The 122,087-nt window shown below is 39.7% G+C and overlaps 2 protein-coding genes and 1 long non-coding RNA gene across 5 annotated transcripts; 1 reads left to right on the top strand and 2 right to left on the bottom strand.

Annotated features, from left to right (window-relative positions):
* Nucleotides 1-15,106: 15,106 nt before the first annotated feature.
* Nucleotides 15,107-26,885, bottom strand: LOC308553354. 3 transcript variants are annotated; one of them, XR_013998231.1, is made up of 3 exons: nt 26,362-26,706; nt 17,457-17,501; nt 15,107-15,971 (listed from the first exon to the last, which is right to left on the bottom strand). It is a non-coding gene; the product is annotated as an uncharacterized lncRNA (long non-coding RNA). The 3 variants fall into 3 exon arrangements; XR_013998229.1 differs by having other exon boundaries at nt 15,658-15,971; nt 26,351-26,885; XR_013998230.1 differs by having other exon boundaries at nt 15,658-15,971; nt 26,333-26,713.
* Nucleotides 26,886-26,923: 38 nt separating this feature from the next.
* On the top strand, nt 26,924-38,422 carry ARL1 (ARF like GTPase 1). The gene is made up of 6 exons (XM_081130768.1): nt 26,924-27,137; nt 29,438-29,575; nt 32,166-32,247; nt 33,613-33,724; nt 36,490-36,668; nt 37,370-38,422. Exons 1-6 carry the CDS (start codon nt 27,134-27,136, stop codon nt 37,398-37,400), a joined length of 546 nt encoding a protein of 181 aa, XP_080986894.1. The 5' UTR covers nt 26,924-27,133; the 3' UTR covers nt 37,401-38,422.
* A 903-nt stretch (nt 38,423-39,325) lies between these two features.
* Nucleotides 39,326-120,310, bottom strand: UTP20 (UTP20 small subunit processome component). The gene is made up of 62 exons (XM_081130767.1): nt 120,090-120,310; nt 119,080-119,160; nt 115,756-115,822; nt 115,508-115,640; nt 114,864-115,052; nt 111,738-111,819; nt 111,058-111,195; nt 110,453-110,608; nt 109,483-109,629; nt 109,265-109,399; nt 108,034-108,111; nt 106,159-106,337; nt 100,640-100,795; nt 100,452-100,540; nt 98,868-98,973; nt 96,381-96,531; nt 95,469-95,531; nt 94,571-94,729; nt 93,447-93,523; nt 92,678-92,757; nt 92,200-92,440; nt 87,632-87,817; nt 84,524-84,614; nt 83,138-83,223; nt 82,213-82,338; nt 80,048-80,214; nt 78,224-78,432; nt 73,253-73,396; nt 72,464-72,543; nt 70,718-70,935; nt 70,051-70,195; nt 68,775-68,862; nt 67,787-67,930; nt 67,620-67,670; nt 67,360-67,512; nt 65,933-66,088; nt 65,248-65,388; nt 64,671-64,808; nt 64,271-64,410; nt 63,941-64,023; nt 61,449-61,735; nt 60,357-60,496; nt 59,974-60,130; nt 57,468-57,566; nt 56,378-56,545; nt 55,030-55,196; nt 54,242-54,383; nt 53,260-53,376; nt 51,868-52,038; nt 51,503-51,634; nt 51,083-51,193; nt 49,198-49,277; nt 48,711-48,780; nt 48,399-48,581; nt 47,532-47,663; nt 46,949-47,081; nt 45,198-45,385; nt 44,409-44,480; nt 43,362-43,637; nt 43,035-43,161; nt 41,706-41,851; nt 39,326-41,425 (listed from the first exon to the last, which is right to left on the bottom strand). Exons 1-62 carry the CDS (start codon nt 120,132-120,134, stop codon nt 41,270-41,272), a joined length of 8,352 nt encoding a protein of 2,783 aa, XP_080986893.1. The 5' UTR covers nt 120,135-120,310; the 3' UTR covers nt 39,326-41,269.
* Between the last annotated feature and the right edge of the window lie 1,777 nt (nt 120,311-122,087).

The raw sequence follows: 122,087 nt of genomic DNA, 5'->3' as shown, positions 1-122,087 counted from the left end.
GTGATCTAGTAAAGCAGGTAAGGTTCCAAAAAAGGAAGTTTTAAGGAAACAATTTTGCCTTGAACAGTGAAAACACTCATCAATGTTATAAAACTACATTTTTTATTCTATTAAAACTCTAGTATAACTGGAGAAAGGGAGTCCTTGGTTCTTGTCTTCTTGAAGGAAGGATTCCAGTGAAGAGACAAAGTATAGCAAAGTAAGTAAGAATTTATTGGCGGAAGCAAAAATATACTTGGGACAGTGAAGCAGAGAAGGGCACAGAAGTAACAGGAGAGCCTAAGCTGGGCTGCTTTGGCTCACCGAGAGGTCAGAGAGAGAGAAGGCCTCGGAGACGGGTTTAGGCGGTAAGCCCTGGACGAGCTGCCACTGCCCATTGCTCCCCTGGTTGCAAGTCTTGTGGGGTCCCCTCAGAGGGGAGAAGGAGATGGTGCTGACGCGCTCCTCTGTGGGGGCCGGAGGAGCACACATTGGGAGGTTCATTTTCAGGGGGTTTAAAGGCTGGGCGTTTTGGGGATGTCTTAAGGCCAGATCAATAGAATATTCATCAGCTTTATGCTGATGTACCAAAATGAGGTTTATTCTTAATTTGTCTGTCCTTGGATGAGGTTGGCAAATGGCACTAATTGGATTTTTGTTATCTGTCTCCATGAATAGAGTGATTTAAGCTATCGACCCTCTGGATGGGGAGGAGAAATGCAAACCATTTACTCTTCAGTGGCCTTGGTTTAGGGTAAATAGGATTTACTAGGTGGCTGCAAACTGCTGTTGAACTGTCTGTTTCTCTGTTCCACTTGTCCTGGAATTTTGCTAGCTTCTTACTGTGCTATAACAGTATCTTGGTTTCTTTTAAAATATTTTTGTTCTTAACAAAATATATTAAATAGTGTCACCATTAAGTTAAAAATTAAGGATAAGCCCTAGCCAGTCTGGCTCAGTGGTTAGAGTGTCAGCCCAAGGACTGAAGGATCCCGGGTTCTGTACCTCGGTGGCAGGCTCAATCCCTGGTCCTGGCAGGTGCCCAAGCAGGGGGCAGCCAATCTCCCTCTCTCTCTCTCTCTCTCTCTCTCTCTCCCTCCCCCTCCCTTCCACTCTCTTTGTAAAGCAATGGGAAAAATATCTTATGGTGAGGATTAAAAAAAAAAAATTTAAGAACAAAAACAGAACTCAGCAAACTTTTGTTTATAAAGTACCAAGTAACAAATATATGGTTTCTTTTGCATATTCTTTAATGGAATGTTATGTAACCATTACAATGAGGCATTATTTTTATATCAATGTGGAACTCTAGGACATTATAAAATATAGATGTAATATGCTAGTGTATATTGGATAATTTGATTTATACTTAAAGGAATATATTAAATATTATATGTGCTTATATATGCATGAAATAGCCTGGAAGGATACATAAGAAATTGCTAAAAATGAGTGTCTCCAGGGAAAACTAAAGACTGAGTACCAGAGATGTGAGATTCACTTTCATCATATACTGTTTTACTTCTTGAATTTTTTTAAAAAGAGTTTATTAGTAAAGGAGTGGGACAGAGAGAAGGCTACTCCATAGGCAGAGCAGCCTCCTTGAATTTTTTTTTACTTTTTTAAAAAAATATGTCTTTATTGATTCCAGAGAGAGGAAGAGAGAGAAGGAGGGAGAGAGAAACATCAATGATGAGAGAGTCATTGATCGGCTGCCTCCTGCACACCCCCTACTGGGGATCGAGCCCAAAACATGGGCATGTGCCCTGACCAGGAATTGAACCAGGATCTCCTGGATCACACATAGATACTCAACTACTGAGCCATGCCAGCCAGGCAGCTTCTTTGAATTTTTAAAAAATCACATATATTACATATTTTAAAAACTATTAAACCTTTTAAAAAATTATGGGCTGACATTTTAACATAAAACATATATTTAAATATACTTTCCTCCTTTGCCTGAAAGAAATTTTTCACAATCAGGTACAAAAGGTACTGTAAGTCTCAACAGAATAAAGAAAGCCTTTTATATTTTCACAAAACTAAAGAAAAACAAAAACCTTCAGTCTGCATTTAAAAACTGGCTGAATGTGAGCTTTGAAAGTTACTTTTTTTTTTTAATCTTCATCCAAGGATATGTTCTTATTCACTTTTAGAGAGAGAGAAATTTGGGTAATGGTTTACCCATTGGTTTGTTTTCTCATCTGTGCTCTACTTAATATTGTATTGGAGGTCTTAACTACTGTAATAAGGCAAGAAAAAGAAATAAAAAGCTTATAGACTGGAAAGGAAGAAGTAAAATTGTCTTTATTTGAAAATGATATGCTTGGCCAGGCATCGCTCAGTGGTTTTGTTGACCTAGGATCCAGGAGGTCACGGTTCGATTCCTGGTCAGGGCACATACCAGGTTTGGAAAGCCAATCTCCGGCCTCCCCGCCCTGCCCCCTCCCCATCAGGGTACAAGTGGGAGGCAACCAATCAATGTGTCTCTGTCACACTGATGTTTTTCTCTCTCTCTTCTCTCTCTTTCTCTTTCCCCCTCCCCCCTCCTTCCCCCCTCTCTAAAATCAATGGGAAAAATATCCTCACTCCTTGGGTGAGGATTTAAAATAATAATAATAACTCCAAATGATTCAAAAATGTAAAGTAAAAAGGTAAAACATATTATTGAAAGCAGAAGTGAAAATGTATATGCCCTGTGTTGGGCAAAGATTTCTAAGACAGAACACAAAACCTAAAAGAACAGGAACTGATAAACTGAACTTCATGAAAATTCAAACCTTGGCTCTTCAAAAGATCCTGTGAAGAAAATTAAAAGCCAAGCCATAAGTTGGAGAATATACATGCAAAACTTATTTCTGATTAAAAAAATTTGTATCTGGAATGTTAAAGAAAACAAAACTCTGGGATTCAATAAAAAGATTAAAACACAAGTTTATTGTTAAAAATTCTTTTATTCATTATTTATTTAGTTTTAAGTTTCAAAATATTTTTCAATTACTGTTGACACTTAATATTATAGTAGTTTCAGGTGTACAGCATAGAGGTTAGACATTTATATAACCATAAGGGTGTACCCACCTGGCACCATCCATAGTTATTACAATATTATTGACTAGGTTCTCTATGCTGTACTTTACATCTTGTGACTATTTCGTAACTTCACATTTGTATTTCTTAATCCCTTCACCCTTTTCATCCATTCCCCTAACCCCTTTCCCATCTAGCAACCATCAGTTTGTTCTTTGTATCAATGAGCTTGTTTCTGTAAAACAAGTTTAAGAAGGGGACCAAATATTTAAACCCCTTATTAAAGAAAATATATAAATGATACACACATGAAAAGATGTTTAACATCATTTGTCACTGGGGAAATACAAATTGAAAAACCACAATGAGCTATATCCACACACTTACTTGAATGGCTATAATTTTTTTTTAAATGGTAATTACCAAGAGCTGGCAAGAATCTGATGCATTTCGAACTCTCATGCATTGCTGGTGGGGATGTAAAACGCAATAACCATTTGGAAAATAGTTTGTTAGTTTCTTATAAAGTTGAACATGTGCCTCCTCTGTGACTCAGCCATTCTGGTCCTAGATATTTGCCCAAGAGATATGAAAACATGTCCACACGAAGACTTATATGAAAATGATCATAGCAGCTTTGTTCATAATAGCTTCGAGTTGGGAGTAACCCAAGTTTCTGTCAACTTGTGAATGAGTAAGCAGATTGCTGTGTAGCCATACAATGGAATTTTCCTCAGGAGACAAAGGAACAAACTACTGATACATACCCTTCAACCTGGATGCATCTGAAAAGCTTTATGCAAAAAAAAGAATCCAGACACAAGAGACTATGTACCTTATGATTCAATTTATTTGAAATTATAGAACAGGCAAAATTATAGTGTGGGAGACCAGATCACTAGTTGTCTAGGGCTGGGGGCCGGTGAAGAGACTGGCTGCAAAGGAACAACAAGGAAACTTGTTGTTTCTTGATGGAAATGTTCTATTTCGTAATTGTGGTGATGATTACAGCACTGTAGACATTTGTCAAAACTCATCGTGCACTTAAAATTGGTGAATTTAAAAAAAAAAATGTCTTTATTGATTTCAGAAAGAGGAAGGGAGAGGGAGAGAGAGATAGAAACATCAATGATGAGTCATTGATCGGCTGCCTCCTGCACATTCCTGACTGGGGATTGAGCCCCCAACCCGGGCATGTGCCCTGACTGGGAAATGAACTGCGATCTCCTGAGATCCTAGGTCAATATTCAACCGCTGATCCACGCTGGTTGGACAAAATTGGTGAATTTTACTGTATGTAAATTAACTTCAATAGAGATGATTTTTAAAACCAATAATAATATTGAACAACTTTACATCCAAAATTAAAATTTTAGATGAAATGGGCAAATGCTTTGAAAATGACAACTTACTGAGATGACACACATAGGAAGGCTTCTCCAAACAAGTACACTTGTGAAAAAGAAGCTGAAACTGACCAAGTGTGTTCTACAGTCCAGAAGAGTGTAGATGATGCAATTAGGAACTTGGTATTTCATTGCTGTTTTGTTGTGTGTGTGTTTTAATGTGTTGAAACCATTTTTAACTCCCTGTTTTCTCAGAAATTTTATCAGCGAGTACTTTGTTGTTCTCAGTAAAAGATTCAACTTTATTTGTTCACTTGCAAACACATGTTGTTCAAATTAATTATAAAAGCACCAAAAGGAAAACAATATTAAAAACATACCTAACTCAATGTGAAAATAAGCATATACCCAGGATACTGAAAAATTAAGATAGAAAGAACAGTCTCAAAGAATATTTTCTTTCTTTTGTTCTGTCCTTGCCATTCTCAATCTGATTTTGTTAGAAAATCAAATCTTAATATATTTTTACGAATATTTGATAGTGGGTAGGAGAGGAAGGCAAGTGTCTAGATTGAATTTTTGCTTCCCTTCAACAGAAAACTATTAAAGAAATTATACCTCCGCTCATTTTTCTTACACTTAAAAAAGGTGAAGATTTTTAGAAGATGAAGGCAGTAGGATCTAGAGCTAAAATGAATCTGTAGGTTATTGACCTTGCTTTTGTGTACCTGTACTCATCCTTTGAGGCAAACTCATTTACATATTATATTTCTACCTTGATTTCCTCTCAATATCTTTGTTCTTTCTTGTTCTCAATTTAAGAAATCAAGAAAAATGGTCAAGAGTTCAGATTTTTAAGGCCGGAAACAGAATCCTTGGGTTAAAATCCCAGCTCCTCCATTTTCCGAATGCAATTTTTCCCCAGGCCTAATATCAATATCAACACAATGACATCAATGACATTATTATATGACACAGAGGGCTTAAGAACCTTGCCCAAGGTAACAGCATTATCTACTTGGGGAAAAGCCTCACCTTTATGGAAATACTATGCAAAGGCAAATTAATCCTGACACTCCCATCAAAAGCGGGAAAGCAAAATTCAGTTCAACCCACAAGCACTGATTGATGAGCATGTGAAAAATCGGGGCGAGACTTCTGCACTTTGGCCTGAGGGTAGCTGTGTATGAGAAACAGACATGAGAAAAGAGTTTTGGGAGCTTAGTTATGCTTAGATGTGGGGTGAGGGTTGGAATGAATCAGGAAAAGCCACAGAGAGCAGGGACACTGGAAGGGCAGCTTTGAAACATGCTGTTCAGAATCATCTCAAACCAACACATTCCGCTAACATAGAACATACTTTTTGCAGTAGTCTTTCCAAAGTGATTTGGCAAAACTAGCCTGATGTACCTGCGGTGACCAAAGAGGTTCCCCAGATGTGGGGCTTTCAGTTTGAAAACTGAAAAGTTAAACCCGTCCTGGGCATAAGGAAGGAACTGGTGGCCACAGAAGTAACAGCTGTAACAGCCCTAGCTAGCATTTGCTGATTACAGCAGCCCCCCATCCATATGGGAGACCTTCCAGGACCCCCAGGGGATTCCCAAAACCATGGGTAGTACTGAGCCTTACACAGTCATGCTCCATTTAATCAGAGGATACGTTCTGAGAAATGCATCATTAGGCAATTTTGTCTACCGTGTCACTAGGCGATGGAGATTTTCTAGCTCCATTATAATCTTATGAGATCACTGTCATATACGTGGTCCACCACTGACTGAAAGGTGGTATGAGGCCATGAGTGTGTACATTATGTTTTTGCCTATACACACTTATGATAAAGTAATTTATAAATTAAGCACAGTAAGAGATTAACAACTGGCAATAAAGTAGAATAATTATAATAATATGCTGTAAGAAAAGTTATGTGAATGTGGCCTCGCTGTACTCGCATTTTCCCTTAAAGGAAGCACTTTCCTGCTTCCCTTCGGCGTATCTGAATTGCCTGCATCGCTATTCCTGCGCTTTGGGGCCATTATTAAGTAAAACACGGGTTACTTGAACACAAGCACTAGGTCGATGGGATAGCCTAGTCCTAGACAGCTACTAAGTGACCGAGGACAGGGGGATAGCGCGTCCAGTGTAAAAACACTGGATAAAGTGGACAGAGGGCTGGTTCACATCTTGGAAGGGACCAGGTGAGACAGCTTGAGATTTCACCACACGACTCAGAATGACCCGCAACTTCAAACTTAAGAATGGTGCCTGGCCGGCGTGGCTCGGTGGCTGAGCGTCTGCCCCGGACCAAGGAGTCACGCACAGCTCGATTCCCGGTCGGGCACGTGTCGGGCCGCGGGCTCGATCCCCAGGAGCGGGTGTGCAGGCGGCCGCAGATCAATGGCTCTCCCTCGCCCTTCTTCTTTCTGAAAAACAAACAAACAAACAAGCATGAATGGTTTCTTTCTGGGAGTTTCCATTTAGTAGTTTTGAACCACGGTTGCCGGAGGGTAGCTGATACTGGCGAAAGTGAAACCACAGATAAGGGTGACAACTGTGCTTACAATGTGCTGGATGGGTGCTGCTCTAAATACTTTCCATTTGTGAGCTCATTTAGCCCACCCAACAACCCCACCCCAGTTTAATACTATCATTAGTTCCATTCTGCAGCGAAGGGAACCTAGACGCCCAGATTGTCAAGGTCACCATCCAGGAAAGGGTGGGGCCGAACCCAGATGTCGTCCTTGTGGCGTTGGCGTTCTCTGTCATTGCTCTATCCTGCGCAACAATCAAAAGAGCTGGCTGTTTCGTTAGGTGTCTGAGGATCTTGGGCCCCTAGAAACATTGGAAGGGTCCGACTTGAGAAACAAAGCATCCAAAAGTCTCCAGTTAGGTTGATTTGAACACAGAACTGCCGGACTCCCTAGTCTGTGCCTCGCCAGGGCAAAATCTCTCTCGCTTTGGCTAAAGCTCTAGATCTCTTGGACGCTTTGCGCTGGGTCCTTATTTGTTCCCAGGCAACTATAGTTTGAGTGGGAGTCAATCTCAACTCTGCTCAGCTAATATTTTTATTATTTTACAAAATAAGCCATCATTGCCCAGCCGGGATGGCTCAGTGGTTGAACGTTGACCCAGGATCCAGGCAATTGGGGTTCGATTCCCGGTCAGGGCACATGCCCGGGTTGCGGGCTCCATTCCCAGTCTGGGGCGTGCAGGAGGCAGCCGATCAATGACTCTCATCATTGATGTTTCTCTCTCTCTATCCCTCTCCTTTCCTCTCCCTGAAATCAATAAAGACGTATTTAAAGAAAAAAAAGCCATCATTAATTGAGAATGTACGATGTGCCTCGCGTTGACGAGCACCTTGCCCGTATTAAATAATTTCTTCTGCATTTTCTCTGTCAGCCAGAAGCATGCCAGGAGAAGAGGAGGCATGTAGCATCAGCCTTCATTCTCTTTCCAAACGACGGTGGCTGGCTGGGTAAAGCAAATCCGGGGGAGGCGAGACGCGGTTCCGCTTCAGCTGGTGCTTCTCCCGGCACACAAGCGATGTTGTCTTCTCGCCGCTGATCCCGCTTTTTGCAGGGTTCTGACCCCTAACCCAGTGTGCCTTTTTATTTTTATTTTTAATCCTCTCTTGAGGATATGCTTTAGGTGATTTTTTTTTAGAGAGAGAGAAAAACATGATGTGAGAGAGAAACATCTGTCGGTTGCCCCCCCTCTCGTGCGCACCCCAACCTGGGATGTGCCCTGAAGGGGGACAGGGCTGCGGCTGTGGGCACGCGGGGTGATGCCACAACCAACTCAGCCACCCAGCCAGGCCTCTTGTGTCTTTGCTTTTAAATGTCACTCTAACCAACTGAGCTACTCAGCCAGCGCCTAAATGCTTCTTTCGAAAAAAGTTCTATTTTTAAATAGTTTCACACTTCAAAGAGTTGCGAGAACAGTACAGATTCAGCAATTATGGATTTGCTTCTCTCTCTCTTGTTAAAATTTACGGCAGAGACTTTAATATAGCCAGGAATTGGGAGGGACTCACGCCCCATGTCTTCACAAGAGCTCTCCAGGAAGAAAGAGCTCCAGGGTTGCAGCAGAGCTCATGGTTGTAAGGGCCCCTCTCTTTACCTCTTTCCCCCTCTCGGAATACTTCCTCCGTCTTTGTGCCGGCAAGACGTGCACATGGCTCATCACATCTGCATGTTGCAGGTTGTAATACTTTCTTTTCCCAAAAAAAATCCTTTTTGGTGACAGAATACCTGGCAGACTTCTGTTTTGCAAACCATTTGAAAGCAAGTTTCAGACATCATGCTCCTTTTTGTCTAAATAGCTCAGTGAATATGTCCTAAAAATAAAGATAACAGAAAATATATATTGGTTTCCACTCCCAGTTCCTGACACCGATTTCCTGGAACCCTTGTGGATTCCTAAGTAATAAGAGCACTAGGAGCACCTTTTGCTGTAACAAGGTGACTCTGGGTGGGCTCCTGGATGGAGGCTGGTCACCAGAAGGGCCAAGCCAGGATTCAAGGGGAGAGGGGTTATAAATAGAATTCGTATTTGCTCATGGCTACATGAGGAAGCCTCCATAAAATCCCAAGAGTATGGGGTTCTGTGAGCTCCCAGGCTGGTGAACACATCCACACTGGGAGGGGGATGTACCCCAACTCCAAGGGGGCAGAAGCTCCTGCACTCACCACCCCCAGACCTTACCCTATGTTTCTCCTTATCTGGCTGTTCATCTGTCTCCTTTATCATATCCTTTAATAAACTAATAAATGTGTTGCCCTCAAAAATTAATTGAGCCCGAGGAAGGAGTCACTGAAACTGCCAAGCTATGGCTGTTTGATCAGAAGCACAGGTGATAATCTGAGTTTACGACTGGTGTCTGAGTGGGTCCATGGTTCTGGAGGGGACAGTCTTGTGGGATTGAGCCCTTAACCTGTGAGATTTGATGATATCTCCAGGTAGATATTGTTGGAATTGAGTTAAAAGGTAGGACACTGAGCTGGTATGATTAATTAAGCAGCATGTCCACATAATAATGTGTGAATGATGGCTTGACAATTATGCGAAAGACTAAATATACTATTGATTCTATGTTTACTGATAGTTGACTGTATGCTTACTGATACTCATTCAACAAATATTGACCATGAACTACATGCCTGACTGTTCTGTCAAGTGGCAAACAAAACCAGGTAGAGTACCTGCAGTCATGGAGGTAATGGCCTGGTGGGGAGACTGCCGTTAATCAAATGTACAGAAGCATGAGTGGTGTTATGCTAAGAAGAAGGGAGGGGGCCATTGATACTGTTACCAGCCTGGTTATTTATTTATTTTTAAATATATCTTTATTGATTTCAGAGAGAGGAAGGGAGAGAGATAGAAACATCAATGATGAGAGAGAGTCATTGATCAGCTGCCTCCCCCGTGCCCAAGACTAGGGATTGAGCCGGCAACCTGGGCATGTGCCCTGACCGGGAATCGAACCCCGATCAACTGGATCCTAGGTCGATGCTCAACCTCAGAGCCACACCGGCTAGACAACACCCTGGTTATTATTAACAGGAAAGGAGTAAGGGAAAACTAGGTAATATAGGCGTGCCATTTATACAGCTCTGCCAGAAAGCTGCAGTTAACATTCTCCAAGCCTGTTCCCTGCAGATCTCTGGGGGAAGGGACTGGGCAGTAGACACATGCCCAGTAAGGTCTGGGTGACGTGGTGTGATGCTTAACTGTTCGTCACACCTGGGAGCCAGTCAGTGGCCAGAATAGTCGTGGCCACTGCAAGGGCACGAAATCTGAGATACTTAACTCCTGAAAAAAAGGAGTTCTCTCTCTCTCTCTCTCTCTCTCTCTCTCTTGCTGCTCACACCGGACTCCTGGTTTGCGGGGCCTCCCGCTCTGTACTCGCCCACCTGGCCCACGGCCATGTGGACTCGGCACAAGGGACTAACGGGCTTTAGCTAGCCTGATGCTACCTTGGACGCAGCTCCACCATGGAATGGGAACTCTGGACACTGGCCCTGCTTTTGGCTCTGCTAAAGCCCCAGCTACATATTTTCCAGGATTGGTTTAAGGGACATGGGACTTTGCAATGCGGGACGTAACTCCATAAAAATGAAGTCTTTTACCACATTTCACCCTCCCGTGGAGGCCTCTGGAAGTTCTTATCCCAGCAGCACCCCAAGCACCCCACTCCCACTAGGAACGGAGGAATTCTGCCCACCCAATTGTCTGGCAACACCATGAGAGGCTGGAACTGAGAAATGAGGGTTGCCGCTAGCTGGGTGATCTCGAGTAACCTGGCTTCTTAGCCTTAGTTTCTTTGTAAAATGAGTGCATCAGCTTAGCTGATCCTGAAGGTCCTTCCAGTTCTAACATTCTATATTTCTTTGTGAATTCCTCTTTTCCCCTTGTTTGTACGAGCACTTTTAAAAATAAAATTAAAACAACAACAACAAAGAACAAATTCAGTAGAAACCTTGGCTAACAGATAAGGCAATGTGACTTTGCTTCACATAGCTAACTGAAATCAAATTGTGTTAGGCAGCCTCCCTCAGTGTTTTTGCTGAAACATTGGAATAATGCTTACTAATCATCTTCGGGGGAACTTGGTAAACTATGAGTCAGCAAGTCTCATTGAGTAAGAAAGGCAGGAGGCTTACATGCATTTAGCAAAGACGACCCTCTCTGGGGTAGAATTTGAAAAGCACCTGAAGAAAGCCGAGTGTGGGAGAAATCTCTCCCCTTCCAGCTGAAATCCCATATCCACACTCATCAGAGAACCTTTGAATGGCAATGGAAGTGTTTCCTTGGGTACAATACCATTCTTTTTTCCCTAATACCTGAGTGTGGATGTCTCAGGGAAGCTGGAAGTCACTGAGGGATAAGCAAGGGAAAGAGCTCAGAAAGATCTGGAGCTTGAGGGACTTGGCGAGAGAACGCAGACTCGGCCCAGATGCAGAGGGAAGCACACTGTAGGAAGGCCCTGGCTGCCAGCTGGAAGAGGCCACCCAAAACGAAAGATCGGGGACAGTAAGTCTGCTTCACACTGTGGCCACGGGCCAACAATGGTACCTGGCGCGTTTATTACCGAGTAAGTTCACTGCCTCATGCCAAGAACCATAACAACACCGAATCGTAGTTTTACATAATCTAAAAAAAAAGAAACCGTTCAAGCACTTTAAGCAAGAGAAGAAAGGGGTATGATTTCTCCCATCCTCACAATGACTGCAAGAGGTCTTTGCTAGAGTTTCATAATAGCCGTATACCCTAAATAGGTGTCAAAGGACAGAAAAAAATGAGCGCAAATCAATTCATGTGACTTTGATTCCCACGTTGATGCCAGCGAAAAAACCAATACATAGCTGCAAAATAACTTTAAAAAAAAAAAAATGACATGACTAAGCAAAACTGTTATTAACAAGTCAGTTCTTCTTTTTGGAAAGGACTCGAAACTTGCTAACATAATAGCAGCACTTTTCTCATGCCCATAGCACCGTTTTCACATCCCACATCTTGCCAGTTTGGTATTTCCTTCCCTATTGCTTAAAAGATTGTCAGATATTTTGAAAGGGGAAAAGAATTCAATTAAAATGCATGTAGACTGTTCTTTAAAAATTCTGCTAGGACAAGGAGAATTTAAAATATCAGAAATAATTAAATATGAGGTTATTTTGAGAGGGCAAAGAACTTAGGTTAATGTTTTATATTTGGGGGAAGGGATGTTCCATTTTTATTAAAAGTAAATTTTGTCATTCATTCAATCAAAGTAATTCATGTTATTTCATATTATTCTTGAGTCATCTCAAACATTATATCTACATATAGCTTGTAAGGAGTTCTAAGAAAAAAGAAAAAATTTCTCATAATAATGCACATATCTGTTATTACAGAAGCAACTTTCGGGACCCAATGATTTTCAAATCTTTTTCTTTTTTCATTAGTGGAACTAGTTTCTATAATTGGCTCTCACGTGAAATGTCAACATATAAAACTTACAAAAGCTGCCTTGTTGGGAGAGGGGGCTGAGGACCCCAAAGCAATCCCAATTTAACGTTCATTTCAAATAAACCTTTTTGCTTCGCTACTTATTATCAGAGCCAGCAGAGGACCTGGCCCATAGCAGGGACTTGATAAATATTTGTTGAAGGACTGTATCACGCTGCCTCAGTCAATACCAAATAGAGATCATCCCTTATAATATGTATTAGAAAATTTATAAAAAGAATTAAATAATGTAAAAATAGCAACTATTTTTAGTGTTTTATTTTTAATAATAGTAATTGGCCAGGTAATAGTTGGCCTTAAAATACGTTTTAGCCCTGGCGTCTCAGTTGGTTGGAGAGTTGTCCCATACACCAAAAGGTTGCGGGTTCACTTCCAGTCGGGGTACATACCCAGGTTTCGAGTTTAATCCCCGGTCAAGGTAAGTAGGGGAGGCAACCGATGGATGTTTCTCTCACATCAGTGTTTCTCTCTTTCTCTCTCTCCCTCACCCCTCTCTCTCTCCCCCTTCCTCTCTCTCTAAAATCAGTGACCATATCCTTGGGTGAGGATTATATATATATATATGTTTTAATACTTGGCAAAGCAATTTGAATTCATTTTCATTTGAGAAGTATGTATATATTTTTTCATTTATTTTTAATTTTTAAAATGTGTTCAATTACAGCTTACATTCAATATTATTTTGTATTAGTTTCAGGTGTACAGCATACAGTTTAGTGGTTAGACAATCATATACTTTACAAATTGTCCCCCCCAATATTTCCAGTACCCACCTGGCACCACACATTGTTATTAAATATTAGACTATATCCCCTATGCTGTACTTTACATCCCAAGACTGTTTTGTAACTAGCAATCTGTGTGAGAAGTATATTTTGGGTTGAACGGTGTGCATGCCAAAGTGAACTGAGAAGATCAAGTAGCTGCTCTCGACTTTGCCCGGACACCTTCCCCCATCTTCCCATGACTGGCTCCTTCTCAGCTTTCACCCTTTAAGCTTCAGCTAAAATGTCACCTTCTTCCAGGCCTTCCCTGATCCTTCCATCTAAAATAGCCCCTTCTCCCTAGTTGGTTATCATATTTCCCTACCCCTTTCCTCCATAGACTTGATTGCACTCTACAGGTATCTTGTCTATGTATATTTTGCCTGTTGAAGGTGACATGTTCTGCCTCCTTTGGGGCAAGGCCCCAGGGCCAAGCACAGCATCTGTCCTATGTTCAGGGCTCAATGAATATTTTTCAGTGAATAGATGGATAAGTAATCAAATGTGTATCGTGCCCAGCAACTGTATATAGCTGCCTGTGTTGCTTAGAATATAATAGGAGTTTGAATACAGTTGTGCTTGGAATGGCTGCGGGTGAAGGGGTTCCCCAGCCCTGGGGAGGCAGTCAGGACTTCAGTTACTATTAGTCCCTTGCTTAACGCCCCAGAACCACTTTCCATCTATGGTACTTCTGTTCATTTTTCTCAGCTCTAAATGACAGCACTAACATTAATTTGATGTCCATTAAGTCCCTTTTCTCCACGAGAAGGGCTCACAGGAGACAAGGGGACTCTTTAGAAGTGCCTCTGCGTTTGTGTTTAGGGAATGAGAGGTAGGGGGTGGGGCAACTCATCTTGAGCCACTGAATATAGTTTCATTAAATGGATTAAGACCCAACTGAGGATATGTAAACTTTAGTTGGAAAGGGTCCACAGGAGGTCTATGTGCATGCAAGGCTCAGAAGCTTCCTAGGAATACTTATTTCAAGGGAATTACTTAGTTACTGGAGAAATAAAGCCAATTTTGAATGTTGCATTGCTGTTTATCACTCAGATTTGAAGAGCTTGCGCCTCATGTCAAAAGCAAGAGCCGGAGAAGTTGTTCTGACAGAAAAGTTTTAATGGGACGCGGTGGGGAAAGGGATGCCCAGCTGTCCTATGCAGTGTGGAGATGGCATGGTGTGACCCTCCCTGTGTGATGACACCACAGGGTCCACCTGCAACTTTCCCCATTACTTGGAAGCTGAGAAGATCTATCTGTGGGATTTGCAAGGGGGCTTAGGAATCTTCCAGTCTCATGTAGAACACAGAGCCTAGGAGACACTGTTTACTACTGTTAATAAATTTCTACCCTCTTACTGTATTTTCTTTTCCCATACTTCCCCAATAAAATATTTTGCTACTGTTAAAAAGAATGAGGTTACATTAAAAAAAAAATTAAAAAAAAAAAAAAGCCCAGCTGGGCGTGGCTCAGCAGTTGAGCATCAACCTAGGATCCAGGAGACCTTGGTTCGATTCCCAGTCAGGGCACATACCCGGGTTGCGGGTTCGATCCCCAGTAGGGGGCGTGCAGGAGGCAGCTGATCAATGACTCTCATCACTGATGTTTCTATCTCTCCCTCTCCTTCCCTCTCTCTGAAATCAATAGATATATTTTAAAAAAAAATTTTTAAAGAAAGGTAAATATACATATATTGATATAGAATATTTGCCAAAATATATTGTTGTTAAGTATAAAAAAATGCAGAACAGTGTAAAGATTATACTATTATCTATATTAAAGGAAACTTACATATATATGCATATACATAGAGTACATTTAGAAGAATACACAGGGCCATTTATATTGATTAATTCTGAGGTGACTTGGTGCGGAAGTCAGTGTGGGTGAGAGACTTCATTCTTTGCCCTTTTGTATTGTTTGAATTTCTTCTCTATACATATATATTACATGTATATATATAAAATACTTATAATTATGAGCATATTATTTATTATATAAAACTTAAAAAAAAACACGCATTACAAAACATAAAACTGAAATTGAAAATGACTGGTAAGTTAGTCTGAACTTTCTCATATTGAGCATTACTATCTATCCCAAATAAGAGGAAAAGAACACATCATTTAGAATATGATGTAGATATTTTCAGTTTTCCTTTATACCTATGCCTTTTTAAATAAGGAATTTCCTTATTATCGGTAGCCTAGTTTCTTTCTCGGATGCAGAGCGCAGCAATCGTGCTCAGGGGGTCTGGTTCTGATGTCAAACAGCTTGGGGGCCAATCTTAGCTCTGCCCCTGGCTAGCTATGCACTTTGGTAAATTACTTAACCCACGTTAGCTTCCATTTCGTTGTCTTTAAAGTGTGGGAGAGTAATAGTATCTACTTTTTAGGGTTGCTTATAAAAATCAAAGGAAGGAAGGCAGTTGAAGTGATTAGCCCCCTGACCGACAGACCCAAAGTAAGCGCTTGATAAATGTTATCGTTAGAAAGTGCACAGGATGAAAATGAAGAGCACACAACAGTGGCGGTTCATGAAATAAAAGTCAGCGTTTGTTTTCCTTTTCAAACAATGCGGACACCCAGTGACAGACAATAAAACACACTTAGAGAAGTTCCATTTGTGTAGGCGCCAATCTCGTGGTTTCTAGTTGCTGGCTGAAGTTGAGGTCTCCCAAGGATGGCAGCCCCCGAGAGCTGAGTGGGTGGGGATTGAATGGCAGGGCTTCTGGCCCGTCCGAAAGGGACTCTGCTCCCTGCTCCCTCTGCTTGTCTTTCTCGACGCTCTTGCTAGTTTTCCCAGATGTCACGTCACGTATCAAGGTGGAAAGAACCATGGCCTGAAGGGAGAGAGTAGTTTAAGCTTAACTCTAATGAGCTGGGTGACCTCAGGGCCACAGTGTCCCCGCTAGTAAAACAAGTAACCTGGCCCAGATGATTGCCCAGGTTCTTCCAGGTCTAACAATCTATAAAATGCCACGTCTGCTTAGTCCTTTTGGTCGCTACCAGTTCTACATTCTGCATTGCTCCATTCTGATGAACTCTGATTAGGAGGTGACAGAGAGCTTTGCAGAACCTGAACTATTAAAAATAACCTCCCCCCACAATGACTTTATCAGGGGCTAGGGAACTAAAGATTAATAAAAAATTGGTGTTAATGTCTGTTTTCTGAGAATTTTCACTTTATTCTTTTACTTTATGAGGAGAAGTTTCCGTCAGAGGTGGGAAAACTAAGAATGGAAATCTTTTGGAGTTTAAATAAAACAAGATGACTTAAATTACTAATACCTACTAAGAAAAAGATTCACTGTTTTCATATCTCCTCTTCAAATGGCACAGTACATTTACTTGGTGCACTCATTTAACTTATATTTTTCAGCATTTTGCAGAAATGTTATACCTTATGCATGATAATGATGAAAATACCTTATATTTGTGGAGCTGGCGCTTCACAGTTTACCAAAAGATCTTACCGTTTAACAACTTAAAAACACCTATCAAGAATTTGGTAATATACAATGCAGCTCTTTTCTCTTGTCAAAAATGATACATTGATATTTAGGTTAAAGTTTACTTTATAAAACAAATACTGCAAGTTGGTAAAAAAATTATTTAATGCAAAATAGGTAGTGGTATGTTCTGAAATGCTTCTAACTTTTTTCCCACAATAGTGAATTAGGCAATATTCAAAGCACTTCCTTATTTTAACTTTAAAACTTAAAATAACTTCTCTATATGAATAATAAAGACTCTTTGTTTTTCACCAGGCAGGGAGTTCACTTCATTATTTGATATGCAACATGGTATTTGGTGTAAAGCAAGTTGTTTAACCAGGCTATTGAAATCATGATATAATACCAGGACATATTCTATAGGATTAGTCTTTTATTGGATACTCTGTCAGGTTCTCAGGCATAATAAAATATGAATGTTTCATTTTGGAAAGTGGGACAGAAACAGCAGTAGCAAATTTCATTGTTTCAGAAACTGAAGAGAAAAATTTGAATTTTAATATAAACTCATTTTAGATATTTTAATATCATTAGTTTTTAATAGATCAAATTGTTTAAATTGGACTGCCTCATTTGAGTAGACTGGGGAAATTCCATTTGGCACTCTCCTCCATGTTCTGGAATATGATGACACAGAACAGTAAAACATTTGATTTCTGTATGGAGTAGAAATGCTGAAGTGAATCACTCATTCATTCATTCAACAACAATTTGTTGAGTACTTACTCTATGTGGGATATTATGCTAAGCCTCACAGGAAAGAAAAAGAAGTTTATAACCGGGCACTTGCATACATGCAACAATAACCAATACCTGCTTGTGGGCGATGGGTCAAACTCCAAGCACCAACAATGGAAACTTCAAAGGAAGGAAAAAAGACCAATGAGTAGGACTCTAGATTACTCAGGAAAGGCTTTGCCCAAGAGAAAGAGGCTGAAAAAATGGGTTGATTCATACAGGGGGAAATAAATGGAAAAAGCACCCCAGGGAGGAGAAGCAATATACACAACATTATCACGTAAGACATGTAGAAGTCAAGTCCAGAAGACAATAAATAGATCGTAGAGCACAGAACTTTATAATTATTCAAAGGGTGGTCTTTGGGCCAGTACATTAGCATCCTGGGGGAGCTTGTAGAAATGCAGACTCTAAATCTGACTCCGCGTGTTCAAGGTCTTTGGGAGCTTTGTACATACATTAGAATCTGAGGAGCTTTAATCTCAGCCAATCCTTCATTTTCCAGAGGAATCTGAAGCAGGGTGTGGCTGGATGGCTTCCCTGATGATAATGCAAACCTCATTTTAGAGACAGCCTTGGAAACAGTGAGTTTTCTCCCCAATTTCACAACGTTTGCCCAAACAGGAGAGAGGCAGTAAGTTGGATCTGATGGTGGAAGTATTTGAATGCCAAGTTAAGCAGCTCAGGCCTCATCCATTCATGAATGGAACAAACATTTACTGAATGCCAATGTGGTAGCATTGGGTGATACAGAAAATGATAAGTTAGGCTCTGCCCTTAAGGAGCTCAGTCTTCTGGGAAAGTAAGGAACTAACAATTATAAATATCTTTGTAGTGAGTTTTAAAGGTTTATAATAGAGAAATTAACATGATTTATTCAGTTAACATTTATTGAATACCTAGTACATGCAAAATGGAGATGTTCTGGGTATCTGGGGGTGGAAAGAAACAGAGAGATGGATCAGTTAAGGGCTACTGTCCAAGACTAAGACATAAAGGTAAAGGAATAGGCTTTGGTCACTCACTGTGAGGTTGATGGAGGACCAAAGAAGCAAGTATGCATTAACCCAGAGGTTACGGTAAGGCAAGGTAGGACTCATATCCTTGAGTGGAGAAATGGGGAAATTCGGAGAGTGAACCAGATTACTGGGGTTTTGTTTGCTTTACTTTTTAGTTACAGGGAGAGAGATATTTGGTTTTAGACATGTAGCTCTTGAGTGAATATCCATAAAGAACTCTCTAGGAAGGAGTTGGAGATTCAGAACTGGAGCTTAAGAGAAAAGCAGGGCTGAAGAAATCATTGATTGGATGTTTTGTCTTCCCAATAACCCATTTCAATCACTGGGAAGTCAACAGGATTGATTGTGCTGTTCCAAGTCATCTGCTGTTTCAAGTCACTCAGTTTGGAGTAGCGTTACACAGTAGTAAATAATTGAAATATTCCACCCCTTCTAGAATGAGATTTAGAAGGAAATAAAGTAATGAGAGAGAAGCTCTCACTTTGGGTATAATAACTCTGATAGACAGACAAGCCAGTCTTGCCCTTGGGGAAAGGAAGGAGGTGGGGGCAAGGGGTTAGGTTGGTAAAGAGGGCATTCTCTATGAAAGATTGGAGACCATAGCCCATGGGTGACTGTGGCTTATGAAGTTCTCCCTATTGAATGAGGATCTGAGATATAGTCCTGCTTTTCCAGCTCTCAGAACAATGAGGACCATAATAGGAGGAGTCATTAATACTGTCATTAATGCCAGCCACGTCCACTCCAAGGGTACAAATAATGGTATTAGAAAATATCTATAGTGAGTTGCCCCAACCACAGTGAATTAGCCCAAGTGTTGGCATCTGATTCCAAAGAATTTAGTGTGTGAGTGTGGGGAGAGTGGATGCAAATGGTAGGCATAATTATGAAACAAGAGTGGCTATGAACAATGGCCATAAGCTGATGACTATTGCAGATGGGTGTTACGCACATGGAGGTTCACTGAAACTGGCCTCAATAAAGTATTTTGAAAGTGTGCATTATACTTAGTGTGTTTAGAGTTTTTCATAATGAAAAGTTTTTTAAAAATCTAAATTGTTAATTTTTATTTTATGCAATCCCATACTAATTTTTCAAGATTAAATTTTAAAAATAAACAAATATCATCCGTAGGTGGCAGGACCATCCTCAGAGGAAATTAAAACCCTGTTGTAAAAATTTAACACCTGAAAACATCCTCCATCTTTAGTATAAGGGAAAGAAAAACCCCCTACACATATCATTTAGAATAAAAGCACTTAACACAGTGTAAAGGAATAATTCTTAAACTTTTTGGGTCACAAACAAATCCTTTGAGAATCTGATGGAAGTTCTGGACTGTTTTTCTGAGGGGGGATCCACATAAATACAGGTATAAGATTCTGAAAACAATTTCAGTAGGTTTGCAGGCTCCCAGATGTCTATGGGTTTGTATGACGTCAGGTTAAGAACCTTTAGTCTCAAAAAGGACAAAATACTCAGGAATAAGTTTAACCAAAGTGCAAGATCTGTACACCGAATACTATAAAACTTTGTTGAAAAAAATCAAATACGACCTTAATAAATAGAAAGACATCCCCTGCTCATGGATTGAAAGACTTAATATTGTTAAGATGACAACATTCCTCAAATTAATCTACAGAGTCAATGCAATCCGTATCAAAATTCCAACTGCCTCCTTTTTTTCCCCCTCTAGAAATGAACAAGCTGATCCTAAAATTCATATGGAAATGCAAGGGACCCAGGATAGACAAAGCAATCTCGAAAAAGAAGAATTAAGTTGGAGAGCTCATGCTTTCTGATTTCAAAACCTACTATAAAGCTACAGGACAGTGTGGTACTAGCATAAGGATAGACACATACATCGTGGATTACAAATGAGGGCCCAGAAATAAATCTGTACATTTATGGTCAACTGATTTTTCACAATGGTGCCAAAACATTTAATAGAGAAAGAATACTTTCAGCAAATAGTGCTGGAACATGCAAAATAATGCATTTGTATTCCTACCTCATACCAGGTACAAAAACCAACTAAAAATGTAAGGGCAAAATCCATGAGACTTGTGAAAGAAAATATAGGTGTGCATCTTCATGAGCTTAAATAGCAATCGCTTCATAGATATGATACCAAAATTACAAGCTACAAAAGAAAAAAATAGATACATTGGACTTCATCAAAATTAAAAACTTTTGTGCATCAAAGGACACTATCAACAAAGTGAAAAGACAACTCACAGAACAGGAAAGAGTATTTGTAAATCATGTATCTGATAAGGGTCTAGTATCCAGAATATATAAAGAGCTTTAAGAATTCAACAATAAAAAGACAAGTAACAATAAAAAATGGGCACAGAATTTGAATAGCCATTTCATCAAAGGAGATAGACAAATAGCCAATAAGCACATGAAAAGATGTTCAACATCATTTGGAATCAGGAAAATTCAAATCAAAACCACTCCACACCACAGTGGCTATAATTTAAAAAGTGAATAATGAATGTTGGCAAGGATGTGGAGAAATAAAAACCCTCAAACAATGCCAGTGCAAATGTAAAATTCTGGGAAGCAGTTCCACCAAACAATACAGACACTGTGGAAAACAGTTTGGTAGTTCCTCAAATAGTTAGAGTTACCGTATGACCCAGCAATTCCAATCCTAGGCATATACAAGAGAGAATTGAAAACATATATTCCCACAAGAACTGCTACACAAATGTTCATAGCATCGTTATTCTAATAGCCCCAAAGTGGGAACAACCCAAATGTCCATCAACTGATGAATGACTTAAAAAATTATATATCCACACATTAGAATATTATTCAGCCATAAAAAAGAATGAAGTTCTGACACATGCTATGTTGGTGAAAATTAAAAACATTATGCTATATAAAATAAACCAAACACAAAGGGGTAAATATTGTGTGATTCCGCTTATATGAAATATCTAGAATAAGCAAATTTATAGTGATGGAAAGTACATTAGAGGTTACCAGAGGCTAGGGGAGGGGAGAGTGGGGTGTTATTGCTTAATGGGCACAGAGTTTCTGTTTGGGGTGATGAGAACGTTTTGGAATTAGATGGTAATGACAGTCACAAACCTTGTGAATATACTGAAAATCACTGAATTGTACACTTAAAAACTGTGAATTTTCCTATATGTGAATTATATCTCAATTAAAAATCAAACATGGGGGGTGGGGGAGTGGGCGGGGAGAGATTAATCAAAGACCTTATATGTTTATAAGCATAACCCATGGACAAGACATTATTAGTATGGGGAAGGCCTGGGGTGAGGTGGATGCGGGGTGGAGGGGATCAATGGGGAGGAAAAGGGACATCTGTAATACTTTCAACAATAAAGATAAAAAAACAAAACAGAAAAACCTTAGTCTAAAGAGAAATTCTGCTCAGTTGGCAAAGTACATGTTATTGAAAGGAAACGTTTGAAATACAATACTATATATTTTGATTTGTGAAAATCACACACCTTGTTATAATTTAAAAATGCTCCTTAGTTTAAAATACAATTATTCACAGTAAGACAAGCCTTTTGAAGCTTATTTTATTACACTTATATATTTATACTTATGTTTAATAGGTTTCTGCTTCATGGAATAAAAATTGAGCAAAAGAATGTAACTTCCACAAGGCAATGGATCACACAGAAATTTTACATTTCTGACTTTGGAAACTGCGGCTAATGCTTTTTTAAAAAATTAAATTAAACTTTAATTTTTCCCATCACCATTTATCCCCTCTATGCTGCAGCTAATTCTTGAGGCATGGGCATGTGTTTGAAAATCAATTTACCAAAAGTATAGGTCATTTGGTAAATGGCTCAATTACAGAAGGCATTATAATCTAGTTACTCCAGACCTTGAAACCAAATGACCAGGGTTGCTGTTCTAGCTCTGTCACTTAGTCAGTTTCTACTTCTTTATCTGCAGTTGAGGTGGTTGGAATGGAGGTTCCGTCTAGCTTTAAAATTCTGAACTTATTTGATCTTATTGTGACTTTGTAGTCAGAGGTGTTTTGCAATTGTTTTACTTGCTTGGACTGCATTCAAACATTCACATTTTAAAATTCAGTAAATTATTATTGAACCATAAAATTTGAAAAGCATCAAATTTTCCACTCAACTTTTAATAAATTGGACCAATTGATCTCATTCTACTAAGTCTGAAGCAATACCACCACCTGGTGGCTCCTATTCTAATATGACAACTTTTTTTTTTTTTTTTAATTAAATAATGTTTTCTTGTTTCTTTGTCCTGTTCTATGTTTTAAAATATTTTATCTTTATTGTTGAAAGTATTATAGATGTCCCCTTTTCCCCCTATTGATCCCCTCTACCCCGTATCCCCCCCTCCTCCCGCCTTCCCCACACTATTGTCTGTGTCCATGGGTTATGCATATATGCATATAAATTTTTAGGTTAATCTCCCCCCTTACCTCTGAGATCCCTCAGTCTGTTCCATGCTTCTATGTCTCTGCACATATTTTGTTCATCAGTTTATTTTGTTCATTAGATTCCACATATGAGTAAGATCACATGATACTTGTTTTTCTCTCCCGGCTTATTTCACTTAGCATAATAGTCTCCAGGTCCCACCATGCTGTCTCAAAGGGTAAGGAATCCTTCTTTTATTTTTTCCCCATTGCTTTTCAGAGAGAGTGGGGGAAAGAGGCAGAGAGAAACATTGATGTGAGAGAGAACACTGATTGGTTACCTCCTGCAACCAATTGGTTACCTGGGACCAAGCCTGCAACCCAGGTAACGTGCCCTTGGCTAGAATCAAATCCGGACCCTTCAGTATGAGGACTGACACTCTAACCACTGAGCCAAAACAGCCAGGACAGGAATCCTTTTTTACAGCTGCATAGTATTCCATGGTGTAAGTGTCCAAGAAGATGTTTGATATGATTTCAACCTTCTTGAATTTGTAGACACTAGTTTTGTGTCCTAACATGTGGTCTATCTTTGGGAATGTCCCATGTGCACTTGAGAAGAATGTATATCCTGCAGCTTTGGGGTAAAATGTTCTGTAATGTCAATGAAATCCATCTGATGTAGTGTGTCATTTAAAGTCACTGCTCTCTTGTTGTTCTTTTGTCTGGAAAATTTATCCAGTAAAGTCAGTAGGGTGTTAATATCCCCTACTATGACTGTATTGCTGTCAATCTCTCCTTTAAAGTACTCCAAAAGTTTTTCTTTTTTCCAACCTGTGTGAGTCTTTTGTCCTGAAGTGGGTCTCTTGTAGACAGCATATATTTGGGTCATGTTTTCTAACCCATTTAGCTACCCTATGTCTTTAATTGGAGAATTTAATCCATTTACATTTAAGCTTATTATTGACAGGTACTTACCTATTGCTATTTTAATTCTTTATGCCTATGTTTCTCTCTCTCTCTCTCTCTCTCTCCTTATTACAGCAGTCCCTTTAACATTTCTTGCAATGCTGGTTTGGTGGCGATAAACTCCTTTAGCCTTTTTTTGTTTGGGAAGCTCTTTATTTCATCATCTATTTTGAATGATAGCCGTGATAGATAGAGTAGTTATGGTTTCAGATTCTTGCCTTTCATTACTTTGAATACTTCATGCCACTCCCTTCTGGCCTGTTGAGTTTCTGATAAGAAATCAGCAGACAGCCTTATGGGAGCTCCTTTGTAGGTAACAGATTGCTTTTCTCTTGCTGCCTTTAAGATTTTCTCTGTCTTAAATTTTTGGTATTTTAATTATGATGTACCTGTGCATGGGCCTCTTTGGGTTCCTCTTGCTTGGGACTCTGTGCCTCCTGAACTTGTGTGACTTTTCCTTTTACCAGGCTTGGGAAGTTTTCTGCCATTATTTCTTCAAACAAGTTCTCTAACCCTTGCTTTTTTTTCTTCCCCTTCTGGCACTCCTCTGATGCGACTATTGTTGTTTCATGTTGTCCCACAGCTCCCTTAAACTGTCCTCCTGTTTGTTTTTTCTTTTTGGTTCTCTGATTGACTTTTTTCTACCCTGTTTTCTAATTCACTTATCTGATCCTCAGCTTTCCATAATCTGTTGTTTATTCCTTCCAATGTGTTTATTTCTATGTCATTTTTAATGTCCTTCATAGTTTCCATATTTTTATCATGATGTTGAGCATCCTTATGATCAGTATTCTGAACTCTATACCTGATAGATTGTTTATCACCATTTAATTTCTCTTCTTCTGGAGAATTCTTGTGTTCTTTCTTTTGGGGCTTGTTTTTTGTCTCCCCATTTTGGCTGCCTGTTTGGGTTTGTTTCTATGTATTAGGTAGATCTGCCAGGATTCCCATTCTTTTGGAGGGTCTCTGGTGCAGGCCAATGTTAGATGCTGTTTGTGACCAGCCTTGAGTATCCCGTTTGAAGTTTTCTGCACTCCACAGCTTGTGGTTTCCTCTGCTGGGTTGGGTGAGCTTGGAAAGGACTAAGATGCCCACCAAGGTCTGCTTTTCCAAGCCCTGGGTCCAGAAGCAGATCAGACAAAGACTCAAAGCACCCAGAGGCTGACTGTTAATCATAGTCTCTTAATGAGCCTCAGGATGCAGACCAAAGCAAGCCATAAACCTCACAGGGTGGTGTGAGAGGTTTTCCAGTTGGTGGGGAAATTGCTTCCCCCCTCCCCCCCACCCGCTAGGCAAAAGCTGCCTAGCTGGCAAAGGTCTGCCCTTTGAAAGCTACACTAAATTAAATATTATATTTTCCTAGATTCATACATGCATATTTTTGCCCTCATTAAAATGTATTATTTAACATCAAACAAGTTATCACTGATTGTTATCATGTCCTAGATAATGTATCAGGCAGGCACATAAACTAAAAATAAGAGAAATATGACCAGTGCCCTCACAGAGCTCACTGCACTGGAAACATAAATCTGACATGGATATAAATTTGAAGAAGCAGTGGCCAAGATGTGCCAAGTGGTAGCAGCTAATCTCGGCAAAGAGAGGGGCTGGAGGTGGATGAGACTAGGTGAGAAAAGTCAGTGGACTCATAGCATGCTGCGGTCCAGTAGTTGAACAACCCAGTGCTTACCTAGCACAGCCTTAAAACGGTCTAGGTGTTTAGGTGAAGAGTCGCTCAACTCTCCCCTTTTTATACAAAGCAAAACAAAACAAAACCCCCAAACTTTTCCTTACAAGAATAATTTCTGCGCATTTATGATTTGGGAGCAGGGCCGAGAGCAATGGGCAAATCTAGTTCAATGTTTAGGTCTGAAAAATGAAGTAAAAAACAACATAGGCAGCCCATAAACTACTGTTGAATGGATGAAAATCTCTACTATAAATAAATACATAATATGTATAAAGATTATATTCGGAAGGAAACCCAAGAAAGTGTTAATAACGGTGACTTCTAGGTAGAACTGCATGATCAGAGGCCAGGGACAGGTTGTTTTCCGTGTATTTTGATGAATTTCTTTAAAATACTAATATTTTTTGATTTCAGAGCGAGGAAAGGAGAGGGGGAGAGCGAGATAGAAACATCAATGATGAGAGAGTCATTGATCAGCTGCCTAACCCACAACCCCCGCATGTGCCCTGACTGAATCGAACCCCAATTGCCTGGATCCTAGGTCAGGGCTCCACCGCTGAGCCACACCTGGCCGGGCTCGATTAATTTTTAAGACGCATGCTCAACCTTTTTAAAAAAGCGGAGCGTAGCCAGCTGGCCTGGCTCCCCGGTTGAGCATCTACCTAGGACCCAGGAGATCACAGTTCCGATTCCTGGTCAGGGAATATGCTCAGGTTGCCGCTGGATCCCCAATGCGGGCGTGCAGGAGGCAGCCAATCAACGACTCTCTCATCATTGATGTTCCTCTCTCTGAAATCAATAAAGATATATTTAAAAAAAATTAGTCTAGGAGAATCCCTTCCCCCACTCCAAGCGCCGCTGCCTTCCTCCCACACACCTCACTGTCAAGACCTACATTACTCCTACCCCACGCCCCTGGAGGGAGCAGGTCTCCAACCCAAATCAGCAGGATCTGGACGCCGGTCCTCACTGCCCGTCACAGGAAGGTGATCAGCTGCACACAGCCAGGCGGCGCCAAGGGGGCAGGGCCTCTAACTGCCACGCCAAAAACCTGCAGTTAGCGGCCGCAGGTGTCAGGTGCTGCGCACGGGTGGCTGAGGGGATCTTCCTATTATTATTACGCAGTCCTATTGCCTTCTCCGAGACAGCACCCAGGCCTAGTCGGGTCGCCCCCGCAGGGCGCTGCAGGGAGGACAGCTCCTGCGACGCCGCAGCGCGCGCCCGCGTCCAGTCGCGCTGGTTTGCGAAGCCGACTAGCGTTCATGGTCAGCAGATTCGCCACTTTTTGGTGTCTGAATTTAAAATGAAAATTCAAATGTCCCTGTTTCGGGAGCCCTTCCGGTCCAAGAAAACGGAAGCCGGAGAGACTCGGCGTCCTTGACTTTTTTCTTTCTTCTGGCTTTCACAGTCCCTACAGCCCAGCGCGCCGCGAACTTGCGTCGAAAGCGGCGACGCGGACGCGCAGGCCGCCGCTCAGCGCGCAGTCGCGGTGGCGCTCGTTCCCGCCCCCGCCGGGTGGCCGACGTGGAAGCTGCTGGCTGACTAGGCTTCCAAGGAAACCGCCTCCGAGCAGGAGGCCCAGGCGTGCGGAGGTGGCGGCGCCGCGACTGCAGTAGGAGTCGCTTCCCAGGCCGGGGCCTGTCGCTGACGATCGACGAGGGCGGACAGGCTGTTCATCATGGGTGAGGGGTCTGAGGAGGGCGCTGGGGCGCGCTCGCGGGGGCTGCGGCCGAGGGCTGGGGTCGGGAGGAGAGCGGCGGGCCCGGGACGCCCTGTGGAGCCGGCCTTTCGCGGGGCTAGGCGGGGCGAGGTGAGGCGGGGCGCGGAGGCCGCCCCTCCCCTGTGCGGGTGGACCCCGCCAGGAGCTGCCGCCCCCGCCCGTCTCCCCGGCGTCCCCGGGGGTCGGGTGGGGGTGCGCGGGGCCGCTCAGCACTGCGCCCCGGGAGCCCGGCCCCGAGGCCTTCCCCGGACCCTGGACTCCTCCCGTCCTCATACCCGGCTGGACTTGCCGGGCAGAACCGGGCTCGCAAAGCTTGGCAGCGGGTCAGCTCCACGTTCTCGGGTGAAAGAGGACAGCTGACCCCGTCGTGGAAGCTCGATGCCCGGATCCCCCCACCTTGGTCTCTGGGGCGGCATCAGTTTAAAAAATCCAAAGGGAGGCGTTGCTCGAAATGTTATTTCACAGGCAACTCGGCGTTTGTCTGCTTATCTGTAGCTTTTCTTGTAGAGAATTGAGTAAAATGGAGAAGGAGAAGGGGAGGGTGTGACTGGCTAGCGAATGAAATGTTAATCTCAAATCTTGGAGCGCTGGTTGAGGGAATTACGTTGTCGTCCCGAGCATCAGGTGAAGCCGCCTTCCCCGCTAGAGTCCAAACGGAAGGTACAGAGTCTCGAACTTGTTTCCCACTCTAAGTGAAGACGGAAATTCTTTGGCTTGTTTGATGCCTCCACGGCTTTCCGGGGATTTTACTTCCTGCTCTGGAACATCGCAAGCAATTGCCTGTCTTTTTCCATAACCACCTTCAGTTTTGCTCTTCCGCTTTTTTTTTTTTTTTATAACTTGTAAAAGGTAGAAAGAACTTTGTCAAGTCCCACCCCTTCTATTACACTTTCCCAAGGTTCTCTAGCCCGCGTGTTCCTTTTTCCAGACTCTCAGCTCTTAATTGTGCCATTTCTTTGTAAAATAAGCATGTATTGTTGAGCGGCATCACTTATGTTGTCAACTTTTTTTATATTGTTTAATGTAACTTCCATTTATTCTAATGGCTTTTGGTGGGAAAGAGTCAAGCCAAAGTGCTTTATTTTTTTGCAATCATAGAATAAAAAAATATTTTCAAGCTTCTTTTGTTGTAAAAAGAATAATAAAGACTAAATTTCCATCTTCTTTACTCTTAGGGGTTTTTTTACTTAAACACACTTCGTTTAAGTAAAACGAAGGCCCTGCTGAGACAATAATTTTTTTAAATTTTTTCCCAGCTTTACTGACATATGACTGACAAAAATTGTATATATTTCAGGTGTACAGCATATTTTGATATATGTATTGCTTGCAAAGTAATTACCACAGTCAAGCTAATTTACACATCCATCACTTCACATAGTTGTCTTTCTGTGTGTGTCTGTGGAAAGAACCTATGAAGATCTTTCTTAGCAAATTTCAAGTGTACACTACATTATTAACTATAGTCACCATGCTGTATATTAGGTATCCAGAACCATTCATCTTATAGCAAAAGTTTGTACATCCCTCCCTTTCCCCGCCTCCCCCACATACGGTGACCACAATTCTACTCTGTTTACAAGTGCTTTTATTTTACACTGTACCTTGCATATAGGAAGCTTTCTGGAAGTATTTTGTGCATTGAATGCGGTTTTGTAATATTATTTTAAAAATTCATCTTTAGTGTTGAAATAAAGATGTCCCACTGCCCTATTGACCCCCTCTCTTTGTTATTTTTTTAAATGAGTTTTCTATCGAGAACAGTTTTTATTTTGGGCTTCTGTGTCTCAATTTCTTGCGCTAGTTTACTGATTAATAGAAATCTTAGCAATTGCAGGTAGTTATGATGGTACTGCTGCTGTGCAGCAATAATAATGGTGTTTCCTGTGTAAGGATCTCATTGTCCCACTGTCATTCAGATTTGCCCTTTGATTTTTAGTGATAGTGGGGAGATCATGCTAAGGTGCCCATATTCTCTTGATTAGAAAGTGAGCTCCATGAGGGAAGTGGTCATATTTCTCTTATTTTTTTAGTGTATGTGCTTGCCTGATAACATTATCTAGGACATGACAACAATCAGTGATTACTTGTTTGATGTTGAATAATATATTTTAATGGGGGCAAAAATATGCATGTATGAATCTAGGAAAATAATATAATACTTACTTTGGTGTAGCTTTCAAAGGGCAAGATGAAATGTTTTGTGGACCTGGTTCACAAAATGATATTTAATACCTTTTTTTGCTTTTATTATTTTTTTAGGTGGCTTTTTCTCAAGTATATTTTCGAGTCTGTTTGGAACCCGGGAAATGAGGATTTTAATTTTGGGATTAGATGGAGCAGGAAAAACTACAATTTTGTACAGATTACAGGTTGGAGAGGTCGTTACTACTATTCCTAGTAAGTGTTGGTATGCTATAAGAGTTTTCTGTTTTCCATCTAACATAACTTTATTTTTAATTAATAATTCATATAATAATGTTATTGGTAAGGATTACAAACTAGTATAAGTATATATTATTGATAACACTTTTTTTTTCATAAACTAAGAAGCAGTTTGGTATAATGTATGGACCCCTGTGCATGGCTGGGTTTTGCTCTTTAGAACTGTTTAAAAAATTTCTTGAGTCCTGGCTGGTGTCGCTCCATTGGTTGGAGTGTTGTCCTGTGCACTGAAAGGTGGCAGGTTTGATTCCTGGTCATACCTGGGTTGTGGGTTGGATCCCCAGTCAGTGTGTTTCAAGAGGCAACCAATGGATGTTTCTCTCTCACGTAGATGTTTCTCTCTCTGCCTCCCCCTCCCTTCCTCTCTCTGAGATCAATTTTTAAAAAATTGCTTGAGTTCAGGCACTTAATCTCATTGAGAGCTAGTATCTTTTATTGATAAAATGAAGACAACAAATATCCACTGGCTTTGAGGGGGAAATAAGCGAAGTGTATAAAATCCTTTGTAGACCTCTTTAAAGAATTGTAAGTGGTATTACCTATGAAGTGGTTCCTCCTCCCCACATTGGTTACTATGTATTTTAATTAATATTAGCTTCTCTTAAGTAATTCTATTGATTTATTGTAAAGATCTGAGTTGAAGAGACTGAATGTTGAATTAATCTGGGACCCAAAAATACCAAGAGAAGAAATAGCTCAACTTTAAATCAGTTATTGATACCTTAGAAACACATTCTCAAAGAGGCCTGTTTGACTAGATAAGAATACTTATCTGTTATTACTTATTACAGTTATATACTTACCTGTTATTTATGCTTTCCTTCATTTGTTGACCTGAATTTACTTAGAGATTAATTCATTTAAACTAAATTTAAATGTTCATAGAGTTTATGCCTTTAAATTATGCCTTTAAAGTTACTCTGTCATTCAAAGTATTTCTATGTTTAGTGTATTTAAATATCCAAATTACAAAAAGAAGGCTAGCTTTTATGGAAGAACTTTTAAAACTCTGTGGCATCTTTTATTTCTTTTGCCACCTTCAATAAATTTCAGTTCACTTGTTTTTTGCTTCTCAAAATTGCCCGTCACTGCGTGTCTGTGTCTTGGTCACCTTCCCTGCAGTGCACCCGCCCAGTGGATTGCATTTCAGTGAACACTGATTTACACCACACTCTTGTCCTTTACATGTAAACTATTTCTAATCTTGGTGAAGATAGTGATTACACTCCTACCTAATTCTAAGGGAGACATTATGAACTTACTTTTTAGTGTTTTACTACGGTTTGTTATAGTAATTTTTTTAGTTGTAATAGGCATACTTGCCATACGCATATGAATCATTTACCAATATAAACTTAGTTCTAAAATAAAAATTAATTGAGTTACAGCTGTAAGTCAGTTTTACTGTGATTATTTTTAAGCTTGTAAAATTGTAGTAAACTTTGTATATATAACTCCTATTTTTTTTTAAAACATCCTCTGCACCTTCCCTTAGATTCCTTTCAAAGAATATAGTGGTATGCTGCCTTAGCTGTGTGGTCAGAGCTCCACCTAAGAAAGATGGCAGGGAAAAGGGATGGGACACCTCTCCTTTGGTCATCCAGCTATGACCTTATTACAAATGAGTGCTTGAGGAAGTCTGCAGAGGGTCTGTGAGATTGCCAGCCTCAGAGGACCCAGCTTCTAATATACAGCCATTGCTGTGTCCTTCCTCACTGAAGTTTAGAATCTTGGCTTTCTTGGTTTTGTTCCCTGTTTATTTGCTACCTACCAAAAAATTCACATTTTTATAATACATCTACAACTGTCTTTTTAAATATAACTTTATGAATGCTTTTTGTTTTTAATCTTCACCCAAGGACATGCTTAGCGAGAGAGAAAGGGAGGGAGGGAGGGAGTGAAGGAGGGGGAGTGACTGACAGACAGACAGACATCAATGTGAGAAACATCGATCAATTGCCGGGAATCGAACTGGCAACCTCTGTGCACTGGGTGACACTTAACCAACTGAGCCACTTTGGCTGGGCTAAACACTTTTGCATGTTAATATTGTGTTATGAGAGGAGTTTAACATAATAGAATTTCCACTGAGCTAAAAATTATATACTTACAGAGGTTACTGGGGATTCTTATATAATCTGAAGGTGGTGCTGATCTTGCTCTGTGTGTGTGTGTAGGAGGGCACAGCATACTGTCTTCTTTTTTTTTTTTAATGTTTTTATTGATTTCAGAGAGAGGAAGGGAGAGGGAGAGAGAAAGAGAGAGAAGCATCAATGATGAGAGGATCATTGAGTGACTGCCTCCTGCATGCCTCCTACTGTGAATTGAGCCTGCAACCTGGGCATGTGCCCTGACTGAACTGTGACCTGCAGGTTCATGGGTCGATGCTCAACCATTGAGCTGCCCCGGCCAGGCCTGTCTTGTCTTAAATGGAATACTATCTCCACCAATAATATAATTCAACATTTGTTGAAGAAACTCAATTAGATTGGATACTTTGAAGGAATGCATTAGTGTCTATATAAACTACTCATTTATCTTCCAGCCATTGGATTTAATGTTGAGACGGTAACATACAAGAACCTTAAATTCCAAGTCTGGGATTTAGGAGGACAGACCAGTATCAGGTATGGTACAAGGACCAGATTATTTTGTGGTATTTAACATTTTTTGGCTCTTGTAAGGGTAACAGCAATAAACCAAAATTACCTTCTTTTATAATTTAAGTGGAAGCTACCTAGTTGTGTGTTTTTTAATGATTTTTATTTTTTTAAAATTTATTGGGGCACATAGGTTAATAGATTATATAGGTTTCAAGTGTACATTTCTATGATACATGACCTGTATATTGCATTGTGTGCCCACCACCCAAAGTCAGATCATCTTGCATCACCATGTATTTGGCCCCCTTTACCCTTTACTACCCACCCCTTCCCTCTGGTATCCAGTGTACTGTTGTCTTTGTCTATGAGTTAGAGTTTTATATCCCACAAATGAGTGAAATCATATGGTTCTTAGCTTTTCCTGACTGACTTATTTTGCTTAGCATAATATTCTCAAGGTTTATCCATGTTGTCGCAAATGGCAGTATTTCATCTTTTCTTGTGATTGAGTAGCCACCTAGTTTAAAATGAGGTAAAACTATCTGTTCTCTCAGTTGAATTAAAATATAAGGAAACCAGTTTTTCAACTATCATTTAAATGAAAAATGTTTTCATGAGAACCTCAAAATTTAATTAGTTTTACAGAAAGTAAAATTTAGTTCTTGTCAGCCCCTTCCTCTGTGAGACAGACTATTTTAGATTTCATAAAAATGCCTTTCAGGCCCTCTACTTAGGGCTAATGTGAACATAGATGCCCTCGGGAACTCAGGTCTCCTGTCCAGCATTCTGTGCTTGACGTAGCAACTGTAAATGTTTGGTGACTGTCAGTGGTTGCTCACTATGGTACCATCTTAAAAGATTAGTAGTGCATTCCCCAGATGTCCTGCTTACTTTTAATTTGTTTTATTTCTTGAGCCACTTTTGAGTCTGTTTCTAACTTTAGCCATTCTACTTCTTGGTGTCTTTAGTGATCAATTTAATGCCTTTTATATAAAGTTATTAAAATTTTTTTAAGAACCCATTCCTCTTAAAGAGTTCCTAGTTAGAGGTTTATGGTTTATAAGATGTAATGATCAGGTCTGCGTACAACTTTTTTGTCAGTACATTTAATGATTTTATAGGTTATAAATATATTCTCTCAGCCTAAAGTCTGAACTCCTTGATTTTCTGTTAATGTTTATTAACATTCTTTCCGCCCTCACATTTGAGGGATATAGTATATATCAGTTAGAAACAATACATCATTATGGCATTGATTCTAACATGGGTGGGACCAGATTGGCATGTAACCCTGGCACCAGCATTGCCAGGTCCTAGCGTATAAATTAACATATCAGCTTCATCTTTTTTCAGATAATAATATATTCTCCCTTTCTGAATTTTCTTTAGGCCATACTGGAGATGTTATTATTCAAACACAGATGCAGTCATTTATGTTGTAGACAGTTGTGACCGAGACCGAATTGGCATTTCCAAGTCAGAGTTAGTTGCCATGTTGGAGGTAAGAAAATCTTATTAAAATGTGGGGAAATCATTTACATTTTGTTTGCTGTTTCCATTGTTTATTATTACATGCAGGAATAATTAAAAGGAGAGCAGGAATTTCCCCCCCAAGCCTTTATTATCTTTTTCTTTTATGCATATTACTCCCTATTCCAGAAATATTGTTGGGTAGACGGTTGCAGACAAAAAAACATCCAGCCTTGTAACTTTCTTTAAATGAGAATCCTCGATTTTCAGGAAGTTCAAAATTGAATTCTTTCTAAACTGAACTATTCTGTAATTCCTGTGAAATGACTTTTTTAGAAAAATGTATTCCGGGTTGTATAAATTAGCTTATGGAAGCACATGTGGGTATAAATAATAAGAAAGCATGTTCGTGTGTTACAGAATTATTAAAGTTCAGTGAAGTGTGTATTTCTGGCTTTCTGGCACAATTCTGGTCCCTGCTTACCTCTCCCAGCTTTATCATTTTTTACTCTTCCCAGTACCTCAGCCACCTGACCTTTCTGTTCTTTGAACACACCCATCTTCACACCTGACACCTGGCTCAGTGTCTTTCGAAGTTGCTCATCTTGCTTGGAATACTCTGCCCCCACATCTTTGCATGATTACCTTCTTGATGTGTTTGATTTTCCATGTTTCTTCCCAAGAGATTAGTGTGTTATTTTCTAACCCCTTATTCTTTGTACCATTTATCATTCCTTTCTGTTATTTTAAAATATATTTGGTTTACTTATGTATATCTCCTACCCTAAAATGTAAGTTCTTCAAATTTACATTAATATCCCTTGTGTGCAGAACAGTATACAGGACTCAGTTAAGAACTCAATGCGTTGTATTCATTGAGATTTGTAAGATTATTTATTGGTTGGCTGACTGAATTCAAAGGCTGCATTAAATAAAAGTTTTAAAAAAACCTCCACTTGTTAAATAAGCTTTTCAAATATATTAATGATTTAGTTATTAATGAAATTGCCTATGCTTAAGAAGATTCAGTTTCTTTTTCTCACCAAAACTATGATTCTGAATTATGCAATCATTGAATATTTAAATTTAAGTTCTAGGCCACTTGATTACGTAGGTAGATGTATTCTCAGAATACTGTGGACTTCTGACTTCTTAATGACTTGCAAGTTATAAATTGCAAACCTATTAGTTTTAAACTTTGGCTTAATTTTTTTTAAACAACATTGTATCATATTTATCATAAGAGCTTCTTAGGTAAAATTCCATTATAAGGAATGTTAAGGGAATGTTTAATTGCTTTGAGTATAATGGATTTTTAAAACAAAGGTTTATTTAGATGTAATTCACATGGTGAAATGAATTTTTATCATATAAAATATTGCTAAAAGAAATGGATGATTAATGTCAGGTGTGCAGGGTTGTTGTTAGGTTATTTTTGGTATTAGGATTTAACTTGCATAAACTTATGGAGAAAGAACTAAAAATTATTCTTTACGAAGTAACTTTTAATTGATTTAATCAATAAATATTTATTATGTGATATAAAGTACAGGTAAAGTATGAGTCAGAACTATACATCAAAACTTACTGACAGAAAATCAAATTGTTTTACCTTCTTCGTACACAAAAATAAATTCTAAATGGAGTAAAGAATTAAATGTAGAAAATGAATATTTTCTATTGCTTTGTAATTTATTTAGTTTAGTAAATTTGTACATTTAAAATCACATTTACACATAGTTCCATACCCTGCTTTAAAAAAGGAACTGAACATTGAATCATGGATGATTTTAACTATAAGAATATATAAGAAGTATGTTTAAAATTTCTGGACAGAGAGGTCTTTCTAAATCAAAGGATTGGAAGGACTTATAAAAGATAGATTTAATTCTATTAACACATACAAAAATCCCCCAAAGCTCAGATGCTAGATAATATAAATTAAGGTAAAACGGAACCAGGACACTGTTTTACAACCAGGGATTAGTGTTTTTAATCATACTGCTATCTGCCACTCGTTACATAAATGAGAAAAGGCATTAACCCTGCAATTCATAGGATAAAAGTACATTGTTAATAACATTTACGTTTTTCATACCCTAATAATCATATAATAGGATGCTGTGTCTGGAAAAATATATAATTTCCAGTTCTACCAAGGCAGCATTGAAAATAGGCACTGTCATATACACTGTTGGTGGAGTCAAAATTGTTAAAACTGCTGGAAGGCAGTTTATTAATATAAGTAACAAGAGTCTGAAAAAATTTCATACTTTGATTTTATTTTTAAAGAATTATGTTAAAGAAATAGGGATTTACACAAAGATTTCTGTATAATGACTGTCACCTGGGTTTCTCTAATAGTTAAGTGAAAAGAATCTAAAAAGAGTTTAATACTGGAAAACAGTCATAGAGTATATTTAACCTTTTTTTTGAGAAAATTTTGATTGTTTGGAAAATCATCCATGATTTAATGTTTATTTTTTAAAGTAGGGTATGCAACTATGTGTAAATGTGGTTTTAAATGTATAAATTTATTTACTAAATAAACTATAAATATCTGAATTACAAAGCAGTAGAAAATACTCAAAAGGTTAACATCAATCACGTTTGGGAGGTAGGATGAGGTATGAAGTTTCTTTTCTTTGTACTTTTCTATAATTTCAAATAATCTATAATGAACATTATTAATTAAAACAAGGGAATATACTTTTAAAATAATTATTTTTTGGAATGTCTTTGTAAACTCAAGGGAGGACTTGATTAAAGGAAATTAAAGTCTTACATTTTATTTAGGAAGAAGAGCTGAGAAAAGCCATTTTGGTGGTGTTTGCAAATAAGCAGGACATGGAACAGGCCATGACTCCCTCAGAGATGGCAAATTCACTTGGGTTACCTGCCTTGAAGGACCGAAAGTGGCAAATATTCAAAACTTCAGCAACCAAAGGCACTGGCCTTGATGAGGCAATGGAATGGTAAGCACCATGTTTCCAGAGCCATCTGTGCATGTGTGTGCATGGGCACAGCTGTGTACATACATGTCACTTCCCTTTTGTCTTAAGAATGAAATTCAAATTAGTGGCTTATCATATTAAGTTCCTCCAGCCTTATCCCCCACTTCCTTAAGTTGCCTTTGCTTTTGTTTCAACATACCTACCTGATTACAGTTAGATAAGCCAGCTTTCTGCCATTTTTCTTTTTGCTACCTCACTACATCCTCCAATTCCTTACCCTTCAGGACTTTAAGGCTTTCCTCTTTTCGAGTCTTTCCTGACATATCTACATGCCCACTGTCTTACCACAGACATAGATGTCCTTGTCATAGATCAGTGATATAGTAGTTATTACACTGTCTTCTAATTGCTTATTAGATTATCAACTCCTTGACGAATGAATCTAGTTAGTACCTCTGAATTATCCACATTTGGCCTGGCTGTAGAGTAGCAGCCTGGAAAGTAGTTTTATTATTATTCATTTAAAGCGTAGACAAAATAAAAGCTAAAAGACCCTCTTCGAAATTGAGTCCATAACCTCATTTTTCTAATATAAACTATCTTAGTCTTCATCATTTAAAGTGCTTTAGAATCCATCTCCAGTATAAAGTTTATAAATGATCATACTCTGTACCTGAAAGTTTGAAGTTAAATTTATGAAACCATTCATTTTCTCTTCACAGGTTGGTTGAAGCATTAAAGAGCAGACAGTAATTCAGTCACTTCTCCTCTGAAATGAAGACCACGCCACATGTCCCTTTGGAAACAGTTAAGTGTGCTTCACACTGCTACATGTTAGAGCTGTGTATGACTATTGGCATATACTGAACTGACTACAACTTTTGTAATAAATATAAAAAATAAGTATTTCGTTGGAAGGGTAACTCATTGTGATTGAACCAACTGACTGGTCTGTGTAATGTAAAATATTCCTTGCTTTCTTGTATTAAGGTATATATTCTATTTGTGTGGAATTCTTATTCAAATATAGTCCTATTAAAGAATGCACTCTTATTGAGGGTAAAAAAAGCCCTATTTTTGAATGAGTGGTTGCAGATTGTGTAAACACTAAAATATATCTTAGCTCAGATTTCTTTCCTCTAAAATGAATTAAGTTTTCCCAAAAATTAGACTCAACAGAGTAGTCTAGGAGCATAGTGTGGGTAATATAGTTTTCATTTGCTTAGTGACCACATTATTTAAGCTGTTTCATTTAAAGGCTTTTCGTTATAGGCATGAAGTTGAAATAATTATTTTGGTGGTTAACTTCACTGACATATCTGTAATTGTCATTTTATAGTATTTTATAGTTGTTGAGAACATTTTATGTATAATGAACTAGTCAGTTTGTACAAGAATCCTGTGATGTGGGTAGGACAGGTTGTAACGTAATGTCTTCATTTTATGGATGTGTGGAGTCTTGGCTTGATAGGTTGGCTTGCCCAGCTGCTAGTAAGCTAGGAACAGGGCTCAAAATGAGACTCTAGGGTCAGAAGCTTGTCCCATGAACTATATCATAAATTCCTGAAAATGCCAACTTGGCAACACAGGTGACATAACTCCCTAAATAAAACTATGCTAACTGGAGTGGACTCTGTACAAAATAATGCCTGTAAATTTATTTGTCATACTAGTAAGGGTAGTAAAAACAATCCTAAATGGTTATATTTGATGAATTCACAACACATTAAAGAAAACATTCACATTGAGGAAATAAAGAGCTATTTTAAGAAGCATTGTAAAAGATGTCTTTACTCATTTTATCTACTTGGAATTGGATGTATAAATTTGGTGAAGTCAAAATCTTATTGGTTCTGTAGGGAAAAATTAAGCATTCTTGGTTTTAGAAATTAGGTTTACTGCTAGACTATCAAAAACAAATTATATTCAAAGGAACTTTTCTACCACAGAATTGGTTACAGTGTGACAGAAGTAAGTACAGTCCTCAGTGATTACTAAAATTGGGGAGAATTGTTTCATTGTTTAAGTTGGATAATCAGCATTAGATGCTAAAATATTAGATGCTGGTAAAGTGAGCTTAATACCATTGTGCCCCTCATGTGTCAGAAACAACTAGGGGTTCATTTCCTGTCCCTGACACTGTCCTACCAGATGTTGGCCTCTGGCCTCTTTCCCTTACACTTTCATCATTTTCTCAGCTCGCGAATGTGACTTTCTCCTTTGGCCTGTGGGATTTTCAGTCTTTACTTAATCCCTAGCACCCATTCCTAATTTGGTCTCAGTGTCAAGGTCACTGTGAGAACAGAAGTATGGGGAAGTGAGGCCCTGATGGGCAGATGCTGTCCAGCACATGGCCCTCACTGTCTTGAATTCTGAGGGTCCATGAAGCTGTAGCCACGGTCAGCACTTGGATGATCCTGATCCCTCAGGTTTGTCAAATAATGAGATGGGGTAAAAGAGCGTACACTTACTTTAACCTGTATGAATTACCATACCACATTAAAGGGCCTCATCTAGCAGGAAACTGTATAGGTATGTATAGGAGTTTGAATGTTGATAAAAATCTAAAATAACACCAACCCAAGTTCTAGGTAGAATTGGCCACTCCTTCAGGGTTTTTTCCTCTATAAATAAACAAGAGACTTGGACAAATAATATCAAAGGTTTGTTTTAGCTTTAATATTCTGTTTTATAACTGGTTAATAGGTGTGCTATGACATGATTACACTGAAAATTAAGAAATTGAGAATGGTGGAATTCTGTTAGCAGAATACTTGAGATGCACTTTAAATTGTGGAAACATAAGCTCCTGAGGGCAGGAACCTTTACTTACTGTTAGTATCCCTTGCATCTACTGTGGTGCACCTGGCACATAGTAGGCACTCAATAAATACTAATTAAAACAAAGCTGTGCTCAATATCCCTGAGATATTTGTTCTTTCTTATTTTTGCCTTAGTGTTAACTTTTACTTTTTAAAATTTTTATAAAAGCAACATATGCACTTTAAATCACTTAGAATTAATGGAAATTGGCCTTCAAAGATGTCCCACATTTATCCTTTGGCACATTACAAACTCCTTGGAAGTGTGAGAACTCCTGATTGAGAAACCAACTACCTCGAAACACAGATGCTGAAGTTATGAATGTTTGAACATTTGATTCCTATGCCATATGCTGTAATATTCTAACCCCATAATTATGAATTGTAAAGAGCATGGGCTTTCTTTCAATCCTGGGTTTGAATCTTGATTGTGCTACCTACAACCTACGTCACCCTTAGGTAAATTATTTAATCTGAGTCTCAGTTTCCTCATCTGTAAATGACCAATTTTAGGAAGCTCTCAGGAATACTATGAGGATTAAACAAAATGTATGCAAAGTGCCTGGCACATAGGATGACCTTCCTCCCCACTCCCTTCCCATGATACTGGGCCCTAAAGAATACTGCTTCCACATTAAGTGTAGTGAGGCAAAGACACCATAGGTTGAACAAGATAATGCCTAATTGTTTTCCAAAGTGGTTTACAAAGTTCCCTCTGCTCTACTATGCTCTCCAACATTGGTATTGTCAGTTTTATCAATGTGAAGGTTTCAAAGTAGAATGTGCATTTTCCTTATTAATGAGGCTGCATACAGGAGTGAGTAAAAATATTTAACAACTCGACAGCTGATGCAGGACCACCACCTACTAGTCTAGGTATTAATCCTTTAATTTCTGGTGTGGGGGATATGGAGTCTAGGGACTCGAGTCACCAAGGTGGCACCTGGGGGGTCTCAAGGTAGTGAATGTTTACCAACCAGTATATCAGTACTTTAGTATTTAAGTATGTAACATTGGCTAAATGTTACTGTTTGAGGACCATTTATATTTCTTCTGTGCAACGCCACTTTTTTACTGGATTATCTTTGTTGCTTCCTAGGGATTCATTGTAACCCTTCATCAGCACATACCACATCCCAGTTGTCTTTTCCTAAGTAGAAGTTCTTAATTTGAATGAAGCAGAATTTGCCACGTGTTCCTGCTATAGATAGCACTCGGTCTCACTTTTGGTATCTCACAGGAAAAGCCCCTCTCCTTGTTCTCTTAGAGCATCATGGCTATTCTCAGCTTATCTTCTGTATAAAGTTTAGAATCAGCTTGTTAGTAATCAGCTTGAAGAACTCTGGGGATTTTGCTCAGATACGCCTTTAACCAATGGGATCCAGTTTGCGGAGAGCTGGCATCTTATGATACTGAATCTTCCTATCCATGAACATGGTTATATTTCTCAGTGCAGATTTTTCTTAAATGTCTTTTGATGATGTATTACAATTTCCTACAGGCGGGTATTACAAATCACTTGTCTGATTTATTCCTAACTTCTACATTGTGTATTGCTTTTTAAAAGTGTATCTTAAAATTTCTTTCAACTCTATTGCTAGTATCACGTACTTTTTTTAGACAGTGAAGATACAGTAGTATTATAAAATGTTTTAATTTAAAAAATATGAGCATAATTATATTAAACTGTATAATATACAACCTCTGCCGAAGTTTAGCTTAAATAATAAAACCTGCTGCGATTTCTGACTAGCAGATACACTGCAAAGTTCCTGAGATGCTATCAGCACAGGGAGCACTTTACTCCACCATCGCTAAATCTTTGAGGCTGTGGCTCTTGCGTCTCTTGGCCTTATAGCCGGGACGCAGGAACTCTATCTTTCTTTTCTTTGCTTCACTCTTGTTTTTGTGTTTCTTCAGCTTCTTCTTGGCGGCAATATCAGGATTAGTTACAAACTTGAAAAAAGAACAGAAATTTTCTATTATTTTTAAAGTAAATGTTAAACTAATAAAAATCAAATGCATGTATGGACCATTTTATTCACCTTCAGGCATCATAAATGTTCACACACCCATTAAAGAAAAGCTGGAGCCCCAGCTATAAAGTCTGCACTTCTCAAACACAGCCAGACCTTTCCTCCCTGGGCCAGTGTGACACACGCATGCACTGCCCCGGTTAAAAATAGTTACTGAGCCTAACAAACATGCCGGTTGTATTTTCAAACAGCGAACTTACCTCCAAAGCCTTCCTCTTTTTCCTGAGGTTCCTTTTCTCATGAGCCTGTTTCTGTACAGAGGCAAAGGCTAATGAGAAGCTCTCCAGCCCAACCAGCTTTTTGAGTAATTCTATGATTTCCTGGGATAGATTCTTCAGCAAAGGATCTGTTCAGAGACAGTTTCGTGGAAAAGGGTACATCTGAGTGTATACAAAGTCGACAACATGCGAAACAAACTCCTGCGGCATTATCACGTTTATTACTTCAGCATCAAACACTAACCTGAAACGAGCCCCTACATTTATGAGATGAGAAAACCAGCAGAAGTGCTGGACGCAGCTCCCTGCCACCACCTTCCTCATCCAGGGTTCAACAGTGGATCAGAGACCACGAAGCCACTTCCTAGCAGAATCCTGGCTCCGAAGACATTAATCTGAGAGCCAGCCAGCAATGTTTGGGTTGCCTTTACTACCCCGCTCAGCTCTGCAGATGGGGGAAGGTAAGTGTTTCTCCAGGCCACTTACTCAACCACAGGCCACGGAGGCTTACCTCTGCCATAACCTTTGTGTGTGTGTGGATTCAGGACTCCTTTGTGAAGCTGATGGAAAGCTATGCTCTCCTTCCCTCCACCTCTCCCCCAAATGCAAATCACCCACAGGTTCTTGCATCGATTTCAGGAGTGTTCAGTACACCTGTTCACGTTTCTTGAAAATAGGAACTAGGCCTTTTCTCCACTGTTGAACCCCCAGTGCCTGTCACATAGTAGGTGCTCAGTGAATGTTGGCTGATGAGAACCAAGGCAGACCCAGCCTTCACCACTGCTTTTCCTCTCAGAGGAAGGAAACTCTCTCAAGGTTGTAGGACCACACAGTCCTGCTTTGACATCTACTTCATTTGTTTTATTTTAAAACTCTTAACATCCACTTTACTTTCTCTCTTTCCAATACCCAATTCCCTCTTTTTCTATAATCAAAATAGACATTTTAGGGTCAGTGAGGCTGATAGGAAAAAGTGAAATATTTAAACTAAATACCATTTCAAACTTTTGCCTTATACTTCTTGAGAATATAATGACACTTCAGTGTTCATTATTGTTCACAGCACGATGAGGTTTAGAACCACCCCAAATTATAGTTTTTGAATAGTTATGCCTAGGAGTAAAATATCTTTTAGGAAACGTTCACTCTTAGACACGAGAAGGCACTTGGAAGATAGTCAAACATAATACAAACATGCCTATTTGTTTGCTATTAACTGTCTTGATACCTAGCAAGTTTTCTTTCTTAAACTCTGGCAGGGAGGGAGGGCAGAAGGAAGAAGGAAGCATTCAGGGGTGAGGCCGCAGTTACCCTGGTCCGAGTAGGTGCTGTTCAGTTCTCGGAACAAAGGAGCTATGATCTCTGGGAGGTACGGCTTCACCTTGTCTACTCCAAGATCCATTGCCACAGCTCCGAGAAACTTATAGATGCATGTTCTCTGAAAGTACACAGCTCTCATCAGTAGTGTTTCTCTTATACTTGCAGCCATACAAATAATTTAGAAAACAAGGTCCATTTTGGGGCAAATATTGCTTCAGTTTTGGGTACAGAAGTTCCTAGGGACTTGGGAGGATCACTACCATCACTAAAATACTTAAAACAAAAACCCCTTTCGGCCACTCTGCACACGTGTCGCACCTTTAAGGGGTTCCTAGGCGAGTAAGCAGCTTCCAGTTTCGCGATCCGAGACACCTTCTGGATCAACCACAGCAGCGTGGCTGGCGCGCCGCGCTCGTCCTTCCCCTCTTCCCTCTCCCCGTCCGCAGGGGCCCCGCGTTCCACTTCCTCTCGGGCCACACCACCTCCTGCGGCTTCTCGTCCTTCCGTGCCTTCTTCTACCTCACCTTGCTTGTCCCCAGAATCAGATTCCAGTAAATATAAGACTTTGGCTACGAACAACAAATTCTTAACAACCTAAAAAAAAAAGCGTCGGCATGCCAGCTGAGATCACTCTTCAGCTACAGCATTCACCTGGTTTCTGGCGCCCCTTCCCTTAACAGATGCTCCATCTGGTCCACAATGACTCACGAGATGTGGTCAGTACCTTGCTCATAGCCATAGGCCACATTTGTGTCCCCTCACCACCTACCAGCCCAACTGCTCTGTCAAAAGAGCAGAAAATAAAAGGCAGCAGCAGACCAACTATTCAAAAGCAATTTACATTTACTGCATATTTATAAATGCCTTCTCTATATTTAATTTTACATAGCATTAAATTTTATTTGAAAACACATAAAGATTTTTAGTGACAGAATTATTTATCTGTATTCTCTTAAGATGATTCTTGGACCACATGGTAGCATGAACATTATTTGCTTTCTCTTCAGATTCTAAGAAAAGGAATTCAATATTGTAATTTAATATAAAAACAATCAGTGCCCTTCAAAGCTTCAGTCACAATGTGGAACAGATAAGACTAAAGATGAAGAGATTTAATGAATAGCCTCCCACTGCACCGTCTTTATGGGGAATTTTATGCAGCCAAGAGTAATCCCAAACGGACTCCAGTCAGTTAGATATATGTGCATAACTAAAAATGTACTTGAGTATATGTTTGTATTTCATTTAATTTCCCAAGCATTAAGCTAGAAAAGACAAAGCAAAAAATACCAAATGTGAGCCTATTCCTAGAATGCTGGTAGAATAGGTCCCTTCTATTTAACTGGATAGGATTACGATACTTACCTGCTCTCCTTGAGACTGATCCAAGAATTTGGAATGCAACTGATGGCAAGAGGCTAGGGAGATACTTTTCATCTGTGAAAAGAAAATGGACATTGGCAGACACAATGCAAGGTATTTTTGAGTTCTGAGTAACCACAATAATACGTGAGATACTAGACTTTACTCTGGCCACTTGTGTAGATCTGGAGAGGGAAGGTTCAAGACCAAAAACTGTGAACGGTTCCCTTTTACCTGCCACAAGCATTTAAGCGAAAGGAAATGGGATACTTTCAAGCTCTGGGGAAACAGAGATCATGACCCGAGATTATTAGACGAGAGCTTTGCAACATTCCAGTACTGTTTTTCTTCCCTTCCACCCTCCTCAGTCATCAGTACTTAGAGAGTTCCCACTGTGAGGCAGGCATTGTGCTAGGCCCTAGGAAATCATGGTCCCTACCTAACATCTTCGTGAACAGGACCTCATTTAGTTATCAATGAGGTTATGAAGGAGGCAGATGTATTAATCATATTTTCCAGTGTTGATAAACATCATAAGATGAATATATGCTAAATATGCTAAATAAGCAAAGCAAATGTCTGACTAGGCTGAGTCTAAAAATTATCTTGGAAAAACCTTGGCCTTGAGGGTGACCCCTCTCTGGTTCCTATCTTTCCTGTAGATTCACATATGCAACAAGTTGTTGGCTGGAAGAATTTCTCCCAAGGGTCAACCCCAGGACAGTTACATGAACCAGAAGGAACGTCTCACACGGATCACGAGGGAAGAAAGGGGTTTTAGAGAAGCCTTACTTTTTGGTCAAGGTCACATATTAGGAACCTGACTGCTACAGGTTCTGAGAGTTTCCTTTTAGTTTTTTTGGCATTCCGTTTTCTGATAAGCTCCTCAGGTTGGCAAGAGGCAAACAGCAATCCAAAAATCTGGGCTGCAGTGAGCCACACCCAGTTGTGGGGATGTCTCAGGTGAGCGTGCACGTGGCCTAAGGGAACCAAAACACATTGTCAGGAGTCTCACAGCTTTCCAGACTCTGGTGGTAAATAGGACTAACTTAGGCATTTCTTGAGTACCTATTATGTGCTTGGATTTGGGAACTGAACATGGACAGCGCAGTCCCTGCCTCCCAGATGCTGTCAAGTAGCAAGGGAGCAATGAGTTAAGAGACACTGGAAACAACTAGCAAACCAACTCCTAACACGGTCAGAGAGACGAGGGAGGCAAGCCTACAACCAGTCCACAGGAACGTTTCAGACTCAAGGGAGGTAAGATGGCATTAACATTCACAATTTCTAAATCTGAATTAATGTGTGTATGTACATACACATACATATAAACATTTGTATATATACATACAAACATTTGTTTCTCAGAACTACTGAAATTGCTGGCTCTAAGTAACTGACTGGAAAGGTACATTTATCGCTGCTTCCTCTGTGCCAGGCACAGGGCTTTTAGACATCACAACAGTTGTGGGAGGTTGGAACTGTCATTTCCATTTACATTACAGATGAGGGGCTCAGTGACATGTCCAGCTGTGACAGGCAGAGCCAAGCCGGGTTCCAGCTCCACCTGGCCCCAAAGCTCATACTCTTTAAATATGACCCCTTGAAGGTCTTACTCGTAAGCTACACGGCCACTCTCCATATATCGCACCTGGAAAATACAGTGGCACGCTTTGTGGTGTTGGGAAATAGGATGAGAATTCCGGACCAATCATGGCGTATCTGAGCTTTAGTCTCTTGCTGTATTTCGTGCACATGGTTTTATTTTGGTTCCACAGGAACCTTTGTAACAACCTGGTCAGGTCTCAGGGGAGTCATATCAGAGTAGGCCATATAGTAATTTAGTAACTATTATTTCTCATAGGATCATGAGTTCTCTTAAAATAGATGGGTACTTAAAGCATTCATTCCAATGTCTATTTCCTACTGACTAAAAACTGGATATATTAAATTAAAAATTCTGGGTTATTTTCATTTAAAGAGTGATACGTAACAAATATCTCACAGAAATGAAATGGTTTAGTAAATTATGGCATATTTACATGATGGACTACTTATAGCAATTTAAAGGGCCAGCTACCAGTACAGACAGGGTATCAAAGTTTATATGGAATTATGCAACCGCAAAGGAGAACAAAAACAAAAAAACAAAAAAAGACTGAAGGGAAATATATACCAAATTATTATCAAGTAGCAAGGAGGACTTTGGAGAATTTTTTCCATTCTTATATTCCCCCATAATTAATACTTTCTTTTATAAATAAAATGTATTACTTACAAAGTCATAAATATGTTTTTATATATTTATATATATATATATATATATATATATATATATATGTAAATAAAATACTCCCCCAATGAAAGAAACATTTTCACTGTAATCAATATGAAAGGGCCCTTTAAATCTTCTTCTAGTGGACTTTTCCCAACATTATATACTTTCTGAAATATTCATATTCTAATTTCCTAAATCTGTTTTCAATAATTCTATCACAACCAATGTGTTTATTTTTTGATTTAAATAAAAAGACAATACTTACTCCAGATTTTACTCAAAGTCTGAGAGGGCTTGGTAAACTGAATGATGTTACATTCCTTGATGAGTTTACTTATCAGTGTAAGAAAACTAAACAGAAGGCGATCTGCAGCTTTTTCTTCAGTCTCTTCCACGATCTAAGCACAGGATAGATGCAAATCAATTACGACAACATTTCCAAAGCATCTGATGGACATTTTAATGCCACCATATAAATCTACATCAGCATTTCTCCACCTCAACACTACTGACACCTGGACTGGGTAATGCTTTGCTGTGGGAGGCCGGCCTGTGTACTACAGGATGTTTAGCAGCATCCCTGGCTTCTGCCCATTAGATGCCAGCAGGACACTGCTAAATGTTCCCTGGGGGACAAAATCACTCTCTTGAGAACCTTTGACTGTCATACACTATGAGAAGAAAACTTACTTTAACCTGCATTTAATAAAGAAGATCCAACTGCACTGAATTCTTGCTTTTATTAATAAAAAAAGCATTTTTGAATATGTTATTTAATCTATTAGCTATACCACCTGAAGCAAAGCTATAAAAATTAGCAAAACTCATATTCCCTAGCAAATACTTACATCGTCAAAGTTTTCAGGGTCAATTTCCTTTTCAATCACAGGGAGAACAGTTCCAAGTCTTCTTTCAAAAGTGATGCCTTCACTTTCCGCAAACAAGCCACAGACCAGGGCAGCTAGCTGTTTACTTAAGTTCTATCAAAAACAAACCACCATGAGACAATGTGAACACAACTTGGGAGGCTGTTTCCACAACTACAACATGAAGGTGGGCATGATTCTGTTCTCAACAGTTCTTTATGAAATCAGAAATCCATGGAGAATGGATCACTGGCGACTGACAAGAAGAATGGGGAGAAATCTTCATATCAAGAATAACATTTTTATAAAATGATATTCATCATTAGCCACTGAATAATACATTTTCTCATTTTAAATTTTAAAAAAATCAAAAGAGGTTTCATACCATCCTGCCCCATCCCCATTCTGACTTTAATACTTAAACCAGTATTAAGATAGGATACGTGTATTGTTCATATTCTACAAAAGATGGGCCAGTGGGGATAGTGGTAGAGTCAGCAAGTGGACACAATCACTGACAAAAACTACGTTCCATCAACTGAATAGGCAAGACTGGAAACAAGTACTCATCACTGGGGGCTGGTCAAGTAAACTATGACACACACATGCAGTGGAGTAACTGGCTGACATTAACCATACAGTGGGAATGCAGGTGATTTTTATGTTGCTTCTATAACTTGTTACATTTTCTGAAGTTTTACCATAAGAATGTATTATTAACATAATTAAATAAAAATAATAAAGCTATTTGGGAAAAACTAATTCAACAATGTATATGTATTATTCTTTAAAGTACGAACACCAAAGGCCAAGGCTTTCCATTGAAATATGACTAAAAGCAACCCTAACCTTCTTTGCTCCAAACCAGGTGGTAACCATATCGAAAAGCCAATCTTTTTTCTCAAGGTTGACTTTGCTGAGTAAGGATTTGATGGTCATGGATGCCATCTTTTTACACAGGGCTGAGTCGTCATTCACCATCATGAGACAGAGAGGAATAAAGAACATCCCACAGTTCTCGTGGAGCAGTCCCTGGAAGAGAGCGACACTGATGAGCACTCACACTGGAACCTCAGACGCTCCAACAGGGGAGGACCGTGGGCTCCCAAGCGCCGAGGGCGACAGACACAGCTGCCAGTTTGTCTTCGTGACATACTGTACCTGAGGGAACGTGTCAAAGAGATAAGCAATCATTTCCAAGGTGGACTCTCTTCCGGTCTCATGTTCATAACTAGGGCAAGGACATCAGAAGGACTTGTTAGTATCTTTTAAATTTACCAACAATTATTTTTAAGAAAACACTGTCTCAAGATGCCAGTCTAGTTCTTAAAAAGTGGAAAAAACTGCACATTCCCCATTTTAATGCTTGTATGTATCATGCTGCTGTGCGGTTTCACATGAAACTTTGGTAGATCTTTACCATCCTCCTCAGTGGACTCTAATGACAATCAGCGGTCAGAATGAAGTGAAAGCGACTCAGAACCTCTCTATGGAGCCTGCACAACGTCTACTAGGTATGCCAGTGACTCACAGATCATCCTCAGAGAATGTGCCGTTATGTTGAGGTTTGTTTTTCAAGTTGGCCGCCATATTTAACGAGAGAAGAAACTACCCCACCGCCTCTGTGTAGCTTATGGCTTACACTTACTTCAGCTGAGCGAGCATGAATTCCAAGTTTGGCCTCAATTTATCACCCAGGGGATAGTCAAGAATATATTTCAGAAAAACCTAGGAAGAGAAGTCACACAGATTATTGGGATCCTATTGCTCCAGCACTCCTGTTTCCTACGCTGCTTTCCGGGACAAGTTGGTAGGTTAAAAAGACCTTTCTGAAGAGTGGTCGGTTAGGTGAAGCCGGCCTCCTGAGTTGACAACTGTGCCCCTTCCTCTCTCCCACTTCACTTATCTAGGTCCTGCCCTCCACACCCGATCAAGAGTCAAGTCCTGGCCCACCCCTGGCTTGGCTCTTTAGGGCTCCAAATCTAAGCTCCCACGTTGGAAACTTGTCTCTCTCTGATAGGTGGTGTGGTGGACTGAATATGGATTGTGGTTCAACCCCATATTTCCCCTTGAGTAATAGTAACAATAATGGTGATAATAATATTAATACTGATAATAACTACTGCATTTACTAAATACCTTCTATGTGCCTAACACCGGGTTGTTTCTCGGTTAATTTCCATTACTCCCACAGGAAGGAGGTGACGTTGCCTCATTTTACAGAGGAAGAGAATGAGTTTGGCAGAAGTAAATAACCTGCTCAGGTGGCCATGCCTAGTCTATCTGCATCCCAAGGCTCTGCTTTGAAACTATAGGCTATCCTACCTCTTTTACTAATAATCTGTGAGAACCAGGCTCATCATTAAACTTTCCAGGCCTGTTTTCCCCCAGCCATGAAACAGGGGCACCAGTTCTTTTGAAGGACAGTTACAAACAGAAGTCGTGTGTGTGAAGTGCTGGGCACACAGCTAGTGTCTATTAAACAGCAGCCGGCTCTCCTTGCTAACAGTAGTTACGGAAACTTTTTCTCAAGTCAAGCTGTTTCCTTTCCTCCCGGGCCTCCTTAGCAGCCCAAACCCTCTTTTAACTCGGAGTTCATATTTCCAATTCGGACCCTTCCACCTCCTGGGTTGACAGGCGCTCCCATGATTAGGACAAATGTAGAACACAAATCTGCTCATATCGCTCCCGTCTACTGATTTCAATAGTTTTTGTTATTCTCAGAACTAAGTCCTAAATCTTTAACGAGACCACGAAGTCCCGTCTGACCTGGCTCCCTTCCCCTCCCTTAGCGCCTCCAGCCAGCGAGGCTCTTGCCCACCGCCAGCTTCCCCTCCTCGGGCGCCCGCACCCGCTCCCCCTGGGGGGAAGCCTTCTTCCTCCTCCGCGCTCCTGCCCACCTGCAGTGCTCAGGAGGCCTGCCTCTGGCTAGGGCAGCTTTCCACCTGACCAAACGCTCTTCCATGATCTTCCACATTTCACTCATTCTAAGCAGCATGCTTTCTCACATTTTAACATAGCTGAAATTGGGATGTGTCTTACAATCGATGGCATCTTGCCCTTGTGTCACAGTTTGTTTTGAGACATATAAATAATGGTGTGTCCTGTGATGAAATATGGCAATACCTTTTTCCTCCTGACACTTATGACGTATGTAATTAAATAACTATTCATTAAATTTTTGTTTTGTGCCTATTAGCACCTGACACACAGGGACATGCGTTAAGTACTCGAGGGCTAGACCACCTCATGGAAATCCTCACCACAGGCTATCACGCTGCGGAAGGAAAAGGTACATGCCACACATGGTGGGCTGTACTCAAAATGCTCCTCGTAACTGAAAAATGCCCTACGACAAAGCTGAGGCCCCTCTCACACTTGGCATATAATGGGTTCCCGAGTCACAGAATAATAAAGCATCAATATGACACAAAGTCATCTTCGGGATTCAGTCAATGTTGACAGCTCTGTCTCTAAACCAAACGGAGAAGGCAGGGCCTGACCCTTACTATGGGAGTAAATTCTCTACAAACCTGTCTGCACTGGACTCGGACAGGTTCGCTTTGTGCAGAAACGGCCAACTTGGATACTTTCCGCATGACATCATCGATTTCTGGGACCAGCAGCTTTCTTGATAAAATGGCCTAAAATACAGAAAGAAAAGTCATACTCTTCATGCTTCACTGCAGATGGGAATAAGCCGACCTGATGTTAAAGAAGCCATAGGCAGTTTTCAAACACAATGAAAGTACCTCCAAAAGTAAAAAAATGTACACTTAAAAAACATTAAAACAGAGCTCATAAACATTTTAATAACCACCCAAATCATCACTTTTATAAATTACTTAATTTTGAAAGTCTGCTGCTAGTCAAAAGACTGTGTTCCCTGTTATTTTCAATATCTGACATGAGGCTCATACACCGTAAAGTTCAGCATTCTGGTGACACTGTACCTTCAGGAGACCAAACGCAGTGGCTTGCCTTGATGTATCATAAATGTCCTCTTCAGCATATGCCAGCAGAACCTGGAGCTGCTTTTCTGTTATCTGGTAAGACTTCACTTTCTTCACAAGTATCGTCACACACTGCAAGTTACAACAGTGAGGTTAACAGCCAGGGCGTCCCACAAATCAGGATCCAGGGAAATCATGAGGACTTAATACAACATCAGTGCTTTTCACACAGGAAACCAACCCTCTGGCCCTCGCAAATTAACCTGGAAAACATTTTGATCAAGATCCCAAAGGCCGACGTGGAAAACTAACTCTGATGTTGTTCCTGGGCCTGGCCTTTCTAAGTGGAAGTGGAAACACCTCACCTTGAAACAGTTTACCACCAGGTGGAAGTTCTGACCCCTGGCAGCCCCGAGTTTTGCATAGTCCTTCAGCAAGAGGAAAAGGTGTTTCGTCAGCTGCTCCGCTTTCGTTTCTATGGAAGGCAGAGGGAACCGCAAGACCCAGATCAGGCACTGCAAAGCACCCGTGATCACCTGCAACCAAACCAAAGCAAAGCAGTCAATGCGTGGGGCAACTACACTGAGTCACCCGGCGCCCAAGGCGGTGCGCTCCCTACACAGTCGTGCTGAAGGGATGATATGCCTGCCCAGCCCACTCTGGAAGTGCAGGAAGACAGGGAAGTGTCCTATTCGCTACTGTAGAACTTACTGCTGCTCTAGGGCCAGTGAGGATGACCCGCAAGCTCACTTGCTGTATTCTTAACTTATATGGTAAACAAGTGCATACATATTATAAATGACCCTTCTATTTCCTAAGATGGTACTTCAATTTCATCATTCTTACTCAGCTTGTATTATGCATACAAGACAATCTAATAAGTATCAGAAATACAAAGAGAAAAAGGATGCCATCCCCTTTATGGAGCAGATAGCTGGCTCAGAAATGAAGCATGGGAAACAATAAACTACAATTTAATACAGTTAACTCCTGTGCAAAAGGTATTAAAAAACTGTGCAGGGGCGACTGATTTACAGGAGAATCCCTGAATCTCCCGGCCAAGCCTTCAAGATCGCCTAGGTCGGCTCGTTCACCTAGCTCAGCTCTACCTAACACACTGCCACTGCCCTGGCTGCTGTGACGGCCTTACTGGGTTGGATTAGATGAAGACACAGGAAAAAGCTCCAGTCAGAAGGACTGGGACATAAATCCCAGCTCTGCAGCTTTTACCTATTAGACTACAGATGCTGCTCAACCTCTCAGAACCTTCACCGTAAAACAATCTGAGGAAGTGGGAGGGTGTAGGCTTTGGAGACTGAGGCTCATATCCTCGATCTATGATCTGGGGCAAGTCACTTAGTCTAAGGCCTAGTTTTCTCATTCATAAGCAGAAACAATAATAGTAAATGCCCCACAGATTGTTCTGAGGATTCACAGCAGGGAGTACGGCTAGTGACAATGACAATGAGCGGTTGATGATTACTGACACTGGGACACCACCACTCACCCTCACGAAGTTGCTGAAAGGACCAAATGAAGTAATTAATGTACCTAGAAGGGATTTTAAAACGGTGAAGAGCTATCCAAATATATAAGATTACTAAGCTGGGGAGCAATCTAATGCAGGGATAGAGGTGGTTCAAGGTGTCATAAATCCCTTTAAAAACCCAACTATTTTGTGATGCACAAGCCTAGAAGTTAAGCTCTAGGTATTCTACACAACCCGGCTGTGAAGGAACAGGTAGGTAGGTGCTCACCTTCACATCCATGGAACCTAGGCAGTCTACGAGGAGAGACACAAACGGATCCAACATTTCCAGAACGTGTTCGCTCGAGGACTTGATCTTGGAAGTCTTCAGACTCAGATGCAGCAGCTAAAAGATTTAAAAAGACATTTTACAGCAGGTGCCCATAAGACCAAATGAGTTAAGTAAAGGTGAAATGACTTTAAGAGACAACCTGAAATGTTAAGATGCTTCTATATGATATATAAAAATCTTGAAAAAAACGGGAAACCTGGGAGAGTCTCAGTAAGTGAAGAGGTGGGAGCTCACTGTGCAGCTGAGATTCTAAGTTCATTTACCAAATGGTTACTCAGCATCTACTCTGATCAAGGACTGGCTTGGCATGCAGGACGTGGTAATGACCAAGATGGACATGGTCCCTACACTGGCGATCTCAGCCAGTGAGACAGACTCTAGGAAATAATTAATTGTGAATGCAGGGTTCTGTGGGGATCTGGGCAGAGTGAGGAGTGGGCAATGAGGTCCTGGGGCAGGAACAGTGTGGAGATGTTAAGAACAGACAGAAAGCCATGTGTGGCTGGAATGTCAATTGGAATGGTACAATATGAGGCAAGGCTCTCTCCTAGAATAAATGGAAGTCAATGAAGAGTTTTTAAAAGGGATGGAAATGATCAGACTTGTGTTTTTAAAAGCTCACCACCTTGTAAAAAAATTCAAAGTAGTTCAGAGCTGCAAACTCATGGGCAAAGCAACAATGAAACCATAAAAAATATTAAGTCAGAATCATTAATTCTGAGAGAATTATATTAGTAAAGTAAGTACTGAAAGAGATAAATATAAATAGTAAACGAACCAATGCACCTTTAAAAAAAACATTCCATAATTTACTTGTGGTAAGGCATTTACAGAAGAAATAGGCAATACTAGATTCAGCAGCACAGTAGAGGCCAGACCCACTGGGGGCAGTGAGTCTCACTTTAGGGCTAATTCTTACCTGAAGCCCAGACTCAATAAATATGTGCATGTTGGTCTTCCTGCTCACAACAGCTTTCTGCCCGCCTCGAACTGGAGTTGGGGGAAGCAGGAGACAGCTCTGGGGTGGCAGACGTGGATCCGGGGCCGGGGCTGCTGGATTTCTGTCAATCACAATGGAGTAAAACATAAATGTTGCATTCCCATAAGCTACTGTGGCCCTGTCTGGGAATGAGAGTTGAGTACTAAATGTGCTGTCTGCTGTGGACAGTTTTTTCCTCCCTTAACCATGAGACACAGAGGACACTCCCTAATTCAGATGAACAGCAAGGGGACACTCCCTTTCTTTGATTTCTGAAAACAAATGCCAAGTAGTCTCTTTTAGAACACAGAAGCAAAATCTAAAGGAAGTTTTCCAATATGGCATTTTTAAATCTTTGAAGATCTAAATCTCTATTCAATCAGAACAAGAGGTATATATTTAAACTCTATCCTAACTTTGATCCAATCAATATCCAAACAAAAATGGTATCTAAGAAATGCCACAAAAACTAGCTGCTTTCACAGCTACTTCATTTATCAGAAAAACATTATTCATCAGAAAAACAATCTCATGTTGAAATGTATCTCTTGAAGGGCCTCAACCCAAACACTATAAAGTAGGGCCATCTTATAAATCACATAAATATTATGCTGTTGTTGTTGTTGTTTTAACTAAAGCAAACTATTAAATTAATCCACTTAAAAGTGAATGGCTTATCAGAAGCAAGCACCTAAATGAGAGTTTTGTTTTGTTTTTTTCAAACTTACTTTTCTTTCTCTGTTAACAGGGGGAGATTTTCACTGACCAAACCATAACTGAGCAACAGAATGGATTCTGCAGTCATTTCCTGATTTACGATTAATCCTGCAATGATTCGGCGTAAGGTCTCATGAACTTTCCGGGCCAGTTTTAAACTCGTGGTATTTTGTAAGATCTGAAGGCAAACACAAATGTCATGCTCAGGTAAACACAGAATTGCATTTGGATTTGTTGTAATGGTAGCTCTTAAATATATATATATATATGTATATACACACACATATATATTTGCTTTATATGTTTTTTTCTAATTAAAAAACATTCTTAATAAGATTTCAAACAGATATATCGTCAAATTTACCCATTACCTCAACCCCAGAGAAAACCAGGGTCAGCAGTGTGGGTGCCCCCTGGATATCCTGCACCCCCTCTCTGCTCTGTGGGTTAGGCCAGAAGGCACAGAAGATATGATGTGAGACTTGTAGGATGTTGACCATCCAGGTGCATTAAAGCCATTTCCTTGCACAGGACCACGTATTACTAACCTGCATTAGCTTGAAGGGATTTGACGAAAATACATGAGCTCTGTTAAGTCTTTTTCATCCTCAAAGCATATCTAACATTCTCAGATCAGGCTAAATGCATTCTAGGAACAACTATGGAGTTAATCCAGCACTCGAACATTTGGAATTATAGTTAACTCGTGCCATTAGATAGGGCTGTTAGCTCTAGTTTTAGTACATAAAACTGGTAAAAAGAATAAGTAATGTTTACTGCATATTCTCCCCTGCAGTAGGCACAGAGAACTCCATGGAGGGAAGTAATTAGAGTCCCTGCCCAATAGGAGGCAGAAAGAAACAGCAGAAAAATGAGAGCTTTGGATCAGAAAGATCTGGAATTAAATCTTGAGTTTCCTTCTTACCCCTGTTCCTTTCTACCTTTCTGAGCCTGAATTTCTCTCTCTAAGATGGAAGTACCATTGATCTCACAGGTAGTTGTGCAGATTAGAACAGATAATGAAGCACAATGTTGAGAACATAATATACGTTCAACAAATGCCAGTGTTCTTCCTCTTGGCATTCTGGGAGCAGTGGTCTGACCACAAAGGCTATGTTCTTAGCTGCTGACTGGACCCAGCTGTAAATATTCACCTGGTCTATTCTGTCACCTTTCCTCTTGCATCTCAGGGTTTACATCAGGGACTCTTATTCTTGGATTAGAAGGCTCGGCACAGGGCTGCCAGCTAGTGGCCACATGGTATTGGTGTCCTTACACCGGGGAAATCTCGATCAAGGGCAGCAGGTTTGCCCTGTGAGGCTCTTTTTCAAGATCCCTGTACTGCATTCAAGTCCTCACCTCTTTCAGTGGAAGAATAAGTTTTGTAACCTGATCTTTTCCTACAAACTTGCCCAGGATTTCGTAGGAATCGTAACTCTTGCTTCTTCGGGCCTCCATGACTTTGGAGAGGATCTGCTTCACTTCCTTCTCTTCGGCAATGGCACCGAACAACTCATGGTTAAAAATCTTTAAAAGAAAAAAGCCGAATGGCAGTTACGTACATTCAACGAGATATGCCAATATAAGCAGTCTTTGAAAAGAGCACTGGCACGTCCAAATCAAGGAAAGCAAGTTTACTTTTTTCAGTGGAGTGTAGGGACCAATTACTAAAAAACAAATACAGAAACACCTGAAGATTTACACTAATGGGAAACGAAAGAAGAATACAGTAAGTTTTCAATGGTGTCGATAGGTCTGCAACCTTAAGCGAAATGAAGCGTAACAAAACCAATTTTACCACAGGCTGATATAAACATTTCATCAGTGTTATAATGAAATGGCATTACGCAAGGACCTACTCTACTACACAGATTTATACATATAACTATAATATACAGACAAGTCTTAGATATCACCAAAAAGTAGCTTAATTTCTTTTAAACAATTCTCATGACATCTACAACTTAGTTATAAAAATTAATGCATTTAATTCAAAATGTTAGTGCCTGCAGTTTTAAATAATGAACAAAATGTTGTGTGGCAAATTTAATCTCCTCCTAATCCAACCTGCCTCACCCCCAAATGATCAAATTATTCCATTTTGAAAGCTGCTTGTTATTAATTTTTCACTATTATAAATAAAACTCTGGTAAATATACTTTTATATAAACCCCAGACCACATCTCTGATTCTTTTTTTAACACAGAATTTTGGAAGTGGCTGAAATTTTTGCTCAGTGCCAATTTTCTTCCCAGAAAGGTTGTACCAACTTATGACCTGTACCAGCAAGGGCAGTGCGCCCAGCTCACTGCACTGGAGTCTAAGGCACGAGGCAAAACATTAACTTCATTTTCACAAGCTGTGATTCCCTTCTTATTTTGTAAACTGATTTTTTGGTATCCTTTTCCCACTTAAAAAAAGATTTAGAATTCCTTTCTCTAAACCTTACCTCAATCATTATATCTAAACAAGAGTCCAAATCGCCAACTTGCAGCTTGTAGGTCAGGCCATGCAGCAACATGTTAACAGTGAAAGTCAGCACGTGGACCTAAAATGAAATGCGTAAAAAAGTACGACCAGTTAAGAACACCACACTAGAAAAAACAAGACCTAAGAACTGCTGCAAGGAGAGCACTCAGGGTATATATCTGCCATGACTGCAGGGAGAAGCTCTGACAAATGACACATACTTGTATCGCTATCTAAAATCCTTCAACCAAACGGTCACTTTGTACAAAAGATGCTCAGAAACACATGACCATGCTTAGGATTTTTGCGACTAAACCAGCCCAGGGACTTATAAAGGCACAAGAGCCTGGAACTTTACAAACCAACCTGTGAATTAAGGAGCTTGCAAATGTTGAATGAATCAAAGCTGGTACATAAAGTCTTATGAAGGAAGCAAATAAGTGTTTGCTCTCAAGAGTAACCATAGCTAACATTCCTGGGAGCCTACATAAGCGAGGCTCGTATTAATACCCCACATGTGCTGAATCACTCAGTCCTCACCCATTCTATCTATGATGTAGGTGCTGTTATCGGCACTTTTAGAAGAGAAAGCTGAGGCACAGACAGGTAGAATAACTTGCCCCAGGTCATATGGGTAGGAAGTGGTGGAGTCAGGATCTAAAAGCAGACAGGCTGGCACCAGAGCCCCAGCTCCGCCTCACTACGCTTCGCTGCCTCCCAAGCATTCGGATTCTTTTTACTGTTTCCAGCACTGTTAGATTATCAAAGTAAACATCCGATAATGATCACAGGCCAAGGAAACACACTGAGTTATCAATAAACAGATTGGATTTTAAAGGTATAGTTCCATATGTATCTACTTGAGACATTTCAGCACTTTTACATATTTACAATGTTTGCTGAGGACTTCACACCATTTAAAAACCCTTTCGGGAGGGTGAAGAACGACACTGGGGGACTGCAATTCTGGTAGCATCTACATGACTAACACTATAAACAGAGCCCCAGTGATGAGTGGGATAAAAACACAAAGTCTAATATTTGTATCATGGGAGTTCCAGGAGAGGAGAGAGTACAGTGCAGAAAAAGCATCAGAAGAAATAATAACTGAAAACTCCCAAATTTGGTTGAGAAGCTCAGCAAACCTCAGAGTAAACAAACAAAAAAATCCACACTGAAACATAATTAAATTTCTGAAAAATAAATACAAAGTCTTCAAAGCAGCCAGAGAAAAATGATGCATTACTTAGAGGTAAACAATTAATAATGGCATTAGGAAGGCCAGAGCAAAGTGGTATAACTTTTTCAAGTGCTGAAAGAACTGTCAATGCAGAATTTCATATCCAGTGACAATATTCTTCAGGATGGTGGTGAAATGAAGACACTCACAGATGAGGGAAAATGAACGTAATCTGCTGCCACCACCTTACTCTACAAGATTCTAAAGCAAGTTCTTCAGACCGAAGGGAAATGATACCAGAAAGAAGCTTGGATATTCAGAAATAAAGGAAGAGCAGTGGAAATGATAAATATCTGGACAAAGTAATAGACTACTCTTCTCGAATTCTTTAAAATGCCTGACGATTAAAAGCAAAAACTTTAACACTACCTGGTAATGTTTCCAATACACCGCAATGTAATACATAAACAGATAAGACAAAAAGAGAAGGGTGTAGGGACCTATATGGTATTTACTTTCCACTTGAAGTGGTAAAATACTAACTCTCGGTGGATCATTAAAAGTGAGTGTGTATATGGTAATCCCTTAGAGCAGCCACTAAGAAACTATACAAAGAGAGATGGTCAAAATCAATACTAATATTTTTAGTGTTAGATTTATAAAGTGTAGAACAGAAACATTACCTATGAACAAATTAGGACACGGAAGGTAAAGTAAACTGCCAGGAGTCTTGGTTGGACTTGAAAAGAACAAGCTGCAGAGTTTCTCTAATTTGAGATCACCCAGGGACCTTACTAAAATGCAGCTTTTGTATGTTAGGTGTAGAGCCCTAAATTCTGCATTTCTAGTCAGCTCCCAGGTGCTGCTGATGGCACTTGTCCAGGGTCCACACAGGGGTAGTGAGGAGCAGCCAGCCATGTAACTGCTCAGAGAGGCTTTGTATTCTGCCTGGAGGTTTTATTATTTTTATGACTTACATGTTTCAACTCCTAAACAGATGTCTTTGTTTTCTATTGCTCACATTTGTGGCAATACATTCAATATGCATTCAACACGAATTTTTTTCAGAACTCAGAGAATGCAGAACTTGATGACAGGTTATGTATCCTCGACTTACAAGGATTTTTACAAAAATCAAATATATAAGCTTTTTAAAATACCGATTAGAAACTTTTGACTATTTTTGACTGCTATCTCAGCGGATCTACTATACTAAAGATAGACCCAAAAAAGCATGACTTACAGTGTTCAAACTGCAAATATGTAAACTCCAACCCAACTTGAAAGAGCACATGACGCAGTTTACCTGATACCCACGGACAAGGGTAGTCTGTAATTCTTTTAAAATATACTGTAGGTAGTGCACACCCAGATCTTCTATTATTTTTGCAAGAGTGCTGCGTGCAATGTCTCTGATTTCTTGTGCTCTATTCTTGAGGAGGACACATACTTTCAGCAAAATACTAGAAAATGAAAAATTGAAAAATGACTAATCAAACAACAGAAGCAAATAAAAATATAAACATCTTTTTCTATCTTAATTGCCCATAAAACCCAGATTTCCCAATTAGGACTGTAAAGTACAGCAAACTGTGACAGTACTTTTCTTCCCGATAAAAGATTCAGGTTAGGAAGAAAGAGGCAGTTTCTGATTTTCAAGGAACTTTTCCACACTGTCACACAACATACCTTGGCAGGTTAGTTTCCATAACTTCCGGAGGAAGGGACTGCATTAGTTTAACCATGGCAAATGCTAAAGGAACTCGAACCACCTCCTCATCATTCACGACCTTGGATTTTATGAGCTTGTGTTCCTCTTCCCGTTTAGTCTATAAGGAAAAGTGAGGTTAAACTACAATGAAAATAAACAGACAGGGACCTACCAACACTGCAACCTTTCATTTGAAAGATAAGCTCTTTTCATATAGCTTATGTTCATTTCTAAGTGTAGTGCCTTAGAAAACAAACTAAATTATGCAATATGAGAATAACCCTCTAAAAACTGTAAAAATAATAGGAATACAAATGTTTTTTCAAAGGAGCAACCAGAAAAAACATAAAGCCAAGTTTTCACTGATGTGGGTTAAGACTGCTGTGAAATATATAAAAATCATATAAAATTTGTATCAACTGGGACTTTCAAGTGTTTGAGTGACATTGTTGCTACATAAGAAATACAGATCCTCAAATAAGTTTATTTACTAAGATATAAAATGACCAACTCAGTATTTTACACCAGGGGCTGGTCAAAGTGTTTCTGTAGAGGGCCAGACAGTAAATATTTTTGGTTTGGTCTCTGTTGAAACTACTCAACTTTGCTATGGTAATGCAAAAGCAGAATCAGACCATATGTAAAGAAATAAGTGAAACTATGTTCCAATAAAACTTTATTTACAAAAACAGGCTGCAGGCTAGATTCAGCCCATGACCGTAGTTTGCCAACCCATGTTTTATACTGAGTAGGGAGGGCTCTGGCTTCATGAGCATCCACTGCTAAATGTTATCCCTGTTAACCAGGGGCAAGATAACACTATCTACCTCAGAGATAGAAAAGCATACATCTGCCCTATGAAAATCATAATGAAGGAGCATTACTGCCTAGCTGCAGCAGGAGATGACCTGAAGATGACGAGAGGAGAAAGGAGGTGAATTGTGAAATGTTGAGATAAAAGAAAAACCAAGCGCGGAAGTCGGTCAGCAATAGTTAGAAGCCTCAGGCTGTCAGGGCTCCACAAGCACCCAACTCACACAGACCTGCCGGGCCCCAGACAGAATAATTACCGTGGACGCCAGGCACTTATGCAGCCTGGGCAGGATATCCCCCGTTACGGCTCCTCGGATATCTTTAATTGTTCTCTCCAGTTCTTCCTGATGCCGAGGAAGGGAGGAGAAGGACGTGGTGACACACTGCGTTTCCTTAGCCGAGGCTCCCTCACCGGCGGGGCCGGCATCCCCTGGTTCTTCGCTGCCGTCTGGCAAACCCTGCCATCTGCTTTCCATCTCTTCGTCATCCACTGGCTCTAATTCCATGGCTTCAGGCTCTGGCAATTCAGGCACCTCTGCTGTGTCTGTTTAGTAAATAACAAAAGGTGTCTTAAGTAAGAAAACAACACAGTTGGGTTAAGTAGTCTTTTCTACCAACATCTAATAAAAAATATCTAGTCACCAACTACAGGCAGGCATGGTAAGTGCTAAGGAAACACAGTAAATAAGAGGGTTACAAGGTTATGGTTTGTTCTCTCTCTCACAATTTAGAGTCTAATGAATAGAGACAAGGATACTGACAATTATAAAAGAGTGTGAACTTTGGGAACACAGTGGGAGGTGAGCTGGGGAGGATGGTCTTAGGCAAAAGAAGGCTTCCAAAGTACTGTGGTTGGAGGTTTCCAAAAGCAAAACCCTACAGAGGAGCATGAAAATCATAATGGCAGCATTGGTTCTCATACAAAAATGTCCCTTACTACAGGGTTTGGTTTATTAAAGAAAACTAGGCAGCACGTTATTGTAGTCGAGTCTAGCCTGGCTCTGCCAACCAGCCACGTGACTAGTCAGTTAACTTCACCCTAGTGGGTTCTGGATTCTTCCCCAGCAAAAAGGAGACAGCCCCCTGCAAGGCTCTTGTGAAGTCTCAATGAGATAAAGTCTATAATGTGCCTAAAATACGTTTCTGACACTTCACTGACTTTCAAAACATGGTAACTATTAGTCTTTGTTTTGTTTACTGGCCATATAGCTTTGGGAAAGTTACTTTACATTTCTGAACCTTAATTTCTCTTATCAAATATATTGGGTAACTAATAACTAAGGTTCTTATGAGGACAAATGGCATAATGTCTATAAAATCCCAGCACACAGTAGGTGCTCAAAAAATGCTTTAAACTTCAGTCTTAAGCAAATTAAGTATTTAAAATTTTTAATGTTTCTATTTATGCAAAATTGCAAAATGCAGATTCAACTAGCTAAATATAAACTATTAAAGGGCTGTAGCACATGAACTGTTTTAAAACACAAGTGATTCCTACACATTCAAACCAGTGTTTTCTATTCATTAGTGTGGTTCTAGATTGATTTTACCTCGAATGAAAGAATTAGAAAGTTTTGAGTAAGAATACTGGAGGAATGAAAACAGGGCTAGAATATTTCAGTCTTTAGCGAAAATGATTAGGATGGATACCTTGGCCTACTTGAGCGTTCATTCTTTCCTTTATTTTCCTGTGCTGGCTACAACTTCTAGCCTGACGTAAGCAATCGTAGTACGTGTCCTTGCCTCATTCTGGTTTTAAAGCAAAGACTTTAATTCTTTATCATCGACTATGATGTTGCCTTAGGTTTTTTAAAAGGCGTTTTTTAATAGCTCAAAGAAATTTCTATTTATCCCTTCCTTGAAAATCGCTTTTATATGCACAGATATTGAATTTAATCAAATGTTTCCCTTGTGCCTATTCAGATGATCAATTAATTTTGCATGCTAATGTGTTAAATTCCATTAACCAGTTATACCAACTTCATGAGTTAGTGGGGGCATCCTCTTTTTCAGCTGGTGAAATAGCTGGTGTTAAGGTTGAAATTATCCATTTCTCGAATATCTATAGAACTTGCCTATAAAACAGTATGAGGCTGGCCCTTTCACCATGAGGTTTTTAACTACAGACTTAACTTCTTTAGTGGTTAGAGATCTATCCAGATTTTCTATTTCTTCTAAAGTCAGTTTTTGAATTTTATTTTTCTTAAATTTTGTACATTTCAGCCAAGTACTCAAATTTATAAGTACCAAGATCATAATATTATTTTACCTTTTCATTTAATTGTGACCTTTAAAGTTCCTAATATTGTTTATTATGCCTTCTAGTTTCACTAATCAACCTTGTCAGAGGTTTGTCGATTTATCATCTTGTTAAATACCTATTTTAAGTTTAATGATCCTTCCTTACTGTATCTACTTTATATTTCATTAATTGTTGCTCTAATTTTCAACTCTTTTATTATACTTTCTTTGCATTCATTGCTTAATGCTTTTTCCAAATGTGAACGCAGTAATATTGGATTTCTATGTAAATAATCTACAGCTCAGATTTTTTCACCTAATTTAGACTGGTCTTCTCTATTGTTAAATAAGTCCAAGTATTCATTTTAACTTCCTCCTGACTCATTCACTGGTCACTGCTACAAGAGCAAAAAAAGGGAATAAGTTGAATTTTGTCATCTTAATTAATTATCATGAGTTACCCAGAAACAGGATGAAACTCTAGTTGAAGAAAGTTTTAAAAACTTACTTTCTTCATTCTGAATTTTTCTCATTTGTTCTTCAAGAGTTTTGTGGTCAAAGTGGAACGCTTCTAACACTATTACTAGCAAGCTGTTAAAAAAAGGTACACAGAAATATTTGTTTAACAATATCATTTGATGATTAAAAGGAGAGGTAATTTAAAGATATATAAACATTAAAATTTTTACCAGTTTTAGGTATTTTTGACTTTAACAAACATCAGCATAACCTCACTAATACAATGTAAATGTAAAATTAGATTACAGAAAGACAATTTCAGAAAATAATCCAAAATTTACATTTTAAAAATAAAACAAAAATAAAAGTTTGACTATACCTGACACCCAACTTTTGATTGATCTGTCCTGTCTGTAAAGCATGAATGAAATGTTTCAAGTAATATAAATATGCTGACCAAGCGAGATGTCTGCAAATAGCTCCAATAAGCTCAGTGGCAGCAATGGTTATGTTTTCATGCTGTAAAACAGATCAAGAGCATCAACATAAAGCAAGCATTTGCAAATAAAATACCGAGCAACTGTGGTACAGTAAAAAGCCACCACTTACTACGTGCCATGCACAATTCTAAGTGCTTTAGAACTATTCTAAGCCTCTAATTATGGTGACATCATCAATATGGATGCCACGAAATTCCGATGCCATTCCCCCATCTACATTTTGGAAAGTGTGTCATAGTATGGACAGAGGTTTACTGGTTTCCAGACCTACTGCCCTACCTTGAGCATTTTCTCATCAAAAACTGGACTCATGGCATAAGGCATGATGTAATTCTGAAGAGATTTAGAAGACAGCACGATCTTGCCTTCCATTAGATGTTTTGCCAGTTTCTTCAAGGCTCTTGCTCTCCTGTGGATCTATGAGTTAGATAAAATATGGATTAGTTACTGAATAACCTCACCTAAAACCAGCTCCCTTTTAGTATCATATTCCTTTCCATGAAAAGATTAAGGAGTGAAACACAGTCCAAGTGTTACATGAGCAAACAAACACCTGCGCCTTGGCTTGCTTCTTAGAGATATAATCCATAGCATTTGTTTAACAATGGATCCAAAAGCATTTAAACTTCTCTAAAAATGGCAGAGAAAGGTAACACTATTACTATGGTTTGTGATACCACCAAGGAAACCAGACTCCAGGAAATGATCATGTCCTACACATATTTGACTGATATCAAGGAACGAGAAGTTGTCAACTTTCTGGAAAATTAAAATATATCTTTGTAAAAGAGACAGAACCGGTTGAAATACTTATTTTATAAGCGGGGGGCGGGGGGTAAGCAGAAATGTCTCCTACCTGAATATGCTTCATATTTTCAAAGAAGTCCATTTCCGGATCATGGCAATCAGTAAGCTGTACCAAATCTTTAAATTCTGGTTGATTTGGGAAGGTTTGAATTAAACAGGAAAGCAATGTGGTATAATCCTGTTGAATACTCTGCAAATATCAAGTTTAGAAAAAAAATTTATTTTAAAAAGAATATGCTTCCTAGATAATACAAAGAAACATAAAAAAGCTATTAAATGTTTTTAAAAAGTAAAACATGCCCACTGTAAAAACAAAAATCAGAAATAAATGCCCAGCCAGCGCGTAGCTCAGAGGTTGAGCACCGACCAATGATCCAGGAGATCAAGGTTCGATTCCCAGTCAGGGCACATGCCCAGGTTGCAGGCTCCATCCCCAGGAGGACGCGTGCAGGAGGCAGCCAATCAATGACTCTCTCATCATTGATGTTTCTCTCTCTCTCTCCCTCTCCCTTCCTCTCTCTGAAATCAATAAAGATACATTTGAAAAACACACACAAATGATCGCTTTTTTCCATTCCCACTCCCAGTGTTTGGTAAATATTTACACAATCAAGTATTTTAATTAAATGTACTACGCCTGGCTGCTTTTTTGAGCAGAAGCAGGGAAAACCAAAACCTAACAACACACCAGATGGTAGTGCTTAAAGGGTAAGTGACACTGCAAACCCCAATACCTCTGTCTGGCTCTTCAATCCTTTCCTCAGTTTCTCCAGGAGTGAACGGTGAATGACTTCTCTGTAATCTTTCTCCGTGACGTTCAACGCAGCCAGTTTTTTGATGATGCTCATCAAGCACATGCTGGCATTGTCACTTAAAGACATGTCTCCTAACTGGAAACAGGAAAAACACCCAAATTATGCTGTGTAATAACTGTAATATGGAATATTATTGCCATTGAAAAAGTTTCCACAACGTTGCCACTGCTCGGTGTGCAATTCCCTATTAAGAAATGTCCCACAGACACTTCATACCTAAGGAAGAAACAAACGTAGGCTTGTGAGCGAGAGAGTGAATGACTTTGAAATATGCTTACTGAGAAGCGTCACTCAATTTCATAAAATACCATGACACAGGCTTCCTAGTTTTACTTCTCAAAGCCAACAGAATACAGCGTTCAGTAAAGTCGTTCTCAATGTCCAGTATTGGGTGGTCCTGAAAAGGACAGAGCTGGCTGGTCAGAATTCTGGCCAGTCGCACTAGAGTTCTTGGCTTGAGAATGCAGGTAGTGAGCAAAGAGAGAGTATTTCCAACTCAGGCAACCAGGCAGTAATTTAGAATTCCTTGTGAAGAAAACAAAAAAAGGACCCCTGCACTCCCAAAACGAAACAGAAAAGGAAAAAAGAGAAAACACACAAACAAAAATAAAATTTCTTGTGTTGAAATTTGACATGATGTACAAAAAAGGAGCCCCACATGGAGAGATTACTTTTTCATATATCACATAATCCTTACTATCAGACGAATAATTATAAAACACCATAAAGAGATTACTGATGCCATCACATGGTTAACTATTAATTAAGGGCTTCATTTCCCTCATTTCTGGGTCTTAATACAGTTCAGCAACATGGTACTTAATATAGCCCACTCTCCTCTTATTCCTACCATATCAATATAAGGGCAAACTGTCAAATAATAGTTACATAACTTTGAAAAACTGAGATATAACTGACATACCATAAAATTTACCCCTTTAAAGTATACAATTCAGTGGTTTTTAGAATATTCACAAGGTGGTAAAACCATCATCACTATCTAACTTCAGAACACTTTCATCACCCCCCAAAGAAACCCTGTACCAGTAAGAAGTCATGCCCCATTCCTCCCTCCCTGGTAACCCCTAATTTACTTTCTGTCTCTATGGATTTCTCTATTTTTAATATACCACTTTCTGACTTCCATATATATATTTTATTCAAAATCTCAGTCTTTCAAATCATGAGAATAATATGATCTTTGCCAAACAAAATATTCCACACAAAAAAATTTATACTAAAAAACCCTTGTCCTCCTCAAAACACAAATTAAGAAATTAGTTCATGTAATTGTATTATTAAAACAATAAAAAAATAATTCACAAAGTTTTGCTATAAAAACCTACCTCCAGATTATAGAAACAATTATGCATGACTGGAATTAGGTAGTTAGTGTCCACGGTTTGCATCTCTTTAATATGAGAGGTGATGGTCTGGAATGCTGAGAAGCGAGCATCAAAGTTGATGTCATCAAGATGTCTTTGATCAAAGGCATTAAGCTACAAGAAATGCCATTGAAACCACATAAGTGAAGGTATATACATCTTAAATAAACAAAAATGGTAACACTTTTGAAGGAAAAGAGAAATAAGATTTCCTTTCTTACCTTGACAACATCAGTAATATATTTTAGCCCACTCTCAAAATCAGAAAGAGTCTAAAAGGAATGAAAACAGTAGATTAGTGAATCAAACCTTAGCTTTTCTGCCCACTTCCATCAATTCCCTGCTCCCACTCACAGGGGTGATTCGGGGTAAAATGAGTATTACAGACCTGGAAAATTGTACAGAGCAACTGTCTGGACAGCTTGTTCTTAATAACCGAGAAGAGTTTTGCTAGAGGCTTGAGGAAGCTTGTGGGCTCCAGACAATGTTTTAACAGGTTTTGTACTGTCACTAGAATATCGACCTCTGTATCCTTAAGAAGAAATTGTAAGAGAAATTATATTTCAGGAATTTATAAAACTGGTCAACTTGGCTTCAACACATTGCAGCACAGAAAGCAAATAATTATAAATAAGAAGTAAAACCAGTCATTGGAAAAGTTATTCCATAGTCTTTTAAAGGTTCTTAGCATTTTAACATAAAACCCACAATAATGTCCAGTAACAGTTTCTTCCTTTAATTCTAATAGAAAATATGAAACAAGCTTTCCTCTATTGTCAAGTCAAAAAAGAGCCAAGAGACATGAGCTTGCTGAAGAAGGACACAGGCCTCTGGCTGCCTACAGGTGTGTTCTCTAAATTACTGCATGACAGTAGATGCTCAGTATAACTACTAAGGCCTCAAAATGAGTCTGAGCCACAGGAAGACTCTTGTAATCAACACTGAACTAGGGGTTGAAAATCATATTAGAAACTTTTAGCTATGTCTGAATATTAATACAGTCTGACTTTTCATTAGTGCTGCCACTGTGATCCATATTTAAGATTAACAGTGCACTTCTTGGTTTCCAGATTTGTTATTGATCAAAGTCAAACAGGAAAAAAAAAAAATCCTGCACTGGATGAGAAGCTAAACAAAGGGAAAAAGGGGCTAGCACTTCTGTTGTGGTAGATGTCTCCATGTTCCTGCCTGCCCCCATTCCGAAATCTGTCCCAATTTTTCTCTTCGATTTTCAATTTTCTATTTCTGTATAAAGTCTTTTCACAAATACTTTAAGACAAATGTATCATAGATTCTAACCAATAAAATTATTGTTTACAAATAACCCTAATAAAGTGTCACTTCAAAGACAACATCAGTGTCCTGTGCATTTATACCTGAGGGACGTTGCCACGGTGGAGGAAGGGAAGCAGAAGTGTGATGAGTAGAGAGCTCTGTTCTTTGTCTTTCAGAAACTTGCTGATCCTAGAGAAGGGGAAAAAAACAAAACTGGTAGGTAAGGAAAATATATAAGTTAAGAATATTTCTCTAAGGAGTTAAACTTTTTATAGAAAAACATCAGTGATGAAAGACACAGGTGACTTTTAAGCCTGTGCCTGTACAAAGTTTACTCCGTTACTTAGCAGTGCCCACAGTTAGTTCTCTGCAGCTTCAGGCTCATGGCTGCTATTCTAGTTCTTTTGTAACACTGGATTGTGTAGGTGGGCTAAACTCCAATGCTATAATCTGGCAATTAGTAATTTCATATTTTACAAGGAAATAACACTTTTAAGTGCAAGACTTTAAGACTGCATAAAGTAGTTCAACTTAACTCCCACATAGCTCTACAATGTGGGATTTATTAGCTCCATTTTCACAGAGAAAACCGAGACTCAGAGAAGCTGACATCATCTAGCTGGGAAGTGGCAGAGCAGGTCATTCAAGCACTGGTTTTTCTGATGCCTAATCTGTCATCATCTTTCCACTACCACATGGCCTGTGATAAAATTTAATGACTGCATTTAGTGTGGTTCCCACTCTGCATGATTTAGAAATACAGTAGTATAAATGAAATATTTAAAAGAAGTTCCTGAAAATTCTAATATATCATTTTTTGTTATTGCTGAAAGTAACAAAAAAATATATTTTCAACAACTAAGTCCTGAAACAAAGCTTAAGATAGAATCATTTTTTGTACTCAGGTTTACCAACCTTGCTTTTTATAGAAATCACAATTATATACAAACTAGTTCTCTTGTCAAAGAGAATCTTTAAAAACCCTGTGAGAGCTTCTTGACTCTTAACAAAATACACTGTTCTTTTAATTATTATCAAACTAAAAAAAAAAAAAAAAAATCAGAACTATCTCATGTAACTCATAATTTTAATTGAACAAAACATGCAAGGGCAAAACAAGCAAATCTATTAATCTGCTTTAGAATTTTGAAGTCTGTTGTCTTTGTTTAAATGAAAGCAGATGCCATACAAAGTTTCAAATGAATTCTCCAGCAGAGAAACAGAATTTTACATTAACTTAAAAATAAAAAGCATTCAAAAATACTGAAAATCTTTTTAGCTTATTACTTAAACATTAAAACAACTGAAAAGCTACCTGTAACTTTAAAAAATGGAAACCATGGTGGTAATGTATCTTCAGGGATGCGCATCACTTACTTGGAAAGGATGCCAAGCTCCTTACTGACTTGTGCCCTGTTCTTCTTCTTTCGTACCTTTTCTGTACTGATCGTGGTTTTGCTGAGATACTGGAGAATTGCAGGTACATGAGGTAGAATTAATCGTCCTCCCACTGTGATAGACTCTGAAATAGGTGGTGACAGGTGTTTTGGTTTTAATTAACTACTTGCTTACAGGGTAACTGTACAGTATCTTCATAATGACAGACAAGGAAAGCACCCAATTACCATGAAAGTTTAATAAATTTCAACTCTGAAGATTAAAAAACTTTCTTCTTAGACAAAACATCTATATCGTTAGGTAAATGAAAAATTTATATGAGATCCCCTCAGGCTTTAGTTAAACCATTTTTGCTGGTAGTAAAGGAACTGTTAGGACAACACGGTAGGAAGAATTCAGAGACATGACAGTGGAAATCACTTGATAATTTCCTGGAGGATGTTGAGCTTTCTGGAGTGTAAGTCACCTGAATTTCTACCACTGCAAAGAAAACTCAGTTTATATAAATTGGTATTAATTTCTAGAGGAAAAAAACTTTTACTAGCATAAGTTATTAAGAGTCCAATTCTATTCACTCTTCCCTTTCTGAGGGAACAAATGCTACCTCTAAGTTCTAAGAATCACTTGCCTTCTGCAGCACACGTACCATCTGCACTTTCTGTGTATACGCATCCAGTCACGGGCAAGCTCGAGACTGTCTCTGTGGGCTCAAAATCTGGAAGGGTGAGAAGGTCGTCAACAATGTCCATCACAATGCTGGCCGTGGCTTCAGAGAGGTTCTTTGCTGAGAGAATCGCAAAAACATTGGCCAGGATGTCACATTCTGGGTGCCCAGGTTTCTGTTTAGCCAGAAAGGGGAAGTATCTGTAAGAAAAAAATATTGAAATAGTCATCTTATTTCTCAGTTTATTTCTAAAAACATCTTCCACATGAATTCTCATATTGAGTTTAACAAATACATGTGTGTGTATGAACCTTAATAAGATACTCTAAAGGGAAATTAAATCTAAAATTTGATGAACAATTTTAGGAACCCCAGAAACATAATATTTATGTCCTTTATGAACATTTCTCATCTAATCCTCATACCATCTCTGTGAGATAGTATCATTATCTTTACATTACAGATGAAGAAACAGACTTGTCCAAAGCCATTGAGCTAATAAGTGGTAGAGCTGAGATTTGAACCACAAATCTCCAAAGTCTAAGCCCTTTCTAAAATAAATGTGCTGAAGACATGCTATTTTTCAATTATAAGCCTTCTAGAGTGTGAATGTCTATAGACTCACATAAACATATTGTACTACAACACGAGAATTAGAGGAAACAAGCACTTGCTGTGTCTGGATATGTATTGTTCAGAGATTGGGGTCATCTGTCGGGGGGAGGTGGGCGAGTCCACCCCCAACACTGAGAGTCACAAATGACGAGAGCATCATGGCCCACGGAAACACACCAGCTGGACAGAGGGCACAAAGCCGTTCCACAGAGGGCAAATCAACACTTGTTTCATGGTCAGAGGATGCAATCCTAACCACTAATCGGAAGGTAAAACTGAAAAAAGTCATCACTACTGGGAAAAAGCTCAGGAACGAAGTCCTAAGAGATTACACTCACATATCTTTGTGCAATACTGGGCACAGTATGGACAGGCACCAAGGAAGATACTGTATATATTATTAATGAGATAGGTACTGTTATTATTTCCATTTTACAGGTGGCAACACTGAGGCTCAAGAACACACAGTGGTGCTTGGACTTGAAGCTAGGTGTGTGTGGCTTCAGAGACGACTCTTACCACCATGTTGTAGGTTGTCTTAAAATTTTTTCAAGCAGAAAAGGTGAGAGGACTGCTTTCAACTGCAAGGTCCTAGCAAGAGCCCGTCCGATCCAGTGCCACTTCTAAGTGCATTTCTTGAACAACAACATGGGCACGCTCTGTGCTTAAGTGTATGGCACAGTCAGTATTTGATATAATACTCTATGATTTTAACTTACATTAAGTTGCAAAATATTATTTTACCTATTTTTTCCTTTTTTAAATTATAAACAATGCAAACTCTCAAAGGCATATCATGAAAAGTCTCCCTCCCCCACTGTGGCCCACATAAACCTCCACATGCTACAGTAACTAATGGTTTCTCCTGTGTCCTAGACATTTTCTATTTCATTTTCTAGTTGTAGGCAGACACAAGCGTTTTTCTGAACCACATTACACACATTGTTCAGCAACTGTGGATCTTGAACTATGGATCTTGAGTTTCAGCTGCCTTACTCTCTATAACTATAACTACAGTAAGTAGGTTCACTGCATGGAAGGCCGTAAGTCATATTATTAGTGCCCTTGACTACTTTATCTGCTTTTTTTGGAAAGGGGGAAATGAGGCTGTACCTTGCATTTCTGCTCCAGACACTAATTAGTTTCAGCAGAGGAGTAGGAGAATATGGACTCTCAGATCCGAGCCTGCTGATCTAGGAACAAAATAAAAACAGAACACAAAATAAAAACATACACAGAATTGTAGGAAAAACAACTAAAAAGCAGAACAGGCACAGAAACCGCACCAGAGGATAAAAGAGCCAAGGCACAGAGATTAGCAAAGGACAGACTGAGGAAAGGTCCTAATCCAATAACACCCACACAGGAAAAATGGTGGAGATGGCGCCTGGAAATTGAGACACCTGACAGGAATCAGGTAGTTTAGGTTTGAATAGGTCAGAGATGACAGAGCTCAAGCAGCTAGAAATCTTTCCTAAAATCAAGGCTCTTCTACAGTCTTCTTAGCTATAACTAACCTTAGTCATTACCAAGTGGTTATTACAACCAGAGAAATCAAACAAGGAAACGTGTAACAAAAATATCTGTGTATTTTCCCTCATGCTTGTCAAAATCCAGACACATCCTGTGAGGTGCTACAAGAGTTATGTTGCATTTGCATAAGAGACACAAACCTATTCAAATTAGCCTTAACAAATGCCATGGTATTGCCAGAACTAGCTCTTGAGCTTTAGGTGGTAGTAGAGGCAAAGAAAATGTTCTAAAACTTCCAGAAATAAAGGAAGGCTCAATGTAAAAGAAAAGACCAGGACAGGCATTCATGTCTGGGTGTAGACTATGCTGGTCGGTAATAACAAAGGAAGAGTCAAGATATCCAGGTGGAATGTAGAAATGAAGGGTCACCTGGGGCCACACTGCACCATGAAATACAGCATCAATTTCTTCTGTTCTGAACTGATAGGACTCCCAATCCAAAAAGATATCAGTTACCATTTTGATTCCAAGACGTCTTAAATTTTTCAGTGGGTTGATAAACCTCAGCTGTATCTGTAAAACAAAGACCTCCTATTAAAAAATTACACACATCATTTTAATCCTTGACTTCTCAGGGAGGTGCTCTTGAATCAAACTGGAAATCTTGTTATTAAGTCTGTTGACTTTGGCTGATTCACACGGAAATGTCAACTGAGCAACGCATATTGGTTTTCTCACTGGACAAAATGGGGAAGCAGAGACCTGAAAAATCAAACGGTGAGAGGTGCTCCATTATCACTGCCCAGTAAAATTGCAAAGAGAGTGCTTAGGGGGAAAAAAATCACAACTGGAACAGCTGTTTTGTGTTCTACATTGCTTCACCTTTCTATTCAAGTACAGTAATGGTCTCAAGTAAAATCCTGATTTCTGATCAACAGAAGTATTTGAATCGGAAAGAGCACATTTTCAATTCAAGTGACTAGGAATAAGTACACCATAAATTTGCTGCGCAAGTTCAGGAATCATGGTACTTCCCATATCCAGCAAATTTCTACCATGTACTTGTGGTTATCTCATTATACGAGTTACAGAGACAGAGGAAATGACAGGCAGGGATAACACTGTGACAGTTACAAGCCATTCTGTTCTGCTTCAGTTCTACTGGCAGTATTTCATTATCAGCTGTACCACGTTTGGGAAAAGATAAAAACTGTTACTGTTACAGTGCTTGAAAAAACATGCATCATGACCCTCTGAGCAAATGAGCAACTGATCTTAGGAAACGTGGTATCAAACTGGCACACCCTCCCTTTGCCCAATCCCATCACCAAGCCCCCTCTCTGTGGGGCAGGAGCTGCGTGTTCTGTTCACCTCTGTAACTACAGCTCCAGCTGCCCAGTCTACTCACTAACTGCTGGATAAACTGGAGGAAAATCCTGCAAGTGAGCAATTGCAGACTTTAGTTCCTAGAGGAATACATGACTGAGTTTATGTAAATTTCCAAGTTACTCCATTGTTTAAATGTACAGAAAAAATAAAACCAAACCAAAGCAACCCTCACAATACACATTTGAGTGTCAGTCAACACCTTGGAGGATCTGAAAGATACAAAAAAGTAAATTTAACTTAGCTCAAACACACAAAGGTAGAACTTTAACTTACTTAAGCAATATTACTGTGCAATAATTCATTATAGCACCTCAAAGAATTCTTTGGGTTAAATGCCTACCTGTCAAGAAGCTTAGCACCTCTCTAACTAATGAACTGTGAAATTGCACAAATGATCCTCTGGGTTACTGATTGTTGATGCAGGGACAAGGCTATATTACTGATTAACTTCTAAGTTAACCAAAGAGTTGGAGGACTTACTGAGGGTTTATAAAAACCTTTAACCGTTCAGAATTTAATATATCCATGTAGTGATAGTCGCTGTCACTCACTGTAAGGCATAAAAGAAAACTCTTACATAATGCTACCTATATCCCCAAACTCCCGTAACATGAAGAATTTTCCAAGGCCTCTTTTTAACCCTCACCTGAGGTACGTTTTTTTTCATTTTAGAGAGGAAGGGAGAGGGACATCGATGTGAGAACACTGATTGGCTGCCTCCCGTATGCTCCCCGACCGAGATCAAACCCCAGACCCTGCAGTGCACAGGACGACATTCCAACCACTGAGCCACAAAGGCCAGGGCTCCAAGGCCTCTTTCAAGCTTTCACTCTTGGCCCCCCGCACAGTCTATTTCTAAAACACTAAACTGAGCTTATCATTCAACCTACTTCAAACCTCTCAGGTTTCCCACTACACTTGGAAGAAAATCCAGCTCCTCCTCACGGCCCGAGGCCCTACCTGCCTGCTGGGCTCATTACATGATTCTTCCTCCTCAAGACTCACTCTGCTCCTTGTGCTCCAGCCACCTTGTCCTGTCTGCTCTTAGGAAGTGTCAAGACTGTTCTACCTCAGGGACTTGATGCTACAAGTCATTATCTTTGCCCAAAATGTTCTTCCCATAGACGGGTAGGTGCAAGCTCAGATACTGCCTCCTGGGTGAGGAGCCTGACCACCCTAAAGCAGCAGCCCCCAGGTGCGGTTACTCCCTGTCACATTCTCTCCTCTTTTAAATTCTTCACATCTTCATGTCTCTCCACATGCTCACGCTTTCCTCTACTTTCCTGAATATATGGAGTGGATTTTTTTGTTTTGTGTATGTATGTGTATTTTTATGGCATGATTTAATAAGTCATAGTAGAAAACTGATATAATATTAGCCCAGTTTTACAAACATGTATTTTTATATGCATTTACATGAAGCTGGGGAGAAAAATAATAAAAAAGTTAATAGATTATTTCTTGTCAGTGAATATAGGAGAAATTTATATTTTCTTTACGGTTTTCTGTATATTCTGAATATAATAAAATATACATTATTCACATACTTTAAAATGTGGATCTTAACTATCACTTTTCATTTGCAATTTGACCCTGTTTAAACTGTTAAATTTAAGTTTTCCAAAATGGAACATTAAATATTTAAGCTTCTCTAGGTTAGTGTACTTTTGTTGTTTTTAATTTGTTTTTATTGCTGGAAGTATTACAGGTGTCCCTGTCCCACGCCCCGCAGGCCTTGACCACACTCACGCTGCCCGGGGGCGTGCCCGCGTGTGTGAGGAAGTGTGTCTCTAAGAGCCATTTTAAGTCCTTACCTAACCTCCACTGGGGGCATCTGCTTCTACTGACTGGGTTTGGTCCTCACCATGAGTAAAATTTTCCTCCTTTTGGGATGCCTGGTAAAACTTGCCTGAGTGTCAGACACTGTGAATATTATTTTCATTCAAATCATTTGAATGTTTCTGGGTTTTACTCTGGGATGCGGTTCACTTACTTGGGAAAAAGGATGATTTTTTTTTAAGCTTTACTAGGTGGTGTCAAAGCAGCCTTTACCCCAGGGCTAACCTGGGTCCACTACTAAGGCAGTCCCCTGCTGAGGACTCTTCCTGATGCCCCAGGTACCACAAGGTCTCTGTTCTGGTTACTGGGCTCCCAGCCCTGTTAGTCTGGGGACTGTTTGCCTGCTCCTTTCTGGTGGTTTTTCCACTTCTAGGGGAATTGGGCAACAGGAGCCAGATTTAACTCCCCCTCTGACACTAGACAATGGAACAGAATATATGAAACAGTAATTGTCAGACACTGGGCAGCAGGCAGCAGATGACAGTAGCCCCGACAGAGAAGAAACAGATGAGCTGAGCCCTACACATTCTCCACCATCCTGCCTGGAGAGTTTTAGGCATCAGTGTGAGAGGGAAGATCCCAGGCAGAGTCCAGTCATCCTTCCAAGATGAGAAGACAGGGCCATGAGGCTTGAGGGCGTGGGCCAAGACAGCTAGAATTCACAGGGAAGAGGGTACCAGAAAGGAGAGCTACACAAAGAATGACTTTCAGAAATCCGTACATGGGTTTCATTTTATTTTCCTCTCAGAACTCACCACCAACTGACATTATTCTAATTATTTGTGCATTTATCACCTTTCTCCCCCAATACTGAGCCCTTACCTTTCCCATTTCCCACCTAGATCAATGCCTGGTAGATAGCATGTGTGAGATAGTATTTACTGAGTAAAGGGACCAATGCTTTGTTCACAGCTCCATCCTCAGTGCTTAGAGCAGCGCCTCACACAGAGTAGGGGCTTGATTAATATTTGTTGAAGGAGCCCGGCTGGGCATGGCTCAGAGGTTGGGCACTGACCAAGGATCCAGGAGATCTCGGTTTGATTCCCAGTAAGGGCACATGCCCGGGTTGCAGGCTCGATCCCCGGTAGGTGAGTGCGGGAGGCAGCCGATCAATGACTCTCTCATCATTGATGTTTCTCTCTCTCTCTCCCTCTCCCTTCCTCTCTCTGAAATCAATAAAGATATATTAAATATATACATATATATTTGTTGAAGGAATGAAATGTAAGAATGAGGAAAACAAAACAGTGACTACCGCGATGGAAGGTGTGTTCTAAATCTCTGGATCTTGGTAATCAGAGAACATTATTTCATTATTCTATTTATGCATAGCACCCAAAAGCAGCATAAATTCTGGCTGTCAATTTTCAGTTATCATTACCATATTTGAGAGGCAGTTCACCAGGCATATCCATAAAACTAAATAAACTTTAGCCAAATTAAAGCTGTGCCTTTTTATCATGAACTGAGAATCAACAGCAGAAACTGGAATCTGGATCTTCACATCCCATTTTTTCCAAGAAGCCGTTAGCCCATAAAGACATTACGTTTCCCTGAACAGAAGAGTATATTTATGTCCATCCACCCACTTCAACAGAATATACTACTGTCTTGAATACAATTTAGAAAATATTTACTGAGCAGCACCTCATGAAGCCTCTTTCTTGGCAGCTGGCTAGCTGGCTAGTCTTACCTGACCTAGCTTCTTATCTTTATTCAAAACACTGAACTTGCAGCAGTGAAGCATTTACTTTTAAAAGAGCTCTTTGTCACAAGGATGATTCTCACAGTATTCTATTCATCCTGCAGCTGTTCTAGATAAATGAGCATTGGTAGATGTCCTGTGTCTCTAGGCTCTCGAAATTAAAATCTAAGACACATCAGCTCAACTCCGCCCCACTTTGGTTTCTGAGATGCATATAAAACTCACTCACTCTCTAATATTTCACCTCCTTTTAAAATATACACTAGATATAATTTGCATTTTATGGCTATACATAAATACTTATAACAATGAAGATCCCTATTATATGGAAAACTGTTTTAAAGACACTTTGCATAAGGAAGATTTAACCTGGAAGGATGTGAGGTATTCAGGTCCCAACCAATTTCCCAAATAAAACACAGACTCTTATTGGCCCCCCCAGAAAGCATGTACAGAGAGTCCCTCACCTTTTCTCGTTGGTCAAGGATATGTGACACAGTCGCTGTCATGCAGAGCAGTATCTGCAAGATCTTTGGTAAGTAGGGACTGATCAGATGACTGATGTTCTTCAATACTATTTCAAGGCTATTTAAGACACCATGCTGGCGACCTACAGGGAGAACTTTAGACAAATCCAAATCTTCTACTGCCTGAATGACTGCAGAATGGCATTCGCCTAGGGAAAGAGGAACAGAAATGTCGTGTAAAAGGAAATGTTAGTTTGTTATTATTTATAATTCCAGCGTCCTTTCAATCTCCCTCAGCAATACAGTATTTTCTATTGTTATAATAACTTACAGATGATAATATACTTTCCTCGTTGATTTTTCTCCTTCTGATCCTTACCAAATATTCAGTGAGCTGGGTATGGTAGGTTTTACTAGTATTATCACTTTATAGTTGAGGAAACTTGGAGGTAAAAGTGAGTAAGAAACTTGTGACAGAACTAAGTCTCTAAGCCCAATTCTCCCACTTATACTATTTCTCAAAACGTGAGTTACTAGTAGTCTTTTATTCCATCTAGAAACTCTCTAAGCATTCGTCTCACTCTCAGCTTTCACTGACTATGCTGACTTCAGCAGTTTCACAGAAAATGACTTGCTACATTATAAGCTCCTTGAAGGCTGAGAAGCAAAGGTTTTATTTCTCTTATAACCTCTGGGAAATAAATAAAACAATACTCCTATAATGTACTTAAAAGACTTGAATTTTTATTGCTTGAGCTTTGTTTCTAACCAAATGGTATGAGATCACTGCTCGGTGATTCACATACCTAAGTGAGACTATCATTTATAGCTACCCTCTTACAACTGAGGCTATTACACTGAATAAAAACTCATATTCATTAGAGCCAACTTTCAGAACAGGGCAATATTAGACTGAGCAAAAACCCTTTTAACTGCTGGATCCATTTTCATAGAAAAAATACAGAACTAAGGCCACAGATTACCCTACAAATAAATACATGTTTGCCTAAAGCACAGCAATTATGGAACTGGATGAGGGGTTTTGTGGTCAGAAAGATCTGGGCTGGAATCCTAAACATTTTCTAGCTGAGTGGTCATGGACAAAATACTTATTTCTCCAAGCCTCAGTTTCTACATTTGTAAAACAGGGACAAAAAGTACTGGTACCTCATGTGGTTGTTTTAAGGTTCAACTGAATTGTCCGTAAAGGGGCCCATCGTAACATCTGGCATAAAGTAAGCACTCAATAAATGTTAGCCGTTGTTGTTGTTATTAATTACTAACGTGACATACCAGAGACCACACCAGAGCATTACAGCTCACTGAATACACTCATCATATCCACTTCGTTTAGACTAAGAGGTTGAGAGTAGAGATTATAAACACTGAGATTTCTATTTTCAACAGAGTTTTGGGTCACAGGAGGCATCCAACAAATCATTACTCAGCAGATGAATGACAGTGAATGAGTAATCCCAAAACAATTAAGATTAATTCTGTAACATGCTTGAAGTTCCTAAGGAGAAGCCTATTCGTTGTACATAGGTAAGTACCATTCTCAAATGGCCTAAATGCACAGCAGCAACAACTAAAATACACGTTTTTTAATCAGGGGCTTATTAACATATGGGTGCTGATCAGTTCTGAGCTCCACCTAATTCAATCCAAGTTTAAAATGAATTGCATTTCTGCAAAAAAGACCACCACCGAGACTGGGAGAGGCAGTCCCCTCAGAAAGATGCGGAAGAGTGGGAAACCCAGCCTGAGACATCAGAAGTCTACAGCAGACAACACGAATCAGAGTGTCAGGTAGTCGACAGCTACCATTCCTGAAGTGCTTCACAGGTTCAAACAGCAGGTCTAAGAATATCTGGATCTCCTCCGGTTGGGTCCCGGCGAGGAACCTCAGGACAATGGACATGCGGGTGCCTGAAGCAGACTTCCCCTGAGTTTTATTCCCAGTCTTATTCTTCATCCGCCCATATAAAATCCTAAAAAGTCAAAAGAACATTATTTTGTTTGCCCATTAACCATAAAACACAATACTAGTTGTTTCATTTTCCTGAAAAGGGTGGCATAGCAACTCAACAGATTTAAATGGCTTTATACTATAAAACAAGGAAGAATGAAATAAAAATTGGATATTTAACACAGAAATTTAAATTAAAAAAAAACAAGCTAAGGGAAGCAGGAAGAAGGAAATAACAAAGAAGAAAAAAGCACATTAAAATAGGCAAGCCAAAGGTAAGTGTGATGAAAGAATGAAAACAAGTATACAGATTAAAAGGAAATAAAATGAAAAGACAACTTAAGTAAAATAAGGAAACTAGAAAGACTTCAATTAAATGGGTCATTTTCTGGAGAGGGCAGGAATCACAAGTATAAATAAGCAAACAGAACTTAAGAAGAAAATCTAAATAGGCCAGTAATCATGAGTAAACATGGAACTCATATAGTTTTACAGATGAATTTTTAAACATTCAAGGAAAAGCAATTTCCATGCCATAAGGTTTCATAGAAGAGAGAAAGCAGGAAACGGTCCTCTTCCTTTTATGAAGGTGGTATAACTGTGATGTTGAGAAGGGTTAAGGAACAAAAATAAAACTATGTACTAGTCTTCCTGTGAACATAAAACACAACATTTCTAAATACAGTATCCAGTGCTGCATTACAACAAGCCAAATGAGAATTATCCCAGAAACTCAAGAAAGAAGCATTAGTAATATCTATTGGATTAATATGGGTCAATGGCTCATAGGAAAAAGTTAGTACACACTTAATAGGCATTCTAATAAAATTCAACATCCATTCTTGATGGAATAATAAGTAACCTAGTAATGAAAGCTACTTCCTTAGCATGGTAAAACTTTCTGACGTAATGTCTTAGTAATATTATAAAAAAAGTTTTAACCTTGTGGACCTCTGGACAGTGTCTCAGGGACAGCCCTTGTCAAGATGGAACAGACCACACTTTAAAAGTGGCTATTCTAGAAGCACTACTGTTAAGTCCCGGAGCAAGACAAGGACAACCTCCACCACCACCACAGTTCATTCTTCTAGGCCATGCAGATAATATGTACATTAAGAAAAAAAGAGGTTTTATATCATAAAATAAAACACAAAATTAATTTCACCAATATTTACTAACGGCCACAGAGTTCCCCTTCTAGCTAGGGAGATAAACAATAAGAGGCTATGCGGAATGACTGAGGATTATGAAGAAAAATATAGAGAGGGAAGGACTAGAGAGCGATAAGGGGAAGGTGTGATCTTATATAAAGAGCTCAGGGAAGGCATCTCTGAGAACATGACCTGTGAGATGAGGCTGAGTGAAGAGGAGCTAACTGTCATGTTTTCCAAGCAGAAAGATGGCAAGTCCAAACACTCTGAAGTGGGCTCCGAGGGGGCGGTAAATGGAAGAGATGTGGTTAGAGAGGCCGTCTGGGTTAGGCCATTCCAGGCCCCTAAAGGGCAGTAACAACTTCCTACTTAATTCTCAGTAAAACAGTACCTCAAAGGGTTTTTAAATGGAGACTAACAATCTGAATGATGACTGTTATTTACTGTTATTTTTTTCAGCAAGGAAATCCAATGAAAACTATTAAAACCAGTAACGAAGTTTTGTGATGAAGAAGATTGTTAAATGATTAACACAAAGTCAAAAGCTTTTAAAGCTCATATTTAGTTACATACCAAATAAAGGAATTATTTTTATTATTTCTCAACAGTAAACTTTGAGCAATGTTGAATTTAATGTTATCATTATTAAAATAACACCATGGCAAGATATTTCCTCATATTTAGGGGTAAAATAGTCTAAAGTCTCTAGAGCAATTTGACTACCTCAAAAGATCCAATTAAAAAATAATCAAAAGAAAATACAAAATGAAACATTCCATTACAACTACTGAAAGAATCATAATACTACTAATACAGTTGTTTCTATGATCAACTATTAAAAAAAATCAGAATTTAAACAGTGCAAATACCTCATCAGAATAGGAAACAGATCTGCTCGGTGGGCTGTTTTCACTACTGCGTTATCTTCTGAAATGCTAAAATGCACTATCTCTTCCTTAAAGCTTCTGTCCTCAAGCAATCTATGCAAGTTTTCCCTTTAAAAACAGAATACAGCACAAATCACCACTTAATAATCAACAGCACTTTTTAAAAAATACAATATTGTAGAGTACTATGTGTAACTAAAAGTAGATACTAAAGAACAATCTATAAAAGTAGTTGAATACATAAAGGAAAATCTTCACAAAATGACAGGTTTTCAAATTTTAGAAGATAAAAGGGATTGTAAAGTATTAGACTTTGTCAATAATTCAGCTGTTTCAAAGAGCATAATACAAAAGCTTTCTTCAAAAAAAAAAAAAGTTTTGATTTTAGAGAGGGAGGGAGAGGGCAAGAGACACAAACATCTATGGGCTGCCTCCTGCATGCCCCCACAGGGGAATGAGCCCGCAGCCCAGGCATGTGACTGGGAATGGAACCAGCAACCTCTCGGTGCATGGAATGTCACTCAACCAACTGAGCCACACCAGCCAGGCCTTTCTTCAGGTCAAAGACCTGTTCTGAGGCCTCTTTTCAGTTTTTAGAGTGATTATTATGATTTGCTAAGTAATCACCAAAGTTTTAAGACACTATATAAGCAAGGAAAAATGATATAATCTTCTCAACACATACTTTTCAATTAATATTCTCTTTCCTACCTTATCATGTCTATGGAGAAGCACTCTTAACAAATATACTCCCAGTTTTCATTTCTTTTCTACAATAGCATTGTGATTACCTTAGAAAAGAGGGACATTCCTAAGGCCTTAGCAAAATAATTTTAGAAGAGGCTTTCAGGTAGGAAGATAAAAATCAACCAAAGAAAGAGCATTTGTTTAGCTTCAAATAACTTACCTGTAAGGGAGGACATGCGGATGTTTATACGTCATTATGCAATCCAGGGTTATTTTTTGCACCATCTGATCCTGGTGTAGCAACAACTAAGGATGATATTTCATAGAATAAATCAATGAAGTCACATATATGCATACTGTGGGCTTCTTAGAATCTAAATTATTATTATTATTTTTTATGGATTTCAGAGAGAGGAGGGAGAGGGAGAGAGAGAGAGAAGCATCAAGGATGAGAGAGTCATTGATCGGCTACCTCCTGCACGCCCCCTGCTGGGGATCGAGTCTGACACGTGGACAAGTGCCCTGACCAGGAACTGAACCGTGACCACCGGGTTCATGGGTCGACATTCAACCACTGAGCCATGCCGGCTTGGCTAGAATCTAAATTTTTAGGTGTGATTTAACACTAATTCCCGACAAAAGCCTAGCATTTTCCTGGGGTTAAAGAAGAACGAAGAGAATATGAGCAAACAACAAAAAGAAAACAAAACTCTGACATCTGCACCCCCGCAGGCCAGACCTTCGGGTCCATCAGTCTCTCAGCCAAGGCCAATTCTCTACACAGTCAGGATTTACACCAAATGAGCTGGGCCTGTGCTGAGCAAAAGCTCTTTATAAAACCGTGAAGGTAACAGCCATCAGTGTAGCGCCAGAAAAGACCTGCTCTGAGGCCCCTCTGATCCGGCAGCTTGGAACTTTGCTTCCTGGACAGCTGAGACTTAGGCTCTGGCTCTATGAATAAGTTATATCCGAATTATGGGCAGTAGTGGATAAATTCTGCTAAAATGTCAAAATAAAACGTTTCATCTAAAAACCACCCAAATGGAAAAAGAAAATTTTGTTTCCCAGATGGCTGAGAATGACAACCAATTCTTACTCTGCTTCTGACATTTTTTCTTCAACCTTTCCTGGAATTCAGGGTTATATATTATGAGTGTAATAGACTATTGTGCCAACTACCTGCTTCCATTCAATGTAACAGATCCTGAAATTCTAGCACCCCGTCAGGCTAACTTACCAAGAGGTGAAAAGTAGCCAAGTGCTGTTGGCACAACCCCCACTCCCTTCTAAAAGCTACTTCCCATGATATAATTAAGCTTTGTTATACTCAGTGTTAATCCAACCCATCAATGTTTGGTCACCCAAAATGCCTTTAAAATCAACTGAATTAGTACTGTCTAAAACTGTTTCTCAAGCTACTGAAAATGTCTATTAGTTTAAATGTGTATATATATATACATATATATGTATATATATATATGTATGTATACTTAAATGGAGACAGGGCTCTATTCAACAATTATTGAAAACCTAAAATTTATTTTGGCAAAAATAGGTACAGAATAGTTCACAAAAAATTGCAGAGGCAAGACTTTATTTTACTTACCTGAAGATAGAGCTCATATAATTTGGATTCCAGATATAAAGCCCGTGGATTCGAAAACTTAGAGAAAACTTGCAAATGAGCAATTAACTGCCTAAAATAAAAAGGAGAGGGTACTATAAAATTAAAGAACAGAGATTATTTTCTTAAGATGATAATACTCACCAATTTTAGTCTTTCTGACAGTTATTCCAAAAACCTTGACTACAGTTTCGCTGCTAATTGCACAAATATTAATTATTTGCATTTAGAAAATTATTCTCCAGAAATTCCAAATCTCAGGCAGGCCTTCCCCTGAAATCCAGGTTCCCAGGGCAGAAAATCATTCAGGATGTGCTCAGAATGGCTTAAATTAAGCCAAAAGTAGAAAGAAAGAAACCAAATAGTAATACATTCCAAAGTTGTGCACAGATGAATTGTGGAATGATTCCTAGTTTAGTTTCCATGCAGTAAACAGGAAAGTGGTTAAAATATAGTCTTCCTCAATGTGCTATTACACAAATACTAGTGTCAGGCCACAGAGGTCCAGGTTTAGGTAACTGTGGCTCTTCCTGACCAAGGAGAGGAAGAAAGGGCAATGCTCTGTGGCTGAAGTTAAATTTGAAGATGGGACTGCCTCAGGGTAAATTACATCAGCTATAAAACAGACTGCACCTACTAAACTTTCTAATCCACAGATGCTATGGGCTTTAAAAATACTTGAGAAACTGTTTTCTCTCTGTATATAATTTATAAGATGTATTAAAACTTTTTAAAACGCCATGAATAAAGAAACTGTTATGATTTGGACGGATTTCATTTGCCCGTTTCAGGGAGAAGTGAAGGGGCAGAAACCAAGCTGCATATGATCCTGTCACTGAGCCCCCTGACTCTGAAGCAAGTTAGTTAACGCACACCTCAGATTCTAAGTTTCCTCATCTGGACAAGGACAAGACCTCCTGGGTTTTTTGTGAGGATTAAATGAAAGCACTGAGTTCTGGGGCTTCTGCTCCTAAGAATTTAGCAGACAATGCACTTCTCTGTTCCTGGACAAAAGAAAGCAAAACTGTCAAAGTTCTACATTAACACAGAGAAAGCAAGCTGGCCACCGCGATCCCTTTGGATAAGGTAGAGAACTGGGGTAAGGGTTGCCCTGCTGTTGAGATTTGGCTCACATGTCTATGATGGTTGGTCTGACAGGTCAGGGTACCCACGTAAGTAATGAAACACCAATCCAGGTGCTGCGATGACAGTCTATTTCAGACTCAAGACGACAGCATCGAGTCCTGCCTGAGCTTCCAGCACGCCGCCCTGCCCTGCACATCCTGGGCTTGCTGGCTCCACAGCCACGTGAGCCAATTCCTTAAAACGAATCTCTTATACATACATATATACGTCTCCGTTTCTCTAAAGAGCCCTGACTGATGCAATGTCCTTGGGATTACCTGTCATTGACTGCTTGTAGTTTAACAAACAGACTTAAAAATTTTTCTTTTGACACATCCACTCCTCCCCCAAGATTTATTAAAGACAACAGGAGCTACTCTGCACGTCCTCGTTAAATACCTGCCAGTGAGGAGTGTGTTCCATAAAGGATTATAAACTTGGACTATGAATATGCTGAGGTGGCACCGAGAACATGATTATCAATTTACTCACATTTTTAATCATGATGTACATTAGCAATAGCCTAAGTGTCGCTACATGGAACAGAAAAATTAATTAAGACATGGAGCTTATCCTTGAAGAGCTTCTGATGTTCATAAAGATGTATAAAAAGTTAGGAGCAACCCCATGGTGGAGGTAATAAATGGTTGTTATGAAAGTTTCAAGGAGGGTAAGGTAACTTGCAGTTTAAAAGGCAAGAAAAGCCCCAGTAAGGGAACTGTGTCTTGAAGCATGAACAGAATTTCATTTGGCAGAAACGAGGCAGGGACAGTAGAAAGAGGGAAGGTGCAGGGTGAGCAGGAAGAGGTCTGACTGTATAAATAACTTATTTATTCACCAGACAAATAGGACTAATCTTTTGCTGGCTATTATGCTGAAGGATACGAAGAAGAAAGCAGCAATATGTCTTAGAAAGAACGTGGGAAGAGACCACTCAGAGCCGTGAGAAGGGAGGAGCAGAGAAGAAACTACAGTTGCATGAAGCTTGGCTTTGACCTTTCTTCCCTGGTGCTTTATGCACTATTGCAATTAGCTGGCAAGCTTTTCCCTGTTCTAGCTGCTGGCAAGCTTTTGTCTTTCAGCTTCAAAGGTGCCTTCTACTTTGTAAAAGTTTCTTCTCCCTTTTGTGGTAGAATTAAGTCATTTTTTACTGTGCTCCCGTAACTCCTTTAACAATATTTCCTCTGTAAAAATATTTTACCAGGCCTTAGACTTTGCTTCCTGCATTGCAGAGGCTACATACCATCCATCTGTGCAGCCCAGCAATTAGCAAAGACACTCAATACAGTTGCTGAACGCATGAACTAATACATGGCTCGTGGGAAAAATTCAACAGACAGACACAGACTGAGATCCAAAGTGTTAAAATGACGCAGTAGCACCAAATCCAGTAGATCTCTGACACTCCAATTCAGAGGGTATTCAAGTAGCTGAAGTAACTTCCACAAGCACGTTCACTTCTTATTTTTCTAAGGTTGTAACAATTTAGGTAAATGAGTTACCCACAGAATAAGAGAGAGAATATAACAGCATGAAAAAAAAGTAACCAGAAGGAAACAGTCAAAAGGTAAAGCAAAAGTGCTGACGTGCTTATTTATAAGGGGCAGATGTTCCATTACTCCTTTCCCTAGCACACAAACACAAGGCCCTGGCACTATGAAAAGTGAACGACAGAGGTCAGAGAGCACTGAACAGCTCTGGGCCCCAGTGATCTCATGCATAAAAAAGGCTATGATTAGATGATCCCAACTCTAACATTCTGTGGCTAAACAACCAAAAAACTTGGACAGTTTTCTTTGGGCTGTAAAAAACCCAAAACAAAAAAACCAGGGAGATACAGCACATATGTAAATAGTTATCTGAGCAGGTCACCTGTCCAAGGCCATTTCTCATCTAGGCCTAAGAGACCTCCACCATTTCTCTGAGAACCATGGACGAGTGATACAGCAGTAATGCTGAACTTACTTGGTTGCAGCTCTTCTTGTTGTTTTCTTCTGTAAGGGTTCATCTTGGGGCATCACCTCTTCCTCTAAATCTTCATCGTCTCCAGCAGCAGGTTCTTCTTCCATTTCCTCCACCACCACCCCTTTGCATTTTCTTCTCAGATCCTGGGTTGGAGCAACCTGCAGATCTGCTGGGTAATACTCGTTGCTGCAGTGGCAAGAGTGATACATGCAGATGAAGCTGAAATGTCCTAATTCTGTTTGTGACAGAAGTATGTCCACGGTTCACAGAATCACACACATATGGAAGAGGCATCTTAGTCCAGCCTCTTCTATATTAATCTGTTGTAGTCAGGCCCTCGGAAGGACCCTACTTAACAAGTCAATCACTAACTGTGGAAGACAGCCCATTCCACTGTTATAAATATTTGAAATGTCTACTTTGGACTGAGCTAAAATCAGCCTCCCTGTCTCTGAAAACACAACTGGGGCAGGCAGGTAAAGGGGTGAGTTACAGTAAATACAGGGGTGCGCAAAAGTAGGTTTACAGTTGTGAGCACATGAAACAGAGTCCACACTTGTGCTATTATTTATTAATTATTGTATTACTTATTTGTATCACAACTGTAAACCTATATTTACCCACTGCTGTATTGAAAGTATAGCATTAAGACCATGTTGGTCACTTTAAACCAGATATATTCTACTTCCTATAGATAGGGCTATAACAAAATTTAGCCCTCCAGGTATGTGGTCTGATAAGAGAGATGGCCTTATCAACTGCATTGCTTCTGGGGGCAGTTGCTGGAGACGGCAATAAAAATTAGTAAGTCTTTGTCTCCTCTAAACTAAGCTTATGCAGCTGATGTTCACATTTGTTCTTAATTCCATCCTTTAATTCTGGCCCATTGTTGCAGGTAACTAATATTATCTTGAAGGCTGTTGCTGTAATTCACTTCATTTGTTTTGTGTCACTGTAGCTCACTCATCCAACAATTATTATTTCCTTGTCTGTTCTGTGCATGGCACTAAGCCACAGATGTGAGGGAACTGATCAGACATGTAAAGTCCTCACTCAAAAATATACTGATAAAAGAGCATGTTTTAGGAATTACTTTACCAACACAGCTGGAGGAAATGCCAGGTTAATACACTAAACTACAACTGGAGGGCTGAGATGCTACCATATTCAACTTTGTGCTCTCACCTAGCAATTAGTAAATTAAAAAAATAGATGAAAAAATGAAATGAGCAAAGTTGTTCTGTCAGTTACCAATGGTATCACTAACGTAATAGCATCCATACTACACTCTTAACATTCAATTAACCACATGACATATCTTTAACCTTTATCTCCTTGCACAGTATGCTCACTCACTCACTTACTAAATTTAAGATAATTGACACAAAGCACGAGAGTGTCTACACAGCAAGCACGCATTCGTTAAGTGTCACCATCACCTCTGGGATGTTTTTGTAGTTAGTCATTTGTTTCTACTTGATTCTTGATATGATTCTTCTCATAGAATGTTTATAAGGACTCACAAGTGGCTCTAATATCAAATTATTTGACACAGATTTTAGAAAGGTAAATGTTTAGCCAAAAGTCAGGGTATTAAAGGTGACATTTGGGGTTTCCATTAGTATGGATCATCTATGAAAGTATTAGTTATAGATCATCAGTGTAACTAGTCTTAAACATTTTTTAAAGTTGTGTATCTTTCATCTCTAAGTAGTCTTAAACTCAGAGACCCACTTCCTGTTACAGGCTCCTTTCTCCACTCCCACCCCCCAGCATTAGAGGAAGGTCTTTATCCTTAGGCTAAGGGGTAATCTATTTCTTTCTTGAGGGAAAAAGTTAAAAAATTAACATGGTAGGAATTCATATCCTACTAACACCATTAATATCAGCTTGTACATGCACAGCCCTTTGCAACTTGCAAATAACTGATAAACATCATTTTGTATAATCTTCAAAACAAGGCAAGAAAGCTAAATAGCACTATTTTCATTCTATAAATAAAGACTAAAAAGTTATGTGAAAAAGAAAATCATTACTCTTCTACCATCCCATCTACTGCATGCCCGCATCTCTGCTTGTAACCTTTGCCAGAATGAATTATTCATGCAAACCTTTTCACTTATGCAAGGGATCCTATCTCCTCTTAACTATTCAAGGACATGGCTAGTTAGCAATTGTATCCCCTGTTGCATTATGAATTTTCCCCTCCCTTCTGGATCTTTTGCAGCAGCATTACATACATACACGCTGCTTAAATCTTTTTTTTTTTTTTAATAATTTTTATTTTTGTTTAAAGTATTACAGAACAGCAACCCAACAGTTGCTCCTGCAACTCCCTCCACCTATATCTGCTTCTTTTTTTTTTTTTTTAAAAAAAAGAACTGTTCATACTTGTTATTTCCATTTTTGTTCCCATTGTCTCTTAGACCCGTTTAATCAGGCTTTCATCCCTACCAGGTTAACCCAACTCATGTTAAGGTCACTTCCAAAGCCAACAGTCAATTATGATCCTCCATCTGACTGTCTCAGACATATTTGATTCTTCCTTGAAATCCTTTCTTCAAGAAACACTAAGTGGTATTGGTTCTTCTTTTATCACTCTTTCCAGGCCTCCTTTGCTGGTTCCTTATTTCCTAACCTCTAAATATGGCTGTCAGTCCTTGGAAATCTTTTCTCTACAGTTACATGCTCAGATGTGATTTAATTCCCCGCCCATAATTTAAAACACACACACACACACACATCTATCTACTGATGAGTCTCAAATTTATTATCTTTAGACCGAACCTTTCCCTAAACTTTAAATTCCAAATTCAAGTGCCTACTTAACATCTCTACTCAGATTTCTACTCAGTATCCCAAACTTGGCGTATCTAAAAATGAACTCTTGATCTTCCCCACAAATCTGCAAACTTCTGCATTTCTCCCAATCTTAGTAAATGGTAACTGTCTTCTTCCCATTGCTAGGGCCAAACCCTCAGAGACATCCTTGATTCTTCCTCTTCCCTCCTTCCTGCACCTCCCCTCAACCCTCCCCACCCCCATCCCCACCATGACACATCTGATCTGTTGGCAAATCCCACAGGCTAATGTACTTGCAATTCTTCCAAAACATATCTTATTGAAATGAAATCCTTCAAAAACTATCCAGAGTTCAACTACTTCTCATATCTGTACTGCGTAACCTTGGTGAAGTCACCCTCCATCTACTCTTCCCCAGGTTTCTGCCATCTCCTCCTAACTCTCTACTCTCACCATTGCCATCCTACAGTCTACTCTCAACACAGCAGCCAAAAGACTCCTCAAGAAAACTTAAGTCATGTCATCCTTCTGTTTAAATCTTCCAGTGTCTTCCCATTTCACTGACAATAAAAACTAAAGTCCTTACGATCACTTAAAGGTCCCACACAACTTGGTGTCCTGCTAACTTTCTGCCCTCACCTCCAACTAGCTGCTTCTGGGATCACTGCTGTGGCCACTCAGACTCCTTGCTCCTCCCTGAACAGGCCTGGCATGCTGTGCTTCGCAGCACGCTTAACTTAACCTCCCAGCATTTTCCCATGTAACGAAATAATATTGAAAAGTACACATGCACTGACTAATTAGTACTGTTCTGTACACCACATTACTCGTCTTCAGTTTTAAAGCAATCTGACTCTCACAGTTTATCTAATCAAAACAGAGCAATGCTCCGGAATGTTATTTTTTTTGAGTACATTCTTCAACATCATGGGAAACATCCAAGAGGTTCTAAAAAGTGTGGCTGGGGTGTGTTACTGAAAAATACTTTTAAGCCTCAGGCAGACAATAAAACAATGAACAAACGGGGAGAGAAACAGCAAGCTCTTTGTACTGAGCTAACTCAATGTGGCTTTTTTTTTAGTCCTCACCTGAGGACATGCTTAGAGAGAGGAAGGGAGAGAGGGAGAAACACTGATGTGAGAGAGAAGCATCGACTGGCTGCCCTCCACACATGCTCCGACCGGGGATCAGGTCGAAGCCCAGGTATGTGTCCTGACTGGGAATCGAACCAGCGACCTTTCATTGCAGGGGCGATGCTCAACCAACCGAGCCACCCTGGTGGGCTCAAGAAGGCCTTTTTTATTTTGTAATCTGGAACTCTTTATTAACACCATCTGTGGGCCAGTTACATTCATGTAAAGTTGACCCAGCCAGCGTGGCTCGGTGGTTGAGTGACCTATGACCCAGGAGGTCACAGTTCAATTCCTTGGCTGGGGCACATGTCCAGGTTGTGGGCTCCATCCCCAGTGGGAGTGTGTGGGAGGCAGTCAATCAATGAGTCTCTCTCATCACTGATGTTTCTATCTCTTCCTCTCTCTGCAATAAAAAAAATAAAATAAAATAAAAAAATCATGTAAAGTTAAGTGGTGAACCAAACTAGTTAAGTTGCTAGCAGACAGAGCCAGTGCTTTACAGATGTGTAAATGATTTGCAAATATGATGGATGTAAAAAGAACTTGGCCAATTTGGGAGCTTAACAGTGTGTACCTTCTCTTCCAGGTCCTGAGGACACTCTACCAGGAACATACTCCAAGAAGAGAGCTTACCTGATGAATCTCAGGAAAAGTGGGGAAAGCTCCCTGGACCGTGGCTCTACCCTCTCTGGGAATTTTGCCAGAGCTCGCCACAGCAGGAATCGGAAATTGGTGTGGTCCAGTCTTTCCCGACAGCTGGTTTTCAATGTTAACTGCTCAAGATAAAGCGCCCCAACATCCCCTTCTTGAGTCTGCTCCCAGCTTTCATCTCCAATGGGCTTCTCATTGCTTACATCATTTTGCAGCTCTTTCTCTGAAAGAAAAAAACATCAGAACCACCAGAGAAATGTTAACAGTTGCCCTTTGTGTTTCCTCATGTAAGGGCATTCCTTCGTCTAGTAACATAAGGAATCAATGAACCATATCCAAAGGTTATTGAAGGTAACACATTTCTAATTTCTGTTCCCCAACTTCATGTGTAACTAAGCAGCAGAAATGAAAGCTAAGCAACCACTTTCTTCACAGTCCCACCTGATGCCTCCTTACGTACCAGCATGTGTAGCTGCTCTTTCTAGATGTTCATAGTAGACGCTCCAAAATCTCTTATTTTCCATTTCATGTGCATGAGAGCTAAGAAAAAAGATCACAAAACAAAAGATGTGATATGATCCTTATTTTGAGATATCTCATAAGGAAACAAAAAAAGAGTGAAAAGAAGAATATAACTAAAATGTTTATTAAATCATCCCAAATGTGGGGTCATAAGCAACTTTTGTATTTTTCTATATTCTTCAAAATGCCTGCATGGACCACAAATTATTTTTATAGTCATAAAGTACTAAACAGTATTTTTAAAAACCTAAGTGGATACCCATAAGAAGACTATTTTTAAAGGCACCATAATGGGCATGGGGTATGGTGCATTAAAGGAAGGAGAAGCCTCTATCTAGAAAAAGTCCTTATTTTTAAATTACAGTTTGGCTCAGTGATTCAGTATCTATAAATAAAGTTATGCAATTATTATACAATACTTTGTTACTGAAAAACTTCACTACGGATGTATCACATAAAGTAAAAAAAAAGTCCTCCAAAGTTATTTCAATGTACAAAGAAACATACATGTTATATATGAACTGTTGAAAAACGGCATCAGAGAAAATATTCGTGTTTTTTCTTCACCTTGTCCCACAAAGGATTTATGGGAGCTATAAATATTGTGCACACCCATTCATTTGAATCACACCTAGGAGTATAATACTGGCCCCATCACTCTGCAGTAGTTAAAACGTAAGGGCTTCATCCATTTAACCCACACTTACCTTATGAGTTCTATCACAGGATCCCAGAGAGCACTGAAGTTAACATACAACATGCCTAATAAGTAACGAAGCGGCACCTGCAATTACAGACTCGTTCAGTATGTGGGTAATGAGCTCCAAGAGAATGGCACCGAGATGCTAATATCCCAACTCACACATCGGGAGATTTGGAAAGAAACTTGTGCTTTACAAAAAAGTTGTAGGTACCAATCCAAATAATTTTCCAACTGTCCCCAAAATGTCACTTGCTATTTAACACAGAAGAATCTCTAAAGTAAACCTCGTATTCAAACACACTCCGGATATTCATGCTGAAAGGATCTATTTAAATGAACAGATCTGACTCATGACTGAATACCCTAACGAACACTGCCAGCACCATTACCTCATAAGACAAAACATGAACTGTAATCAGTACAGCACAGATGGCAGAGAACCCAGGGAAGTCTGCTGGGAATGGCAGCTGTGGCTTCTCAAGCAGATGTCTGAATTCTCAAAATCATGCACTAAGGGAGTTCCATTCAGAGGGTCGAGTTTTCTCAGTTACCTTTCGCACTGACAGTCATTACTAGCATCCCCACATGCTAGGGAGGCATCATGTAGAATGGCAGATCTACTATTATTTGGGGGTGGGTGTTTGTAACTGTTGTAGCAACGGAGCATAATATATAAAGCAGGTTAAGAACACAACTGCTTTGACTGAAAAGGGAATGAACGCCTCCACTTGGCTTTCCTCCCAAAGGGATCCATGATGTATCTGCAAGGGTCATGGACAGAGAATCCCTGATACAAAAGGTAGAAGGCTGACTTCGTACAGCAATGAACATATCTGGAGAAAAAAATCAGGCTTTAAACTTGACGTGAGTCCTCCTGTTGTCACTTACTACATACCTTCACACACAACACACACCTTTAGGAGAAAGGGGATAGAAAATTATTTCCCCTGTTGAAACGGCTGACAGAGCTATCTAACTCAAAGCATCTAAGAAAGCTGAGGATTTATCTAGTTTTAAAAATTCTGTTTTGGGTGACTACTTGGTATGTTTTTCTTTTAAGAGCCAGCAAAACAGATCTAAAAGCATAAATAGAATTAAAAAAAAAAAAAAAAGGACAGTGTTTTATACCTCCTGCAACAACCCCTCCGGGACTGCGGTCTGCACCACATCGTGTCTCAATTTTCTCAAATGGAGAAGCTTCTCTCTGTAATCATTCACAGTCGCTGGGACGAGCTCTGCTTGGCGTAATACAGCAAAGGCAGACTGCCGCTCCGAGAGCCCATCATCCTGAGCAGCGAGGGAAACCAAGGAGGCATGTCAGTGTTGTGATTTTCCAAAAAACCCTTAAATGTGACCAAAGGTCTAAAAAATAAAAACTGGAATATGTTAATGTTTTAAGTAAAATAAGCAACACTTTTGGGAGGAGGTAGTAGTGATCCCCTTTTCCTCACACAATTTACTTTCTAGTAGATAATTTAGGTTTAGGATCTAGCATAGAAATGATAAGGAGACACCAGGAAAGTAATTCTCAAAATGATTCAAACTGATTGGTAACATTTGTTGAAATAAAGAAAAGGCATATATATTTTCACTATACAAGTCTACCTCTAGTAGAAGTAATTTCTACCTCAAGAAGTAATAATCTGCATTATGGAAATATTTCCCTATATAAAACTACTTGTGAAAGGGTGTTCACTGCAGTGCTCCTGGAAATTCTGAAAAACTGTGAGCAACCCACTCAAGTCTCCATTGACAGGGAACTGGTTAAACAGGATACGTTAAACAGTGGGCTGCTTTCAAATCTCAAAAGAAATGAGGCAGGATGAGAGGTACTGATGTGGAAAAACCTTCATAACACAATTAGTTTAAATTACATGTGTATATACAAAAGCCTGAAATAATAGTTACCAATTAACTGTGGAGGTTCGCTGGTGGCCTTGTTGGCTTGGGGGGAATAAGAATTACAAAAAATATATATATCGAGCTACATTTTTAAAAAGTTATCCAAATCGAACAGTTAAAATACCTCCATTAGTTCCGGAAGTCGAACCTCAAAGTGGTTTAGGATCCTTATTGTCAAAAGCCGAATCTGGGGGAAGGAATAGGCATGTTTCAAAGTCAAGAGTTTAAACATAAGAAGAAACTAAGCAGCCGGTGAGATCTAAGTTTTATAGAACTGTGAAAAATATACCAGTTGTCAGAGTAATACAAATCTATTCTACTCTTCTTTCATGGTCAACACCAACCACACCTCAAACAGTACCTGGAACACTTACTGACCAGACTAGACGGAAGGGAAGGTTGCACATAAAACGATAGTTTCTTTGAACCATGACACTACAGGCATCTCCGGAAATAAGTGCAAAGAATTAGGTTTACAATTCCATTGACATTAGTGATTTTTATCTCTGAATAATGCATTCAGGTAGTTCTACACACCTGAATGAGCAGCAGAATCACCCAGAGGGCTTTAAGAAACTTTATTCCTATAGAATCACAACAGTGGGGTGTAGGGACCCAGAACTGATCTTTTCAAGCTCCCCAACTGGACCTGCTGCAATGTTTGTAGGTGTTTAGGAATTGCTGCTTTAAACATAAATCACCCCACAGCAGCAATTTCTGATTAGGGAGCTGTGGTGACCACTGGCAATATATACAAACAAAAATATAGCGACGGAGACCAGCCGGGAGTGATTCAATGGTTGAGCATTGACCAGGGATCCAGGAGATCATGGTTTGATTCCCGTTCAGGGCACATGCCCAGGTTGTGGGCTCGATCCCCAGTCGGGGGCATGCACGAGGCAGCCGATCAATAACTCTCTCATCATTGATGTTTCTATCTCTCTCTTTCCCTCTCCCTTCCTCTCTCTCAAATCAATAAAGATATATTTTTTTAAAAAAGTACAGAGACGGAGAACACACCACACAACAGTATTACCTTGGATATACCCGTTGAAATGTTTGCTCGTAACTTGGGAAATAATTCCATTAGAGCTTCTTCAGAAAGTGGCCCTTTGCAGCCACATAAGGATAATCTGTGATAATAGAGATCAGCCAACAGCAACACAGATGGTTCCAAAGGAAACATTCTGCAACAAGATATTTATTAGACCCAAACTGTCCCACACACCCCAGAGCATTTAGACTAAAACAGAAACCATGGAAAATTGTCACTGATGAAGGCAATGTAAAAGGGAACACGTAAAAGTTTTACATGGACATTTAGCATCATTTTGGAGGTGAATCTGAAGCCTGGTGACAGTGAGTGCCGTGCTCAAGGACACACAGCTATTTGGAGGCAGAGGCAGGATTAGAATATGCTGTTGGACTAAAATCTAATGCTGTCTTTTCAATCTATATAGTTGTCAATAACAATGACACTGAGCTTAAGGGAAGTAGTACAGAGGAGGGGCCCAGCACACAGGCTCTGGGGTAGGGCAGTCCCATCACCCACCAGCAATACAGGCCTGGGTAAGCCGCTCAAGCTCTATGGACCCTCCGTCTTCAACAAACACTGAGTGTCTATTATGTCCTGGGGACTTTTCTAGACACTTGATATAGCAGTAAACAAAAGACAAACTCCCTCTCTTCCCAGAGCTTGCATTCTAATAAAGGAAGGCAACCAGTAAGTAAATGAACTAATAAATAATCAGTATGACAGTGATGAGTGTGGTGGAGAAAAGTAAATCAGGGAGAGGAGGCCAGACTGAGAGCCTAGGTTGCAGGGCTGGAGGGAAGAGGGCGAAGGGGGTGAGGAGTGCATTTGACATGGCAAGTGACAAACGGCAAATGTAAAGAGATCCTAAATGATTTCTCTTATCCCCCCTCAGTCTCTTCTCAGCACAGCAGCCAGGGTGATCCCTTTTAGGCCTAAGTCACCCCCCCTGCCCCAGATCCTCCTATGTCTCCTTTCACTCAGAGTAAAGGCCAAGGCCCTACAACAGCCAAAGGTCATACACTGCCTACCACCCCCACCTCTAGGTGCTCTTGTCCTGCTACCCACTCCTTGCTCTGTTCAGCCATAGAGTTCCTTGCTGCTCCAGCCAGCCCCCTCCCCACACCCTGTCCCTGGGTCTGGAAGAGAGAGTGCCTCTAAGCCCTGACACCCTTGTAGCTTCCTCATTTGCTGATTTGGGCTTCTGCTCAGATGTCTCCTTCCTGGTGAGCCTTCCCTACTTAAAACTGCCATTGTCCCCAACCTCCAGACTCCCCCTGTCCCGACTCTGCTTTAATTTTCTCACCACCATTTAACACGCTATTTATTTTACTTATTTACTTTGTTTATTGTCTGTTCTTATTAGTGTGTTAGTTCCACGAAGGCAGGAAATTTTGTGATTCATTCACTATGTCTCTCAGTACCCAGAACAGGGCCTGGTACATGAGAAAAGCAAATGAATATTTATGGAAAGAAGAACATTAAGAAATCATGTTTTTACTGATGGGCGGATAAAAAAGCTGTGGGCCAGTTACACCATGGAATACTGCGCAGCTGTAAAGGAGGATCTTGTACTCTTTGGGGCAGTATGGAAGGACCTGGAGAAAATCATGCTAAGTGAAATAAGCCAGGCAGAGAAAGACAAACGTCACATGATCTCACTTACATGTGGAATCTAAAGAACATAATAAACTGATGAACAGAACAGATTCAGTGACATGGAGGCATGGATCAGACTGAAGAATGTCAGAGGGAAGGAGGGGAGTGGGGGGGAGAGATTAGTCAAAGAACTTATACACATATATGCACAACCCAAGGACAGGGACAAAGGTGTGGAGAGGGACTGGGAAGGGGGTGGAAGGGTTGGAGGGACCAATGGGGGGAAGAAGGGAGCTCTGTAATACTCTGAATAAGAAAGAAACCCTATTTTCGAGAGGACGGGGATGAGCCATCCTGGGCTCCCGCCCTCACCTGGCTCTCAGGAGGCCCGTCCTCGAGAAAGGGTGCTAAGCAGAGCAGTGAGTGGCGAATGGCCCCAGCTACTGCCCAAACAGGGAGCTGGCTCAAGTAAATTTAAGAGCGCTGGACTATTCTGGTGTGCAGACTATTCTGGTGAAGGCCCAGGAATGCCTTCTGAGATGCCGCCCGCATCAAGCTGAGAGAGCATGAAAGGAGCAGGAACGTGCGTGGTGGAGCCACTGAGCAAGGCACAAAAGGGAGCACTGCGGTGTTGTGGCTGGGATACTCAGCATGAAGCACCCCTCACTAATTCTGCAACACTAGCTCACACACAGCAAAACACCCCTGTGCCAGGACGAATCTGTATCTAGAGACTGTCAAGAACTCTACCTCTTTTAATTGGAGGATTTAAATTGATTATAAATCTGCTACATGAATACAGTTCAGGTACGAAACATCCAAGATTTCACAAACACAGACGCTTTCACAGTTCAGTCGTTATTAAGGTAAACAGAGAATGTGTTTACTCACAATACTAAATTCTTCACACGTTCCACGGGAACCAGATGAAGAAGCTCAGAAGATTCTTCCAAACTCAGCAGAGTATTTACAGCTTGACAAAGAACAAACAAGTTTCCTAAATGCAGAAAAACAGAAGAAACCACAGGACTTATTTCTTTGAGAAAGTCACTACCAGACATCTCATTTATCTGACACTTGCTATTTATACAATCTTCTTCAGTTAAATTTGAGCCTTCTAAAGAGTTGTCTGTAAAATGTCAGAAGTTAACAGAAAGGAACTAAAAAGAGAAGGCTCCAGGTCATATTTTAACTTTCTTAAGAGAAAAATATATTCAGAATTAGAGAATAAAAATGCATATTCCACTAACTGAGGTGAGGAGGAAGGTCAATGGTCCCACCGACTGGCACTGCCAAAATTAGAAGTTATGAGGAGAGCAGACTTGGACTTTTCAAAGGCTAAGATTATCTTCATAGAAAACTCCTGTTGACTTTATGTCTCCAATTTATAAGGAGTTGCATATTCAATGGCTTAATTAATATTAATTATACATTCATTTAATCCTAGACCAGACGCTGGCAAGCTATGGCCAGTAAGTCAAATCTTGTCCTTTTCATATGGCTGGCAAGATAAGAATTTTTTAAAAATTTTATCTTTGTTTAAAACAAAAACAAACTAACAGAATATACCACCAATCTGAATGTGGCCCACAAAACCTAAAATATTTACTAACTAGACCTTTACATAAACATTTTCCCAAGCCCTAGACTGTAGAAGAGTACTGCCCAACAGAACTTTCCCCAATGGTAGGAATGTTCTTAATTGGGCCAATAAGCAGCCACAGTCCAATATGGTAGCCAGTAGTTCACGTGTGGCTGACCACTTGAAATGTGGTAAGTCTACCCTATTCTCTAATATATCTGCTTAGTATCTAACACAGGATCTAGCATATTAATAGCTGAATGAATGACTACTGTTAGAAAAAACACACTGTGCTAGAATAAAACAAAATACCTATTTTAAATAGCTGCTCTCAGGCTAGTGAGGGGAGACGTACAAGAGCATACAAGAGGAAATGGTATTTTGGGCAGAGTGGACAAATTCTGCCTAGAAGAGTCATGAGGCCTTCCTAGGTGTTGTGCTTGAGCTGAGTTTTGAAAGATAAATGAGAGCTGATCTAATGGCAAAGACCTAGAGAGAACTCCAGGAAGAAGAAGCACATGTCCAAGGGCAGCCAGAGGCTGGAAAAGGAAGTGTGTCGCTCAGGATCAGCAAATGCCTAGAGCATAAGATGTATATCAGGGCAGACTGGGCGTGGGAGACAGGGAACAATACACAGGCTGGAGCTTGGGGGGCAGGGGTGTCCTTATTTCTCTGACCTTCAGATTCAGCTTATGTTTACACCACCCTGATCTGTTCACCAGGTTAGGAAGTACAAGTGCAACACCTCCCTCTTGCTCTGTTTCCAGTATTTTTCACACAAGAGGTTATGCCAGAACAAAACGCAGTGCTATTCTCTCCTGTTCTGTGGGTTTACAATGGCTTTGGGAGTGTCAGAAGAGAAAGACAGAGAACAAACGGGAATTGTTACTGACCTTTTCCAAAGCTCCCTCTGTCAACAGTCATGAAGAGTGACTCTATGCAGCATGTGACCAACGGGATCACCTTCTCTTTCTCAAGAGGTCTGTCCAAGAAGTGGGGAGAAAGGGGGAAAAGTTCACACTGGCTTTTCCCTGGAACAGCAGGGATGGCTAATAAAGGTAAAACAGGTTCATTTTCTCACCTAATGTGAGGCAACACGACGAGGGCTGCCCAGGAACAGGAGAGGAAAGTAGCACTGTTATTTGGGGGTAACTGGATTATAGATAAAAGATGGTCCGATACCGAAATCTGTTCCTTTCCTCCCTTGGATCTGGCCTTCCTCTGCCTTACATAGGATCTGAAAGAAGATAAACAAATGTTTAAAGCAGAGCAGAATGCAATCACTCTTGCCTTAAGAAGTTTGAAATAGAATTGGGCTCCTTTCCGTTGTGGAGCATTTGGGGAGAGGAGGGAACTGGTGGTGATGGGTGAATATTAACAAGTAAACACATGTGTATCACTTACTGAATTTTCAGTGAGAGGCTTTTTTTCAACCCTATTGGTTCTACTTTCTTCTATCTTATTTTGCTTCATAACTTAAAGGGTTTTTTAGTTTTAAGTATTTCCGAATTTTGTACTGATGGACGTATTTTTAAGAACTGGAGAGGTAAGCTTATTGGAATAAACTGACTTCCACCACCCTCTTTCCTTTAGACACAATTTTACTACAGTAAGTCCCGCCTGGCCCCCCCATCTGTGGTTTCACTAGAAAATTCCATAAACAAACAATTCATCCATTTTTGTGTGTGTGTGTTTTTAATTAATTTGTTTTAAATAGCATGCTGTTCTCTCAGGAGGATGACGAAATCTCCCACTATCCCACTCAGTACCACCCGGGGCGTGCGTCATCCCTTTGTCCAGCTTCTCCACACTGCAGATGCTACCTGCCCACTAGTTCCTTAGAAGTTGTCTTGGTCATCAGATAAACTGTCAAGACATCACAGTGCTTGTGTTCAGTGACCCTTATTTTACTTAATAATGGCCCCAGAGCACAAAGTTGGTGATGCTGGCAACTCCGCTATGTCAAAGAGAAGCTGCCAAGTGTTTCCTTTCGAGGAAAATGTGAATACTGTACAATAAGATATTTGGAGAGAGGGAGACCACATTCACAAAACTTTTATCACAGTATATTCTTATAACTGTTCTATTTTATTATCGGTTATTGTTATTAATCTCTCACTGTGCCTAATTTATAAATTAAGCTGTATCATAGATATGTACGTAAAGAAAAACACATAGTATGTATAGGGTCCGGTACTATCTGAGGTTTCATGCATCCACTGATCCACTGGGGGTCTGGAACGTATCCTCCTCAGATAAGGGCGACCACTGAACTTCACAAAAGCAGAACAATGTCGCAAAGTTATCACAGTGAATCTGACAAATGTCACTAAAATGGTTATGATTTAGAACTTTCTCAGCTGCTTTAATTTGATAAATGGTCAGTGATGTCTTCTGATGTGACAGTTTTAAGTATCTGTTACTTTGGCATTATTCTTGTTAGCCTCTTTTTATTTTTGCCAATGAAATGTAACTCAGTCTTCTTTAAGACCAAAATCTAATCAAAAGAAAAATCATACAAACATGTAAAGTGATGTTTTTATAATTTATCCATGTCCGGTATGCATAGCTTGTTACACAACAGAAGCAGAATGTCAGGTTTTTACTTCTTTTTATCATTAAAATCAACCAAAAAGTTGCATTCCCTTTTGTTTCACACTTAATCAGGATATTGAATGTTGGGAAATTCTGACAGTTAATTTCACTGGCAATTTCTAAAAATCACTACATCTTGATATACAGTCTTTCTAGTACTAACCGTGACTGAACAATCTGCAAAAACCTTACAAATGAGATATCAAGATGCTTTAAAAAAGTACGTCTTTAGCCCGGCTGGCGTGGCACAGCAGTTGAGCGTCAACCTATGAACCAGGAGGTCACGGATTGACTCCCGATCAGGGCACATGCCCAGGTTTTGGACTTGATCCCCAGGAGGGGGAGTACAGGAGGCAGCTAATCAATGACTCTTATCATTAATGTTTCTATCTCTCCTTCCCTCTCCCATCCTCTCTCTGAAATCAATAAAGATATATTAAAACAACAAGTACATCTTTAGTTGTCACATATTCCCTTGCTTCGTCACACCTCCAATGAGTTCCTGCAGTGAAATCTGCACCCCTTACCTCATTCTGTAAGGTCCTAAGGGATCGAGGCGTGGCCCCTCTCTCTCCCTTCCTCATTCCGCTCTCCTCCTGGCCAGTGCTCCTTATCCACACAGCTTGCTTTTTGTTCCCCACACATGCTGGGCTTAGTCCTGTCCCAGAGCCTTCCAGCAACTCTTCCTGCTGCCTAGAAGGCCTCCTTCCTGGCCAGGCTGGCTCCTCCAATCACTATAGTGGACCATGCTACTTCTCCATGCCCTCTCCGTCCCAGCACCCTGCTTTATTTTCCTCTTTATCACTATGTAAAATTATCTTGTTTGTTTCCCTGCCTCACACGCTCCCCTCACCCCAAGAATGTTGTCTTCTTCTCAAAGGAAGAAGCCTTTTTTTCTTTCATTGTTATGCCCAGAGCAGTGCCCGACACAGTAAGTATCTGTCAAGTGGCAGAATAAATTTACCTTCTGAAGAGTCTTTTCAAATCTATCATCTCCTTTTATTCTCACAACACATCTGTGAGGAGTGGATGAGGTGTGTCTAAGAATATTCTCAAAGGTGACTGGCCAGTCACATATATCCTGTTTCTGTGGAGGTGGCAGGAGGTTTCCTCAGAGGAATGAACACAGAAGCTGTGGTGCTCGCCTTACATTAGGTACCATGCCTCCATTAACTTTTTCATGCTTCACATGTCACATTCTAAGAAGGGTCTGAGATGGCTGGGACGGCGGTGTGAGAAGGCCTGATCTGCAGCCCCAGTCGCACCCTTGGCTTCACCTCACGGAAGCCAACGACGCAGCTCACTCCCACTGCCCAGAACCCATAGTCCTGGCCACTTGCAAGGAATCTGCCTGGTGGGGATTGGCTTGGTGTTGCAAAATCAAGATTAAGTTCCAAGGGAATAATTATACAGGGGTTACTGATTACCCACTCCTCAGGAATCAGAGCTCGGCCAAGTGAAAAACCAACAGGATCCCGTTGGTGTGTTTTGAAAGAGAAGCTATTCTTAAGGTCGGTATACGGGCAATATGTGACGATAGGTTCCTTCAGAATCAAAGGTGATCAGACTCAAAACCTAACTCTGCTGTGTGACCGTGGGGACAGTGACACCCACCTCAAGGGATGCTGCAATGCTTCAAAGCACAAACTCAAGGAATGCAGCAACAGGTCTGACTAATCCAAAAAAAAGGATTATTCCTATGTATAAACACATAAGGGACTAGTTTCCTAATCTGTAATTTCCAGAACACACCCACTCTAACTATTAGAAAGATGATAAGCAGAATTCTCTCACATACTTATATAAACTCTGTTTTCAAGTTCCAAAGAGTATGTATAGTTTTTAATAGAATTAAGAAAGTAATCCATGGCCTCTAACAATTTAAATGCAAAGCTATATAATCTAAATGTTAATAGTCACTTCTTTCTTCCTCTTGACAGCCTCATGATGTAAACAAAGTTAACAGTTTTATGTATCCTTAAGGAGATGTCAATTCTACCCTAAATGATATATAAATTTAATGTCATTCCAAACAAAATCCCATCAGGATTTTTTTCTTTTTTGTAGACACAGACAAGTTTTTTCCCTAAAATTTATATAAAAGGCGCAAGAACGGGAATAGATGAAACAATTTTGAAAAAGAATAAAATAGAATATTTCTTCAAGATTTTAAGTCTTATTTTAGAGCTATAGTAACAAAACAGTGTGGTATTAGACTAGGATAGACACATAAGTCAATGGGATAAAACAGAGAATCTAGAAATAGATACACACATTTATGCCCAACTGATTTTTGACAGAGGTGCAAAAGCAGTTCTGTGAGGAAGAAAAGCAATGGACAGCTATAGGCAAAAAAAGAAACTTGGCCAAAATCTCATACCTTATAAAAATTCACTCAAAATAGATCATGGACTTAAATGTAAAACATAAAACTATAAAACTTTTAGAAAAATAGGAGGAAATATTTGGGACCTACAGCTAGGCAAAGAGTTCTTAGACTTGACATAAAAGAAAAAGTTGATAAGCTGGGCCTCATCAAAATTTAGTACTTTGCTCTGTGAAAAAATCTTTAAGTGAAGAAAGACAAGCCCATACTGGGAGAAAATACTTGCAAACCACGTATCTGACAAAAGGACTTGGTACCTAGAAAATATGAGGCACTCAAAACTCAACAGTAAAGAAACAAACTAGAGTTAGAAAATGGGTCAAGGAAACAAACAGATATTTCAGTAAGAATGTGTGGATGACACGTAATCACACGAAAAGATGCTCAATATCATTGGTCATCATGGAATTGCAAATTAAAACTACACTGAGGTATCACTATATCCTATTAGGCTGGTAAAAATAAAAACAGCGAAACCGTCCAGGGTTGGTGAGGACGCAGAGCAGCCAGGTCCCTCACATAGCGGCTGGGAGAGGGAAGTGGCACAGCCTCTGAGAAAACTAAACAGGCACTTACCACATAACCCAAGTTCACTTTTGGGCCTTTATCTCAGAGAAATAAAATGTTCAGGAATGTTCATAACAGCTTTATTCATAACAGCCAAACACTAGGCATGACCCAAAAGTCTTAAACAAGTGAATGATTAAATAATACTCAGCAATAAGCTCGTAGAGACGTCTGACATAAAAAGGAATGGATTACTGCTACACACAACGTGAATGGGTTTCAAGCGAATTATGTTGAGTGAAAAAGCCAATCACAAAAGGTGTACTGTACAATTCCATTTATATAATATTCTTAAAATGATAAAATTATAAAAATGGAGAATAGATTAGTGGTTCCCAGGGGATAGAGATGGAGTGGGGAGCAAGCAGTAGGCTGAGTGTGGCTATTAAAAGGTAGCACAAAAGGTCATTGTAGTGATGGAACAACTCTGTATTTTGACTCTGGTGGTAGTTAAGAATATACACGTGATAAAACTGCATAGAACTTTATATCCATTTACATACACATGCAGAGATAAATGCATGTAAAACTGGTAACTCTGAATAAGGTGGGTGCAAAGACAAGTCTTTGATGTCAAGTCTAAGAACTCTGCCTAGCAGTTCCAAATACTATGTACATGGAATTGTACATTGTACCAAGTCAATTTTCTAGCTGTGATATTGCAGTGAACTTATGTAAGATGTTACCACCAGGGAAAACTGGGTGAAGGTTTACGGAACCTCTCTGTATTGTTTCTTGCAACTGCACATGAATGTACTTTAAAACAAAAGGTTAAAAAAATTTAAGAGTCATGTCTTCCTTTCACTTACCATCCTCCTGACATTAACAAGTTAACCTGTTTGTGAATCTTCCATGTGTTTTCCTATGCTCACATATACTTTTTATTTTAACTTTACAAAATGGGATATTTCACATACTATTCTACAACTTGCTTTCTTCACATAACAATATATCATGGACATCTTTACAGCTAATACATACAGGTCTTCACTTTCACAGGATGGTTAATGCATTGTTTTTAACGATATAGAGAATAAAGATGTAGAACTCACCCCACTGTCTGTTGAGAGAAAACCAGAGGGTACTTCTCAATTGCCATTGAGCCAGCAGTGGGAGGTGGAGCTTTGTTCAGAATGAGCTTGGCCAAAATGGCCAGAGCTTCATCTTTGACTGCAGCATCATCAATCAAGAAGCAATTCTCAATATATAAGAGAAAGCTGGGTAGAAAAAGCTAAAAATAAGAAAGAAAAATCACACTTATTAACAGATATAAATTTCAGAACACTTAAGGAAAAGAAGATTCTAACGCTTCCACAGAGAAAAAAAAAAGATCATAACCAAGGAATCATGATGGGATCAGATCTCTCCCCAGGAACAATGGAAGCCAGAAGACAATGAAGCAATGACTGGAAAACAGGCAAAATGACAATGTAGAATTCTATATTCAGCCCACTAGCACTATAGTGTTAGGAGAGAATAAAGATATTTTCAGATGTACTAAAATCTCAAAATTTTACTTCCATTAACCTCTGAAGGAACCTCTGAAGAATGTTCATCAAAATAAGAGAGTAAACACAAGAAAGACGTGGGACCCAGGAAACAAGAGAAAAGCAAAGGATGTTCTAGCCTGACATTTGTGCAGTGGGCTGAGAAAGCAACCCAGTCAGACTAGAATTGCTCCAGGAGGAATGTCCCCAGAAAAGGGTAGGGAGGGGGGATTGAGCTGCTGAATTATCTGACGGTTTGCCATGTGAAAAGCACTCTACAATGCTGTTGGAAAACAGGATGACTCAACAGCTATTCAAAGAAAACAATTTTTAGTTTTTAAAGACTGAAGCAATTTCAGGAAAAATGAGAAGGTATACAGGGAAGGAATATAATTATAAAATACTCTTGCTTTTAATAAGGACTATGTATACGGTGAATATGAGTTCAGCTAAATTTGTGATGTAACTCCATTAAGACGAGAAGTGTAAAAGAACCATAATCCACCTACCACAGGAGGAAGTCTGCAGATGAGGGCCAAAGCTAATGCAGGGAGGAAAAGCAGCAAACTCAGATGGCTTAAAAATATAAACACCACAAGAAAACAGCTAACGCCATTAGATGGTTTGTTCCTGATGAGTAAGACGGGAGTGGAAATCAAGTGACTGCCTCTTAGCCCTATTTGACTTTAAACTGTAAACACCACAGAGTGCTCTGATAAATATAACACTTTAAAAAAAGACCAAAAGGAACAGGGAAGAAAAAAAAAGATGCTTAAAAAAAAATAAGCCAGATATAGGGCCCTCACTGGGTAGGAAAGAACAGGACTAGGATGTGTACAAAGAAGTTTTTGGGGTTTTTTTTTTTGAGATAAATGATAATATATATTATTAAAGACTAAGAGAAAATGAGAGAACAGATACAGAAATAGGTTTCCATGAAGTATACTGAAGGATTACCAGTTACAAGGAGTCACAAATGTTTGATGGGAATGAGGGGAAAGGCATAAAATAGACCTAGGATTTAATGAGAAAGATTTCTACCTAATTCCATCAGGTATCTATTTTGTAGCAATGAAATCAATTCACAACATTCCTCCCATGTAAAATGTGTGAGAAACTATTGTCTATGCTTCAAATTCACATAGAAGTTCCTGAACCTGGGTTTTTTTGTTTGTTTGTTTTTTACCACATGGTTCTATAACTTCCAAAAGGATTATTTAAAAACAAGCTGGTTCCAGAATCTTACATAATATTGAATGTCAACTGTAATTTAAAAAATTGGAATATAATTGCTTTAAAAAATACATATGAACAAAACATCCAATATTTATTCTTGTTCCTCTAAAAAAAGCAAACAAAATCACAGGGTTTTAACTTTGATTATTTTACCATGACAGATTAAAAACACAACAAATCAAAACTTAGTATTATTTTGCTCACCTGCTCAAAGTGCTTCATAGCAAACATGACTTCGGAAAAATTCAAAATTAAACGTCTTTCAAATTGGCTCTCAAAAGTCTGTGGACCACAAGTAAAAAATATTAAAGTAAGTACACAGGGAGTACTTTCCCCATTCCTGAAGAAACAAAAACAAAAAAAATCCCAAACCTTCAAGTCCTCTACTTGCAAGCTGAAAGTAGTGGTGTGCTTGATACAAGTTAATACAGTCACCGGAGATGAAAAGAACTTGACTGCTGAGTCTCCCCTGTGCAGAAGGACACACCCAGGTGGGAGACACAGGCACTGAGGCCCCCTTGGGAAAGCAGCTAGTATAAATCTGTCCCCAAGCTAAGCCTCCTCCACAGGAACTTACACAGATGTGACGGGCACAGTGTTTCTAGCGTCACACAGGGCTCTGCCAGAGCTGCTCAATTCTCTCCAGCTCCAGGGAATGACGCAGGAGCCAGGAGCAAGATTTTACACCTTCCTCTATCCTTTCTACTGCGCACTACATGAAGAGCCTACTAGGAAGAGCCTGACTTATTTTCAATCCCACTTCCCTCTAATCCATCTTCTAAACTCACTCAAACGCAAATTTCATCAAATCATTTTCCTGTTTAAAATTTTCCCAGGGATTTCTAACACTTGCAGGGAACCGTTCAACCTAACTTCTCAAAGCCAAGCAGACCCTGCAGGCCTGATACACATCACGCTCCCTCACGGGCCCACATGCCTCGACTGCACACATTTTTGAACACAGCTTTGCTGTTTCCTCTCCTAGAGTTTTCAACCCCTTCTCTGACTGGAAGACTGTTACTTAACCTTCAAGGACTATCCCAAATACAAGTCCTTTGAAAAGCCATCTCTGTCACTCAACCCCCCAAAAAATTAACACTATGTTTCTATATGACATCAATAGATTAGTTCCACAAATTATAACTACTTACTCTCAGGGCCCCACTTCCCTATCAAAAATCACGGGCACTGTAGTGTCCACCGTGAAATCTAGTCCATATCCTACAATGTAGGCTATACATACTTGAATATTTGCTGAACAGATTTAGCTTTTACTCACACAGTTTTCCTTATTATAGCATACAATTCAAAAATTAATAAGATGGTAAGTTCCCCGAAGGCAGAACCTTTGCCATGATTCATTTATACACCCCCAGGAGGCTTATGCAATGCTACACATATTATTAACTACTCAATATTTGCTGAAGTAAATTACTTTTTCTATGGTTTCTTTGATGAGGGTCTCTGGCAAGGCAACATTTTCACCAAGGATCAAAGCAGAAATTACATCCAAGAGGGTCTCCCGGCAAGATGTGGAAAGATGGTCTATTCGCAATGTTTGAGATAATACCTATAAGTAAAAGAAAAAACGACGTGCACTTAGCAACCAGCTTTTAATGAACAAACTTCAAGCAAATTAAGTAGGGAACTTACCTTACAAACATCAACAGGCTTGGTTATCTTTGATCCATTTCCATGTTTCACAAGTATCAGATATGTTTCTAACAACCTTTTAATCTGTTCAGAACTTTCACCACAGTTAGTTTGGGTTACTTTTGTATGTAGATCCAGGAGTGATTCCTGCAAACAAAGAATTTCATTTTTTTAAATATGTTTTATTGATTTTAGAGAGAAGAAGGGAGAGGGAGAGAGATAGATGGAAACATCAATGATGAGAGTCACTGATGGGCTGCCTCCTGCACATCCCCTGCTGGGGATCAAGCCTGCAACCTGGGCATGTGCCCTGACTAGGAATTGAACCTCAATCTCCTGGATCCTAGGTTGATGCTCAACCCCTGAGCCACACTGGCTCAGCAACAAAGAATTTAATTTGAAAGAAAATATTTAACAGAGAGAATAACTATAAAATACCCAACTCATCTATTAACCTGACAATAAAAATACTGTGTGAAGCAGTTCAAAATTTTCACATACTTTTGCTTTGAAAGAAAAAGACACATTTACTGGGCGTCACTAAGGATAATAACGGTTAACATTTTTGAGTGCACTGTTGTTAAGTTCTTTATAAGCATTTCCTTACAATCAGCATGGCAACCATGAAGGAGGAAATATTATTACCCCATTTATCAGATGAAAAGAGAGGGGAATAGAGGCTTAAATAACTTTCACAAGTCATACTAGTAATAAGAGACAAAGCCAAGATTCAAACACAGGCAGCCTGGCTGCAAAGCTTGCTCTCTGAACCACTATGCTCTGCTGTATCTCAAAGTATCAAATCAATAAAAACAGTACAGGGGGTTGAGAGAAGGAAAATCCTAGTAAGTGTGGAAGAGTGTAAGGACAATTATAATACACAATCTCCAGGAGTGGTCTGCTAAACGATCCAGAACAATCAACTCTTTGGCTCCTTATTACATACAAATCTTGAAAAATTAGAACTCACTTGCAAACATTCAAAAAATATACCAAAATGCTCCTTATAGATGTAGAACGCAGTGGATTTGGCCATGTTCTTTAGTGTTTCTCCAACTAAAATCCATGGTAGTTGAGTTTCTGTTTCAGTAACTGGTCCTAGCTTTTGCAAAATTAGCTTCACTGCCTGTGGGAATTCAAGAGTCATTAAAATGAACAAGTAAACCCTTAGTTTTAAGTATTACACTGTGATTCCCCACTCTAATTGTATGAGCTACCTTAAAATTGAATCTAGGAATAATGAAGGATATGGCAGCTCTGATGGTTACCTGTCTTAAAAGGAATTTCCAAACTAGATGGGAATTTTACATCCAGCTGCCCCCTCCACATCCATCTTTGCTCATTAATCAATTGATGCTACCTTCTAGGATTCAGGATGAAGAGAGCAATGATCTTGTAAGTAAAAATACCTACTGATCCAGAGCCCACATTACGTAAACACTGCTATCAAAGCCTTAACACTCCCCATATGCTATTCATTCTCAGCAACCTCTTGTCCATCATTTCAGTAAATCTTTTCTGCTTTCTTTTTAATCCCTTTCACACTAACTGAAAGTTTTTCTCCAGGTTATTTACCTTCCCTGTACAGGAGTGAAACATATTTCTCACTCCTTTGCACATTTCAAAGAGCAACTGTCCAACTCCTTCTACCTTTTCTGGATGTTCATCAAGATCAAGAAACATTAAATTGAAAAGTTCATTTTTATCAGAAACCTAAAACACAAAATGTAAAAGGAAAATTGTTTTTAAAACATAAACATATCCAAATGAAGAAATCTTACTTGCTAATCTACAGATTCATATTTAAGTATAATTAGGACAAAATTCTAAAAGGAACAGACGCTTGTAATGATCTCAAACTACTCTAATAGTATGCTAACACTTGTAATGTACACGAGAGAGTAATTCCTTGGTATAAGGAATGTACCAAGAAAAACTACATAAGGAAACATTCTATCTTTTATAGAAAGTCATATATTTTATGAATATAAGAGTCATTTAATACTAATGTGGTTTTATTACAAAACACTCTAATAAAACTTTACTATGGAAACCAACACAAATGACACTATGCAATCAGTTCCTTCCAAGAAATCATTATAAAAATTCCTGTTAATCTCACTGTTCATGTATTTATTGGCTTGAATTAGGGGGTACTTTTACACACACACACACACATTATAAAAGACATCAGCTTTTGTTCATCAGATTTTTGAGGATTAATGGGCAATAAACATATAAAATACCAAACTAACCTTTCTCATCAAAAAAGTAAAGCTTTCAGCAGCAAAATTTCTTATATGTAGTTTTTTATGAGCCAGGAGTGTACTATACATCCTATGAAGGAGAAAATAAGACATGTTTAATAATTATAATTTTAATAAGGATGCACTACACATCACCTGTATGTCCAGCTAACACTGTACTAGGTATGCAAGGAATATGCAACAGGTATAAAACAAGTTTAAAATCTCATTTCATTACTAAGACACCCACATGCCGGGACAGAAGGCTGAAGGTCACAGAAATTAAGTAGCAAGAATTGGTGGTGCTGGACTTAAAGGAGTTGAAACTTGTAGTGAGCCCTGAACAATAAGAATTCAGGTGAATACCAAAGTGCATATCACTAGGGATAAAAGCGAGATCAAATACAGAGCACGCAGAAATGATCACGGTCAAAAGATAACAAGGAGGTGGCTGGTCGGGGGAAGGCAGTTGCAGATAAAGCTGCCTGGTAAACAGGTAGCTCCGAACACCAAGCAGAGGAGTTTGGACTCTAGCTTTCATCTATGTAAGCACTTCCTCTGTGTTACTTCATCTAATAGCACAACTCTGTACGGTAGGGAATATTACTATCCCCATTCTACAGATAATGAAATTGAGGCTGAAAGCCTAATCAACCTGCTCAAGGGCAGAGAGCCATGTAGCTATAAGTAATTATTTGTACAATCACTGTTTAAATTGGTCTCCCTAACGAAAGGAGAGCATGGAATACATCTTCCCATCTTTGCCATATCCCTATTACCTAACAGTTCCTTGCTCATAGCAGGTACTAATAATGAATGGAAAAGAAATGAATATTTTCAGAAAGATTAATTTGGCAGCAATGTATGGGATTAAATAAAGGAAGGAGAGGCTGGCCGTCCAACTAGGAAGCAGCACAAGCCACACAAGCTTGGCAGAGTAAGGCCATGGAAGAGGGTGGTGACAGAGGGGAATGCCAAAGGGTGGACCCAAGAAACATTTCCAGAGTCCCTGCAATGGAACCAAGGACCTAACAGTGTCAACAAGGCCCTCTGGGATCTGGCCCCCTACCTACCATGACCCTGATATCACCTAATTATTCTCCCTTATACAAGATGCTCAACCACCCAGGCTTCCTTGCCAATCCCTATGCAAGCCAGGTACGTGCCCAAGATATTCTCTCTCTGCTAAAATATAAATTTCGAAAGATGAGGATTTTTATGTTTTATTTGTGACAGTATCTCAAGAGCCTGACACACAGACAGTGTTCAATTCACTGCATTGATTGAGTGCATGAATAACAGAATTAAGAGGCTCTGGAGTCCTTGAAGACACTGGTCAGAGACGTCCCTGAGGCACCACGTCTCACTGATGGGGAGAATGGTGGCATCACTATTAGAAACTGGACAACCAAACAGGGCCTGGCACTGAGTACATATTACGAAACACATGAATGAATGAAGCGCTGGCTTGAATGGGAATGTACTGACTTTGGTTTCCGTAATACTCAATCGAAAATATCCAGGTTGTTGAAAATGTCATACTAAAAGCAAATAAATTTAGACCCAGAGAGCCTGACTTAGGAGATATAAAATTAGCAGAACTCAAGGAACCAAATAAATAATATATCCAAGAGCTCGTTGGTTTTTAATGAAGTAACCTTGGTTTCTAATACATTTGATCAAAAGCTTCAGAGAGAACTAGTGAAGGCTGGAAAAATCTTTCTTTCTCATTCTTTGTTCAAAGGACAGTAAGGCCAAGGGGGGGTGACACAAAAACAAAATCTACAGTCTTATCCCATACTCACACCTATGTGGTGGGGGAGGAGAAGAATTAATCTACGTATTCATGTGGCAATGAAAGTATGTAGAAATAATCAGGACACCAAATGGAAAATTCCATCAAGTCCCAGATGGAAATAGATTACAAACAATCTTTCCCTTATTTTAAACAAAAAGCTATTAAGAAATTCATTCTCTTTCTGTTCACATTTGCTAACAAGTTCTGAGTGTCTCTTTTGACTTACTAAGTATGATAGGCATTGAGGAAGTGTAGATATTTAAGATGATGTGGGGGTTTTTATTGTATTTTATTTATTTATTTATTTCAGAGAGAGGAAGGGAGAAGGATAGGAACATCAGTGATGAGAGTCACTGATCGGCTGCCTCTAGCATACCCCTTGCTGAGGACTGAGCCCGAAACCCGGGCATGTGCCCTGACTGGGAATCGAACTGCAATCTCCTGGATCCTAGGTCGATGCTCAACCACTGCGCCATGCTGGCCAGGCATAAGACAATGTTCTAGAAGAGTTTACAGGTTTGAGAGGATACCATTACAATATGAACAAACAATTATTAACAGAAGTCCTATAATGTAAGTGGTATGGAATGCCAAAGGGGTTGAATACAAAGCTTCTACTTCTGGCTAAGGCGTCTGGGAATATCAGTGGAGGTTATGGAATCCAAGCCAGGCTTTAATAGGGAGGTGGATATGATTTCAATAGTTGGATATGAGAAGATCAGGTCAACGCAGACTGGAGAAGTGGACTGTGAACCACTTTGGCTGGAGAACCAACTTTATATAAGGAATTAACCAGAGACTGGGCTAGAAAAATAGTTTGGAGTCAGACAGAAGCCAGGGAAAAGGCAATTAAGGAACATACTAGAGTCAGGTAACCATGTCAGCAGATACACATGATAGGTTTTAGTCATGTTTTAACTAAATACAAATAAAGAGTCGGAAATTTTCTCCCGGTTGTCAGTATTAATAAAAACTGCCCTGCCCTTGACCAAAACATAAAAACTTACAAAACTTAAATGCTAAAAATTCTCATTATTGCAGAGGATCACTCTATTTTGAGCCCTCAAGCACACAGTTGTTTTCACAGAGACAGTCTTGAACACTGAACACGCAAACATTGCTTTTGTTCTCAGAACTAATGCGCATGGGAAACAGGACTGACTGCAAACAGGCTTGAGAAATCCTTTGCAGATGATGGGAAAGTTCCTAAATTGGATTGTGGAGATGGTTGTATAACTTTATTAACTTACCTCAACAGCACTGAATTGTCAATAAAATGTAATAGAAATTAAAAGAAGAAAAAACATAAACCCGCATATTAGAGAGAAAAGGATCACCTGTATATACTGGGCATGTCCTTCACCATGAGCCTCCACAGGTACTTGTAAAGATATGACAGCGAAGTGAAAGCCCATTCTAACAACTCCGTGTCCTGAGTCTCCAGGATTGAGGTGATAGTTAGAAAAAAATCCTGAAAATGTGGGTAGAAGTCTGTCTGCAGATCTCGTGCCAACTGTACAACCAAACTGGATTAAAAATAAGAAAAAGTAATGTCTGTGAGACATATAGACCAAAAAACAAATACTGAAAGTCTATTTCATAAATGACAGCTGATCCCTATGATGACAGGATTAATTAAACCTTCTGAATCAAGTCTCGAATGTTTAAAGTTTTTCACATTTTAAGAGTTCAGCAAAGAAATCAGGCCAGAGAAAGAAGGTGCATTTCATCCAAATTATGGTCAATCATTCCTATTTTATCAAAGAAAAATGGGGCTCTCTTAAAAGTATAAAACAAAAGCAAAAAAGTATATACCTAAGATTCTGCTTTATGGCCATGCACTGAGATTCAGACTAACAGAAAAGGTAAATTCTTATTTTTAAATTATAAACATCAGATCTAAGGCATATGTACTATAAAACACAACCATTCAGAAAATTCAGACAAATGTCTCTGACCTTTCTCTCAACATGCTACTTACTCCAAAAGGGGTTGATAAGCAAAACTGTTCCTGATTTGCAGATGAGTCTTCAAACTCTGAACTATCTCGTTTTGATGATAGACCAGCTGATTGAATGATTGACATCTGTCAATAACTTCTTTGTAAAATTTCCCTGGATGAAAGGAAAAAAAAAATGTTCTGCTTTTCCATCACACCACTATTTGGTTGTTTTGAACATATGAAGTGCAAATGACAGACGAATAAAATAGAAACAAAATAGAAAATACCAAAGTGTTCCGTAAGGTTCAGTTCTCTCCATTTCAGCAGACCCTCGAAAAAGTAGGTTTCAACCTCCTGTCAAGATTAAAACAGTCCATTAATCAGGCAATTCAAAGACAAACTGTAATCAGAGTAAATAAGAATAGTGATATACTAATATCTTAAGACAATGATGATAGTCAAGAGTTAAAAAAACAACAACTTTTACTGTAGTGGAGGAGAGAACATAAAACGGCCTAAATACCCAACACAGGAAAATGACTGGAATAACTTGTGGTCTATACATACCAAGGTATATTATGGGGCAATTAAAAAGATCTATTGTATACTGAACAGGAAGGATGTTGATGATATACCCCCCAAAGTGATAAAAGTCACAGTCAAGTGTATAGCAGGATCCAATTTTTCGTTTTTAAAAAAGACCTCTCCCAATGTTCACACATATTTGTATGAGAGAAAAGCATGGAAGAATACACTTCTACCAAATTGCCAGTATCCGTTTCCTTGGCAACAGGAGTGGAGGGTTGAGATAATGCATTTGTCTAAGTTCATCACTACATTCTTTATATATTACTCTGTACTCTGAAAGGTAAAACCAACACATTATTACCATACATGTGTATATACATGTGTATGTATATGTACACATATATAAACAAATATGATATGCTTTTCCATCACACCACTATTTGGTTGTTTTGAACATATAAAATGCAAATGACAGACGAATAAAATGGAAACAAAATAGAAAATACCAAAGTGTTCCATAAGGTTATGGATAAATATATGTGTGTGATATATATATATATATATATATATATATACGTACACAGAGAAAGACAGCGAGACAGTGACGAGACAGACAGAGAGAGAGAGAAAACTTAAGCACATACACAAACAGCATGCCAGGTCCTCCTCAATCTCAAAAAAAGGTAAATCTTTACAGTGTGCTTTGGAAATCTTTAAAAAATAAAAATGAAATAAAATCAATAGTTACAGAGAATAGAAAGGAAGAAAAAGAATCCAATTAAATTGTGTTCAGTATCTCTTAAGGCAGAAGGGAAATACATCTAACAGTTTAAAACCTAAATGTTGAAGGCATTCCTAGCCTAGCACTGTGACTGGCACATGTTAACCATTTGTGATAACTGTGTCCCTGTCCCTTTGCAATGTGACTCACAGCCCCTACCCCAAGAGACACAGTCTATTTCCTCACCCCCTGAATCTGGCCTGGCCTAATGACTTATTTTGACCAATAACATGTAATGGAAATGATCCTGCGACTGCCAGAACTAGTCTTTAAGAGACTTTGAAGTTTCTGTTTCTCTTGGAAAGGTTCTGCCATCATGAAAAGAAGCCTAGTTTAGCTTATTGGAGAACAAGTAGCTACAAGGAAAACCTAGACCAACAAGTCCCAGTCAATGGCCAGACATTTGATTGAGGCCATTCTTGACCATCCAACCCAGGATCCTGTTCTAGGCCCTCTTCTCTGCTCATTGAACACTCAATCCTTTAGTACTTTCAACCTCTCCTGTGGCTTAAACTATTAACCATATGCTGAATGTTGAATCTGTAATTCTACCTCTGAAGTCACCAGATTCATACATCCAAGTATTTTTTGGATACCATCATTTGGATGGCCACCGGTATATCAAACTGAACAAGCCCCAAACAAAACCAATCCCATGCTCCTCTTCCTATAAATCTATCTTGATGAATAACATCCTCAACCACCTAATTGTTGAAACCAAAAAAGTTAACCCCATTTCCTTCCTCCCTGCATATCCAGCAGGTCACAAGCCCTATCGATTCTACTTATCTAATATCTCTAGAATCCTTCCCTCTTTCCATTTGACTGACGCTGCCATAATCATTTACTTAAATAACTACCAAATCCTCACAACTGGTTACCCCAACTCCAGTCCTCCTCTTCCTCCACACTAAAGCCAGAGAGATCTAAAGCTTAAACGTCACGTCACTTACTCCCCTGCCTTACAATCCTCGAATGATATCCCATAGCTTCAGGATAAAATCCAAACTTAGCTTGACATATGAAGCTCTTTACGATCCTTGACTATCCCTTCTGCTTTCTCTCACTAGGCACTCCCATCCCCCATTCCAGTCACCATCAACACACACACACACACACACACACACACACACACCCCCTACATACAGCAATAACCACAATGAACTGCTTTGTAGTTTCCTGAACAAGATATGCATTCTCTAGCCTCTATCTTTTATATATCTTCTTCCTCAGCCTAAACAGCCTTTTCTGTCCTCTTTGCCATGCTAAAACCTATAGTGGTACCTCGGTTTTCTAATGTAATCTGTTCCAGAGACCATTCGAGTTCTGAAACGTTTGAAAACCGAGGGATGAACAGCCGACAGCTAGACCTCAGGCTCTTGCACTCAGCGGAAGCAGTGTGGTGTGTTCAACTTTGGAGGCGGGTTCAAAAACTGAAGCATTTACTTCTGGGTTTAGGGAGTTCCTAAACCAAAATGTTCGTCAATGGAGACGTTCAAAAACCAAGATACCACTGTAGGCACAACAAGACTAAATTCAGGTATCATTTTAACTACATTATCGTTTTTGACACCCCACCCTACACCCCCAAATAGTTTAGGTTAGGCTCCCTTGACTGTGAGTTCCCAAAGCGTTATGTGATTACCTAGATAAGATCATTTAACACGCTGAATTCACCCATTGGAGACAAGGCATTCAAAGAAGAGTGAGCAGAATCCAACCAGAGCGAAGCAACGAATAGTTAAGGACTATGAATCCCCAAACTGAATGCACACATACAGGACTTTAAAAGGCTAGCAGAGAAATACTTACTTGAAGCAACAAAAGGCAAGATTTTTGAGTAGAGGTGTGACCGAGCTAGAGCATGGTTACAAGTGGAAAAAATTATGTGGTTTTAGCCCCTTTCTTTTTATAAAAGAGGAAACTAAGCCCCAGGAAAGTGACTTGCTCAAAACCTCTAAAATTGTAGCCTTAGAATATGGAAGAGGCTGGAATCACAGAAGCCACCTGAGTATCAGCTCACTGTCTAATACGGCATCACCCAATAGAACTTTCTGCAACGATGGAAATGTTTCATATCTGCACTTGTCCAATATGATAGCAACTAGCCACATATGACTACTGAGCACTTGAATTTTAATTTAATTTAAATCTAATTTGTCAGGTGGCTATTGTATTAGACAGGTATCATGCACTTCATGTTCATAAAGGAATGGCTTGAAAAGCAATCCACTTCTAAGAGGAAAGACTGAAACACTGACTATGAATACTTGGAAGCCTGGCTCGTATAACATTCTCTTACCTCATCGTAGCTTGCAGTTCTATCGATCCGGTGAATAATATCGATATTCACATTCCCCAATCGTTCGGCAAATGTAAGAAACTGCGGGGGAGGGGAGGAGCATATTTAAGATACATCATCATTTAATACTTATCACATCTTGAGTATCGGTTTGAATGCTGTACAATAATTACATGTGGACAATTTCCTCTTGAAAGTAGAAATGTTAAGGCTTCCATAAGCCTCCTCATGCACCATCATTACATAATAACGGTATGCTTCGCTTGCAACTTGACTTTATTTTCAATCATAAAATGTATAATTGAGTTTGGGCACTAAAAGTAGGTGTCACTGATAAATCAAAAGTGTAAAAACAAATGGAAAGACACGGAGCTTTAAACAAACGCACTGCGCTACTATGCAAAGATAATAGCTATGGATATGTTTGCACAAGTTCTTTCAGTTATGTCATTTAAAATAAAACTTCCAGGCCAGACTGTGGGGGACCTAAGGGAAAGCTGGCGGTGCAGCCTCGCTAGATCTACCGTCGGGTTTCACGCCCCTCTAACAGCCCAGGGGCCTGGCTAAGTCGCTGCAATCACAGTGTTTCTAAACATGAACAAACCTAAGGTTGCACCAGAACGAAGGAACTCTCAAGGGACGAACGGAGAAAGCGGTGTAGGAGCCAAAGGCTGGAAATCACTCGTATTCTCCCACCTGCCCGCCCCCTAGTCTGGCCTTTAAAGATAAAACAGCAGGGGAGAGAACAGCTCCAAAGAATCAGTCTGTCGGAGGGAACTGAACTCCGGGCTGAAGGGGACTCCAGGGCACTCCAGACTCCACACGCTACGGGCGACATCTGCTTCCAGCCTTCCTCCCCACCCCCATGTTTACGACACCCGGAGAGTGCCCCTTTCTAGCCAGAGCCTCCGGGCGAGTGACTCATGCTCGGCCCAGAACACGGCAGCCCCCACGGCCACGGCTGAGAGACGCCGGGACTCCCGGCTCCCGGCCCAGGCTCCCTCGCTCACCCGGTGTGTGTTCTCGGTCTTGTGGGACACGGGCTTTGTCTTCATGACTGCGGAGGGCAGCGGCCCACGAGGGCCCGGGGAAGGGTGGAAGGGGTGCGACGGAACGTGATGAGCGGAAACTGGCGGACACACTGGCGCTCTCGGATTCCCCGCTGTCCAAGTTCTTTCTCACGTGCGGCCCGTGCGCCTGGAGGCCGCCATGTTGGAGCCGGGGAGGAGCCGGGGAGGGTCACGTGGGAGGAAGAAGGGGACGGCGCAGGCGCGTCCTGGGGGCGGGGCCGGGGAGCCGGGAGGCGGAGGCGCCTGCTGGCGGGTATGTGGGCCAAGTTTTTTTACTGTTTAGTTAAGGTCTATAAGGAAAATGTGTGTGGGTTTTTTTGTTGTTGTTGTTTTTGTTTTTGCTTTTAAAATTTTATTAATTTGTTTTTGTTGAAAGTATTGCAGATGTCCCTTTTTCCCCCTCATTGATCCCCTGCACCCCGCATCCACCCACTCCCAGGCCTTCCCCATACCAATGTCTGTGTCCATGGGTTATGCATATAAGCGTATAAGTTCTTTGGTTAATCTCTCCCCACCCGCTCCCCCACCCCCACCTTCCCTCTGAGATCCCTCAGTCTGTTCCATGCTTCTGTCTCTGGATCTATTTTGTTCATCAGTTTATTTTGTTTATTATATTCTACCTATGAGTGAGACCATGTGGTATTTGTCTTTCTCTAACTGGCTTATTTCACTTAGCATCATACTCTCCAGGTCCCTCCATGCTCTGCCAAAGAGTAAGAGACCCTTCTTTTTTACAGCTGCGTAGTATTCCAGGGTGTAAATGTCCCACAGCTTTTTTATCCACTCATTGTTTGTTGTTTTGTTGATTTGTTGATGGAGCCTTTCTGACAGGTGTGGTTTTAATTTGCATCTCTCTGATGATTAGTGACTTTGCGCATTTTTTCATATGTCTCTTGGAAAATGTGTGTTTTTATTGTAAAAGAAAACGTTTGTCATTATTATCAGCTAACACTCACCACCACTTACCTAATGTGATAAAGATTTATTCAAGATTCTCAGGGTTTGCAAACAGAAAATACAAGTGGGCAATACCCAGAGTGTCCTGAAAAAGAAAGAAAAGCCAGGGGTTCTTATAGTGCCAAGTACATTCTTGAGAAGAATCAGTCCTGTGTCCTTAGCCTCTGGATTGATGAGAGATGGTGAACCTGTAGCTGATCCCTGGTCTGGATGATTGTCCTCGGCTGGCCTGGATCTGCGACCATTCTTTCCTGAGTCCTTGGGGGGGGGGGCAATCAGAGGGTTATCTGGAGGTTTGTTGTATATGCAGACATTGATGCAGCCTTTCCTCGTATCTTCAACTACTTGATTTTAGTAATTGAGCGCTTGACAATAGTGACTCCATTTTACTTCTTCACTCTATTTCTCAAGCACACTGTGAGTGCTACATGAATATAAAGGAGGTACCTATTTTTAAGCCCCTTTGGCATGTGAAGAAAGCAAGGTAAGTGGCAGTCCTGCGGAGGTCACTCAGCTTCCAAGTCTGATATTCTTAACCACTATGCTCTAAATAAAATAGAGTTTTAAAGAAAAATCTTATTTCATGCACAACCATTAACATTTTGGTGTTTTCCCCACTACTCTAATGTCATGTTGTTAAAAATAATTGTACAAACAGCCCTGTGTATGTGTGTGTGTGTGTGTATACTATATATATTTCTTTCACTTATTCATTCAACAGATGCTTTTAAGAGTCTACTGTGGGCCATGCACTCTTCTATGAGCTGAAAACATAGACAATAATAATATGAATAATAGTAATAATTCTCTTTGGAAATATTTAGTCTGAGGTGTTTACATCTTAGGTAGCCAAGGAGAGATGTTAAGTAGACAACTGAATACATTCCTGCTTAGAGCTCCCTGTGGAGATCAGGCAAGTGGTGTGAATTAAATACCTTACTTGCACTTTGCTGAAAGTGTGAAGTACTTAAAACCATGGAA

Source organism: Miniopterus schreibersii (genome assembly GCF_964146895.1).
Source record: "Miniopterus schreibersii genome assembly, chromosome: 2".
NCBI classification, from domain to species: domain Eukaryota; kingdom Metazoa; phylum Chordata; class Mammalia; order Chiroptera; family Miniopteridae; genus Miniopterus; species Miniopterus schreibersii.
This window is presented reverse-complemented; position numbering and strand designations above follow the sequence as displayed.

What these genes read in the sequence shown, in the direction of transcription:
- UTP20 (XM_081130767.1), bottom strand. Translation starts at nt 120,134, where the DNA reads ATGAAGACAAAGCCCGTGTCCCACAAGACCGAGAACACACACCGG. An exon ending in GACTTCCGGAACTAATGGAG is followed by an intron (nt 94,730 to 95,468) that starts GTATTTTAACTG and finishes CTCGCTGCTCAG; the next exon opens with GATGATGGGCTCTCGGAGCG. An exon ending in CAGCACCTACTCGGACCAGG is followed by an intron (nt 41,852 to 43,034) that starts GTAACTGCGGCC and finishes GTCTCTGAACAG; the next exon opens with ATCCTTTGCTGAAGAATCTA.
- ARL1 (XM_081130768.1), top strand. An exon ending in GGTCGTTACTACTATTCCTA is followed by an intron (nt 29,576 to 32,165) that starts GTAAGTGTTGGT and finishes TTTATCTTCCAG; the next exon opens with CCATTGGATTTAATGTTGAG. An exon ending in GGAGGACAGACCAGTATCAG is followed by an intron (nt 32,248 to 33,612) that starts GTATGGTACAAG and finishes AATTTTCTTTAG; the next exon opens with GCCATACTGGAGATGTTATT.